Here is a 114,674-nt window from a genome sequence, read left to right on the forward strand (position 1 = left end):
TTGACAGATGTTTGAAGGTACACAAAACCAATAGTGCTTAAACATGGAAAAATAATAGTATAGTAATTTTTTAAGCTGTTTTAAGTTACTCAGGAGCCGAAAAGAGAGCTGTTAGCATTTAGCATTAGCATAAAAAGTAAATGACAAACATGTTAGCAAAAACTTTGTCTTTAAATTTGGAGTCATGGTTGCTTGTGTTGCAGCAAACAATGAAATGAAATTGTTTGCTAGAACAGGAAGAAACTGCAAAGTCGGGTAATAATTCTCTGTGATAGGTGAGACCCATTCCACATACTACCTGAAAATTATATCCACTGGTATTCCAAAGCTATTTATAAATGTAGTTTAAAATAGGTTTTAGGAAGACTACTTCTAACCCAAAAGACAATCAAAACTCAAGGCTGAAACCAATGCAGAAGTGCTGTTAAGGCGTAACTATTCAGAAAATTAATGACAGTCTCACATGTCCCCACAGCATCTCTTTCAGTTTTTCAGCTTAAAATACTGCAAAAATGGTTCATGTCTGTATCATGTCTGCTATAAGGAAAAATAACTCTCTGGTTTGTTACTATTTCTAAGCAAAGTATGCAGCCTTAGTGTTCTCTCAAAATAGTGACAAGTGGAACTGTTTTGATGGAACATTTGCACACAGACATGAGCACTGTAATTAAAATACATAATCCACACACACACAAAAAAAAACAGCTAATAGGGCTGCTTTATTGTCACCTTCCAGTTTTAAACAGAAGCTGCAGCAGACTCTTGTTGACCACTGCACATGCTGAATGTGCATTAATTAATTTTGGCATTAATTTAGGGTGTTTTTAATCTCTGTTTAAATGCTTGTGTGTAATTTTTTGTATATGTACTTATTTGTTATCTTTCTTCCTGCTGGGCCTCTTGCCAGGTCATCATTGTAAATGAGAAATTGTTCTCAACTGAGCTTACTTGGTAAAATAAAGAATTAAAATCCAGGGTAGTAGTAGCATTTTCATAGCGCAAAAGGCAACATCCCAGAGATGAAAACACAAGAGATCTTGCTCCATGCAAACCAAGATGAGTCGCTGAACTCACTGTTTAACTATTCACAGTCTAAACAGCTGTCTTTTGCAAGAATGCCAGTCACCACTCAAAGGGCTAAATGCTAAATGTGTGCGTGTCACATATGACACATCTACACATGATCTATACATGACAGATGACATGTTCGGTTGAACAACTTGCTTATTTCCCTCTATGATAATCATGTGCACTACTTTACCACAGGTGCTCTGGGTCCTCTGAGAGCTGAGCCCTCCAGACCTACCGCCGTCTGAGCACATTATGATTAGCCATGCTACAGGAAATGAAGAGGCCTGCGTTGATGCCGATAAAAAGAGAGGAACTTTTTAGCAGCCGGAGTAGTCAGGGTCAGGGGTCACATGTCATTTATCGATGTCAGGCTTCTCCTCCGCCATGCCTCCCTGAATGCTAATCACTCACACACAATATGATTAGACTTGATTAAAACAGTCCATTAGCATAGAACTCAGTGAGGACGGAGCACAATACAGAGAAAACAGGCCTCTCTCCTCGACAACACGCTCATTCTGTGACTGTTGTTGTCAAGATCGCAGCTGAATGGATGGATAATTAGTGGTCAAGTCTTTAGCAAACTGTTGAGGCGCTGGAAAACGCTGGCAAATCAGCACTCTGTGTGCAACAAGCATGTTTCTACCCTTGAAATACATGCTGTGTTGTATCTGAAAGCTGCTGTTCTGTCATTGTAACTAGGAACTAACTATTGATCACCTTTCACTCCAAGGTTTCGCAAAGGGGCCACCAGTCTCCTCTGAGGGAGATGACTAATCATTTGCCTTGTAGCAGTGATGAGAATTTTTGACTTCGCTAATCTTCTGGATTGAATGGAGATTAACCGCCATGTGGGGTGATGACTCCCCTCTTTGTCTTACTTTTTTTTTGTCTGGACGGGGGATCTGCTCGCCTTATCTTATCGCTCTGCCTTATTTCTCCGGGGCAGTTCTCCGCCGTTATCAACACCGCTCCATCTACATGGAAATCAAAGCTTTTGCAGAAGTGGAATATGATTAGGGGAGGAAGGGGAGAACTCTTTCCCCTCCTGGTTTACTCTAATAATAATAATCATACCAAAGCAACCCAATGAAGGGACTGGAAAACACCTCCTGTTTTTGCCAAGGTGGACGGATGGCACAAGAGCGACGCGTTTGTGTGCAGTGTTTCATCTGCGACATTTCTTTTTGTCTGTGGGCCTTGAAAATGAGGATTAACTCTCGCCTCAGAGGACCCAGCTGCCTGATGCCACCGCTGACACTGACCTCCTTTGTTTTTATAATGACCAAAGAGTAGATGCCTGAGTGCATTTGTGCGTGTGTGTGTGTTTACGGTAACAGGGGTGGTCGCTAAAGAGAGGGAGGGTTACGGAGGGGATTAGAACCCACGCAGCAGCCTCCCTCCCCAGTAAACAAAAGTACATGGTGCTGTACTGTGTGTGTGTGTGTGTGTGTGTGTGTGTGTGTGTGTGTGTGTGTGTGTATAACATGCTACTGCCACTGCTGGTGACACCAGACAAAAAGAGGAAGACTGAGTCCATCTGTGAAAGCAGCGGGATTAAGCTGTGCTCAAGCCAAGAGCTGCACGTCAATCAACCCGCTAAGTGTTTGTGCGCGTACTTCTGCCAGCCTCTGTGTGTGTGTGTGTGTGTGTGTGTGTGTGTGTGTGTGTGTGTGTGTGTGTGTGTGTGTGTGTGTGTGTGTGTGTGTGTGTGTGTGTGTGTGTGTGTGTGTTACAGACACAACTGCACACACCAACATACTGCTCTCATCCGGCAGCGAGGACCCCAACACTGTTGTTTTCATTTGTAATCTGTGGGCTGGAGTGCAGCCAGCGATACGTCCGTCATACGCCGTGGCAGCTACACAACAGCAAAAAATTAAAATAAAACTTTATTTTTCGACTGTGAACTGCTTTTAAACCCAAGTATGAGTCTCATACAGCTGGCATCTCCTTCATACTGGCACCCAGGCTGTATAAAAGTGATTCGAAACACAAAAAATGGATGTATAAGAGGTAGCAAAAAGTATATTTCACATCTGCTGGAATGCTCTCCAGACAGTTCATGCTCCCCCCACCACACACACAAACATGGGTCACCCCCCTCCTCTCCCAGTCTTTGCTTTGAGAGGCTTGTTGTCTCGCTGTCAGGACCCCCGACTGTTCCCCCATAATGCTCCAGCACTTCTGCATGGCACCCCGTGGAGGCCGGTCTGAAGCCACCAGTGTGCAGACCGCTGACATTTCCAAGGCCGCTGTAGAGGTGTGTGTTGGCGGGCGGGTAGTCGGGGGGGAGCTTGACCTGGATGTAGCAAGACCAAGAAGGTGGGTGGGGGGTCATTGTGCTCCCACGTGCCGTGTAGCAGCGACAGAACCTGGCTCGCTCAACTACACCTTTCACCCCGGCTGAAGTTGGGGGGGAATTGAAATCAATCCGGGCTATGATGAGGAGCCCGAAGTGGGACAGGGGGGTGAGGGAAGAAAAGAGGAGGGGGAAGGTTCTAAATTGATGGATGGCTGGTTAAAGGGGCATGATCAATTACCCTGATGGATTGCTTTTCTTTTATTTTGGAGGTGGGGGGTATAGAAATGATCCTTAAAGACAGGACTGCGTAAAAGCCGGAATATTCATCACTTACATCTTTGTTGTTGTGAGAAGTGGCAACTGGTCCCTCCTCCTCCTCCTCCTCCTCTCCAGAATCCTTTATTTTTTTTCGAAAAATGTTTAATCCCCCTCCATCCCCTCACCATCCCCCCTCATCTGCACACATTCTCCCTCTCCAACGGATCTCCCCTCTCTCCTCTCCACTCTCTCTCTCTCTCTCTCTACATTATTCTCTGTGCATTTTAATTTTTTCCTCTTTTTTTTCTGTCACTGGGGGCCCAGTTTTCCCCGCCTACTCTCCTCATTTCTAGCCTGAAACTAGAATAGTGGAGCCAAGAAATAGTTAATCTCTCCGGCTGCTCCTATGATTGGCCGCTGTATGCAGCGCTTCAGCCTCCTTGAATGAGAAATAGGGGTAACCAGGCAACTTCAGTGCAGGAGAAGAAGATTAGAAGAAAAAAAGAAGATAGAGGGTTTTTTTTTTTTAGAATTATGGAGTAATTTTGAAAAAGATAAAACACAGCAAAGGCAATGTGATTTCACCTTACGCGTCCGGCAAATGGAATTAACAAATGGATTTTCTTAAACGCGCTTTCTCCCTCTCTCTCTCTCCCTCTCTCTCTCTCATTGGGGGGGAAAAATCGAGCGCTCAAATGAAGGGGGACACAGATGTGGATTAAAACGCATAAATGGGAGACTTCAGGGGAACATCCGCTGAGAAAAGGTGAGTTGACACGTCAGTTTGTCCTCTGTTTAAAGTGTGCAGCTTGTTTGTAAGGGATGCGAGGCGCCTCAGCGACATGCCAAGATTTATGGATAGGTTGGAAGCGCTGCGCCGCCGAATGTGCTGCGGAACAGTCCGCTACGGATGACTGAGAGACAAGTCAAATGAGACAAATGTGATCAGACATGAACCTGATCCGTCGATGGTGCTTTGGTGGATTTGAGATGTGGAGTCCTCTAAAGCGCAAACGCCGGTCGCCTGTCAAATAACCCGCTGTCCCAGATTGAATTGCGCACAAATGAGGAATTGACATGTCGTTTTGAGATGATTTCGACCTGGGAGCCATCAGGTCTGTGTCGCTTCGGGGCATAAAATGTCATGTAAAGATACATAAGACTGTAATAAAACGTGAAAAAGCTTTTTTTTTTTTTTCCTCCTCTCCCCGCCACCACGTCTGTACTCCCCCTCCATCCCTCCCTCCATCTCCAAATATTCAAATGAAGAGATGTTCTGCTGCAACAGCACTAAGTCATCTTCCAAACGGCGGCGTGCGCTCTGATGCAAAGTGAATGAGTGAATGATGACGCATATGTTGATTACTGTATCGATCTGTGTGCGGGAGAGGTTTGCGGGGGGAGGGGGGGAGCTCCGGCAGGCTGCACCGGGAGCCTACCTGTGGATGAACGGATGGATGGGAGCGCAGGGCGCAGCGCAGCGGCACCGGCAGCGCTGAGCCAAAAATAAAAAATATGCTCCAAACCGGAGCGTATAGGCCTTTAAATGAGTCCAGTGGTCAGAAGCGAAGTTCATGGGTCATGGTGTTGAAGAGGTGGAGGGGGCGTGGAGACGATCTTGTTAGTCGTGGAAGATGGAGGCGTGGGGGGGGGCGTTTGAACTGCGTCATGGATTGCAGTTGGGCCAATTTTTTTGTATTTTCCTAATGAGACCTGCTTGTTTTTTTTAACTGGCCAATAATCCTCATTTTTCACTAAAACTGCTGCCATTTCAACTTACTTCAGTCTTTTCTTTAAAAATTTGAAATAAAAGTAGCTTTTCTTAAGAAATTACTCAGTTGGAAGACTAATCTCCAAGCACAACCCAAGTCATCTTCAGTGTACGCCACCATTCTGAGTGCTTAGTATCTGTCCTCTGTGCGTTTTTCATAATTGTAACCTCTCAGAGCCCAACCATCCGTGGGTGAAGCTGAAGATGAGCCAATATTACCAGTTCAAATGCAAAGTTCATTACGGCACCATATGTCTGGCACTCTGCCTTGTGTTTTCTGCTTGAGTGCTCATGTAAGAGGAGGCCTATATGAGTAAAGGCTACGTGGGTCTGAGCCATCACTGCAAAACAAAACAGCTGGCGGCTAGAAAACGGGCTTCTGGTACAAGAATGTGGCTCACCTACATCGTTTTTGCTCAAGTAGTCTTTAGTCCAGTTTGGCGGGATGTGAGCAAAGGTCAGCGTTATCTGATATTTTGACAATAGTGCCAAAGTTCATTGGCGACTTCTGCCAATCGGCCAACTGCCTTTGCTAATCTCCTTACAGAGGATGTTCTGCAACAGATCCTAAGCTGCGCTCGCTGGCTCGGTTGTAGGACACATGTGCACACGCATGCTCGTACGGCTGCAGTTTCCAGTTGTCATCCCAAGACGGTTCTTTGCAGCCCAGTGTGAGTTGCGGGGCTTAAGATGGAGCTGAACAAAACACTAGAGAGAATTAGCTTCTCCAGTAAGGGCTTCTTTGTTGGTTCTCCCAGTGGAGTCAAGACACTTAATTTAGCTCCTGACAGCAGAACCAGCGAGTGGATATGGAAGCTGTATCTTATCCGATTAAGACCATAATGCCTTTTCCCATTTTGCAATTATTATAAAATGGTGAGGGTGGTTTGGATATTTCCTTTTCATGTTATCTCAGCGCAATTACAAAAATACTAGGAAAACTTTTTTAGCTAGTTGTTGTTCTGCGCTGCTGACATTATTGGGGTTGTTGCTGTAGTTGTTGCTTCTTGCCTTGAGTCTTGTTAAAAGTGCGGCGCATTATTGTTTTTGCTGTTTCTCCTCATATTGTTCTGGCGTTACCTCAACTTGAACTCCCTAAAGATTTCCCCAAGTGCTCAGAGATAATGCATCTAACGAACAGCTACACTGACGTTAATGTAGCGCTTCAGCGTCAGACGCAATTGCCGAAGTGGCCTAAATCTTTTATAAGAGTAGTTTTAATGAGCTTGCAAGATTGTGTCTGAGCTCTCATTCTGCCGGTGGCCTTATCACATTTAGTCTATTCATTAATGGAGATGTGGCCCCTGGCACAGGCAGGTCAGAGGTGATCTTCAGTCGAACAAGAGGGCGAGATTGCTCAGATTGTGGTGCATTGTAGGTTGCTCAATGATGCACAGGCTCTGCTGGGAGTGTAATCAACATGACAGGTGCATGTAAAGTTGGGAGCAGGAAAGGACTCGACTACAAGCTGTGAAAGTACAAATCAGGGAGTAAAAACATCAGTTTTGCATTTTGGATAAAGCTGTGTGTTGGACTAGTTCTTGGCTCGAATGAGTAACTTCTTTGAGTTTACACCAGTAAATAATCCACTGCATAAACCACAAAAACTGTGAACGTTTGCTGATTAAATAAAGATAAAAAGTGTTAAATAGTGAGCTTTGTTGGTTGGCAGTTTTGGAGAGACCCATGTTAGCTGTTTGTCCCTGTTTCCAGTCTTTACGCTAAGATGAGCTAACAAGCTGCTGGCTCCGGCTTCATATTCAGTAAAACGTCATGTCGCCGGTGTTGATTTTCTCATACAACTCTCACAAAGAGATACTGTTGAATTGTTGCTTTGACATCTTGCAGCAGAATCATCTTGGAAAGAAGCAAAATATTTAGCTTGGATAGACGTCAGACTGAGCAACACAATGGAAACAAGACTTGCTTATCAAGAAATCTTTGCAGGGCATCAATGAGGCAGTTTGGCAAAAAATTGAAAATCTGAAATTACATGTAAGCGAACATTTTCTTTCCTGTATGTTCTGGCCAGGCCCTTTTCACAAATAAGACTGAAAATAGGCTCACAGTTTACATCCCCCACAGAGTAGAAGATATTATCTTGCACAGCATTTGCAGTTGTATTTCTGCTCATATCTTATTACATGTGTTTCCACTGTGACATCCACTTCTGGATCAAACCCCAGTTCTTATTACTGAACTGGAATGAAATGAGAAGAACAATGCAAACAGTCAAACATTTAGGTCAATAATTGTTGCTGATGGTAGTCAAGGTTTAATTAGTCGTTGTTTAATTTGACCAGTTGCAGATATATGTGTAAATTATGCAAAAACAGCATTCGAGCATCACCGACTTCAAGTGTTTTCCCACCGTCACGTAGCTTATCGAGCTGACCCTGTGGAGGTGAGAATGAGGCGCTGACCCCGCCGCCATATAGCGCTTTACTGGAATCAAATGGGGCAGTGAATTGCCAGGCCATCACACAATTATTTTCCGTTGTGCAGAGCCGGGTGGCTAGTACTGCTTGTGCCTTGGCCTGTAACATCTGGTGAGTGAGTGAAGTGTTCGCTGTGAAGCCAGCAGTGTCGGCCTGCCTCGTATGTTCAACGGGAGCAGCCATCACTGCCCGCTTCGTTTCCAGAGGACCGGGCATCCTCAATGCATCAATGACACCAGCCATCACAAGGGACGTGTAGCATGCCAAACCAATGATTCATTAGGACTCAATTAGCTGGGAGGCATGGGGCGCCCTGCCATATGCCTCGAGGTTCGACAGCAATCTGTACCCACTCCTTACTACTGTACTCTCAGCCGTCTTTGGCACTGTGCATGTGTGTTGCATCGGTGGCGTACAGTACCGACACAGGGCTACAGTCTGCTCCTTTCCACAGAGGCGTCGTCTTTGTACTATTAAAACAAGTCAATAGTGGAGATTTAGCAGCTCTGTTTCCACCCGCCCAGCTTCTGAGCTGGAAATGAGTCACAATGACCTTCAGCTCAACTCATGTTGCGCCAGTTGGCACCGTATGAAATACTCATCCATCTACTGAAGTATGAGACTGTGGAGCTCCAGATACTGTAAATCTTAGGAGGTAAGAAAGGCCCCCGCTCGGTATCGACTTCTCTTCCCTTGCCAAGAGGCGGCATGTGCTGCCGACAAGATCTATCCGCCCTCAAATCTAGTTTGTCTTCTTATCTGTGCCAAGGTAAAGGACCCCCTCACCTCATCCTGCGTGCCCTCCGCTACCCCACCGAACCCCTTCCACTGACGGAAATTAATGAAATTAGATTTGAGCAGAAAGCAGCTCCTCGGGGCAACAAACACACCAAGCTCACAACCAGATGTGATACGAGGTGATGTGGCATGTGCACATGCTGTCCTCACATTTCCATCTGTAGATGTGAGCTGGCATATGATGTGGATATGATTGACATTTCTAAGGTCAGAGCGGGTCATTTTCTATATATTACACAGATATTTAAATAATTTAGTTCATGTACCTTGAAAGGAACAGTGAGACAGCTCCTGGTGTCTTTATCTTACATATAATTTTAAATGAAAATATGAGAGCATGGGCTTATGAAGAGCTGCAGAGGGCTGTTTAAGCCTTACTTTCCCTTATATAATGAGGTACAAGATGATAAAAATTAATAAATTACCCCTCAGCCACACACCTCCCACAATATGATGAGATGGCGTAGCTATTCATCCCAAATCACATTAGATTGGATGAATTTAGGGCCCTGAGAGCCGGATGAGTCACCAAAAATCCATAAATGTAGATAGATTTTTATATAAAACAGTCAATGACTCATCGAGAATTTCTTTCACATTCACTTTCTACTTTCTTTCACGCTGTTTCGAAAGAGAAGATCAAACACCGGAATCTACGCCCGGGTCAAAAGTGACCCAGTTTGAGTTAATAGCATGGGCACAATACTGGTATATTTAATAGTACTACTAAATATACTAATGTTTAGGTGGAAACTTTTAAAATCTATGTGACTTTTGTTATAATGTCATAAGTGCATAATTTTCACCAACTAACTCCACTTTTGTGCCTACTTTAAGTAAACTTAAATTAGTTTGAGCTTGAAAACGAACAAGTGACTTAAGTGACTTCTCTCGGTGAGCGACTTCATGAAAAGGGGGAAAATCCGTGCACGCTCCTCGCAAATTAAATGCGTAACTTTTCAATAACGCCAGCAGCACGAGAGCAGCCAGAGAAAAAAGGGAAATCAAGTGGAGTTGAAGCAGCCCTGCCCCAGTTGTAGGCACGTGCAGCCACCCAACTGCACTCCTCCAGCGTTTTCACCGCATTACCCAGAAACGCTACATTCGTGTGACCCAGTTTATCAGCCTCTCCTCCCCATTCATCTGCTCTCACAGATGCACTACAGGAGGCTCCATAAGCAGCAGAGCATTCATCACCTCTAAGTAGTGAGGTCCTTCAGTTTCATCCCGTTCTACAACCCTGTTTCCCCCACAGGCAGGACAGGAGCTCCATATGTGGCCGATGATTGTAGCAGAGTGGCAGGCTGGCAGCAGTAGGCAGCGCACTAGCTGAGGTGCACTTATGCCTGCATTTGTGCTTGTGTTCTATAAAATATGTAATCAAATATAAGCTTAGCAGCAGTTTTTTTTCCCCACTTCCACTGACAGTCAATTTAAATATTGTATCTGCCACATCTCCTCACTGCCGTACTTCTTCAGCCCCCTGGAGGTAATTGAGATGTTCAGTTCAGCCCGGAGGAGCTATCAGACTCGATCCTCGTGTGATTTCACATCCACTGATTCATGGTTTTTCTTACTGAGTGCACTGCTTTCCACCTGTTTCAATAATTCACAGCTCTCAAAATCGCTAAATGACGGCAAAACTTTTTTTTTCCACACATCAGGAAGAAATGAAAGAGGCCATTTTGGAGGCTGTAGTCTGTGATGTTTCCGACTGATATAAAAGAAAGCCCTAATAAAGTCGAATCACCACCTCCTCTAAAGCGGCTACAACAAAAAATAAAAAAGGAACATTATAGCGTAACCTTTGTGAAGAGAGGATTCACTATGCTGCTGGATTAGACTGAATTAGATTTAGCTTTGTGTAGCAAATAAACTGCTTAGTGAGTGGAGAATCTCTTTTATGTGGAAAAGTTGGAGGACAAGGACAAGGAAAAACACATCATTTCTCATGCTTAATCTTTCATTTGAGACACAATAAAGATATAGAAAAACATAAATAATGTGACCGTGTTCTGGCTACACCTACAGACATTTCACTTTAACCCTCATTGAGATCTGGTCAAGGTAGCAGCTGCCCTAGGAGCAATACAACTTACTCAACATGCTGAGAAAACCCACGTTTTAATGAACATGTCGGCTAAATTACAAAATATTAATGCAGATTTGTTCTACAGTATCTGCTTATAGCAACTAACAATGGTTTCTGACTATGTTTAGGGATGTTAGACTTATTCTTAGCTAAGGTTAGGGACAGACCGTGATGTTGCAGGACTGAAAATGCGATACAGTTAACCTGTATTGTCAGTTATGCTTTGAAGAAAGTCTATTTTCTACTGGATACATTTTGAATCAACATATTTTTGCCATTTATATTGTTGTCATACCTTTTGTAGTCAGCCTATTAGATATTAGGGTTGATTTGTAACCTTAAAAATGGAAGAGAAGCTTCAAATGTGTGTTGAATGAGTAATATTTTGACCCAAACCACCGTATTTTCCGACAGTTAACTGAGCAGTTTTGGAACATAAACCTAACCAAACAGCAAATGAAAACAAAAAATAAGTAAGAATAATTTTACACTCAATACAGTCAGTCATCGTGGCCTGTGATGCTCATTATACAAACGTGTACATATAAGTACATTCAAAAACCTCCATTGGAATCATCACCCTGGAAACGTACAAAATGGAGCAACAGGATCTTTAGGATTTTAACCCAAACCAAGATATCTTTCCAAACCTAACCAAGCATCTTTGTTGTCTGAATGTACCCAAACAAAAGCTGAAGAACAGTAAGTGAAAGCAAAGGTCAAAGCGAGACTTAAATTGAATATAATACTGTAAGAATGTTCTGATACGAGGCCCAAACTCAATTAAATTAGGCACTAATGGGCTACAACTGAATCTGCTTAAACGTGGAGGAGGTCCCTGCTGACCCTTTCGTAAGAGAATGATTAGTGGTGATAACTAGGCTGGTAACATGAGAATTGGGTATACTGTCTGGGTATCCTTGTCTTCAAGGTGAAAGTCCTGTTGCAGACTCTTAACATGCACTTTGCAGCGTTTTCAAACTAGAAGCATTTTTATACAGCATTCAGATTTTACCTTCCATGGAGAAATGAAATTTCTTTCAATACATACAATGAGAATGCAGTTTAATCTAACATGTCTGGACAATTTCAGATGTTTAAGACTGCTGAATAAAAATAGCTTTGAATATAGAGGAAAAGCTAATTCACCTAACTCAGTGTAGTTTGTTGGTTGAACATAATTTCTTTAGAAGTTGTCATAACTTCACGTGATTGATGCAAACATTATTTCTTACTTGGGTTTCTCTAGACTGCTGACTACATGTGGTAAATATCTGCCCTTTGTGGAGGATGTGAATAAAACAGAAGTAAAAGTAATCCTGGTGCAGAGCTGGATTAACCTGGTTGGGCACCCCGGGGCTAATGTTTCTGCTGCTCTCTATCTAAAGATGAGGCCTCTGGGTGTGTTTTAACCGGGCCGGCCTTGTTGTTCCTGAGTCATATTCGGCTCTAAAGGGAGCCGACCCTTCGACTGACCTTCATGAGGGGAAAAACAATGTGGATTTGGTTTGTTAGTGTATCATTATTGTTCTAGCTGCATGTTATTTATTAAGACAAGGAGATCTATCGGTAATTAACAAAGCTACAGTTTCAAATAAATATAGGAGGAATGTTTCACTTTCAGTGGCCGATGACGTTTGATTTTTTTACTAAATGTTGCTCTGATTTGGAACTGTGAACACTTTTTAATTAAACACAGATCCATCTTGTAGCTGCAGGGAAGAGCTTCTGTATTTTTGATGTGGAGTTGCACCGAGCAGCAAGCATCTGGCACAGCAACGGCGGTCAGCATGACGTCTTCTGACGAGACCCTTTAGATCACTTCTCATCAGAGCGGCGCAGTCGGAGACCACCCTGATGCTTTGCTCTAATCAGCCATCAAGTGTCATATTCAGAAGGCTTCACCGAGGCTCGTATCCAGCCTCCGCTTACGGGTTTACATGAAAACAACACAAAACACTGGAGGAAGCAGCTCTTCGGAGAGACAACACGGGCGCCGCTTGTGTGTTTTCGCGATCTGTGTGAGATCTTGACCTTGCGATGCCATTGTAATGAGAGGCAGTGGAATATTTCACTTATCATTAGCAGCATGATTAGCTGCCAATGGGCTGTGCCTGGCGTAGTTTAATCCTCCCAGTCTCCAGAGTGCGATAACATATGAGATGACAACAGTTTCACACCCAGTTTCACACCTCCCGTCGTTCCATACGTGGCAGCAGCCTAATCACTCATGTGAGATTAATGAGAGACGCTGAGGTGTGGCTGGAGATTCACTAATTATACCCGCACATACTTTATTGTAGTCGCGGGAATGGAAAGTGTGTGTGTGTCTTCTTTAGGATACTTTTAATGTACAGCTTTATGAGACACCTGTTACTTCACAGTGGGAGAAGATGAGCTACAACAAAGATATCCTCAGGAGACAAGCGGAAAATTGCTTAAAGTACTGTATGGAAATTCTATTTTCAGTGCAGCTGCAAACACAAATCATGTCACTGAAAAATGCGGCTAACAGGGATGTGGAGAGGTTTCTTTCTTTGCATTGACCTGCATGCAGATAGCTAAAAGAGTCATTAAAGCAAAGTTTTCTGGGTAGAAAAGTGACACTTTTCTTTGTATCTGTTGTTATTCACTCCTATAAGTTCGTTCAGGGATCTTTCCGACAGTTTGGATGGACACACAAACTCATCAGGACCAAATTCTATCAACTCACAAAGCAGTGAAGATTAAAGTGAAAGCAAAGAGGATGTGAAATATTGTTTGTACAACCTTGACAAATACATGAGCAATGGAAAGGATCGTCACTTTTTTAACATAAGATACAAACAAGTTTGGTTCTTAGGGACTGGAGGGAAATTCTTGGCATCACAAGGCCCTGCCAGCTCCATAAAAGTCTTCACTTCTTGAAAAACTCAAAACAATGTAAAAGAGGTAACTCATAGTGTTTAATTCTGACAACCTAGAGAGGTCAAATTTTCATTATAACCAAGTATTAAAGAATGTGAAAGCAATGTGCCAGTGGTTCCTCAAACAGATGAAATTACAGAACATTAACTGGCGAATCTGCAGCTCCCCTCGGCTTTACTGAGCTTGAAGCTATTTACTGTTTTGGTTCATGCTCACTGCTCTCATAGCATCATTTTTAGCCCCAGCAGACCGCTGTGCTCTAAAAACATACTGTACATTAACTTCCCAGCCCCAAATATTAGAAAAGCACAGATGGGAATTAGCGACCAATTGGAGTCGGAGGAGACCAAAAACAGAGCTAAAAGAGGGACAAGGATTTGCCAGGTGGCCAGAAAAAAAGACTCAAAATTAAAAGTAAAATAAAGTTATAGTGCTACAAATCATAAAAAAGTTGAATTTTTAAAAATTTTTTATTTCACAAAAAAATCTACACGTCCAATTTTTTTTTCCAGGTGCACACAGATGCTGCCAAAAAATTAAAAGGCAAACCATTTGAAGTATGCACCCATAGGAGGGCAGACCATGAAATACAATATGTTCACTTCTCATTACAGTGTCGTGTCCTCCACCTTCTAATAAGATCAGTAATTGACTATCACCTCATTTTATAATCGTGATGTTTCTCATACAAAGAGAGACAAAAGCCTACATCAGCAAATTAGAGTTGTGATAGAAGCATGAGTTACTTTCACCCAGGAGAGTAGAGTTTGAGTCCTGTCCGGGTTCATTGTTTTCATACAATTCCTTGAGATAGGTTTTGCTTTCCTTTTCATTTGTCAAGTTTAGGTACTATCACTACATGATTAGGTTTGGGAAAAGATCAGTTTAGGTCAAAATGCATGTTCCAAAGCTCTAATCCCAGTGATTCACACGACCACTAGAGGTTTCCTACATTATCAGGGTTCCTTTCTGTTTGTGGGTGATCACAGTAGATGATGCCAAAACGTCTGGCCTACTAGTATGAGGTTCCTGTCAATATTTCTGGACATAACATCCGATAAAGGTCATTTAATGAGTTGATAATATCCAAATCAAGTGGTCAGTGGTGCTTTAGCAATTGTATTCTTTTGCCAACAAATGGAAAATAGATCAGATGAAGCTGTTTGACATTTAAGAATTCAAAACGGTGCAGCACGTCTGCCGTAGATTTGAAGTTATGCATTTGATTTGCTTTCTTCAGTGTTTACACATTTGTGTTTGCTGAATTCTGAAACCTAGATAGAATGCACATCTGCAACTGTATATCAGTTTTAGCTCACATATTTGAGTTTCTTCAGAATAAGAGCTTGTTCAGGTTTTTGAAGTTGGGACATGTTTACATGTGAAAACAACCGCAACGCTCATGTCCATGTAAACACCCTTAAATGGAAAAACTCCCTGATGTGTTCTGAGAACATTGATGAGACGCTGTGACAGCAAGTAGAAAAACAAAAGGTTCCCATTTTAAGAAGGCTGTTCTGTGTATCCCCTCAGCTTCATTAATGCTGTCTCGCAGACAGCAGGTAATATTTTTGTGCTCAGCAGTTTTGATCAGGGCGTCTTTCATCTCAACTACACAGGATCTCCATTGTGACTGATCATCATATTACCTGTCCACAATGTTTCTTAATCAAATGCAGGTCTTTTTAGACTTGAATCGTCAAAACAACAAACTGTGAAACAGTCATTCACAGTCGTGTTTCAGGAAAAGGCTGCTTGTGTATCTTAATTATATCCATGACCCATGTGCAATTAAAGAGGACACCTTTTGGCTATTTATTTAGTTCAAAGAGAACACAGAGGGAGGAAAAAAACCCTAATTGTCTCATTAATTACTCTCTGCATGAAATAATGACCAAACCGAGGTATCCACGGCTCTTTTGTGACGCACAAAAGAAGGCAGGGGTGGGGGTGCCAGCAAAATAAAACGTGCTTCAACCTCTTTTCACAAACAGGCATTATGTTGGAAGAGAGGGAGACAAAGAAAAAGAGGGCAGACGAGAACAGGGGCAGGAGGGAGAGGGAAAAGAGGTAGAAATGGAATTGAAAGAGTATTTTAAAAAAAGCATTCTGCAGAGATCAAGAACGATAAATATAAAGCAAAATCAAAAACAGAGCAAAGCGAGACAGAAGGAGAAAAGATTGGCTGTGAGGTAACATGGTGTTTGTCCAGGCCTTTCTGGAGCACGCCCAGTTCTCTCTCTTCCACCGAATGTGGTAAATAGCCTGTTTTAACACACTGTTCAGACACTGAGACACAGCACAACAACAAACCAAATCAACAGTAAATTAAAGGCTCCTCGAGGAAGCCACACAGTAACATCAGAGGAGGTGTTTTGGAGAGCCACATTCACCAATTAACTGTTCTGAGAGAGGTCCAGGAGTCGCACGCCGGTTTCCAGACTTTGCTATATATGCGGTGGGAGTGTGATTAGACAAATAAAAGAGGAAATGTAGCCTATCTTGTTTTCGTGCTATTGTTTACTGTCACCACGGGGAGCTAGTGACACTTTATTAGCCTGAATATGTCTGTTATAGAGGCAGAAGCAGCCTAAGAAATGCAAACTTCCAAAATAAACCCCATTAATATTTGTATCTTGAGACCTCTGCTGGGAGTCTGTTTCCTCATTTATGTCATGTATTGCAGACTCACACACACACATAGAGACGCACACTCATCCCCGCCTCACTCTTCAATCTAAATTGGGCCCAGTTATCCTGCAGCTGAGCTGGTAAAAAGGATAATGCAGGAGCACTTCAGAGGGCAGCTCCTCACTGCCCTCTCGCCTGCGCTGCCTGACCACGCTGGAGCCACGCCTAACCGAGTGCACAGCTCAGAGGCCTTTACTGACATAAATCTGCACAGCAAAGCAACTGTGTGGCAACGTTTATTTAGTTTCCCAGCTGCATCCGCTGAACCCGAAGCAATGAGGCCTCTCTTTCCCCTCAGAAAGTAAATGAGAGCGCTTCGAATGCCCAAACGGAATTTTTTTTTTTGTGTGTATTTTCTTTGCCCCCACCTCCTCCGCACGCACACTTCACTGTTCCATCGTCAGAGGCCCTCCATCTTGTCAGAATGAGGTGAACTAATGGGCCGTGGCTGAACAGCCTGAGCTCAGAGGCTATCAGTTCCCCCTGGAAGGCCAGGGAGGCAGAGGGAAGGGAGAAGGAGAAAGCAGAGGTCCTTCTATTCTTTGGCTGCAATATTTCAAGTTTGCCATCCATGCGGAAATCAAAAGGAATGGTTTAGTTTACAGCTCAGTGTGAACACAGAGCAGGGCCCCCTTGATTCTTCTGCTTCCATTTTATATTCATGGTATTCACATTTACTTGCATAATGAAATCCTGCTAATTTGCTCAATTTCTTCACAGAAAATTATGACTAGAGTCATAGTCCTTAGCCCCGATGCTCCAAACATCTTTTGCTGTTTAGCCTCAATATCCATGCAGCGCGTCACTTTTAATAGATTGCATTGAGTTTTGCATCAACGCTCATTGTCCCCAGAGGACGAAGCCAAATGACAGTAATGATCCTGAGACATTCTCTCTGGAGCCACCATGAGGTTCATATTCCTGTTTTGTTTTTGTCTTTTTCCTGTGAATGTCTCAGCCACAACTGGACGATTAGGCGTTGCATTTGGTGCAGACATTCATGGTTCCTTCAGGATGAACTGTAATCACTCTAGAGATCACTTAATAAAAATAATGCAGATTTACAGAGCACTCTTCAAAAATGATGCTTGACAAGGCAACAAAATATAGACTGATAAAAGCGCAACTGTTCCTATAACACCAATATCATTTCAAAATTTCACCGTTATTGTCGTTAATGACTTACAGCATTCGGTAACTACTTTTTAAAATTAACTAGTTTCATTACAAGATCACTGCCATTAAAATATAACTCCATGTTACAGTATTGCCTGCAGAGAAAAGTGTCTTTTTAGATTAATTTTGCATTACCAAAGCCAACAACCCTTCAAATTTTCCTTGATCATATTGCTTATATTGCCCAGAGGGCCTTTAGCCTGTTTAACTTAGGATGTATTTATTGGCTGTACCTCATTGCGTAGCCTAGTTTATTGGTTGATAATCTGTAACTCTGGAGGCTAATAACATCATTGACAGATGCAACATCTCTTGTATGGTTCTTTACTATGAGTTGTTTTTGATTACAAGAAATCATGAAAGTTTTCTTTTCTTGTTAAAATGAAAGGTTTGGGGCTCTAGTCTCATTCTGCAGCAGAGAATAGTCTGACCTCACCTCATTTTCATTCTGCCATGCGAGAAACAAACACTGTGACTTGTTTGTGTTTCTTTAAACCAATCACAGTCATCTTGGGCAGAGCGAGGCAGAGGATCCAACGGTGTTCCCTCACAACAGTGACGGGGGATTGTTTTGGTCGAACATTTGCACGCACTGTCCTTAAAATGGATAATCTACCAAAACAACAGCGGCAAAATAAAGGCAGATAGCAGCGGCTTACTGCTCGACCCAAATCCTCTGCAAAATTTGACATTTTCAGTGTGGTAGGTTGTTGCCTGGAGAATGTTGTTGTTGTTTCCCAGATTGAAGGGGATTTGGAAAATGGAAACGCACAGATAGCAGACTATGACAAGAGAAAAGTGTAGCCAATGGCCGGCGCATACCCTCAGTTTGCATCCAAGTCAGACTATAGTGAGTTTTTAAAAAAATAAAATAATTAAACTGCAATAGAAAAGTGTAATTATTTCACATACAGAAGTAAATATTAACTGAGGGTACATGACAAGCGACACCTGTGCAGCATTTTGACTGGATTTTACTTTTTTTTAGTTTTGTGACAACAAAAGGAAGCAAGATAATAGTGTACACTTTTTATCAGTGACTGACTGATAAACAGTAACTAAAATTGCAAAACTAATGCATGACGTTACTCATTACAACAAAAAAGGTAGTTAATTTATAGCACCGATCACTTTTTTTTATAGAACTAATATCCATCAGTTTAGTGGTAAATGTTACAATGTTAACATTCTCGATGTTTAACATGCTAAATAGTATACATGACCTGCTTGATACCAGCATTTTAGTATTACTACTGTGAGCATGTTAGCATTCTGACATTAGCATTTAGCTTTAGGCACCACTGCCCCTAACACAGCCTCACAGAGCCACTTGCATGGTAGAAAGTGTCTTTGCGTTTTTGTTTTAATTTTCTCTGTGGTCTTACAGCCATAATAGCGTGTAACGTGATTAACCCGCCAAATCACATGGTCGGAAATGTTAATAGATTGCAATGTTACCCCAAAGACCCATTTGCCAGTCAACCACTCGCTAGTCAGGCAATCTAATTAGTCCAACAAAAGCAAATTAACCTTATCATAGATTTAAGGGCTATCAGGCACTTGTAAGGCCGCATGAGACGACCTTGTTTGATGATTGTGAGACTGTGATAAGAGCTGATGTGGAAGAAAATGTACGAATGCAACATTTCACAGAAGTATAGAGTAAAAAGCTTTAGATATGTGAGTGGATATAACAGTAGTTGGTTGGCCTTGGCTGTGTAGCTGACACAAGGTAACGCAGCAGGGCTATTCAGCCTCGCTAGGCTAGGTTGTGACAGTCGTGTCCCACTCCATAAGCTGGGAGGCATTTCGTAACAAAGATGACCAGCGCGAGGTGCCAAAGCCGGTCTGTCGAACAAACGCTCCACCAGCCCCAGGCCATGCCAGCCTTGGCCTGGAAGAGACGGAGATGGTTCAGGGGGACGGGGGCCTCCCCTCTCCTCAGCAGTCACATGCAAGCTGGAGAGCACAGACTGCGCCTTTCCGTCGGGACCGCAGTGAATGGAGGTGTAATTGGCCATATCCAGTGATAGATGGCTGTTCAACCTTTGTTACTCATCAGTAGCAGGATGCACAGAGGCTTGTCTCACAATATGAGGTTGATTGTGCAGTCTATTAAAAACCCGTCTCAGGAGGAAATGTTACTTACTGGAATGCTGGAGCTTAAAAGAATCTCAAGAATGATCTGATTTAAAAATCAGCTCATGCTCAGTGATTGCCCATTATATCTGTGAGACAGTAAACATGATTGAGAAACGGATCACACTAATGAATCATTTTCATCCGCGGAGACGACTAGAGAACTCGACTCGATGTAATTGTTGGGAATTACCACCTTTTGTTTCTCTGCAACATAAATCAAAGTTATAAAGTAAAGTTTTCATTTAATTGCAAATAAATTACGGTGCAAAGCAAATTCCCATTTGTATGCTACATTAATTACACAATTATGGAGGCATCTCATCCTAATGCACTGAGGCTGCATAACAAGATATATGTACCTGCAGGTTACCCTGAGGGGCTTGTTGTGAAGGTATACACTCAAATTTCTCTCTTGAAAAATCAATAGCCGCAGTGATTGATGTGCTTAATGTGAAGGAAGTGAGAGCTGCCATACATCAGGTTAATGTTACAACATGCCTGCTTTTGCTCAGTAAACTGATTCGATGGTTAAAAATTCAGGATATTTCATCTCGTTTATGGAGGAAAATAAAGACATGCAGGCAGAAATGAGCCCAACTTTGCTCAAGGAAGTTCTCCTTTGCAGTTGAGAGAGGTACGACTAATACGAGCAAATTAATAAATAAATGGCGGCTTTTGTCGGGGGGGCTTTTGACATCCGCTAACAGCTGAGAGGAGCTAGAAAAATGAGTGATGCTCGTTAACTCTGACCCAAATCCTAAGAGACAGTGGGAGCTGTTAAAACACGGAGCAGACTGGGGAGTCTGGCTGACCTAGATAGCACTGGTTTTGAAAAGCAGCCGTACATCACATTAAATCGTGCTTCTGATACAATAAGGCACATCTCCCTCGTCGGTAATGAAAATTACATTGTGATAAAATTCTTTGTGACATGGAAAATACCTCTCCCGCAGCTGACACTGAGTCTCCGTCTGAGACGTACTCATGGGTGCTCCGTCGCCCGGGCCTGGGTGACATTATCTCCCTCATGAGCACACATGAATTGTGACACACTGTCGAGACGTCCGAAGGAGAAGCAGCGGTAATAAAACAACCACAATGACCAGCTGTTGTTCAAAGAAATTAAATGTGTCCGAACTCCACAGTTCACTTTGGAGTAATAGGAGAGCTGAAGGACTTCAGGGGAATGAGGCAGATATAACTATTTTATGGACAAATAGCCGCTATGCAACTGTATTCTGCAGACAGGGAACATCTGTTGGCTCACAAAAGGACCTCTGAAGACAAAGGCATTTCCTATGAATGGTAGTATAGGCATTTTCACTCAAGTTTTGCTTAGATAACACAAAGTGACTGATAGCCTTGACTTTAACAATAAAACTAACACACAGATCATTTCAGTTTTTAGATGAACTACAGGTAATGGAATTGAATTCAGTGTAACTAAAGCAATGACAAATTACTTTCTAAAAACTCATGAGGTTAGCTCTATTCAAAAGCAGTGGCCATGATAGTCTATCTAAACAGCCAAACATGGAGTGGATTTCTCAATAGCTGCTTTTTCTATTATACTAAGAAGTATTTAGATGTTTTCCTTCAGTAAAGCTTACCACAGCTTAGAAATACTGTGTTACCTTACTTAAGAAAAATATCTAAGTATTATCAGCCAAATAACCTTCAAATATAAAAATATTTAATATACGTACACTAAAATGGGCTCTGTCGAGATTCTATTTTATGTTATGCCTTTGGAGTATTATCAGTGACGCATTAACATGCAAACAGCATTTAAATATTGAAGCAGACTGAAAAAGAGCTGATTTATTTATTTAATATCGTGTCAGGTAGCTTAGTTTACTGCACAGCAATTACTTGCATCTAACAGAATTCATTATTATCATGTCCTAGTTGACTATAAATCACAAGTAATCGTTAATGTAAATGTAGTGGAGTATAAATAGTTCCCACTGAAACACAGCGGAGTCAAAGTAGAAAACTTAAATGCTCAACTAGAGTACTAGAATTTCACTTAAATAAATGTTACTTTAAATACACTGTTGCTTATATAACTACTTTTATGCTAACACAAGGATTATCAAGAGCACCAAGGACACTGACTCCATGAAGCACTGTTATCCTATTTTCTAGAAGCTTCATGTCCATACAACTAAACTGTAATTTCAATTACATTTTGTCGACACGTAACAGAAAGGCATGATCTAGTAGAAAATGTTTCTAGTTTCAAAAATCCCCAGGATCCATATTTGGAGGATGATGGCATAAGTTAGCTACAAGACTTTAACACAGCAGACTAGGGTTTGTGTCCTATGTGGGATTGTTATTCTTACAGCAAAGTTAGATTTATTAAAATATCACTTTGGGTTGAAACAGGCTCTTTACACCATTTTGGAAACGGCTGGAAAGCAGTGCAATAAAGATGTGCAGATTAAAAACGTATTTGTGATGCTTTACAAACGTAATTTAGAAGAAAATACATTTCCCTCAACACATAATTGAAAATGCAGTTTAGTTGAAACAGAATTTTAATGAGACAGGACTCAGAGTTGTTTGAATTTTTCATGCATCGTGTTTTACTTTTATTCAGGCACGTCAAATTAGGCTTCATTTAATTCAGTTTTGTTATTTGGAGGGAGTCAATAGGGAAGAAGGAGAAATAAATTAATAGAACGAAGCTAAATATGCGGTGAGTTTGGAAATTAACTTGATAATTGTCACAGTTATAGAATGCTGGTGCGTATGTTAGCTACCACCAGCTAACGTTTCTACTATCAATATGTTGAATTTGCACAAACATTAATAGCTTTGAGAAGGATTCCTGAATGGACCTTTTTGAAAAAATGTTAAAATAATCCCATCAAAATATGGGAAATTTCTTAAATCCATCGATAAATGACACTCATATTCTCACTCACTCTCCACACATGTTCCCACAATGTCATACAATGTCACGCGGGACAATGTCTGCCCGGTGTTCGATGTGCAGCAGCTCTTTTCAGGCCAGTGTAGGCTGAAGGCCTCTTTCTCCAACAATGGCACATCACCATGCCAACAGAAGCGGTGCCAGCCACGGTGCCAGCTTGGCATGGCCCCCGTGTTAGCAGTGGATGATTCAAGGGCATTAAAGCACAATGTGGGGGTTCCAGTTTATAGATGGCTGTGCCAGGATTCCCACCACAGTTTGCTTTCAAACAGCCTGTCATTCATCGCTCGCTGCTACTTCCCCTCCTCTCGTGCTGTCGGCCCGCGCTGGAAGCATTAACAATCCATCTTATGAAAATTTGCTTTGCATGCACAGAAGCACCGGTCATGCTTTAATGTTCCATATTTACTCGTACATAAAACAAGAGCGTCAAATATTTCACCGCAGGTTTTCTTCAAGGGTGGCCGCCAAACAGCAAGCACTTGCTGCACTCTCATTAAGGATTGATGATCCAGAAGAGATAATAACATCTTTGTTGATTTGCTAAATTGGTGCCTGCCAATTCATATGTTAAATTAATGTTGTAATGAGTGATCAAGGGGCATGTGTCATTTTAATTTTTAACCACCTCCAGCTTAACATTAACCATCATCCCTGTCTCCTCGCCTTGCAGTGCTCGGAGCAAGTGACTGTGATGGGCTGTCGGACTGCATCTGAAGTACTCTACCAAAGAATAATATCCACTCCTGACCTACTCTGAAGAACAATATTTGATTCAATCAATGTTGCAGCCTCCCTCGAGGGGAATTACTCCTGAGCAATAGGTGAACCCTCCGAAAAGAGCAACAGTGGACCATGTGATACTTGACCTTCACGGAGAGAACTCATGCACACAACGGAAGATGTCAAATCTGATCTGAAGCTGTTCTTGAGAGGATCGCCCAGCTCATAATTCAATCATCTTTCCTATGTTGTGTATAGCATTACTCAAACACCATGGGCCAATAGTGACGAAAAAGTAGTTTTCAATGGTGGGTCTTCAGTTATTGAGGAGTACCAGACGTCTCACCATGGATTTGAAGGAGATTTTCTTCACTAGAGAGCGACTGTGAAACACACCGGAGTGATTCGGACACTGGGAGCTGGGAGGATTAGCTTGAGTGCTGCTAACCCATGGTGGATCTGCTGTGAGCAGGACAAGGGACTCAGTGGTGGAGGATGTCAGCAGAGGCCGAGCTCCAGCCGGGTGTCAAAACCAGCCAGAGAAAGGAGTCCAGGCGGATCAAAGGTATGTCAGATTCTAACAAACTCCCCTGTCTTTGCAACAGTAACACATTAGAACTAATTATTTACTAAAGAGGCATCCAAATAATCAGCCCATATAGTGTTTGAAGATGGATTGAGATGAAAGCCTGATTATGTAATGTTGAATGAAAAGCACTCAAAAGACAACCTCAAACATGTCAGAAAAAATGGTAAAGCAGCAGATTTCTTAGTTTTGGCAGGCAGGGAACATAACTTTGTGTCTAGTTTGGATGGAGCTAAATAACGGTAGAATACAAGGAGGAAAGCTTCACTCTGTCAATCCGACTGAGAAGCCCCCTGTCTCATCCCAGGGATCCAGATGTAGTAGCAGCTATTCCATGTAGCCCCAGGGCTCGGTAGCGCCATGATTTAGGTGTCATGGACAGGGTAATTCACACCATGTCGCTTTGATGAACAGCATAAGTGATGTAATAGGACGAGACATTCTCAGAATGTTCACTGGGAGATTGAAATGGGATTGAATTGGCTGAGAGGAGCAAAGAAGAGGAGATAGAGGGGCAGAGAGGGTGGGAAAGTGAGCAAGAAGAGGATGCTTTCTTATTGGCCCCTCCACCCTCTTCTTCCCCATCTCTCTTTTTTTCCTCATTTCTCCATCAGCAAAATAAAGCCACTCCAACTAGTCCAGTAAATCTGGCTGCTGCGGGCTCGCTGTAACGAGGCCGTCGGGCCAGGTCCTCTGTGGCTGTTTCACTGGCTCTGTCGGCTCGCTCAGATAAATGGCCCGGCTGGAGGAGGGCCCATCGATTTGAGTTAAGTGGAGGGGGGAAAGCAGAGCGAGGGGGCAGCTGCACACGTGGCCATGCGGCTCATCAAAAAGGGGCTATCAGTGCAGGCTATCAGCCGCTGACTTTACCATGTTAATCACATGTGCTGCAGGGTCCGCTGTAACAATCAGCAAAGATGCTATTTAGATCTATATAAATGGAAATAGAGAAACAAAAATGCATGCAGAACGTCGCAGCTCGTGGTGGTTTTTCAGCCTGCTGGGGCCTGCTGAAGGACACTATCGAGGATCAGGCTGATGACATATATTTAGATAAAGCACTGTTTATACTCACATGGGTGGGAAGCAGCTGCAGAAAATAATGTGATTTAAGGTATAAGACTGCTGTGATTTTATGTTTTCCCTCTTGTCAAGAAATAGCTTGGAAATACCAGCCAGGTATAAAATTGTTTGGTGATATTGCTTCTCACTTTCCTGTCAGGAGCACTCAACCTGAACTCATTCACTGCTACAGAAGACGTAAATCTTTAAACACATGTAGCATGTTTTAACACTAGTAAAAGAGGAATAAATATTGCATCTGTTGCGATTAAACACACGTAGCACTTTTGTGACCGTTTATAAATTGTTTTGAAATAAGTCACTGTGTCCACATTCATTATTATGAAGAAACAGGAAACCATAATTTGTGTTTTTTACTCATTAGCTTGCTCGCTGATTACTTACCGCATAGGTAATTACTTTCATTCGGCTTGCATTGCTTTCTGTTACTGAGCCTGACACTCTAAGTGCATTCAAGCTTTATGAATAGGTCTGCCTGTGGAGAAATACACATAACTGTGATTTTACTGAGTTAAATGAGAAAACCGATACCTGGTTCTGTCACTTCAATGCATGCTAAATTGAGGAGCCATCGATGTTTTTGAGCTTGGCCTAGCATAAATACTGGTCGTAGCTTCCGCGTCTGTAAAGTAAAGTCAACATGTAAGTGCCTGAAACCTGCATTCTTTGTAACAGGCAGAAGGGGGCGACTCATCTGGTGGCAAAAAGCAGTCACACTGTACAGAAGTCTATGAGAGAATTATCCTACTTCTCCCTTGATTTGTTACCTCAGTAAACACTTTATTAATAAGTTAATGGTCTTTACAATTCTACAGTTTCATTTAGCAAACGCTCTTTTTCAAAGCAATGTACATCTAAGAGTAGATACAACACAAGCAAGAATCTAGTCAGGAGAAAACAACCTGGATAAGTGACACAAAACAAGTTCAAGTGTGATAGGACCTTAGTGACTACAGGCAGTAGTCACTCAATTGTTGTTGTCAATTCTCCTTCAATGCAACACGATGTTCATTTTGTAAATTATGTCGCCATTTAGAGTAAAATAGATGGTGAAGCAGGGTATACTTGTGAGTGACTGGTTGCTATCATATTGTAGTACATTGTCTTCTCAATCAGAGCCACTTGGTTTCAAAAGATCAAGATGACAGTGACCAAATTCCAAACAAAATGCACAAAATAATGATCACTCTAACTATGCCTACTGAACAAAACTTTAAAATGAAAAAAGACAATATTTACTTGTCATCCCTCCATCCACCTCTTCATAAGACAGTCAACATACTAAGTGAAAAAAGGTCAAAGTAAAATCCCTTTTTACTACATATTGAAGAAATTTATCACAATATTGTAACTAGTTATTCTAGTTTTTCATTGCTATAGCATCGTTGGCTTTGTTGTTTTCTTAGGATTTACCATAGACTGTAAGGATAAAGGAACTGTACGGGGCGTCATTCATAGGTTTCTTGAACAGCGATTTTAATGTGGAGTGTGGTGGCTCCGACTGTCGTTATTTTGTCAGCCCATGAGTCTACCCATCTCCTATAAATCCCAAAAAGATAAAATATGCTCGCTACAAATGTCTCTTAGTCATAGACTGCCCTATGGCTGCACCAACCTGCCACTAAAATTAACCACACTCCATTTTAACCCTTAATGCAATTGATTTGGGTGAGCTGTATTAAACATTATTACTCTTGGTAGTTTTCATGTAGAATGAAATTAGCTAAAAAGGCCAAAACTGTTCATTGTACCAGGCTGTAAACATGTTTATTTTGGGTGTAAAGTTTGACATTTATAATGGAGAACTATGGGGATTTACTTTCTTTTTGAGCAAATTTCTAGTGGCCATCTGAGAAACTGCAGTTTTTTTGCATTTCCACAGCAATTTCATTTCTTAGCCTTACAGGTTGCCCTCTGGGATTTATCGATAACAGAGTAAATACAGAATCCAGCCTTATCTTCTAATGCATTATGTGCTGCTTATTTTTCTGCATGTAATTTCCATGCTCCTCTAATGCATTTGAGACGCATACAGAACATTTACAGTGATAGCGCGCGCACCGTCTTGCGTTTTGTGTTGCCACAGCACTCTTCGTCGCTTTCCAAACAATTTGCAAAAATCAAAACCTCACTGCAGCAAAGTCTGCCACAGTAAAGCCAAAGCTCCCCTCTACCCATCCACAGAATTGCTTTACATGCGTGACTTTACTCTATCTCCATAGCAACTGTTGCTCTCCCACTGTAATCTGTGCACACACACAAAAAATTATTCATTTCAAAAAGACAGACAAGGAATGGAGGACGGAGAGACATTGGGAGAGAGAGGGGGACGAGGGCAGAGAGACATAGGCACAGAAAGAGGCAAAAAGCACATTAAATCAGCATTCCCCTCTCGTACTGTAAGAGGCGGCACAAATACTAACCATTTCCCCTCTATTCAAACACTGTTTCCCTCATCTGACCATATCATTTCTTCGTGTGCTCCTCCAACTGTTTCTTCATGCTGCTTCACCAACAAGCTGATAATAACACTGTGGAGTCCCTTCCTTAAAGAATGATCTCACACAACAGCACCCAACACCTATCAGCACCTGCATATAGGTCTGCAGTTAGTCAGTGATCTACCCACTCCATTGATAATGTGCACAAAACCCGTCATTACCTCTTAGTCCTTTAAACAAAGTTGGTTAGAGGAGTTTTGACATCAGTGTGGGTTGGATGAGGGGAACATGTGCCGTCGCTAATGTTTGTAAATGTGTATCCGTGTGTTTGCTGAGGCTTATGAAAGTTAGTTTGCGCACATGGGGGAGGCAGATGGCGGCGACAGATTTGCCTTCCTCAGACATCCATGCTCTTTACTGCTGCTTAAAGTCATCAGCCCCCCTCGCTGATTGGACGTACCTTGTGTTTTCATTGTAGGGATGTCCTGTGCGGAGATACACAAAAATAATGGCTGCTATTGCATATTTCATGTAAGCACAGCTCATTGTAGCTCAGAGGATGGTGTGTGTGGGGCCTACTGGCAGACGGGGACGCTGATGGAAAAGGACGGGCGGGTGCGGATACACACTCAGAAGGGTTCATAGGTTAAGCTCCCTCAGTGCCCGGATCCTCAACAAAAAGTTTCTTGTTGCCAAGTCCTTATATCTGGAGGGGCACTTCTGACTCTCCATCTGTTGCCATCTGTCCCCTCACTGTCCCCATTCTAGCGTGGCAACAAGACGGATGCAACACTGTGATCAGAGACAAGCCCTGAAACAGTATGGAGCAGAGCGAATGGTAATTGTTCTCTCCATGGTCCTGGTGCAAAGCCTGTGTGACGGGTGGGATGTAGAAGAGTTGATTTAAAGCCCTCTCATGTCCTGGCTGTTAATTATCCACTCTTTTATTTGCCATTTGAATTGCTATTACACTATTAGGAAAGGAGGGCGACAGGAAATATTGGGTCGAAACGTGACTGAGATCTTGGACAAACCACCGGGATGCCCAAATGGCAGGCATGCTGTGCCATGTGTAGGATACATGGAGACAAGCAGCAGACAATACTCTAGGCAACCTGCTGTCAGACAAATTCTAAGCATCAGGTTTATAGGCCAGAATCGTTGTGAGGACCATTCAACCTTGGGTAATTGTAAATCCAGAAAGCCAGAAGAATATGTGTCACCTCCCGTCACAAACACACACACCTTCTCCATCTCGCTGCTCCTTTCTTACAGTGTGTAACAACATGAAACAGCATGCCCCACAGCTCTTTAGTTTTCAAATACACCACACTTGCTCATCTCCATCTGAACCCAGAGCACGTAGTGTACGAGTTATGCCACCGAGTCTAGGCTCTCATTCGGTATGCAAGGCCTACTTTTTTGAGGATCTGTGCATAAACCTCTAAATCTCTCCTGAAGTGTTATTAGGGGGAAATGGCATGCTGTATGTAAAGAAACAAATGGCACAGAGCATCTGGTTAGAGCTCATCTGAGAGAGTTGCGCTGAATTGGACCGATTGTGTTTAAAATGCAAGTGGAGCAGCATGCATTTTACATTACATTACAGAGTGTATGAGTCATTAAAATCAGGGTGGAATACATAATGCCGTGTGAATAGACTGCAGTCACGGCGTGAGGGATGGTTTGAAGCAGGAACAACAAAAAATTATCGTAGAAGTCCACCCTCGCCGCCCTGCTGGGTGCTGGGTTTAAGAAGCAACAAAAGCGTGACTACGGTTCGTCTTTTCAGTGAGTTTGTCGTCTGAGTCTGGATGTCCGTGTCCGTACGTGGCTGCTGTGTGCATGCCAGCCTGGTTAATGTTCGGAGGTGCACGGTGGCTGTATATAAGACTCATTATCCTCTGGCAGGGAAACAAGTCTGAATTAGGCCCAGATTTGACATTCACTTGCTTAGAGACTTTAATGACTTTAGCATCGTCAAGCCCTACCCCCTCCCCGTTAGAGAATTGTGCCCTCATGAATAAGTGAGAGGGTGTGCATATCCAAGACAAGCACTTGCATTTGAACTAAGACGTTTTTTTTTCTTTTCTCCATTTGCGCAAGCCCGTTAATTTGTTCTTTTTATTTAAATTTCCAATTTTCCCTTTTGATTTTTCCCCTTAGAAATTGTAGGAATGGAAAAAGGAGATTTGGTTAGATGCAGCATGGATGGTAATGTCGTGTGTTTCATGGTGGAATAAGCTCATTTTTGTGTAATATGGTGTTGGAGTGCAGCCTAACAGTCTCCGTTAGGGATGTTACACCTTGCCTGCGTCTCTTGCACTAGCTTAGCCAGCCACTTAAACGTGCTCCTAACTGATGAAGTGTTCGGTCTCGTGACCTAGATTTGCAGTGAGGAAGGGGCCTGAAAAACTGTTAAATTCTCCAAGGTGCTGGTGACCTTGATTTGAAATCCTGCTATCTCTTTGTGCAAATGCAGGGGGAGCCGGTGTGTTTTAGCAAAAAAAAAAAAAAAACCCCGCACAGGTTATGAGGGGTGGGTTTTACACGTTGCACATAGCGCTCGAGGCTCAACCAACACATAATCAAAGCAGTGCGGACGGCAGACGGCACGGAGACAAAATGAGAAAGGTGTCAGTGTCAAGGAGATGTCAGGGCAGCTGCAGAGACAGAATAATCAGCAACAGGGAGGGGAGGAGGTGACAGTATAAAGCCTGAGGCCATCCAGGCACACACTTGTGAACCCCCACCCACCACACCATCATCCCACCAACCTTCCTGCCACCACCCAGCATCCATCACACTGGGAGGGCTCCGGAGGATTGTGGGTGAGCGCTGGACCGAGATGATTCTCCTCAATAGCGGCCATTCAAGCTGGTTTGTCGCCGCCAATAGCACCCATGGGAACTGGGGGGCATGGGTGCGACACAGGATTGAGCACCCCCCATTTAGCCACCTCCAAAACCTCCCATCTTTGCCTTTATTTTGAGTGTGAATCCCCCCCAACAATGTACCATTATGGGTAATAGTGTGGAGTGTTTTTAGTGTTCCTGTTGTTTTCTCATCTAGTCCACAACTTCATTTCCAATTTCAAGTTCAATTTTCTTCCAATCTTTGCTCGCTGCTGCTAATTTGCCATTCATTCTGCATTTCCTATTCCATAAATATTTATACCGGAGAACACACACACACGAACCCACACACACTTGCATGCACACACATAGTAGCCTCTCCACCTCCAGCAGGGCAAAGTTGTAGGATTCAGTTGAGCTCACACATCCCCTGTTTCCTGTAATCACCCGTTCCCTTTCTTATTCCTCTTTCTGATTTCTCGTCCTCTTTTCTCTTCCGCCGTAGGTCAGGACCGCAGTGAGGCGGGGCTTATTAAGCGTTTCCGTGGAGATGGCGTGCGCTACAAGGCCAAGCTGATCGGGATTGATGAGGTGACAGCGGCGCGTGGGGACAAGCTGTGCCAGGACTCCATGATGAAGCTGAAGGTGCGGACTTCTTTATACGTGTGTGTCTCTGTGGGGACATCATTGAGCCTCTTCACTCATCTTAGTCAGATTTGGAGAAGGCATGCTCGGGCATGGCTGTATTGTCTGTCGAATGAGTCATGGGAGCTGTCCTCTCCCGTGCACGACTCGCTGAAGCTCTGTATGAACCGACCAGATGGAACAAATGAAGGTCCAGCCATATTATTTCATCGCTCTTTTTTCTGTAGAAATCTGCTGTACTGTAAGGTTGATTTTTTTGTGCAAAATAGTAGCGACTTTGTACTTTCTTTTCCCTCTAATAGGCTGCTTTATTTTTAGTATTGCTCAAAGCTCTCTGCATTTATTCATACAGCTTTTTTTTTCTCTTTACCTCAGAGGCAATCTGGCTTCCTATTCTGAACGGCTTAAAGCAGTATATCGCTTAAGTAGAAAATTCTCACTTTTTTAGCATCTCACTACAAGATGAGCAACTCCCTCCACCCCTTTCCCCCCAGTTTGTGTGTCTCCTGTATGTTTTCTCGTGTCACTCACAGCGTGTTATTTTTATAACAAAGTCCATGATGTTACACTTGTGGCACATATGCAAACTGCGATAACGTGACCCAGATAATATTTAAGCCAGCGTTCTTTACAGAATGCTGCAAGTAAATTAGGTCAAATTAAGCCCCACAGTAAGAAACAAAGTCGGGGAAAAAAGTCTCAATACTAGTGGGTGAGGATGAAAGGGCTGAGTGTTCTTAAACTTACACCAAGTGCAATACTAAAATGCTGTTTAATCACCGTTCACCTTTGTGACGGAGGCTGCACATTTAGCTCCACGGATAGATTGAAAATGATGCCTCTATTTGACATTTTGACATTTCCAGCTGACTGAATTTCATGGTGTCATGTGCAATATTATGCTAAGAAGATGAAACTGCATGTCAAAAAGTCAGCATCAGGAACTGAGGGTTCATATAGAAGTCATGGAAATAAACAAAAAACTATTTTGTATCGAGCTAGTTACTGCTAATGCTATCAGTATGATTAGAAAAATGTACAATCACGCTGCTATTTTATTTTACCTTTGTTTACCTGCTTGATTTTCATACATTTAACTTTAAGAATGAAGAGTTATCAAAGACAAATTCATTATCAGGGCAGAACAGAGCAGTTAACATTAGCATCCAGGACCGTTGGCTAAATCGTGAACAGCGAATGTGGCAGTTGTAAGTCCCTTTGACACAACGTGTTCAAGCTGTTGAGCCTTTATTCCAACCCAAAGTTTTGCATGTGAGACAGAATGAGCGGTTTTCTTGCCTTTAAGCCAGCAGCTGCATCAATGTCTTTGTGGAAGGAAGGGAGAGCCAACATGGCAGAACACTGGACACCAATGCTGTTGTGTTATGGTACGTGTCCAGGGGTCTGCCAATTATATTCTGCATTATTGGTATCATTATTTATAATTACCGATTATCAATAAAATACATTAAATGCACTTCTTAGGTTCTTCAGCAGCAGCATCTGATTGGTTACAACCATCCAATCAGCACTGAAAGCTACTGTTTACAGACAGGGACAGACGTGCCGATCTGTAAATTCAAGAATTATTATTAGATACTGCTACAGTTGTAATAAATACTGCAGTCTTACACAAGAATTCACAGTTTTCTGAATAAATCACTTGTTTTTGTGCTATGCAAGGGCTATTGCTACAAGGTTTGCTGTCTGTGGCTAACAATATCTGGAGTGCTGTGAGATCTTTTTAAAGGAAAAATAACTTCAGCAATCTGCTGTAAGTGACACGCATGTCCCTGTAGCAAACCAAGACCTGTAAGAACTAGACAAGAAGCACAGCCATCTACACAAATCAGGGAATTAGCTACTTTTGTCTAGAAAACAATAACAAATAATGCTTTGAAATATGAGCCTTAGTGGGCAATAAAAGTGACAAGAATGTGAAATGAACAATCTAGAGAACAGCAAACAAAACTGCAGGACACAAACTGTTCAATTTCAGTCAGTCGACAGTAAAGATGAAAACAGCGTCAGGCAATCTGCCATCATCACTTCAGTTTCTATTGTACATATTCAACTATAGTAATCCTTACCAGTGAAGTTAAAAATTCCCAGCTGTCAGATGTCATAAATATATAACACTTGATGTATACCAGTTCTAAGTACAGGCTGTTGGTCTTTTTTGATTACTAATAACTAGTGCTGGCATCCATTCTAAAAAACATATCGATCTATCCCTAGCCTATGCGGGTGTTTTTGGACACAAAGACTCCAGCGTTTTCCAGCCTTGGACAAATGTGGACATGTACCGTTACATCTCACCTCTGACTCAGGCAAACCAGCATGTAATATGGAAGAACACAATGAAGTGGGTTCATGGTGGCTTGTTTGGTTCAGTGTGAACGAGTAAAGGCGAGCTATGGTATCGTAGTGAGGACGTCCTCTTAGCGGAGTGATACTGCGACCACTGTTTGACAGGAGTGACCAAAAGGACATGTCTTGTTAAAGAAAATTGACAATAAGTTTTCAAAACGGAAGTATTTCTACCATCAAATGCAGTTATAGTTCTTGTACTACTTGGATGTCACTGCCCTGGTTCAGTCATCCATCTGAAATTTGACAGCTGCTTTTGAAAATATCTGGTTCTTTAACAAAAAAGCAGAAAGTTCATTGTATAGAAAAATATTGGGGGTAGAAGTTCATTACTACCCCCACAGTGCACCACTTAAAATTCTGTCGGGTGCAGCACTAATGGCTGGAGGAAGCCAAACACTATGCTCTTTTAATCAGTTGCTTAAATCAGTTCTCCTTTAATTTTGGTGCCAGCTTTATTCCAATTCAGCATCTATGATGCTGTTTTTTTGGCAACAACTGCAACAACTAATTGTTTTTAATGAGCCACAGACTGGGCAGAAAGTGGTGGTTCTAGTGTAAGCTTAGAGGATCATGACACTATCAGTGAGAATTATGTGATTTTATGTTTAGAAATGTTAAGGATACTGTCAAATAGAATCAACTGAAATGGGAATGCAAAAATTTAGAAAATACTTGTGGAACCAGCAGTCCCTCCTAATTCAGAATTCTATTATCAGTATGAATGGCGTATTACTCAGATGTAGCCTGATTCTTCCTCTGTATCCCTTTGTCTTCTGCATTTATATGTATACTATTCATAAGTAAAAGGCAATGAGAAACCTCCTCCATCACTCTATGTCTGGAGGAAAAAAGCAGCATAGAAGCATCTTTGCAGTAGGTGGCCATGGGATAAATCCTCCTCCGAAAGAGAACATATATGCAAGGCTTTTTAAGTATCTTCTCGCTGGCTTTCCTGGAGCTTAAATGTGTGGGAAGCCCCACAGCAAAAGCAGTATAGCCAGAAGGCAAAGCCTCTCATCACCCATATCCATTTCGAGTCATAAGTCCAATAAAACAACTTTTTCGCTGCCTTGATCTGACATTTCAGCAGTGCCCTCCGTATGACTCCAGTAGTCACCAGCTTCCAGCCACTTACAGTCAATGGAGCAGTCGATATAGACCTGCTATTATCTGGACAGGGGATAGAGGAGGGGACGGGTCTCTATTGAGCTGCCTCTCGCTGCCATGAGGACTAATCCACCAAATGGAGAAGCCCATGGCTGATTGACAACATCCATCGACTCTCCCGCCTCTTTCTCACTTACTTCATCTCTTTCTTATCCCTGTTGCTTGTTCTGCTCTTTATCCTTCTCTCATTACATTCCCCTTCATTGTTTCACCTCCAGCTCCCCCTTTGTTCTCATATGAATATATTTATGCATGTAAAGGTGGGTGGATATTTTTTCCTTGAACGTCTCCAGCTTGATGGTGATTATTGCAAATCATGCTGGCCAGGGTTTTAAATATTAGCTTGGCTTTAAAAGAAAAACCTCTCAGGGGAAAGTGGTCTGAAGCGCAGAGGAGGTCGACCACTTGTTATCAGAATCAGGCCCGCAGTTTAGTCAGACATATTCAGCACAGAAAGCAAGTCTTTCTTCTTTCTTCTCTTATCTTTTCCCTTCTCTCTTCTTTTTTCCTCTCAGGCGTTGTTCCATGAAAGACATGTCAAGCACATAGGTCGCATCAAATGGAACGCAGTGGAAATTTTAATTGTTTTCTTTATCAGAGTGGAGAATGTAAGAATAAAGGAGGTGCTGAGATCCATGGGAAAAAACGTACTTCAAAGGCTGGACCGGTTGTTCAGTCAGCACTATGCGAAATTGCCGGAGCGAGCTGGTTGGTCAGCAGCGAGATCCATTCTGTCAGCAAATCTCACCTTATTGTTGTTAGCTAGAAGTTGTGTATTGTCTCATTGAAGTGCGGGAGACCTACTTCAAGAAAAGAGGGGAGAAAAAAAAGGCGGCAATAATAATAAGTCTCTCCGCTCAACGTGTGAATTCCTCTGAGAGTGAAGCTTCAGGAAAAGGCACATGAAAAGAACATTCTGTCCTATCACACCTTATGTAACTCCTGTCACCCTACCCCCAGTCTTTTCCCCCTCAATCCCGTCCCCAATCTCTCCCTTTCTCTCTCACCCCCACAATCTCCCCCCTCAATACGCTCACCTGAGTCGGAAGGAGGCTCGCTGTCTTTCATGCCAAGCTCATATCCTTTCATCTCCTCATGTCGTTTCCTTTAATCTCTTGCAGGGGATGGCTTCCTCGGCACGTTCCAAAGGGGAGCACAAGCAGAGAGTCTTCTTGACGGTCTCTTTCGGCGGGATCAAGATTTACTGTGAAAGATCAGGGGTGAGTAGCATGTCAGCGAACGGAGGCCTGCCGCGCTGCGAAGGTCTCTGCCAGCTACTGTACCGTGAACCCAGAGTATAGGACATCCAGAGGGCAGACGCTTGCACGGCTCAGTTCACAACGCCGCCATCTTAGAAGCCTGACTGGCACAGTTGGCATATTAGTGCAGCTGAACTACCTGCACGTGCTCTCTCGTCGTGCATTTTCTCCAAATATTAATGCAAATCAAGCAATAACATGCCTTCCACGGGACAGTTCGCCCTTTAGCTCTTGAAAATTAAACCTGACAGCATTAAATTGCAGGTCTTGCATTTGATATATGACCCAGAGTCAAGTATTTTAACATATACCCAAGTGCGATTAGGGGTATGCTGCAGGACCTACTTAAGATCACTCAGGCCCTGTCTGTCTGCTAATGATAGTGCAGTGAGCAATGTTATGGTGATGTTATGAGACGGGCTGTTTCCGCCTCCATCCTGGCTTCCATCCCCCTGGCGGACTCAGAGGCCTGCTGTTCCATTACAGAATGATCGAGGGGCTCGGCTCTCCCCCGTCCTGCGGCATAGTGTTGGCTAGATAGGCCCACTCTGCTCATCAGCGCTAACCGATAATTAGCACTCAGTTCCACCCCTTAATGATCATTGCCGTTAATGCTAATTACAGCGGCTCCACCTCAGCTGTCGTTAGTGCTAAACTGATAATTATGCAACGGCGTTTGTCCCGTGGCTGCCGACCCCCACCCGACCACCCGTGATCTAGTCCGCCCTCCAAAAATTCGCCATTCTTTGATAGTATCTCTGTTCAGTCGGCTGCTGGTGACATCTTTTTTTTTTTTTTTGCCAGTAATGAAAAAGAACATTAAACCTCCCACCACGACCTACCAGCTCACCGGCTTTTGACAAGCTCATTTGTTGTTTTGGAAATCATGCCCTCTAATGCTCTTCATTTTATTTACTGATTACTGGCAGTAAATAACACTCGTCACTTAATATCCCTCTCGAGTTATTTGGGTGGAAACGGGGTTCACTCCGGCGCAGGCTGTGTCAGCAAGCGTTTAGATGGAAATACTTTATGTAAAGCTGACATGATTCTCTGTTGAATCGAGTGCACTAGTCATATTAGTTTTGTATTTTGCATTAATCTGAGGCGTTACTAGCGGCACTCCCGGCTGAGTAACGGCTAATATTCAAATGAAAGCTCCTCCCCAGCGCTTAAGCTTATCTCAGCTAATAGAGGAGCGGCAGGTGGGTGTGCCGAAATGACAGCTGAATTACTCTGTGTGTATATATGGGTGTGTTGTCTGTCATTTTGGCTGTAACATAAAGTATGTTTTGAGAATGAGAGCATCTCTTGCTTATTAATCTGCGTTTCTCATTGAAAAACCACAGCAGCACAAAGCAAACATCATGCAACTGGACTATACTCACAATGACAGATTGTGTGCTTCTATAGTAGCTATAGTATCCACAGAGGACTGGGATAAGAGATTTCAAGATGCTTGAATGTTCCTTCCCTCTGTCAGAGACTTTCAGGCTCGCTCTGTGTTGGTTGGTTGCGTTTGGTTCAACAATATGCAAAGATGTTTAAAGTAGGTTTGACCTACTTTGTCTGCCAGCACAGTGTACAGCGCTGCGCCTCATTTTTAAAAAGTCAGAATTACAAATCAAACAAGATCGCGTTTTGCATTTTGCAGCTTACAGAAGAAGAAGGCATGCAGTAGATGTGCTTTATTTCACCTGATATATGAGGTTGTTGTTGATTCAACACTTGCATCTTACTTCCTTCCAGGTGCTCCTTCATCACCACTCAGTCCATGAGATCAGCTACATCGCCAAGGACACCAGGGACCACCGGGCCTTCGGCTATGTCTGTGGAAAGGAGGGCCACCACAGGTTTGTGGCCATAAAGACCGCACAGTCTGTAAGTACTTTTCCTCAAGTGTTGCAGTGAATGAGGGTGAACTCAAAAGCAGAGATTGGACACAGACAGTCAGCACTTTGAACTGGTTTATTGAAATGGAGGAGCGAGGCATGTGGAGGGCTCGGGGACAGTGGAGTTTGGGTGCAGTTGGAGAACTGGGTGCTGCCGGGGGCTGGATGGGCTGAGCTGGTGGAGTGGAGCTGGATGAGTTTGTAGAAGAGAGCTGGACTGAACAGTGGAGCCAGGCAGGCAGAGTTATGAGAAGAAGCTGGCGAGGTCAAGTGAGTTGAGGCTGAAGGATGGTGAGACTGAAGACAGAAGGGTGGTCAAGTGGGCTGAAGAAAGAAATGAGAGCACAAGATCAAATAAAGTTCAGGTAACACAAGGAACAAATTGGTGCTAAGTTGGTCGTTCCGTCTGAACCACTTGCCTGATGAGACTAGTGGAGAAAGGAGTGTAGAACCGGTGTATATATGAGCACCCGGTGTCAAGGTTGATGGAAGACTGTGGTTCAGAGCAGCAACATGCCAAGACAAGGACACACATGCAAGCACACAATGAGAAAATACACATTGGAAATGACAAAAAGCAAATAGAAGAAATGCCAGAGGAGAAGTACGGATCCCAACAGGACTGTGACATCAGGTGTGGATCCAAAAGTTCCTCAGTTTTAATTTTGCAAATGACAAATCAAGCGAATTACAATTAAGACCTCCTCATGTGAAAATCTTGATTTTTTTTTTTTATATAAAGAAAAGTAGCATTTTTTTTGCTTTGTTAAAATGTCAATATGATGTTTTTTTACATGCTACAATACGTGTCAGGAGCAACATGAACGTTCAACACCAGACTTTTGAGGTTTCATCTGCAACAAATCCAAACAAACAATCCCGTCAGCTTGCAGGATGGACATTTCTGTACTGTTATTATTCCTTAGAATTGGTTTCTAGTTTCAACATGTATGGTTGAATTACTCCAATATCACATTTTGCCAATATGTAGAGTAGTTTTGCAGTGTTTCGACAGTTGTAGGTGAGCTAGTGTGCTCGAGCTGCATTGAGTAGGGGGTGGGGTGGGGGGGGGGGGTAAAGATTTAATAAAGCAGGATTATTTTTACTGTCATGAAAACAACTTTTTTCACCATTATAATACAGCATGTCACTTCTACAACTGACTTGAACCTCATTCAAAGCTGTAAATAAGTAATGATGCCTGAGATTGAGTCACGTCGGTTCAGGCCTAACAATTAAAGATTCAAGTTGTCTTCATTGACTTGAATGACTTTTGTGACTTTCTGTGTTCAGCCCATTGTGGAATGCACAAATGACTGTTTAACTAGACACAAAGAAGAAAAAAAACTCAAAGAAATTGCCATGGTTTTACTGCAAGTTGTGTTACTGTGGCTCAGTTTAGTGACATGTAAAAAACAATAGTTTTTTGATTTGCTAACAGACAGCCTGGCAAGAAACTGACCCATGCTCAGTCTTAATTTCAGTGCTAGGCTATGATACTACAGTCCAAATGCTACAGTAAGTAAACAAGCAGATATGACTGACCTGTTACATTTAGTTCAGAAGGAATCCCCTAAAATATACACATATACGGCAGACCGGCAGGTATTAAAAGTGAAGGGAGGTGAACAATGAATGGCACTCCAGATTTCAGGGAGACTCAGTCCAACAAAAAGTACAACCACAGATAATCCAGGCACAGAAAGAAAAATTAATCCAAAAAAGATAACAGATACACAGCAAGATAAAATGTTAGAAACAGAAGGAGGTGGGCCAGTAAACGGTCTTATAACTGGAGGACAAACGAAGGGAACATGAGGTGAAGAAGGTAAATAAGGAGTCAAAAAAACGAACTAACAATGGACAGTGGAAGACGCTAGACTACATATACTTAAGTGGGCTCATTGGATGCAGAGACTCAAGTGAAACCAGTCAGAGTGAAGGTAGCAAGTTATAAGTAGCTGAAAATATACATGAAACAGAGACTAACAGATGGAAGCACAGCAGACACTTCAATCTATAACATGACCTTGTCTTTAATTCCGTTTCAATAGTAGTTTATGAACTGTTTTAGATCTCCGTTCATTTTACAACTAAGCCTTTCTCATTCAGAGGTTTAGGATGAAAACAGACTACAAAAGTGGTGAGAGTGGTAACACTTCAATCGGTTACCATCTGCTGCTACGATGCTCTTATTTCCATTCTTTAATGTGCCACATCGTCTTTCCTCTTCTTCCATCTCTGTCATCCAGGCGGAGCCTCTCATCATTGACCTCCGCGACCTCTTCACTCTCATCTACGACATTAAACAGCGGGAGGAGATGGAGAAGAAGGCCCAGAAGGACAAGCAGTGTGAGCAGGCGGTCTACCAGGTAGGACTCTGCCAGGCAATTCTTAGCTTTTTTTATTTCTCAGCTTCATTTTACATTCAGAGGCGAGATCACACATTATAACTCAGCCAGCGATTCATTCACACAACAGATATCTCAACACTTACAAGCCTCCTCTGAAGTGCATTGCGGGGAGTGTTTGTCTGCACCATTGATTTCTGCACCGAATATCTAAATATATTGAAAATGCAACAGGTTTGGATGCTTATTTTCACTACAGTCAGATACAAGCACCAGGAAATATGTGTTTCTGTGATGTGCCAAATCAAAAACAGAAACACGCTGTCACTCTGTAATTGTGCTTGCATCCAGGAAATGACAAACTGTAATGAATGTGTTTTGTTTTTTTTCATTTGGTTTTCATCATTTTGTTTTCTAATGAGACTGAAAAACAAAATGTGTCATCTGCCTTCTGTTCCACAAACACAGACCATCCTGGAAGACGAAGTGGACGATCCAGTTTACCAGGTAGGTCCGTGGGCTTGTAGAGCAGGAACCAAACTCTCCTGACTTTGATGCTTTTCTTAGCTTCACTGGTGCTGTTTTCACTCTTAAAGCTTGGAATCCAAAGAGAAAGACACAAATTAATCCTTAATTTATATATCTTCTCCAGCCACTGATCTGCTTGAATTAATGATTCATAATTATGCACCATTCCAGTAATACACAGTAGACCATCCTAGTGGACAGTTTTGTTCAACCATTCAACTCCCATTTGCCAGTGCAGTGTTGTAAAACCATATTTTTTAAGTTCGATCTGTGTCAATGTTCCGATTTCTTCTAAAGACATGTCCCCCCTTCCCACCCTGACTGGTTGTTATCCCCCCTCTCTTTTTGCCCCTGTTGCATTTATTTGGCTGAACATGATTTTTTTTTCTCTTTTTTTTCTCTGTGTTTGCTCACACTGAATACAGACAACACTAACTCTTACTCTGAATGCTATGTTCAGTGGTACGTCCAACCACCTCCCAGATCACCTCTGTTCTTTGCACTTGAAAGTGTGTTTTTTTTTTTTTACATGAAGTCATTCCATTTGCAGCTTTTCGATTTATGTTGATGTTGGTTGACAAAACTCCAAACTGTGGCCAGAATATTAAAGGAGCAGTTTGACATCATGGGAAAATGTGCTTATTTGCTCTCTTGCTGAGACTCAGATGAGAGGATCGATACTACTGTCATGTCCGGAGCCAGAAGCTAATTAGCTTAGCGTAGCACAAAGAATCGGTGAGCCTGGCTCAGTTCAAAGGCAAGAAAATTAGATCTCATCAGTTAATATGTTAAAGTTTGTGTCATACCAAGGAAAACCAAAGTGAAAACAGACAATTTGTTGCATTACTGGAAATTATGTGCTGTACTTTTCTTTAGCCAGTAACTTTTTTCAACTAACTGATTTTCAGCCAAAAATCTGCCACATTACCCCCATACAATCGGAATTAGAAACCTTTATTGCCAAGTAGGTTTTCACACACAAGGAAATTGACTTCATGTTTTTGTACATAAGTGTAAACAGTAATATGTAGATTTAAAAAGTGTTGCAAGTCAGTAGACAGAAAGTGCTAATCAAGGGATTATAGTTCATAATAGGTCATAGAAATTCATCCACTGTGCAGAAGAATGTGAAAGATTGCATAGTATGTAACGTAAACAGCTTGTAATGCACAAAAGGATCACAATAATCCTATTTAAAAGCCTGGGAATTAGAATTTTTACACATCAACTTTTGGCAATCTGCAAGTGGACAGAGTCAGGTTAGCTTTTTCCCCCTGGTTTTTAAGCTACGCTATGCTAAGCTAACTAGCTGCTGGATCCAACTTCATATTCACGATGCAGATGTGAAAACAATCTTCTCATCTTCCTCTGATCAAGACAGCAGCTAAGTGCATCTCCCAAACTGTCAAACTAATCCTTTAATTTGAAATCTATAAAGGCGTCTTTTTTCCTCTCTCTTTCTTTTTTTAACATTAGCTTTAAAGGAAATAATGACACATTTGAAGGATCTCAAGCAAACATTCTGACCTCCGGGTCTATTTTCTCTTAAAGAGGTGGAGCATCACATTGCTGAGGTTGAAGGGAGACCTCGGGCTAAGACCTCCACACTGCCTTGAACTATTGCCTGACCTGTTCTACTTGTGCTCTTTCCTCTTCCCACCTCGCTCTTTTTCTTTCTCTTTTCATCTTCCCCATTCCTCTTTCCCATGCCCCACTTTTTTTTTCTCTCGTACACCCTTCATATTCCTGATCTCATTTCATTTCCCACTCGACGCCATCCCCACTCCCTTGTGCTTTCATTTATTCTCGTCATGTTCCACTACCTCTCTGTTTTATATGCCAACCTCTCCCTCTCTTCCTCTCTGTCTTCCCATCTCATTATTCTCTGCACCTCTATGCCTTGCCCACTACTTCTGTTCTGTAGTACATAGTGTTTGAGGCTGGACACGAACCCCTCCGTGGCCCCCAGTCAGAGGAGAGCGTTTATCAGGTACAAAGACAAGCACTGCCCCCTCTTTTTTTTCTCCCTCTTCGTACCCTGTGATCGATGATAATAGCAACAGTACTAACAGTATGGCTTCATAGAACTCTTTATAGAAAGTGCAGGTTATGTTTGAGGAAAAAAGATTTAGTGGGGTTACAGAAGGAAATACGTCAAGCTAATGTGGCTGAAGATGAAAAGCTATTAAGGAAAGAAGCAAATAAAGCTGTGAGATTTGTTAAAACGGGTGCAGTTGGTGTTAAAGTTGTAATCCTTAAGATGTCAGCTGGTTGATTTAGCAACAAGCGAAGGTTAATGCTGCTGCAAACATTTGCTGAGCAAGTGCTTTGTCAGAAAAGAGGTGCATCTTGCTTGGAAAGTCACACTGTTTTAATAAGGGAATCAGTCAAAAATGATATTGTGCTACAATCTGATAGCTGATTAGGTTCCAGCAGAGCACAATAAAGAAGGTTACCTTGCTGAGGAGCACCTTAAATTTAATTTCATTGTTGACTGCAAAAGTTAAAATGGTTCATTGTCAAAAATGAACACGTGGTATTTTAGATTCATGATTAACGTCGTATTTCATTTGGTTTCTTCACAATAAAAGCCTCCCAGTGTTTTGGAAGTTACGTGCTTGGTAAGCAAGTGAGTTGATATAGATCTAAGAAGCTAAACAGTGAATAATGAGGATGATATATATGAAAAAAATTAGGCTGGATTACATGCATCATTTCTTGGCAATACATTGTGTATTTAGAGGCAAATTTGGTGGACTCTGCCACCTGCTAAATGCTAATTATAGATTATTGCCAATGCTGAAAAAATATGAATTGTGAATAGTGTTAAAAACATGAAAATCTCAAGGGCTACAACTTTAAAGACTGAAATGAAAAAGGTAGCAGCTTCAAAATGATAGCAACATGAGCAGAGTCAAGGTCAGTTGTTTAGTCTGGATAGTTCAGCCACAGCCAGTGTACCAGGCTCCTTTCATGTATCCAACAGCATGACCTTTTGGTTTTAGACCATTTGAAGGACCAGCGAGGACTCCAGGGACCTATCGTATGGTTTAATCCTTCCTCCCCCTCTCCCTCCCTCTTTCTCTCTCTATCCCCCCTTCTCTTCTCGCTCTCCTCCTCTTTTTTTGCCTCTCTGTATCTTGCCTTCCTCTGAAGATGAAAGATGCAGAGAGAGAGAGAGATTAATCACTTGCCATGCCATTTGATCTCAGAGTGAAACAAGATCAATAGACTTGGGGAAAACGTAACCGAAAGTTAACCAGTCGAGGGAGCACTAGGAGAGACAGGCAGCGAGGTTGAGAGCGACAGATAGTTCGGATATCTGTGGGAGAAATAAACAGGGGAAAAAAAGGCCTGAGCTGAGGCATTTTCATTTCATCAGATGAGCCAGTTGAGACGTACTGTTGCAGAATAACAATAGGCTTCCTTAATACTCACAGAACCCACCTTCTTCAAGCATTGTTTGCAATCAATATTGATTTAAGTAGAATTGATTCAGCAGCACAACTGTAGAGTTTGCATAATCCCATTGCGCTAAAAGCTAAAATTACATCTAAAAATTTGCCTAAATAGAAATTGATTTCGTAAACTTTTTTTTCTATTTCAATAGACATGTTTCACGTCTTGTAAGTTCCTGTTTTAAATACCCAGCTAGTAAAAAAAAAAAAAAAAAAAAAACAGGAACAGAAAAAGGGTGTTGATCTGTTACTTACATTTGAATCGACCTCCGATCCAATGCAGGTCCCAACCAGTCAGCAGAAGGAAGGGATCTATGATGTCCCAAAACGCCATTTCATGACTGTAGGTGTTTTTTATTTTTTATTATTTGTTTCTTTACTCTTCTACTTGCAAACCTCTCTTTAAGATCCTCTTGAAGGAAGAGCCTTAAGCCACCTTAGACAGCGTCCATTTACATTATTCTGCTCTGCTGTATTTAATGGCTTTAGTTATGTATTACAGCCGACGGGCTCCAAAGCACATTTTCCAAGCCAAGGACAGTCACACTGGGGTCTGAGCCTGCATCCGCTTTCTGTGATGATGATAAAACTGAAGCTACATTGGTCATGCTGAGCCTGCTCGAAGACTAATTGATTGGTCGACCGAAGTCCGACATTGTCAGCAATTTCACAGAACATTAGAGAGGCAGGCTTCGAATCCAAAATCCAATCCTATGCAGAATCTGATGCATGTCGTGACCAGATGGTTGAGACACAAAGTCTGTTTGTTGGTCCCACCCGACTGGTACAGTGGACCGACTGGTTAAATAAAGAGGGTGGCTGTTCCTCAGAGGATGGGGATGAGAGGTTTGTAAGTGGGACGGGTGTTGGGTTGAGCTGCATGCAGTGTAGTCACAGCTACATGCAATCAAAGGCCACCAAACGCTCATAAAAGCTGTGCCTTTAATGAATAGCGGTGCATTTGTTTCTATTGTGGATTGATTGGAGCAGAAAACAGCACAACAAAAGCATTTCTTTTTTTAATTTTACTTTTTCAAATGTATTTCATCTCATCCTGGTAGGTTTATGAGTTCTTCACCTCCATGCAGTGACCACGCTGTTACATCTGTCAAATCGCTTATACAAAAAAAAAAGAAATTTATTCAAGCCTATTTTGCCCAAACATTTACCCAGAGAGAATTTTCCACGCAACTGTTGAAAACCTCAAAGTACCTCTCCACTCTTCGCTGTTTGTGTGCTTGTTGTTCAGCATATCAAACAGATAAAGTGTCCCGGCCCCTGTTGCTATCTCACCTAAGCAGCCCATGCCAGTATAAGTAGCAGCGCTTCCATATCTCTAAGTGTTACTGCTTGTCTGTTCATTCAGTTGGAGCTTTCTGAGAGCCTCAAGCTCCCCTGATGTGTGTCAGTGCCTGCAGGGAGAGACCTCTGTGTACACTGTTTACTTTTTTTCCCCCCAAATTCTGACTCATTCTGTGGCCCTCAATGGTGCAAAACTGTACGATCCGTTATGTCCCGGCGTCTTCCAGGAGGACATAAACACTCTGTCAGCAGCAATACAGATTGCTGCGATTCCTCCTGTTTCTTTCTTTCGTTTAACTATGTTCTGTTCGTGTGTGTGTGTGTGTGTGCGTGTGTGTGTGTTTATTTCTGGCATGCAAATCCTGTGTGTTCTGTGTGTTTTTGTGCTTTTTACGGTGACTCATTGTCTGCTTGTGCATGGCCCCAGAGACATTTCATGCCACTTAGCCATCCCATAGTCTCCTCCATAACTGCGTCCCTCGTCCTTTAAGTAGTGTGAGTGGAGGACATAGGGGTTCTAAAGCGGGGGTCACATCGCCTATAGGGTGACGAGGCCTCATTGTCGCGGTCGGATGGTTTCAGGAGCTTCTTCCCTTCATTCATTTGATGAAATAAAGACACTCCTATTTGTACAAATGTGCTTGCAGAGTGAAATCAGCATAATAAAGCGGCCCCGGCTCTCATGGGGGGCCCCTTTCTTGATTGGTAGACAAGAATATCTAATCAGAGTCTGTTTTATAGGACTGAATAGCCTTTTACCCACTCAATTATGGCGAGCTACGAAAGATTCATTTTAGATCCATTTTCTGATAATGAAACGAGGGGATAGTTGTTTCTTGCCATCCACAGCACAAACTGCCTTTGTGAATAGATTTCACTCCCCACACCTACCCATCCATGCAACCACCATGTCCCTATTTGGAGATGAATTCAAGGTTTCATGACTGTGCAAGTCTCATTGTCGTGATGTATCACTGGACTTTTGTCTTTTCTCTCTCCCCCTCATCCATCGGTTTCCACTCACAGAACATCAACCACTTTGATCTTTTCGGCGACATGTCCACTCCTCCCTCGGTGAGTACGATCACACAAACGCTCTTTTAAGCCGTAGAATTGCTACAAATCGCAGATATTACGCTGATTTTCTATCTGTAATGTCAAGTCATTTCATCAGGACATTGGTAGAGGACTAAATTACCTGAATATGTGACAGATTCAGATCAAAGATAATGTGCAGCCTGGTGACTTTTAGCTGACTTTGATAGCGGTGACATCTGTGCATGATATCCTCCCAGATGCCCCCTTCACCTGCCAACACGTTGGACCCGAGCAGGAGCAGCCGCCAGCAGCAACACACTCCTGCTGAGCTGTACGCCCCCTTCAGCCCCACCTCCGTGCCGTCAGGTAAACTACCCGAGACTGAAAGCGAGCGTGGCATCTTTTCCACAATGCAAAACATAAAAGAGTAAAAAATTGCTGGTGGGGATGTGTTTCTTTGATCTTCAGTTGGTGAAAAAAAAACCTTGCCAAGATTTAGCAGGATGTGGATTTGTGTGAGACCACACATTGAGGAGCAAAGCAATTATGCTGTAAACCAGTGACAAGATACTGTAGAGGGATGCTTGTTGAAGGACCATTGCGGTGGTTTTGCATATTTTAATAAAACAACTGACATTGTGGTGTTCTGAGTACTCTCAAGAACGTTCCAGCATCCTTTAAAACAGCAACCCGCTGAAGAGCGACCTTTTCAATGCAAGAGCCGACTAAATTCTCATCGTCCTTTTCACAATGTGCCTGTCAAGATAATGCTGCTTATTAAGTCAGTGGACCCCATGCAAAAGCATTGTTGTGTTCTTCTTCTACACGTGTGTTTTTCTGTGGTGTTCCCAGTTGGATTGGAACTTGTTGTGGGTCGCTTGTTTTCACCCTGATGAAAGCCACTTGTTCATGCGTGTTTGTGAGATATCATCATTAGCATAATCTATATCCATGAAATTGCCGTATACAGCTGCCTGTCCCACTTTGTTTAGGGGCAAATTTCATTCACAAAAAGGTAACAAAAAATGAAAAGAAAATCACACTGCAGAGCTTCAAATCCTGCTCGAAGAAAGGAGCATTTAAAAAATGCAGTTGTAGAGGTGGTACAGGACCTGAAATAATTAGAGCATATTGGTGAGGCTGTCAACGACATGTCATCCAAGCATAATATGGTGAATTTTGCCTAAAGTTTTTGTCCTAGTTTGGTATTTTATTATAGATACTTTCTATATTATGTTCAAACTCCAATTTCTTTAAGTTTAAGGTGTTTAACTGTAGGTCAAATTAGTGGGTTTCTTTTCCCCTGTGGAGAAGGGCAGACTACATGTGGATGACTCATAATTCAAGTCTGGACAACTCATTTGTAACCAAGGGAAGATTCTAAGTAAAACTGGTGAAAGCCAGGAACTCTACTGAATAACTCACACTATACAGATAAGAACTAATCTGTTGGTACAGTCAGTTCTTCCATGAGGTCTATTGTTTTCTAGCAGCAGACGTAAATCCTGGTTATTGTCTCAGGAAACTACAGCAATGAAGCTTTGTCAAAACAGTCCCTGCTTGCAACTCCATTACCATAAATGGCAACATAAATTTTCACAAAAAAATGTGAATGGGAGAATCTATTGCACCTCTACTGCGGTGTTTTTTTTTTGAGAAACTGGACCAAAAATGGGACAGTAATATGTACTGCATCTCTGAGCTGAATTTAATACCAAAAATTTCAAAATTATGCCCTCAAATGCCCCTTTTCTGCTAATAACGTCAGAATTAAATGGCTCTAATTGTTAGTCAAAGATGGCAAGTATTAAATAACTAGCATCCTGTAATTTTGAAAATCGGCAAAGCAGACGAAATGTATTCTGTGTTCATAATGATAATTGTATTCGCTCTCTTTTCCTGCCTTAATATCCTCTCATCATTTCCGTTCTTTCTTCTGCCCCTTGTTTCTCTTTCAGGTTATATGACCATGGGTCCGGTGCAGGCGGCTCAGTGGGCCCAGCAGCCGTTTCCTGCCCAGGCTCAGACTCTGGCCTTCCCCGTGCAGGGGCCCCTCCAGGTGGCTCAGGTCCTCCCTGGTGGTCAGCCTGTCATCTGGAGCCAAGCCAACATCTTCCCTGCCACTCAGCAGCAGTGGGCAGCCATGGCGGCGTACATGCCAGCCCAGACGGTGGGCGTCGGGGGCCACGCCATCCCAGCTGCCATGCTCCAAGGCCTGGTACCCATCACGACCATGTGCCCCCAAGCCTGCGACCTGTCGGCCCCCTCCTCGGCCATCACCAGCCCCCAGCACACAGCCGACTCCACCCTGCTCCAAAGGCAGCTTAGCCTGGGGAAAGAAGGCCTGGACTCGGACGCAGGCGAGGGTCCGTCCACGTCGGGGGCAGCAGGTGGGGGGCCTGGTGCTGTGTCAGCAGCGGTGAGCAGGTGTGGAACCCCAGGCCTCATGAACGTACCGGACACACTGGTCTGCAGTCAGCTGCTGCCACCTCCAACTGCTGCGACCCAGGAAGAGGAAGGCAGCTGTAGTGACCTCGATCTCTCCAGGATGACGTTGAGTCCAGGTACATCCACATCACCGTCTACTGAATCTCGTAAGTGCTCTCAATTATTGTCTTCCTGCATGTTTGCACCCTGCTTAGCCAACATCTGTAGCACTTTATACAAAAACCTGAAACATTTTCTAGAAATTAAGTCGAACCATTCTACTAGCTTCTGTTAGCTAGCAGGGCAGCACTGTCCCTCCATCTGGAATATGCTGGTCTGTCTAAACTTTGTTTTATCACTGTCATGAAATGTTAAACAGACGTTCATGGTTCCCAGAGGATGATGAACTTCGGTGATCATCTTACATAAATCTAGAGCCACCATGTGGTTGACATTTCTGTTTTTAAAGAAATATTTTAAAGGGCTCGTGTGATGTTTTTGTGATTTTCCCTTTCTTGTCCCATATTATGCAGTTGTGTTGTTTTTAGGCCTTAAAGAGACAGTAGCTAAAACTGAGCATTTCAGACAGAGGGTGAGAAAAGACGATGTCGAAATGCACAATATGAGAAAAATAATGTGTGTTGGACTACTTTTGACATGTAAACACACTATAGAGGACCTGAAAATTAAAATTCCAAACTTATTCATGTGCATAGTATGGGCTCTTTAACAACTATTAAAGGGGGACTTTGTTTTTTTTCAACCTGGGGTCTGTTTCCATATGTAATTTCATACATGTGAGTGATGGAGAAATGAATTTTCGACATAGCTCCAGTATTTAGCCAGGCAGGCAGCTTAGCAGCTCAGCTAGCGAAAAGTATGGGGCAACTTGTCCCCCGCATCAAAGTCCGCCCTAACGTGCTTTTGCCCCACACTGACCGGCTCAGATAGTCTCAATGAGTGTCCCACAACATACTAGAGATGAGAAGTGAACGAAAACCTCCACATTACCTGGCGATCGCTCTTTGTTGTGGTCTGTATCCAAATCTCAGGACGCTAGAAACCAAATCTCGTTCCGAAATCGCACGAGAGCTCGCGCCAAAACCGGCGGACTTTGACGCGGGGGGGCCAGCTGCCCCATACTTTTCGCTAGCCGAGCTGCTAGCTAAGCTGCTAAGCTGCCTGACGGGCTAAATACTGGAGCTATGTCGAAAATTCATTTCTCCATCACTCACATGTATGAAATTACATATGGAAACAGACCCCAGGTTGAAAAAAACCGAAGTTCCCCTTTAAGTCGCTTGCATTGACATTTACGACAGATTTAAAAATTGAACGCTATTCCCGTCAGCCTCAGCTGAATTTTGTATTAACTACTAAATATCAGATGTTAAACCATAATGATAAACACTAAAAACGTTCTTGTATACCTCAGAAACGCCATCATTGTCGTATAAGCGTCCCTGATCTTGTGTTTTGCCCAAAGAGCTGTTGTGTAAAACCTCACAAAAACTTCCTGTGTGTTTTTATTCTACAGCTTCGTGCCTCAGAAATGAGAAAACAGTTTGTGTGTGACCAAAAATTCTGTTGACCTTTTGATGAAGAGAGTTGTGCTTTTTTTTGATAGTATACAGAATGTCAAGTATATCATGAAAAAAAAAAAGCAGAGGGGATGACAGGAATTAAAGGTCATCAGCTCGATTTCACTTCTCGGTTGAGTCTTTTTTCTTTTCATGTTGCAACCTTCATGCCAAAATATTCACAGAGCAGATTAGCATTAAACAGGAAACATTCCACATTGTTTGCATGAATAAAATTCCCTCCATATGTCCTCCCTACTGGAATATTTTTCCTACTTGTTTTGCCCTCTTTGCAGCATCCACTCCAGCCCCTCAGCAGAGCTCATCTTCAGACTGTCCCCCCTCCCAGGCCAGTGACCCCCCTACAGATCACTCGCCTGTTGACCCCGAGGGCAACGCCAGCAAGGAGGAACAATCGGTGAGCGCCGGTGCACCCCTGGGTCACATATCAGTCAATAAGATTCATGGATGCGATTTAACAGCCGACTTGTTCCACGCTATAATCCATTACTGTCATCTGTTCTCTGCTACATTACATGTAATCACACAGAGAAGGTTGTCGTGTGACTGTTGCGGCCGTACAGGATTGAGTTTACCCTTTTTCTCGAAAAATGTCAAATCAATTAAACACGAAAGGTCGCAGGTGTCTTGATTAGATCACATCTAATAAGGTCCAATTATATTTCAAGGTAATTACAGTTGTTGTCATTTTCCTAAATGTTTCGGCTAAAAATGGAGCAAGTTCCCATGAGCTGAGGAGAAATTTAACGGTGTTTTCTCTTTCTTAGGGTGCTGCTGCTGCAAGGTCGGAGTCTCCGGTGCCTGACGGAGATCCTGATCCTCCGCAGGATCAAACCTGTCCACAAGAAGACAGCTAGAGACAATGACAAGACAATGAGCGGGTATTTCCTGGTCACCTCAGATTTCTCAGCGTTATCAATCAACTGCCTTCACACTGTGGCATTAGTGTCTTTTTTTTCCCCGACACCCCTTGTCTCATTTTTTCATAAACCCCTCTCTGTGCTCTGTTATTAACTTTATATTTTAATTTGTCAGTATATCTTCGTTTTTCCTTGCGAATGAGTTGGTTTGCTGCCAACTGGAAAAGGGCCTTGGTTCAGTTCAGTGTGTCTGTCATTACACGTCTCTGCGTCATCCACACAGAAGGAAGGCACGACGCTGCCACCTGGTGATGAGATTTGACACTGCATGGCTCAGTGATTTGTGTGTTTGTCTTTCAGGGGATGGAAGCTCTCAAGGCCAAGACAGAAGCTCATGAGAAAAAGAAGAGGAAGAGAGAGATGAGTGACTGTGAGCAGCAGCCTCTCTCACAGCTGGATTACACAGACTTGTTCTGTTTTTTCAACCTTTAACGGATATTTTGGCAGTTCTGTAATAAGCTGGCTGTCCAAGGATCTGCTTTTTTTCCTCCAGAGGCCACATACTGTACTGGACTGGACTGTACTCCTCAGCATGGCGACCAACCAGACTTTGGCTTTATTGTCCAATCAAGCAACCTTTCAACCAGGAAGTGACCTTTGATCTTTGACCGAAAACCTACAACGAGAGGAGTTTGCGTCCTTCTGTGATGGATTGATGTGTTTGTATCTGTGAGGAAATTTGAAAAAAACAAAAGCAAAACATGGTTACATTCACGATGCAAATTATTTTTTGGAAAACTTTCAAGAGGAGCAGCGTCGTACTGTATGTGGTTGACCTTCAGCTTGTCAGCTGCCACCAGCAAAGACTGTTCACAGCAGGTGGATTTGCCAAATGTTCTCATTGTATTGCTCCACCGATCCGTCCATTTGCATGAGCAGACTTAATGTGGATTCAGCGGACTGACTCAGCTGCGAGCGGAACTGTTCTCTGCAGCTTCCTTCTAGGCCTGGAACGAATCGAAGAAAAAAAAATATGAGTTTTCTTTTTCTTATTTTATAAGCTGTGAATTCTCAATTGATGACACCGAGTCATTACAGATATCGAAAATGACTCTGAGGCATCAATGTTGAGATCAAAATTTGCCAAACATCTATTTTGTAAATAAGAATCCTCCCGGTCCCCCATACCTGAGCCTCTGTGCCATACGATAGCTCTCTGCCTCTTGGATGCCAACTACCTGTGTTTCTCTCAAGCAATGCCCTACCAGCACCTCCATCTTTGACGTCTGGACGTTTGTTTCGCTTTTGCAGCCATTTTTAAGTTTTTTTTATTTCTGAAAATGTCTCCTGTTCAGTTGGTGAGAAATGAACTGTGAATCTGTGTTACATGGTCATTGAAAATAAAGCCTGCTGTACCTGTCTGACTCATCTTGAAGCTGAGAAATGAAAGAAGCAAGGGAGCTGGAGTACTTCTTAAAGACTTTTAGAGTAATAGGAGGCAGATTTTCCTGCATCTCTTTGCTTTTAGATTTCCAACTGAGGTCGCATTGTTTACAATTTGCCTCTCAGAATTCTATCTCTGTTTGCTTTCTTTGAACAAGTGAGCAGAATCAACTCGTTCTGACATGACACGGCCTAAATAACCACAAGCTCAGAGACAGTAGAGTGCATTTCGATGCCTTATCAGGTTTATTTTTATTGTTTAGTCACTGTTCTCCTTGTCAGGTCATTGTATACAGTAAACAGGTCATTGTTGTAACAAAGCACTTATAGGCATATTGTAGGTCTGCTCCACTGAGTTAAAATGGTCAAAAAGACAACAAAGGCAACTTTATATCATACGAACAACAAAGATATCACCATTAACTGCTAGACTTACAATAACGAGTTGTAACTGTACCCCTGCTCGTGTAAGAAAAATGAGAAATAGTCCAAAATATTTTGTAAATTTTATTTATGGAATTACGAATTGTCATGAAAAAGAGAAAAAGGACTTTTGTACGTCTATGACTTCCCCCATACACTGTACCCATTCCACTGTTCAGTCACAAATAAAATATCATGTGATTCCCACATTTGTTGTTTCGTTTCTGTTTCAGTGCAACAAAAATTTTCTAGTGATCATTTAGAAAACACAAACTGCCAACAGAGGTTGCACTTTACACACAAATGCTTTAGAAATCCTGTGTGTTGTCAGTCATGTCTCCACTTAGAAAGATTCTTTTTTTGTGCAAATTAAGGCAGGTTGCCATAAGTCCTCTGTGTCTTTAATTCATTGAGCTGAAATGAAATGATCGTGTATTGCGCTGTTAAATTGTTACTGATGCATCATTGCCTCAGCAGCATTTTATAGTTCTACCTTGTACTTGCATTTTCTTTATATCAATTAGTTTTGCAAAGTGGTTTTCATCTGAGGGGTCTTGCATCCTTTTCAGTTCAGAACCCTTATTAAATCAAGGCAAAAAGGACTAATTGCAAAGCTCTTATTCACAATGGTAGACAATGAAGATAATTATGCAGTCATATAAAGTGTGAAATGAACATTTAAAATGTACATTGCACACAGACAAAGTCTCTCCTTTCACTGATTAAACCCATATGAAATTAACCCTTTGATGCACAACATATGTCAAATGTGACCCAAATCCAATGGAAAAGTGGAAGCAATCTTGTGAATGGGAATAGTAACTAACATTTGTAAGCAATAAAAGTGATTTTAAATAACATGGCAGTTTATTTAGTTGCACTTGGCTTTGTAATTACATATAAATCTAAGAGAACAGATTTATTTATCAAAATGAGGGGTTGTGAGATGATTAAAGGGGTCTTTGGCTTTCTCAGGTCTTTGCTCTTCTTGTATTTGTCATGTAGTAACTTTGTGAACTTCTTTTATTTCTTTGAGCCTCAGCTGCAATATTAATTCAAGCCTTCTGAGGAATTTGGAGGGAGAATGCGTTTTTTTTTTTTTGAAACTCTAGACAACTCAGATGCCTGCTGCAAAAAAGGTGCCATTGTTAGCAATGTGTTGTATTTCATAAGCGAAGTAAAATCAATAAGTGAGTAATTGTTTGACATAAACATGGATCTGCCGACCTCATCTTAAATAATGCAGCAGGTTTTAACATTTTAGCCCCAGTTTACTGTAGATAGCAGTGACTTTCAACAGCAGAACTGCCTTTTACTGAGTGAATAAACTACAGCTGAGTGATTGTGTCATTCTGTAAAATCCAAAACTAGTAAAGGTTAGCAAAGTTTAAAGATCACAAGTAGACAAACATGACTCAGATAACCACATAAGTCTGTGCCGGGAAATTACTTCATTACAAAGCTTTGATTTTCTAACACTGTCTTGTTATTAAAAATAAATAAATACTCCCTAGCTTTTTCATTGAACATTCATTGCAGAATATATATAATCTCGTGTGTGATGACTGTAAAGAAATCCTGAGTTGCCAGTAAACTTGGCTGCATATTCTACGGTGGTTCATTAAACTTGATGTCTGTGTCAAACCTATAGAAAAGAGACAACGAGCCAAACACCACAACACCTGCTCTGTGGCTCGGAGGTCCTGCACTGTTGTGTATTCAGCTCCACCTCTGTCTCTAATGGCAGCAGTGAGTTCATATCGAGGGCCAGTATTGATCAGTGTGTGTTTACGTAGAGAGCTGAGCAGTGTCTTTTCTCCGTCGCTCGCAGTCAGTCATAACACACAACAATGTTTTCTGTGATGATCCAAATGAGTGCACACAGTTTGCACAGCTGTTTGCTCTGTGTTACTCTGAGTTTGGTGCTGCTAAGGTAGGAGATTTCTTCATTTGTTTAGTGCAATTAATCAGCGGCGTTTAGTGTGTTTTTGTTCATTTGCTGGTTGACTTTAATTTCCACTGGGGGTAACTGATGCAACTGCTTTGCCTTCAAAGACAAGGTGACACTCATTGGCTCTCGTTGTTTTTATTAGATTCTAACTGAATTCTCATTTAGCCGCACTAAATCTCTCAGGAGCTCAGCTAATGGCAGTGTGTGTTCTGATTCCTTTGCTTGTCACAGTGAAGTTGCCGTAACAACAACAAGCAGGGGAGATCCGAGTGTCCGTGAAGCTCGGTCAGTGGGTGGTCAGGTGGTTCAACCAGTGGACTGTGCTTTATCAGTGTGGAGTGCTTGGTCACGCTGCGACACCTGTCAGAAGAAGAGAGTAAGTATGATGATGGCAGACAGTACAACAGTAAAGCACTCCTGATATTTAAAAACAGGCAAAAGGTGAGTGCAACAGTGGATAAAAAGAAGTATAACGGGTGCTCTTCAGGATCTAGTGGAAAAAATCCATTCAAACAGCAAAAAGAGAGGTCCGAGGCACTCCGAGTACCTAAAAGTCCTTTAATAACTCATGAACAGCAGTTGTCTGTTTGTTAGCCCATCAGCATGCATGATAATTTGTTTTAAATTGAAGTGACCAACCATGCCTGACTGTTAATGCTGAGGTTTGCAATGGTTAAACTACAGGTTCAGTCACAGAAGGTAAACCAGCTTGATGTGGTGGGAAAAGGCTGCAAGTAGCAATGAGAGTGGCATAATAGACATGTGCATGGATATTGAATAAAAAAACAACGATAACTCATAAATAAACCTGTATCAATATGATTGGACATTATCAGTCCGCTGACTGTGAAGCATGGATGAAACACCTGATTCAAGTTGACTAATGGAAGCACGGTTTCAGAGCTCAGCCTGAACCGATGTAGTGCTTCTTTTTACCTAAAAAAACAGCATTGCTTCACCATAATGTCAAATAACATCCTGAAATTCTCCTTTTAACATGTTTTAATGACGTATTGTGGACAAGGTGCCAGAGGCAACAACATCATTTTTCATGCAATGGCTAATTTTGAGATTTTGGCTCTATTGGTTTCACTTCCATTATGTCCAATAAAAAGTCTAGTCATGAATTAATTTATGTAAATTAGCGCTAGTTCATGCATTAATTTGTATAAATTAGTTCATGGGAGCATATAGTCGGTGTCTTAGAGTGGTATCAATCTTAATGTCTATCTCTCAGCAAGAAAGCTAAATAAACATATTATGTAAAATGTCAAACTTTTAAAAATTAAACCAGCCAGCCTTTTCTTATCAGTCAACCAAATAAAAATAGTCTAGACAATATTGGTTTTAGAAACTGCAGTGAACTAAATATACAGCTAATATGTTAGCAATGTTTGTGGGAAGCTAAGTTAGCATCAATTTTTCGAGAAGAAATATAATGAATGTGTTTCATAAAATATCATTTTTTTAATAAAAATTTGTCAAGTGTAACTTAATTAAAAAAAAAGGCAAATAAATAGTAATTGCAGAACAATATCGGTTCAAGAGAAGGCATCAAACAAAATGTAGAGTGAACATGTTAACAGTCTTTGTGCGAAGCTAGGTCAGCATATATCTTTCACCAAAAATGTTTAAATATGTATATTTCCACTAATGTCAAGCATTTTTATTTGAACCCTACTGACCTTAACTCAACAATCAAGCGAATAGATTTTATTTAACAGACCTTTTGCACAGCTAAGGTAGCATCTTTCAGCAAGAAAGCTAATGAATATATTTCCAAAAATGTCAATCATTCTTAAATATGATTTTAGAAAATACAGTGAATTAAATATAGCAAACATGAGCGGCGAGTTTGGCATCAATTATTTAACCAAAAAAAGCTCATAAATATATTATTATATATTAAATGACACCATGCCAACCTTAACAATCAAATGAATATTTAATCATTACACACCAAACAAGGTTTTAGAGACTGTAATGAACTGAATATATAGCTAATATTGCACTAAACTGACCAGATAAATTAATCTAACCAATTGTAAATCATTGGTTATTATCATAAATGAGATTACATTTGGATGAAGTCAGATTAGAGCAAAGAAATTCCTGTAGGATTGAGAGATTATTCTGGAGCATTCAGCATTTTGACCCCTGTGAGTTGTTCTTCTGGGAGACAAAGCGCTCCACTGCTGGCAAAGGCCTCAGCTGATACACTGCAGCGCTCTATCTCATCCACTTTACAAGGAGGGGAATTAATAACCTTGACATGACAAAGTGAAAACAGCCCTCTAATGTGATTTCAGCTGTTATTGTTCCCCGGAGCAGCTTCCAAGCCACCTTTAAATGACAGTGGTTGTGTGTTTCTGTGACCCTCCATATGCTTGTCTCCCTCCCCTCGGCCATCCAGTATCGCTATGCTAAGCTGGAGCAGCCCTCTCAGTTTGGAGGGGAGCCGTGCAGCGTCCATGGCAGGGAGGAGGAGGCCTGCATCGTTCCAGCCCGCTACACCTGTGACAACGTTCCTCTCTGTGAAGGATTCCTCTGCACCCAGACTGGTAGCTCCTACACCCACGCTCTGCAATATATACAACCAACCTGCAGTCAAACTGGGATATGCAGGGCTAAAAAATCGAAGTTGCAACTTGGAGGAATATTAATTATTCTGTTAAATGTTTGGGACTCACCTCTTCAGTCAGGAAATTTCAGACTCTGTAGTATTTCTGCTAAGCATGTTATCCTAAAAAGAAAAGTTTGGCATTTTAGGAAATGCAAAAAAGTCAATAAAAAATTCCCTTGAGAAGGTAACAAACTAAAGATATGAAACTACAACCAGCAACTGTTTAGCATAAAGACAACAATGAGTGGGAAACAGCCACCAACTCTATATAAAATGAATGAATCGTTGGTGACATGAGCATCTATAGGTGTCCTAAACAACAATTTTGAAGCTTAACGCTTATCTTATAGGTTGTTGCTAGAGGTACGGACCCGTATCCGTAGCCTGTGGCCTACAGATACGGCACTTTCCATTTGCCAATCAGACACGCGTGATCTGGTCACGTGACTCCCGGTAGACGCTAGCGGTACGGACCCGTAGCATCGGTACTACAGGTACGGACCCTAAACCCTAACCCTAACCCTAACCCTAACCTTTGCTTACCTTTCAACAGTTTGCAGTGGTTAGCAGCTTCTTGACTTGCGAGACTCGCGTATGGGTCCGTATCTGTCTGTCAAATGGAAAGTCCCGTATCCGTAGGCTACGGGTACGGGTCCGTATCTGTAGACACGACCTATCTTATATGACTATTTTGAGCCTCTTCATCTCTGTCCTCCTGTCTGTGAAGTCAATCTTGGCGCTTGATCAGGAAATCTGTCTCAAATCCTAAAATGCAACAACAGCTGAAATACAGAAAACCATGTTCGGAGCAGAACTGACAAATTAGTGTACACAGTAAATGTCACTATTAATAATGTGTCTGAATTTTTTTTTAAAAATGTGTGTCAGCCATACATTCATTAACAGTCAACATATACTCTAAGTTGTCATGAATACTGTTCCAATCATCTGACAGAGATCCTAAAATACAGCGGTAGGCACAAACAAACAATGGACAGATGATGCAGTCATATCTTTAAATTATATCACTTTGAAACAAGGATATCTAGTTTAGTTAAATGCCTGCTGCCTTGATTCCTCTCTTCTCGTGGGTCCTGCTTGCTTCCTCCACTTGCATCTCTATCGGGAAGAACTAAAAAACAAGAAAAAACAGCTGAGGATGTACAAACTGAGAAATGAGATGACAGATCAATGTGGTTGCTATTTAATGTTGGCAGTGGCAGAAATTGATCAAACATTAGCTATAGAGACCAAAAGAGTCATTGCACCAGGCTGTAAACATGTCTATGTGTGCTGTTATGTTGGCCATTTTTTATATGGTTGTCTATGGGAATTGATTTAGCCTCAAGTGGACATTTGAGGAACTACAGTTTTTAGTACTTCATTGCATGGTTCGTTTCTCAGGCCTGTAGGGTTCCACTCGGAAATAACTAGCCTGGATTTGTCCAAAGGAAATAATAGATAAATCAAATAAAATGACCTGACTAACATCCCTAAAGATTAGTACAAGCAATGTGTTCAGCCAAGAAGTAGCCCAGCAAGTTTAACCTACCACAAAACCGCAACTTGTCACACCTAATTAGGATTGTGTGTATATATAGTCTTTAAGCTAAGCTAAGCTAATCAGCTGACTGACTGGCAAGTTATATTTGCAGTAGAGATGTGGAGAATCACATCAATCTTATAATTTAATTCCTTATTACAAAGCAAAAAAGTACAATTTTATAAAATGTCAGACTATTCATTTTATGTTGCTTACCTATGACTAAACACCGTCTATCTCGTTCCTCTTCATCAGGTCGCTGTATTCCCAGACCGCTGCAGTGTAACGGGGAGGATGACTGCGGGGACATGTCAGATGAAGCAGGCTGTAAGACGCTCTCTAAGCCCTGCAGGCAGGATGCTGAGGAGTACTGGGGAATTGAAAATCTTGCCAAAGGGTGAGTCATGTTCCTGTTAGTCTGCATCTTATGCGAGTCCAAGATGTTTTTGAAGGACTTAAAAATGTGAGCATCTTGCTCTTCTCAAACCAATCTGTGCACCATTAATGCTGCTGTTGTTGCTGTTCTTTTTCAGAATAAACGTCTTGAACAGTAACCTGGAAGGAATGGTGCTTGATAACAGATACTATGCAGGCAGCTGTCTGCCTCATTATATCCAGGATGTCAGATTCAGGAAGCCTTACAACTTACACCAGTACACACTGCAGGTGGAACTGACACACAAATTACACTTCTGTCTGATTTGAATTTGTGCTTAATGCAAACATGTTATTAATTGTACCTAACAGCTGTAATCATGGTTAATAAATTACTTTCTACCGCCTTATAGATTTGCTAAGAGCCATCAACAAGTAAAGTGATCTGGAGCAACATCCATAGATTACCAATTTACCATGTATTTATTAATGGATTAAAAAGATCTAAAACTACAGTCTTACAAAGCTCCTTTATTCTTGAGTGTGTAATTTTAGAAAATTAGATTGGTACATCACCATCTATGTGCGCAAAAGGCTCATTCCTGACATGTTAAACTTACAGATTTATGTTGTTTTCTACAGACAAAAGGCACTTATGATTTCACCCTGCAGTCTTTCGACTCATACTCTGACTACATGGACCACACCGTTAAGGAACGCACAAGCAAAACCACCGTTTCCATTGGCTTTGGCTTTCCAGGAATATTTGAATTTGGATTCAACTACAATAGTGACAAATACTCTAAGTCAGTCCAGAAGATTCGCCGTGTGTCTGGCAAGGTGCGATATCGTTGTTTTTTCCTTCTCTACTGACATCTGTAGAACTGATACACGTGCACCGATCAGCCACAGTGTTAAAACAACAGACAAAGTAATGATTTAATATTCTGCTTGGAAACCATGAGTCCTAGCATTAATGTGGATGCTACCTTGACACAAACCACCCACCTAAACATTGCTGCAGACTGAACACAACCTGCAAAATAATGCTCCCCACAAGGTCACAAAACTCCTCAGGAACAGCTTGAGGAACAAGACAAAGATCTCAAGGCCTGACCCAGCCTTCAAACTCCCCGAATCCAAAATCGATGAATAGTTTTGGATTGTGCCAAAACAAGACTACCACTGAAGCCCCATCTTGCAACACCACAGGACACCCAGAGAGGTCCTATGTTTAGGTCCCAATGCCCAAATCTGTTTTGGCAGTACAACAGTTACCTTCACAATATTAGACAGATGATTTATATGTTGTAGCTGATTGGTGTGTAGTGTATTTCTCACAAACCAAGTCAAATTCAACAACTTTCTCTCACCAATATCAGAAATTGTGCACTGTATTCTTAAACTGTGGACAGTCAGGTAACTTCCACATGCCTTCTCCGATCTACAGACCAACAGCTTTGTGAGGGCGAAAGCAGAACTGGAGTTGGCCCAGTACATGTTGAAGTCAGATGATTTGATGCTTCATCCAGAGTTTCTGCAGCGTCTGCGCGCCCTGCCACAGACTTATGTTTATGGGGAATACAGACAGATCTACAGAGACTATGGCACCCACTACATCACTGAGGCTGCACTCGGAGGAGACTATGAGCACACCATCATCTTGAACAAGGAGAGGCTGGAGAAGTCAGGTAGGAGTGATTACCAAACAGGAGCTGGGTATGCTCAGTCAAAGATTCTTTACTTCCTGGAAAAGACAAGAAAGTGTGAATAATCATTTTGATAAAAAACTCAGGAAAATATAACAGCAACCAGTCTCTGCAACAGATTCTTTTTTTCTTTTGTTTTTAGATTATTCCTTGGACGACTACAAATCTTGCATGCAGGTAGGCCTTAAGGTTGGCTTGAACGTAGGTGTTTATGTGACGGGTGGGATTCAAGGTGGATCCTGTGACGGTCTTTTGAATGAAATGGGAGGTGAGCGTTCCTGTTTGATCAGATGTCTTTCAACTTGCAGAAAATTCTCTGTTTTTCATCTGACACATCAACTGAGCTAAACTTTTAAGGCATTCTGTCTCTCTTTAGCGGACACAGTAAATGGCAGCATGGTGGAGGACTTTGTTGCTGTTGTGAACGGTGGAAGTAGCGAATCCATCACTGCTTTGGTGTCGAAGAACCTTCCCACCCCAGAGCTGATGAGGCTATGGGGCGAAGGTGTGCGCTTCAACCCTGACTTCATTCGCAAAACGGTGAGTTTCCCTGCCTAAAACCCATATCGTCCTTCATAAATGTCGTGTGCTTCTACTACATGCTACAGTCGAAGTCGTAATGCTCCTTTATCTGTGTTTCTTTTCTCCCATAATCTCCAGTGACATTACCACAATCAATACCTCGTTTTGTTTCTCTTTCAAATTTCTCCGTCTCAATTTGAAGCTCTAATAAAACCGTCCACAAGGAATCTGACCTGACTAATTGATGCACGGCCAGCATTGGCACAATTACACAGAGGCAAAGTACAATCGAGCGGATCAATGGCGCGCCAGAGAAGAAACGGCAGATGATGCCAAACAGCGAGCATGCCAAAGACAAATAGTCTGTCTTGCTGTAGCACAGTCAGGTTTCAGCACTTGTGGGGCTTTTCAGTTTGTCCAATAAAAAATAAAACCTTTACAGGCAATTTTAAGAGAATTCGATTTGAACAAGTAAAACTATCCTGTTTTTATTATGTTTTATTTCATGTGTCTCATTAGACTCGGCCGCTGTATGAGCTGGTGACCTCCAGAGACTTTTCCCATTACACCACCTTGAAAAGAAACTTGAAGAGAGCCCTGTCAGAGTACCTGGCGGAGGCTAGTTCATGTCGCTGTGCTCCCTGTCGCAACAATGGAGTGGCTGTTATGAGAGGTGATCCAGGGGATATTAGTGTTTGTGTTGTTTCAGTGGATTCTTCTCATTTCATGTCAATGAGCTTAGTAAAACTTTGTTTAGCTCCAATTTTAATTAAAAGGGTACTTTTTTTTTTTTCTGTAATGGCAAAATCCAGGCAATATACATTTCTCTAAAGATAGAAAGTGTAAATGTGATATTTGATGATGATTGCAGTGATGGTGTTTGTGCTGCTGAAGTAAATATCTTTCTCTACTTCAGCAGGGACAAGGTGTGACTGTGTGTGTCCTGTTGGTTACTCTGGGTGGGGCTGTGAAATCACTACCAGGCGAAAAGGTTAACAAACCAAAAACCCTGCTCATACTGTAACATTTATTTTGCTTTTGTGCACTAATCCCACTGACCCGACATATGGTGTGACCCATTCTGACAGAAATTGCCATCGATGGCAGCTGGAGCTGCTGGGGAACGTGGTCGTCCTGCAGCGGAGGACAAATGACAAGGACTCGACAGTGTAACAACCCGACACCCAGCAACGGAGGCATGACATGCAGAGGACTGGAGAAAGAGTCTACTGATTGCTTTTAAAAATCCCCGATGTCAAGGATGTCATGGTGTGTTTGTCTTTGACTGCCTAAGTGTGACTTAATGATTCATATTTGAATAAAAACGCACCTAAATTGGATTTCTTCACTGACTGTATTATAGAGAATTTCAAGCCATGTGTGTTATTTCTTGATATGGCTGCTCTTCTGTGTAGCATTTAACTAGATCTGCCTTAGGCACTGACCTGGATTCAACATCTCTTACACGGATTTAACCTTCACATTAGAGGCAATTTGCAAAATGTCACACATGGTATGAATGACACCCATGTCCTTATAAAAAACAGACACATACTCAAAGTCTGTACAGCACATGTTTATTGCCACTTTTGATAGAGAGTGTAATTTCATTTCTGAGGCCTTTGATGTTTTGAAAAGATGTCTAGAAGGACAGCTTTGTTCATTTTTACCCCGAAACCTGAGACAAGCTTCTCTTTAACAGCGACGAGCCTGAGTAGTGGAGCCCAGGCAGTTTGCTCCACCTCCATCAGGTGGAGGATTATTACAGACTCGTGTCCTAGTCTTCCTTCCTGATGTGCAGGTTGACCAAGACCCCCAGCAGGACCACGACCCATCTGTCTTGGTATCTGTTGAGGAAAGTTAAAGTGGTTATACGCCGATTTCAACCAAAGGGTTTACACACTCTGCCACCACATCTAAAGAGTGAGCCGAGTGCCTAAAACAAAATTTTGTACTTTAACTGCACAACATTTGGGTGATCGCTGCCTTTATTGGATATTCAACAGAACAAAGTTGTGTAAAAACTTATGTGACAATACATTTGTGCGCATTGTACAGGTTATACAAATCATTAACAGGGACTAGTGTCTTTAATGAGTATTCTGGATTGTTTCTCTTCAGGATGTGAACTGCTAATTCTCATATATTTTAGCTGAAGATATGGCTCAAGTGATGACAGTATGAGTCTGTATTTAAGTCTGCTCATCGCTTTTGGACCAAACAGAAATATCTAAACTTTTTTATGAATTGCTGTGAAGTCTGATCTTTGAAATTTAGGGTCTTCTGGGAATGCATCCTACTCATAATCGTGATCCCCTGCTCTTGTAGCTCAGTCATGAATTATCATTTTAGACTAACGTGTCCTAGCATTTTTGTATGGATTGCCATGACATTTGGTACAGATACTCAAGATCCAGAAAGGAAATTTTCTTCTCATCATTACCATCATCCGGCAAACATTTTGATTTCATTTGGTGCTAAGCTAATGCTTTCCTGTCAGCCAGATGCAGACGCTAGTTTTTGGTGATTACTAAATTGGCTGCAGGTGGGAGTAAATGCATTCACGGTTGTTTGTCTCTTTGTCGTCTGACTCAACAGATAAACACTGTGGGTATAAGTCTGTTATTGGCTTTCTACTCTCCTTCTGCTGCCTACATGCTGCTGTTTTCAAAATCCACTTCACTGTGGGAAAAAACACCCTCCGAGCAGCAACCGACCTCACTGAGAATTTAAAGTTTTGATGAAAGTTTGGACCGTGCTGTACGGCCAACCAGCTATTTTTGAGGGCTTTTTTGTGAATGGTGGGTTCCTGCATGCAAATGTTCTGCTAAAACAATTTCCTCGTAACTATTTTCAGAGGCCGTGATTTCTTAGCACTGCCCAAGATAACTGTGAATGGTTTAAAGAAATACAAACAAGCCTTGGGACTATAAATTGATGAGGTGCAACCAGACCATTCTACATGGACCTGCATCAGCACTAAAGAGGGGTCTGGCTATAAAAGACTCTAAGGATTGTCAGGTGGCTGTGGAGAAAAAATAAAATCAGTTATTAAACATAAAATAACTCTTTTAGACTTCTTCATTTTTGGCAATTTTTCACAGACTAGCGTAGAGTTGCATTCACACTGATGCCATATTTCTCACAGTTGTGTTTAAAGCAGTTTCTGCTCTGTTTTTGCTTATTTTTACCTTAATGAGTGTGACTTGAAGATTTCTGCTTTTACCTATGATGAAACTCTCACCTCTCCTGAGCGTCTCTTCACAGGCGTCTCCCTGGTATCCTGACTTACAGATGCAGTTACAGGAGGTTCCTGAGAGGATGGGGATCCCGTTGTGCCTACAAGGGGCACAGCGACAGGGGTCGAACTGCTGCAGATGCTCGTCCAAGGCCCTCTGCAAGTTGTTTATTCTCGCACCTACATGGTCAGCAGCTGTGCTGAGGCGCACAAGCTCATAAATTGGCATGGTCTGGGTCACAGGAGAGCAAGGACCGAGAGAGAGAGACAGAATGAGTTAGGGAGAACTGAAATAAAACTTATGTCTGGTTTCTTTCTGTTTAAGAGCATGTTATCCTTCCACTGAGTTACCTCATGTTCAATGACTGTTGGGTTGTATTTGAGAGATGCTCCCCACTTTTTGTAGGTGTCAGCGCTCCTGATAGCCAACAGACCAGCGCTGCTGTCTGTGATTCCTCCCTTTACTAGAGTGACAATGTCCTCAATCACAGATGAACTTGAGTCTTTACCTACATTCCGAGGACAGAAATTAAACTTGTTTTACCTTCAATAAATGGGTTAGTTGAACAGAAATAATACATAGCTACAAATAAACTGGATCATGCAAATATATAGCTTATAGAATAGATATTAGAGATCTCACCTTGACTGAATTCTCCCCCTTTATCACAGAACTTTCCTTTCAGCTTCAGAGCTACTGATGCCTGTTCTTCAAATGGATAGCTAAAACCAATAGAGGCACCGAAGCATCTACCAGCTTGTTTAGCCTCAATCTCTGGAACAGTCAGGAAAGATAATAATTAATTTAAATATATTAAAATAAATACATTTCTTATTAGATTACACTGATTCACAGCCTGGAAAGCCTACAGTACTTGATTCTGCCATCGACGTTTTGTTGACGACCACAACATACTCCAGGGTTCCCCCCATGGTTCCTTCTGTGACATAGTGGGTGCCGAATGTGTTGAAGAACTTTGAGTACATCCCAAAGTTATATTGTTCTGGGAGCTCCATGAGTGAAATGTAGAAATCTTCATGAAGCATCAGCTTATTGGTTCTCATCTTGAAGTGAGCAGTTTGTACTTTGGACTGAAGTCTAATGAAGCCAAGGTCCTGAGGGCAAAAAGTAAAATTTTATACTTTTTCAGAAGACGTAACTGTGTTTAAAGAAGTTTGAAATGTACAGACAGGCATGTGGTTGCTTTCTTGCTAATATTTACTCGCTAAATATGAAGCTAGAGCTACACAACTGTGAGCTTAAACTGTTGTCAGGATAAAGACGACTGAAAACACAGACTATATTAAAGGTGGCTGTAGCTTCCAGGTCTAAAAAGTGAAGCCATTAAAGTGACATAAACATGCATTCTTTTGATCAACCAGCAGGGTCGACTCCTGTGGTTGCAAAAATAAGTCAGATTATATCAAAGTCAATGAGAAAATGGCCCTATTTCTAACTTGATTTGTTACCTCAGCAAACATTTTCTAATTAATTTTATGGTCTCAGTTGCTAGTTTTAAGTCTCCTCCAATACAACATGATGTTCACTTTGTAAATACTGGTCCCGTTTAGAGTAAAACATACATGACAGGATATGCTTCAGGGTGTGGCTCCCTTGTGATTACTCCATAGGTTTGCATAGTGTCCTCGAGTTTTCAGTCAGATTCATATGTTGCTTCTAACTATCTTGTCATGTAAGAATAAAATGGCGATGGCTGAATTCCAAACTCAAGGCTTCAGTCAGTCCACAAATTAATCGGTAGCGTCAGTGTCACTATGTACAGTCTTTTACAGTACTTTTATGTACAGTCTGTTGAAACAAAATACCTATTCCTATATCACACGTGAATCTTGAAGAAACACATTGTATCTGATTTGGTTCATCTTAACAAAAATCTAACTAAAACAAACAATTACCCATCTGAAGTCTACTCACCAAGAACCCAACATGAAATCATAACTTGTCTGTTTTCCACTTTGCTTTTTGTACAGACAAAGCTAACAGGATGCAATATGTTTACTGGGAAGCATTAGAGGTGTTCATAGACAGATTTCTTAACTTGGGACCGAACCAGGCTGGCTAGCATCCTCTGTTTTCACTCTGCTCTATGCTAACTAGCTGCAGCTGGTACCTTTTTATAGAATGAATAAATATTAATCTATTCATCTAACTTGTTAAGAAAGATAACAGTATATATTTATACAGTATATATTTAAAAGGAAAAACATTTGCACTTATTGTGTAAAATGTGTTGACCTCTGGGTCAAAAGGTCATACCTGACTTTTATGCTGTGTTAAGTTCCTGAGAAACTGTGATTCACTGCTGCCACTCAGTCCAACTTCCAAGTAATTGATCCCAATTGAGACTCCACCATTGGATGAGGACATAGTTTTCCTTGCTGTCAGCAGGGCAGTCAAATCTTCATAATACTCATGAGAGCCCTCTGATGTAGCTTGAGCCTGCAACAGGTTGAACTTCGTTTTAAAATGTCTGTCTTCAAACCTTCTACTTTTTTAAGTGAAAAAAAGAAACAATGAATCAGAACAATACCGTACCACAAAACGGTAAGTGTGGTAGTTGTAAGGTTTCCGGTAGTTTTTCTCATCTTCATTGTAGTGCAGGTTCTCACAGAAGGCATCATAAATGAACTTCCTCCATTCACCGTTGTAGACATATTCACACTGTCCTCCAAAGTACTTTGGGTCAAGTACGTGATCAACAAAATCTCCAGTCAAGATGTTGAAGCTATGAGAAAGCACAATAATTCAAATGAATCATTACATTCAGTCAAGCTAAAGAAATAATGATATGGTAGGGAAAATATATGTATTCTGCATTATTCAAAACAATTGGCAAGGGGAAAAAAATTCTGGCAAAATTATTGTTGAGGGATATTTTACCATGGCTTTTTATATAGAAAAACGTCATAGCTGAAGAGTTGTCTATTGTGACTCTATTGTGTATCTTGTGCTCTCTTTTGTGGATGCTTTGTGTAACGTGTGGACTCCATACATAGCTGTGCATCGCCTTTAGAGGAGGTAAAAATTGTAAAATGAATAATAACAGCAGTAATCAGTGTGCAGTATTTACCCCTGAGTGCCACGTTCAGCACCAGGGATCGGCATTAGAGCGGAACACTTGTCTTCTCTCCGGTTGAAATCTTGACATTCATCTTCATCAGAAAAATCATCACAGTCCGGTTCTCCATTACAGCGAAGGGACTGGCTGATACAGCGCCCTGGAAAGAATGCACCAAAACGGATTCTCATATATTGCATTCATGCATACGCTGACAGATGAATCACCTTCGGTTTAAAGACAATATATCATCTGAGTGGTTGTGAATGAGGCTTGCCTGTTTCATTGCAGGTGAAACTCTCTCCACAGTAATCCGGTTGCAGACACTGTGTGCTTGATGTCGGACATGCCAACCTCCCCCACAGTCCCTCGACACATTCGGTCCCACCAAACTGTGATGGTTTCTCGAGGCTTCGGAAACGGAACTGAGACAGAGCTTGAGTCTGTGAGTTTGCCCATTACCTTATGCCATTTTAAAAACATACTTTAATGCAAAAACAGCCAAATACAGCCAATTCCCACATTAATTGACCCTGGACTGCAGATTTAGGGGTTAATTGTAACCTGTTGATTATCTCATCCATACTGCAGTGATTGAAGCTACTTCCCCAATCCATCTGTACTGAACATTGTAACCATAATTTTCAAGAACATCTTAAAACGACTCATTTATATGATTTAATGAAAAAAAATCACCTTTTTGTCTGTGCAGGAGTTACACTGTGTCCAAGCCGACCAGCTCCCCAGCATACAGTTGATTGGTATCGGTCTGCTCACAGCTCTGGCCCTCCTCATCGCAGCACCACTGGCCCACAAAATGTCATTATCATCCCAGTTCCACCTCTACTTCCCACAGTGCATGGCAATGTATATTAAATCTAAGCTATCAAGATGTTATCAAGTGAATGTAATAGGTAGTGAAGTGAGGAATACTCCACCTGTTATCAGCAGTTGTCCGTGGCTCCCTGGACGCGTCCACATTGGTGCTTAAACTGATAAACAGATGCAGTGTGCATAAACCCAGGAGGACATAATTTAAAATCCCCATGCTGGAAAAAAGTACCTGGTCCTAAATGCTCAAATGCCACATCACAAAACAACTGTTGTAATTCTGAGGGGACTTCTGCCGCTGCAGCGAGCTGAGCAAACACAGTGAATGATTGATCAAGAGTAAACAACTGATCTTACAACAGCTGGGAAAGTTTTGTTTATTTAAATGATCTATAAACCCTGTTTCTCATCTTAAACAGCCGAATCCAAGTTGAACATGTCGTCCCCGTTTACACAAACACTGACTGTGACAAAAATACCAAAAACATACATTTGAGTTACTATAGTATCTGCAGTGTTATGATTCTCAAAATGTTTCAATTCCTGTATTTTGTTGAATTTCAACGCACTAAATTGTGCCTTCTCTGAGCTAATTTACTGTGGAAATGTCTTTTATTAAGGGATTTTTACAAGAAAAACATAAAATTCAGACACTGTAAGGCTGTCATGCATTCTTTGTTGCATTAAAATATCTATTCTCCTATCGATCAAATTTTTTCATTTCATATGATCCATGTTGAGTCAACACACATATTGGCACAATTTACCCCTTTTTGGATCTTTAGTTTGGAAAATAATTTCTTTAAATGTGCATGTGGCACCTTTTTATGTCGATTAGAAATTAATTCATTTTATCCCGCTGTACCCAAAAAGCATCTTTGTTTGTTTAAAATGATCAAAATGACGCCATTTATCAGATCCACAAAATGTAAAAACAGAAAGAGTAATCAGATTTTCAACTTTCTAACAGATCTTAAATGTTTGATGGAGTTGGATCAGGAAAATAACCCAAAAATAAGCCAAAATTTGGTACATTTTAGCAATATCTCTTTTTTCAAAATGTCCCATTTAAAAACAAATCACCATAAATAAACTGTTTGCACTGAATCAATGCTGTAAAAAGGAACCAATTATTTGCTGAGCACTGCAACTGAGAAGATATAGAGACTTTTTGGTTAAACTGCAGGCTGTACTTGAAAGATATAATAAATGTGGCATGGCTCAAAAACACTAAACAGAGGAGCAAATTATCTGCAAGATGTTGAATGATACATTCAGCATGGTCAAATATGAGTCAGTCAGCTAGTTTGTAAAAGTTGTACACATGTAAATCTATAGCATGTGAGGCTTTTTCTCCCGGTGTTATTAATACTGTTTATGTGATGATTTCATTTTTTATGGTTACTGGAAGACAAGTAATCAAAGACCTTGAATTAGATTTTTTATTTTTATGATTTTTATGTAGCAAAACAAATAATATTATTATATGGGGATCAGAAGGTAACAAAATTTATAAGCACCTGGACTAGATCATATGTGTTTCAGTATTTCTGCCTCCGTATTAAACTTTACGCAAATAAAGAACTTAATCTACACATTTGTAAACATGGAAGAGCTTTCGACAAGGTAAACGTGACCGCGCACGTAGGTAACGCGCAGCACGCAGGTGCGTCACACGGCCGCGCTTTCAAATTGTTTGTATTAGCGTCTCCGTGATTAGTATAAACCTGTCGGTGGATTTATCGTGGTGAAGTTATCAAAGGAGCGTGAACAGCATTGAAGTTTAAGTTTAGCTTTACAAATGTTCATGTGTGAAAAGTGATGAACAAAACGAGCAACAATGGAAGAGGTAATGATTTTCTGGGCAACTTTAATTAGCTAAAGTACTGTAGTATGAAGCTAAGTTTAGCCGTTTGTCAATGCTCTGTGCTAGCCAAGACACTAATACTAACACTGCTTTTTACTTGTTCTGTGTTATAAAAGTACATGGCTTAATTATCCCGATTGACAGCTCTATAGGATACTAATAACTAAAGTTTTGGGGGGTTCACACACCTTTTTTAGTCGAGATTTCTGCCCTCTTTCAGCAGTTTTATGTTGGTTTTGAGAACAAAAAATTGCATTCGTTGTGATTAATCTGCTGAACGGTTTTTTAACTAAGCGGTTTGGTTTGTGCAAAACTGAACTATGAAAAATGCCAATCACAATTTCCAAGCTGACTCAATCTGTCCAGTTTGGTCCAACCAAGAATCTAAACTCTAAACATCTTACAGCCATGAGAAGACAAATCAAACCAGCAAATATTCACATTTAAGAAAAGCTCTATTGTATTAGAAAATCAGGATCAGAAATACTTTATTGATCTTTGGGGAAAATTGCTTTAAAAAACACTGACATTGTAATGTTTTGTTTGTCTGTGATGGATGTTTCTGTAAGGAAAAATACAGGACTATCACCAAATTACTTAAATAACTCTAACTGAAAAGAAATCGTCTTTTGAGAAAGATTGGGGTGATTCTGTGGGCTAAATGCATCTGTCTTGAAGATCAAAAATATATACATATATTTAAAAAATAGCTAATAAAAGCCTTTTGGATACTTTCATAGATGGTGTTGCACTGACAAAGTCCTCCAAAATAGTTTTTTGTTTTGGATAACTTTCAGATCTGTCTTTGCAGTCATCATACAAAGCTTTGTGATGTTGATTTAAATGGTCAGACAGCCTTGTTTTATTGCCAAGTGTAGTGGCAACAACTACGAGACACTGCTGACAGAGTAAGCAAAGTTTCATTTTCAGTGTTTCTCTCCTGTTAATTGCTCATTTTTCCACAGTCTTCATGTCAACAAACTCCATGTCTTGTAAATAAAGTAAGAAAAAAAATCTCTGTATCTACAAACCCTTAAATCAAATTAAATTATGTTCTATCAGACAGACTTCTTTTGTAGTCATATAAAATAAGAACCATGCATTTTTTTCTCTTTGTATCAAGCAGCACTAAAAACAAAAGCAAACCGCTGTCACGTGATGTGTTTGAGTTGATTTTCCTTCATTCATGTTGCACTTCTTGCGATGTGTCTGTTGCGGATGCACACATTGTGCCGTCAGTGTCAAAACAACATGTTGTCTAGACCTATTTGAAAAGGTAAAAGCTACTAAAACTACAATCATCTCCATTGTATTGGAAAGGAGGCAGGAATCATCAAAATTATTTCTAAGTGCAAAAAATTAAACTTTTTGCATATCTAGATTCCATGGAATAAGTAAGATGAAAACCTAAAACATTTTGGCAGACCCTTAAATTATGTTGTCATTCTTGAGTTTTTTATCCCTAAACTTAAATGAAATTGTCTGTCAAAGTAATGGCTATCTCTTAGTTAATTATTAATTGTTCTTTTGTTTCAGGAAGGAGCAATAAACTTCAAAGCACTGAGGGCTAAATTTCAGGAAGAGGCCCTCCTGGCTCAGTCTCAAATCAGTCGTCCAACCGTCGCTGAAAAACCAAAGCACATTCCGCCACCTGGAGGTCACTGCAGCTCTGTGGTCAGCAGTATTAATATTGCTGTAGAGAACAAGACACCAGTGGTTCCCCGTGTCATCTTCAGAGATGGTCTGCGGGCATCTGGAGGAAAGCGACCAATTTCCTTTCCACCACTACCTCTGCAGACCTCTGTGTCATCCCAGCCTACTAATGGAGACAGCACAGCCAGGCAGTCCCTCAAAGACCGATGTATGCCTTTGGTGCTTCCTGTACTGCCTGTAAAAGATCAGAAGACGGAAGAACTGGCCAAAAAGCAGCACCAACTGGAATCGGAGCAAGGGAAAGAAGCCTTGCCACTAACTAAAATCAAGAAAAAAGGGTTGCTGCTTCCTTTCAAGTCAACCAAAACATCAAAGATGAGTGCAGAAAGTGGAGAGGAGCCAACATATGCTGATTTGACCAACAGACCATGCAGTGCTCCTGGTGAGTTGCCCTCAGTGGAAAAACAAACCACAGAAGATGAGGTTTCTACATACAGTGACCAATCGACCGCTGAGTGCCCCCTCTCCAGCCCAGATATCCCAGTCACCCCTCCTTCTGCAGAGACAAGTGGTGACTCTGACAGTAGAATTATGAGCACTTTGGAGAGGGCCAAGAAGAAGTTCTCACGCCAACAGACGCTTATTTCTGCCAAAGCCAAGAGTTTGCGCTCCCCTGACTACACCTCCAGAGACAAGACGTTCCCCTCCCCACCAAAAAACTTTGGCAGTGAGCTGCTCATACCCCCACCGGTGTGTCTTCCACACCTGGCTTGTATTTCAGCTCGGCCTTTCTTCAAAACCAACAGCTCTGCACACAGTAAGTGAATGTTTGCAACATTTTCAGTCCTCATCAAAAGTCTCTGTTCTGTCATGCTTTGTGTGCAAAATTGTAAGTATTCATGATTATTTAGATGAGGATTGCTAAGGCACTTGTAAAATTGTTTTCCCTCAAGAACCAGCATTGGGTAAGCAGCTTCTCAGAGATAAAAATGAGCATTCATTAGCGAAGACTGTTGAAGCGCCGTTTGTTCCACTCAAGAAACGTCTACCTGACCTGAGGATATTGGGGTCAATGCCAGCAAAGCCCCCCAAACCTCCATTAGTGGATCTCAGCCGTTACCGTGCTCTCACAGTCCATGGTATGTCAACATGCTGTAGTTTTCATTTCTTTGCCACTTCTCTAGCTTTGCTTTATTTCTTTTTTTTTTGCATATCCTCTTTTGTGGCTTCAGTTATTTTGCTTAGGCATCAGTGACTGTGCTTTAGCCTCACTGCAGCTTACATTATACAATTTGTGGTGAGGCTGAACATCTGTTCAAATGTTACATTTGCTTCCTTTTATAGAGGTGTCACCAGGTCCGAGCCAAACTCCAACTAAAGAGCCAGCATCAGAGCACCCAGCCATCTCCAACCCTCTTCTAGACGCCCCAGAGTTTCCAGAGTTTCAGAATTCAGAGGTGGAAACAGCAGGGGGTGAGGCTGTTGATATTGCCTCGCTAGAAGTGGAGGCTTTAGACTTAGTCAGCACCGAGATTCACACAGCAGTCGACTTTGAGGTCACCGCCGGTGAGGGTCCACAACCTGACTTGTCAGCGTGTAATCCTGCCGAGGCTAGTGTAAGCTCTATCATCCAAGATCTGAACATTGGCAGTCAAAACATAATACCCCTCGATCCAGCCAGCTTCCCTGAACCAATAAACCTGCCAGAGTTCCCAGAGCCTGCTGTACCAGAGCAGTGGTCCCACAGCAAAGAGATGCTTGTAGATTCTTTTTCTAAATCTCATTCTGATGAAACTGATCTGGGAGGTGCTGAGTGTCGGTCTGTCCCAGAGGAAAGAGAGCTTAGTAAGCAAGCTGCGTCCAATGATGGGATTCAGACACATCCAAGGTGAGCTTTGTAGTAGCTGCAGTCGTTTTGTACAGCTTTTCACATAGCACTGCACATATTTCAGTATATACGTACCTTTCTCCCTTCTAGTGCATATCAAGACGACAGTTACTATGAAACATATGATAATGTGTATGAGGATGTTGAAAACGTCCACAAATTCATCAAGAGCCAGAACTCAAGTAAACAAAAAGGCAACCTAAAGAGTAAGAGTGTTCAATTAACACATTTTATTCTAAAATTCAAATCCCTTGCGGACATTTATTCTCTCCATTTAATGATTTCTTGCAGATCCATATGCTGACAACCACCCCATGGTAACTCATTTTATAATCTAATTGACTATATAATCACCTCAGAGAGTAATAGGAGAATGAATGTGCAATGAATAAGTGATGAGCTTTGACAATCATCTGCATTAAATTAAAAACCATGTGCTCGTTTCAAGGAGGAGCAGCAGAGCAAATGGGTGCGGAATCCACGGTATGTTGAGGTTTTTTTCTTTTCTTTTTTTCACACGTTCAAGATCTGTGTTCTTTCATTGACATTGATTTTTGCCAGATGGAAGGCAGCCATTGATTTTTCTCTTGCTGTGATAATCAAACTGCAGGGGCAATGTATCAGGAGAACATGCTCATTCTGCCCACAATCACATCCACAGGTAATGTGTGACATGTCACCCGTCTCACCGATGGCATGATTAGCAACGAGATGTTGTTTTCACAAGCACAATCAAGACTTTGATTTGTTTTCAGTAAGGCACCTCAAAGCCCCAACGCTGCTGACCATAAAGAACAGAGGAAAAGGGAGAAGCAGCGACTGGAGAAAGAGAAGAAGGAGCAAAAGGAAAGGGAGAAGAAGGAAAATGAAATGAAAAAGAAGTTCAAAGTAAGGGGAGCTGTTTTTTTCTCGTCTGTTTTTGTACGGCCTGTATTAGTCAGTCTGAATCATGGATTGACTCATTTGAAAATTAGTTTGCAAAGGCTAATTCTGACATTGAGTTAACTATCAGTGATGCTCAGTAATGCGCAGCAAGCTACTCAAGGCTGTAATTTACGATAATGCCTGTCATTTGGATTATGCACACTATGCTTCGTAGCTGTTTTTGAGAGATTTGTCTCCGCAGGTGACTGGAGAAGAGGAGCCCATGTACCATGCCAAGGTCATGGTGGCGAGTAAAGTCCGCAAGAACGACCTGCCTGTGAAGAGCGGGGACACGGTCAGCATCATTCGAACCACCAACTGCCCCAAAGGCAAATGGTTGGCTCGAGATGCCAACCACAAATGTGAGTTTGGTCGTATTGATTGGATGTAGAATTGCAGAAGCACGTGCTAATTCCATCTAAGGTTTGGACTTGGAGAAAAACATCCCTTGACATGGAAGTAACAGGCATTCCTAGGAGGAGTGTTAAGCCTTTTTTTAGTCGTCTGTTTTCACATTTACATGTCGGTGTCGGTAGCTTCGCAGTGTTCTCTGTAACTGCTCTCCCCTGGCTGTTGCAGATGGTTATATTTCAGTGATGAATGTGGAGCTAAATATCAAGGAGATGCTGGAACTTGGCAAGAAGGCTCAAGCAGCTGGACGAGGAGGGAGCGTCAATGCAGATACCATCAGCATCGGGAGCAGGTACTGAGTGGCAGACAAAATCCTTTAGCTTCTCAATTAGAAACTGATTTGCATCCACTCCACCCCCCGCGGTGTGTGTCATGATTAGTTTTTCATATTTTGTTTTGCAGATCCTCAAATCATCCTGTTCTAACAAGCAGTTGTAAGTAGCCTCTGCGCAAAAACATTAAGCTCTTGTCAACGTTTTTGTTATTAGAATGACTGGAGACTAGTTGGTTCTCAAAAAGCACAAAGTTAAGTGCTTCATAAGGCAGGGCTGTCAATCAGAGGCCACATTCAGCCCGATTTGATGTCAGGAAAATCATAACCTGATAATCTATAAGTAACCATAGCTCCAAATTTTTACTTTGTTTTAGTGCAAAAAAGTAAATTCTGAAAAGGTTCACAATTAAGGAATTATCTTTTTACATAACGCTATGAACAACCTGAAATTTCTTAGAAAAATAAGTTCAATTTCAACAACATTATGCCTCAGTTTATCATTTACACATTATAGCTTTCAGGTTACAGAGTGTCTACAAAGGCACAAAACATTTAGTCTCAGGTGTCTGGAACTGAATGATGTTATATTTTACTTTATGATCAAAACAACAAAGTCGGACAAAAAGACGAAAAACAACAAAAATGAGACAAATTGACAAAAAATGAGACAAACTACTAGCCTAGCCGCACTAGACCCATGCTCTGAAGATGCAAGGGACTAGGCACGCTCAACAGGGAGGGAGGCGGGCTAAAAGGTTGTCTATCAAATCACTCTGCAGCAATTGGGTAGGTATACAACCAATCAGTGCAACGAATAGGCTCCTAGAGCGCCGGAAATCAGAGGATGCGGTAGTTCGGTGAAGCCTTATTTATACAGTCAATGGGTGAAGCTCAAGTATGTTACAGACATGTTAACAGAAAGATTATTCAGAGTCGGTGCTAATGGAGCTCAACGACTGTTGTCGTTTTTGTTGTCGACCCTGACAGAGAATTAAATTTGTTGCCGTGGGTTGTCTAGCGCGGCTAGGCTAGTTGTTTCCGGTTGTTTCTGTCAGAATCGTCGTGCCTCTGTCGTCACTTAGTTACGCCCGCCTTCTGACTCTACACTTCATGGTGATTTGTCTGGCCAGTTTTAGGAGCATCCAACCTCGAGCCTTACGGAGGGTAACTAGACCCACCCTGGCAGAGAATTAAATTCGTTGCCGTGGGTTGTCTAGCGTGGCTAGGCTAACAAACTACAAGAAACAAAACAAAAGGGAGCCAAAATTAGACAAAAAAAGTTACAAATTGACAATAAAAATGGAGAAACGACAAAAACCAGACAAAAAAATGACAAAAGTGAGAAACAAAATGACAAAAAAGTAGACAGCACAAGAGAGACAAAAAGCACAAAACAACACAAACGATACACAAAACAGCGAATAAAACAAAACGACAAAAATCAGACAAAAAACAACAAAAACAAGACAAAATATTACAAAAATGAGATACAAAAGAGCAATGAGCAATCTAGTATTTTTACTTTATGATCAAAACAGCTTGTCATGGTCGAGACATTTCTTTAAATTTATAATTTTACAAATTTGCAGACAGTCTTCTCTGTCATTTTTTACACTTTACAAATTCATCCCACGGGCCGGATTGGACCCTCTGGAGGGCTGGTTTTGGTCCACGGGCTGCATATTTGACACCCCTGATACAGAGTTTGGACTTGCTGACTGACAGAGTGCATTTGCACAGAGTTTGGAAAGCAGCCCAAAGAATGTCACATGAGCAACACTTGAGCTGAACAACTTCAGTCGTCATCTGCTTTACATTTATGTGTTATTTTATGATTGAAAAGGAATTCCATTTAAGCTGAGGGTTTTGGCTGCGGCTCTGCCAAACATCTATCATCATCACGCATGCTGGGCCCTAATCACGTTAATTTGTTTTTCTGCAGTCACAGATGACAGCGAGGAGTGGGCCTGTGAAGATGAAACCCTCTCACCATCCAATGAGAGCCAGTAAGATGTTTAATCTCTTTTACTGCGACTCAAAGCAGCTTTTGGAAAAGAGTCGTTTCTAAGTAGAACGACAGCAACTGTTGACCACATTAGAGGACATTTAAGTAATTCCCTCTGAGAGATGAAATTGAATTTATGCGGCGCGCACAGGGTACAATTAATTTGTTTCTCTTCATTCTGTACAGTAGCTTTCCTCAGCAGACTGCCTCAGCGCCTGAGATGTGTGAGTACCTTTTTTTATATTCGGTCCTTTTGAAGTGAAAGCTAGAGAACAGAACATGCCCCCCCCCAAATCCTCTCCAGCCTTCTGGTTTAAAGGGAAATGCAGACTGTGCCTGTGGTTGTTTAATGTAATGCAGTGACATATGGTACACTGTAACATGGCTTTGAAGTGCACTTCTTACCATACAGTTTCCTTACTCCTTCCCTGTTCAGCCTGACCGTCTTTACATAATAAACTCTGTCCCTCGCCGAATTCTGTCCTTCATGTGTTCACTTTCACAGCATGTGTTCATGTTGATGCCCAGCACACGCTGAGTGATGCCAACCTGGAAGACCTACACACGCAGTAAGTTTCAAACACACAGGTGTCAAAGCAGATACTTTGGCCCGCAGCCTTTTCCAACCCATACGTACATAAATATTGCTGCAAATCTCCTTAAGAAGTGGGTTTATATGATCTGTGTGAATTCTTGTACATTTCTTAGGGTATTTACTCATCTAAGACCACTTTAATGTGAGCAAACTATTGAATAAGACGATCTTAAAGATAGAAGGAAAAAGAATGTTAATAGGCTAAAGCTATTTTAAAGAAATGTGAATTTTAGAGTTTCTGAAGTCCTCTGCTGTGTGATAATAGGAGAGATCAAAAACTGCAGTTAATTATTGGAGGAAAAAACTAAAACCACTTGTTTCTTCATTTATTATCAGTCAGCCTCGAACGGGCGAATCACCAGACAAAGGCAGCAGCTATCTGCTTGTTTCCACTTTTTGTTAATCTGCAGCTGATTCTCTTGATTAGTTATTTTTGCGAAAAACTGTAATTATTATAACTGAAGTGAGGTATTTAAAGTGAGTGATTGTCGGTAACCGTCAGATCCCAAAGACTTTATATATAAAAGGAATGGAAAAAGCAACAAATCAGGAAAATTGAGGCACTGAAACAAGCAACTTTTTTGCTGAAACAATCCATGAATAATGAAAATATTTTTTGCAACCATCAGTTTGAATTTATAGAAGAGAAAAAAACATGAGAGGAACAATATATGTACTATTGAGTCAACATGTGACGCCTGCTTATGGTGAATGCCTTACTGTTGATTGCTTTCTCTTTTTTTACTGTTTCTTTCTCTAAATGGCGATTTTCTTGTTTATCTGGAGCATCAGGATCTTTTCATCACTGCTTCCTTAGTCTTTCCACCTTAGACTCCCCTGTACTCTACATTGCCCAGGCTTTTCCCCTGCTTCAGTTTTAGCACATCGGTCATCGCTGGCTGACATAAAACACGTGAGCACAGACGGCACATTTAAAAATCAGATCCGCTGTGAGGTACAGAGAGATTTATGGACGGGCTTAAGCAGCATTGTGTGAACTTGTAGGGCAAGGACTTCAATTCAACAGATGTTCTTTTACATGTGCGCCAGCTTTAAGGGAACATATTTTGACTATTGCAGCAATAAAATACCATATATGTGTGGAAGTTTGATTGTTGAAAAGTGTATAATTTGGAGATGGATAATATGGTGGAATCTACATAAAATTAAATGGCAACAAACTGCCCCAAATGAGTTTTAATCGCCCAGTCAAACAATAAAATCGCCTATCAAAAATAGTACTTAAATCAGTGATGCTGCTGTTGGACTCTTCTGCACTGTGTTGGTTTTTGTATTCTTGTTAGAACATGTGAAGAGTTTACAAAATAGAAATGACAACATGCAATCAAATATAACAAAATTACAGCCTCAGAAATTAATTTGCACCTGAACCAGCAGCTCTTGGACACAAACACTTATGATTAGCTCCATAGCGGAAGTATTTATGTATTTTAGACTTACTGTGTTTCATCAGATGATTGCTCCAGTGTTTTCGACTTCCTGTGGGTGAATCATGAAATTAGCTGTTAGTAATGTTGTCTTTCCCCATCAGGACCAGACATGAAGCCCTGCAGAAGCTGGCCATCTTTTTTCAACACAACAAAGATGAATGTGGCAACGTCTCTGATAATGGAGCAGCCACGCCTACAAAGTACAATATTTTCTTTACTTTATCCAAAGTTACTGTGTTGTGGAAAACTGGTTTTGATATTTTCTTTCTTTCATTTTGTCTTTTCTGTCCTGGTTAAAGTACTGAACCACCGGGTAAGTTTACAGACTTTTTTTTGTTTTTTTTTTTTCCATGGCTCCACTGTTGTCACCACTTCCGTCTCCTTCACTGATAATGGTGAAGCTAAAAGGAGGGTGCTTACAAATCTCTTTGAGGACACTGTAGTCTAAACACTGGTCGGCGACTTGAACTGTGATGGAAAATAACTCGCATTTATCTACTTCGAGGACCCTTGGAGACATGTCGGCGATGGATGTTTTGCAGAGATGTCAGTTCAAAGTTAATGTGACATTTGTATCTGCTTGTCTTTATCTAGACTTCTTGTGCGCGGTGGAGGAGCCGCCGTATCCGTAAGTGTTGACAGTTTCCTTCTAATCAGCAAGCGAAGTGTCACTGTTTGATCTGTATTTGTGTTAGCACATGACTGCTTCCTGAAAGAAGCGCACACACAGTACTTCAGCTTCCTCTTCCTCCTCCTCATGAACTGATGTCCCACTGTGTTTCGTATGACAGTGAACAAGAAGTTGACTTCACAGAGCTGGAGCTGCTTCCTCCTCCACCGCTCTACGCCGACACCTTCTGAGTACAACATGGGCTGAAGCAGGGAACATTCCTTTGAAACATTTGGAAGGGAAACACTTCAGAGCTCTGGAGCCATGGGTTTAAGGCTGTTTCTGACCTTCTGGCTTGAAGGAAAGAAACTTCTACGAATGCTGATGTAGTTGTACTATAACTTTAATTTTACCTTCTTCTTTGTTGGTTCATTTTCACTTTGTTTTCTACACTCTTTTGTTCTCCTTGTCTCTCGGTTTACTGTGAAAAGAGTAGATGGTGCACAAATTTAACCGCTGCACTTTGTCTAAAGAGCAATAACATTAATCACCTGTTCACCTGTGTTTGCACAAAATGTTCCATACATTGGGATTTTTTGTTTTTTGTTACATTTAATAAATGTTTGACCCTGACTTTCTGCTTTTATGGCTTTTTTTCCCCTCCGGCTTTTTCATATATTGTTAAGCAGCAACAGTTGGATTTAGATCCTTAAGTAAAAGTACCAAAAGAGAGTATTAGCAGTAAAAGTACTCAAGGAAAAGTACTGGTTTTATCCCACCGACTGATATCTTAATGTATGTGACAGAGTTTCAGCAGCATGTTTTTTTTTCTCTAATCTTGGAAATTTTTTGGGATGAGATGTTGGATAACTTATTTGAAATCAGCCATGTGAAAAGTTGAGGGAAACAAGTCAGTATTTGGTGGAGGTGTGAACAACTCAGACATCTAAAATGTGTCCACGACTGTTTGTAAGAAGCCAAAAATGTTTGAGACCACTGATTTAATCTTAAACGATGTGTTGTATTTTAAAGCTTGAAGTAGCTGAAGATGCCATAACTGTAGTGGAGTAGAAAGTACAATATTTCCCTCTTTAATGTAGAGGAGTTTAAGTATAAAGTTGCATAAAATAGAATGTACTTGAGTAAATGCATTTTTAGTTACTCTCCACCACTTGCTGGTCAGAATTTCCATTTGCTATTCTCTCATATTCTGATTTTTGCTCACTCATCGTCACATTTTTCTGAAAAAAAACCCCCCAAAAACACCAGGTTGTTTATCGTCTACGACTTATTCAGAGTGTAAAAGCAAGACCACCTAATGGAAAATCATGAACAGAACCTCAAGCATGTAAAACAGAACCCGAAACCTCTCTTTGATGCTCATGCTGCTGACTTTGCTGTGTAAAACCCCCTTTTTTGTTGCTGTGTGGATGCTCACATCCTGGAGGTGAGTGTGGGAATCAGCCTGTAGGCACAAATCTGGACATATGGCATTAATTGAAAGGGGAGGAGCTGGAGGAGGGTCTTTCTCCTGGAGGGCTTGCAGCAGGACTCTTAACCACCCCAGAAGAGAGGATGGTTAGTAGATAGAGAGCTGCGATAGTTGGAGGACTCAGACAACGAGTGCTCAAAAACTTAAATGACTTCTCCTCCTCAGGATTCATGAACAATAGACGCACCTTGTAGACAGTGAGAGCAAAGTAGACGCAGAGCTTTTTTAGGAAGGCTAGCAGCAAGTTTCTTCTCATTCCTTTTTGTTGTTGTTGTTGGCTAGAAGCACATATAACGTGTTTAAATGCAACGCTGTCTGATTTATGAGAAAACTATGGCAGCCGAGACGAAGAACGGCGGGAGTTCGCTGAACAACAATAACTGCAAAGACCACAGCAGGAGAAAGTTGCTGGTCGGAGTGGATCTTTTCTGCTTGTTTTTAGGTAAGAATCACAGTTTTAACGCCTTAAACCAACAATAACATGTGACTGTACTGTGGGGGAGTTTAGCGGTGAATATGTGGCTTTATTACGTTCGTTTTTTGTTGTTTTAATGTCCCTTTTAAGCTACTGACACAACTTACAGGCGTTAAATTCAGATTTAAGTTGTATAACGGTCATGCTAATGTTGTCTTTATCTCCCATAGCATGCAGTTTTGCTTCATATAGATTTGAGATGTTATTCCCTGTTGTTTGTTTGTCATATTTTACCGTTAAACTTGCATTACTTCATAATAATACCAAAGAGAAAAGTAATTTCTGCTGTTATTGTTGTGTTAAGCTAAGTTAGCAAGCTAGCTCTCATATTGTCATGCCTCTCATATAAATAAATGTTAATAATAAATAATAAACAATTTAAAGTGAGTCCATTCTAGATGTTATATAGCTATATGTGAACGTGAACACCAATATTCAAGCTACACCAGCTTCACAATCAAAGCTGCTAAAGCAACAAGTTAGCTACACATTTAGCTATAAAGGTACATAAATGATATCGGCTAAGCTAGCCCCCAAAAATGTGCTGGCAAAAGGGAAACTAATTATTCAAGTGCCTCTGGAGGGATATATTTCTGTGGGCTCCACCCACACCTGTATGGACCTCTGCTTTGACCGCTCATTATATTTTCCAGAAAGGCTCACATTCCACAGCTGCAGGAATTCTTCAGATCCGAACATCTGGCATAATATACTTAAATGTGCGTGTGGCATAATTAAGGGAAGTGGTGAAAAGGTCAGATTGGAGTGAGTGAGTGTGTGCATGTTCATCAGTTCACATCCTGAGATATTCACTGAGTTGAAGTTATTTTTGGTGGTAGAACCTAAAAGTCCTACAAAAGTTTTGCCAGTCCACAGGGATCAAACAAGGGGCCGTTCACTAATGTCTCCTTTATTTGTTCTCTGACAACCACATGTTTCCAGTGTGTTGTTGTGTGGAAAGTCTGGATTGTAAACACCACAGCAGGGTGCCTCTATACAATTAAATTGTTGCAACTGCATGGAAAAGAAAACAATCCAGCAATTGTTTCATGAAAGATCTACACCATACACAATCTTTTTCTCACAAGCTATATTTAGTTGTTTTGATTTTTTTTGTCTCTGTGGAGGGTAAATCCCCGTGATTTGTTCTGTATGTACATAGCTACCCGCAGAGAAGCTTGTCAACAAACCAGCAATGTTTCTCTGGCTAAAGATGTGGTGAAGACAGCAACCACAAGGAGGAAATGGTGGGCCAGTACTGGTAATCACCACTTTTCCTCCATTCTCACACACTGATTGCAGTTCTAGTGAAATTCCATAAAGGGATATTACCCTCATACCCTTCCAGTTACTGGGCTCCCTGCAGACCATCAGTGCCAGTAAAGATAACATTAGTTTGTTTACTGGAGAAGAATGTCCCCCTGATTCAGCATTGACTGGAACTGAATGTTTACAAAAAAAGAAAGCCCGTCACCCTCTTATGAGGTGATCAGGTTCAGTTTACATTAAGCTGTAGCAGGTGGCTTTCATGTTTTCCACTTAATCGTGTAATGATGCTAAAGGTTAATGGGTCACACGTGCTTCTTTGGCTTAGAATTCCTGAACAGATGCCATGTCAATCCATGAAATTAGGACAATAATGTTAAGGATGTAATATTTTAAGCCATAAAGGAATTCTTCATCCAAATTCTAAATATGACAGACAAAACTGTATTCTTTTCTTGAGCAAGTAAATATCTCAAAACCTCAGCAAGTGATCTTAAAACTAAAAGTAGACTTTTGTTTTGCTTATGGTTGAGCTGACCTCTTAAAAATAATATACACAATTTCACTTTCAATCTGAACAAGTACTTTCCAGTAACACAGCACTTAAGAGTTCCAAGATTGTCCCTTTTTCATGAAAAGATCATTGATCCACAAGCAGTTTAACCTTCCTGTTGTCCTCATTTATGGACACCAAAAAAATATTGTTTCCTTGTCAGGAAAAAAAAAATCAAAAAATTTCCCAAACTTTCTGCAAATTTGCAAAACCTTTAGAAAGAAAATTCCAATAATTCCTTAAAAGTTTTATTTAAAAAATCCCCCAAACATAGCAAGAAAATTCTTCTAAATATTTTCAAAAAATGAGTAAAATTCTTCCAAAAAAAGAGTAAAATATCTAAAGTGATTGAATAAATATCAATAAAACTTGTAATATTTTCTTAAGAACATTCACATAAAAATCAACCAAAATCCACTGAAATTTGCTGGATTTTGCTTGATTTTTTTTTGTGAATGTTCTTTAGAAACATTTTTAACATTTATTTTTATTTACCAAAAAATGTTCAGAGATTTCCCAAAAATGTTGAAAATGTGTTGAACTGTGAAAATATATCCCCACCCCTCCATTTTCAAACTTTAAACGGGTCAATTTTGACCCGCAGGACAACACGAGGGATAAAACAGCACTGGGTTGTCACTGAATTATCTCAGTCGTACAACTAATTAAACAATAAACCAAAATGTACGATTTATGTGACTCTTTTTGATCATTTGTACGACATTGGCGTGGAAAAATATTGTATCCGCTGGTGTTGCCACGAGCAATTCAATGCAAATGAGACTTTTATCTAACCTAAGAAAGCAGACCTGGTTTCCCCCTACATGTTGAATTATGAACTTTTGTAGCAGGTCAGACTGACAGACAGGGAGCAGGTTGTATGTGGCTACTGCAAGTAAAAACAACTGCATCTGCGTACACGCCACAACTACCTCAGACCTGCACATATACGTTTCTCCGCCAGACAGTGAGAGATCCCTGCAAGTGGAAAATGTGTATCTGTTTTGTTTTAATAGTCACACTCTGTGTTTTGGCAAATGCCTCCCGAATATGGTGGGGATTTAATTCAGCGTGAAGCTTATACATTGATTCTAGTTTCCATAAACTGCAGCCACGTGGAACTGCCAGATCTTAGCAATAAGTTTTTTACCATGTTTTGACACTGGGCAGCGGTCAGTTGTGTTCTGAAAATGTCATCATGGTTCTTCAGTTACAGTGTTTGCTTGTAGTAGCGCAGCTCAATTGACTGCCAATCAAACCGCTTCAGGGCAAACCGATTAAAAGACACCCGATTGTGACATTAAGGAGCCAAAAACCAATTAATCTCAAACAGTTTTGTTTGTTTCTGTTGTCTTTGGGTTGATTTTTGAGATAATGTGAAGGACATACCCACGCCTGCTTGACTGGTGGTGTTGTTGTTGGCAGGACGAGGACACCCTCCCCCTCTCCTCACCCCCTCAGGCTGTTAGATGCGGGAAGGGAGGAAGAGGTTAGGAGGGGAAAATCCCAAGATGCCGTATTCACTGCTGATGCTGCACTGTTTAGACGGATGCGAGGGGTCGGAGGACTGAGCGGGGGGAAAAAAACCCGGCTGAATGTCTGGAAAACAGCACCCGACTGTCTGGTTGTGTGGGGGTTTTTTTCCCTCTTTTTTTTTTTCCAATCAGCTGTTTGAAGCACTTGACCCCGTGCAGGTTACTTTAAAGCAGTGGACACTTTCTTCCATTAATCCATTTCCCACCTCTCTGTCTCTCTCCAGCAACCTCTGCCTCTGGCCTTGTGGTTTGTCTGTGAATATATTTAGAGGCAGTTGCAGAGGTCAGGGCCTTGATGTCAGTGTGTTGCACATCTCACATTCAGTCCTGTGTGCTTCTCTAGTGTTTTTTTCCCCCAACTGCTTTATATCAGCAGTTTGCACAGCCTGACTCCCTGTTTTGGGAAGGCCTGTGTTGTTCTGTTCATGACTGAACTAACCTGAAGGGATCAGACATTCAGGATTTAACGTGCGGTATATTTTCACAGTTGCAGAACTGTTAAGACGTCCCACACCGCTGTGTCTCTTCTTGCCTCTGAGCCGAGTGTAGCTTCGTCCAGGTATTTGTTTGAAGAGCGAGAATGAAAGTGAGAAAGTTAATAATGTGAATCCTGCTGAATATGAAGGGAAGGCTGGAGTTCTGGAGTTCCCAGAGCTCTGTGTGTAACCTGAACCCAACCCAGCTGGACCTTCAAAAGACCCAAGTCAGGTGTGTGTGCGTTGGACGTGAAGGGGGTCGAGGGGCTCAGCAGCAACTGAAGCGTGTGTTGACATTTGGTTCAAGAAATCGCACCCCACCTCCCGTCACCACCGCCATTACGCTTGTTTTTCTTTGTATCGGCAGATTGCGGAATTATTCAAAGAGCGACTTGAAAGCTAGGCGCCGCTTTTGAAGTCGTTTTGAAAGTGTGTTTTCCAAATTCTGTCAGAGATTTGACGCCTCTCCTGGGTACCACGTCCACCCTCAGATATCAAAGTCCTCCACTGAAGCCTTTTAGTAAATGGAGGAAAATAAGCTGTCCTTTTTGGCTTGCATCTTAGTTACACCCACTCTATGTTTGTTGTCAGGAGAGAAATAAGATCTTTTTGCCACTTTAAGTGCTGAAAGACACTAAATCGATCAGACGCGAACACCCCACAGGCATCTTAAAGTGGGCCTTTTTAAGTGCACTTGAAAGCCTCAGCAGGAAAGGAAGACCGATATAGTGTGTGTTTTTTCTTGTCATTTAGCAGCATCTTTGTCTCTTAAGAACATGGCACATCTTACCCTTTTAATGGTAACTTGAGATCAGTTGATGCTATTCCCAGCATAAAAGGTTCACTTAAGTGTTGCAGCTTTGATTTTGGCATTTATTCCAACTGATTTCATTTAGTTCATTTTGCCTCATTATTGTCGACAGCATCTGTGTCGGTTTGGCAAACAGGATGCGATTAAAACAGTAAATGCATCCGCTGAGAGTTTTTAATATGTGTTTCTTTCCCTTTTTTTGCCTGATGATACTGATGCAGCTGTCCATTGTTTGTTGTTGTGGTCTGAAAATCTGCTTTACATGCACACATTTGTCTGTCCAACTATACAGTGGTGCTTGTCGCCGTGTTTTTGCACAAACCTCCCTTCCCGCCTTACAAGAGAGGATTCTTCTGCAGCGACGACGGCATCAGACTGCCCTATAAGAACAGCACGGTGTCCACGCCCGTGCTCATAGCCGTGGGCGTCACTGTGCCCGTGGTCTCAGTAAGTCCTGGTGTGGTTAAAGCAAGAGGACCGGAGAGCGCATGCCGGGACACTCTCAGTTCATCAGCGGTTGGCTTGCGACACCCCGAAAAGATATGATGGATTGAACAGGCTCTGACTCGCACTGTGTGGTTTTGTCCCATTGACTGTAAATCATGTATGCTGTACTTCACTGCCATCAAATTTTCCAGAGAATATTATCATTCACTTTCACATTTAGCTACTACCCTTCAGGCAACTACTGGTGATCAGGAATAGTTGTGTCAGGATCTTAACTTCAAGAGATTAGAGGTTCATAAAGAGCAAAGATGAAGCATCATGAAAAATTTGTCCGTTGGTGTTATTTCAAAATGTTAATAGGGATAGGATTAGCCCTTACTCCATCACTATCAACTGTTAATTGTTATTGAATGTAGAAATACAGCTTGGGGTCTTTTTCTAAATTTCTTAGATCTTCACATCTTCATCAGCGTATGGAGTTTTAGTCCTAATGTCAAGACAAAACGCTTAATTCACTCAGCTTATAAATAGACAGTTTTAAGCTCTTGCTGTTTGTTGATTTAACTTCTACTGACAGAATAATTTGACTCACTACAAATAAGCTAAAAATACAAGCTGCCTGGAGAGATAGAGATCTCAAAGCAACATGCTTTGGGAAATGGGCAGCAGTGAAGTCAGTAAACCATGCGTGATTTGCAGTTAGCAGACTAAGCGATGAGAAACCACCGGCGGGGTCCTTACAAAACGTCGAAAGACCCTCTAATAGTGAATAATAAACAAAGCTGGAGTCGTTTCTTGATTGGTCGCAGATAGCAGCCGCAGAATGAACTGAGCCAGTCCCACGTGTGTCCCCCGTTGCCTCTCGCTTTTACCTATGACCTCTTGTAATTTGCATACAATTAACCCGGCACCTCCATCTCCCTCTTTCACCCGTCCCCACCCCCTTCTCTCTCTCAATGCTCACTGCTTCTTCACACTAGCCGGCCTGCCTTTCTTGGTCATTGAGACCAGCGCTGTTCAGCCTTACCGTAGAGGGTTTTACTGCGACGATGAGTCCATCAAGTATCCGGCCAAAAACGGAGACACCATTAGCGACGGTGTGCTTAGCGCTGCAGGCATTCTAATCACCATCCTCTCTGTAAGTCTCACCCCACTCTGATCACTAATGTCATCATCACCCTCCTGTGTTTCAGCAGCCTTCACAATTTACTAGCAGCACCTTAACCCTCGTGTTGTCCTCATTTACAGGCACCAGGCACCTTGTGTGGGGAAAAAAAAAAAAAAAAAAATCCCAAAATTTGGCAAAAAAAATTCCGCAAATTTCCAAAAATTTGCAAAACCTTCAGGAAGAAAATTCCTTCAGTTTCCCTTGAAAATTTTATTTTTTTAAAAAATCCCCCAAATTTGACAAGAGAATTCTTGTAAATATTTTCAAAAAATTATTAAAAATCTTCCAAAAAAATGTCAAAAATATCTAAAGTGATTACATATATATCAGTACAACTTCTAATATTTTCTTTAAGAACATTCACCAAAAAAATCAACCAAAATCCAGCGAATTTCGCTGGATTTTGGTTGATTTTTTGTGAATGTTCTTAAGAAACATTTTTAACATTTCTTTTTTTCCACCAAAAAGTGTTCAAAGATTTGCCAAAAATGTTGAAAATGTGGACATCAGAAGTTTCACTGTGAAAATCTATATGTTTTTCCACATTTTCAAACTTCAAACCGGGTCAATTTTGACTCGCAGGACGACACGAGGGTTGAACCACAGTAGATGTTCACCACGTGATTTCTCATCCTCATCCTAATATGTCTAATATTTGGTTTATGATAACATTGCTGACATCCTGTGTGTGTACATAATATTGTATTTATTTGAACTGCTATAAACTGTTAGATTTATTACGGTTGTTCATGTTTTCCTCCCACTCAAACCACACATATTCACAGTGAACCTGCTGTATGTGCTGAGAAATAACTCGGCACACTCCATCAGAGAGCGTTTATCTGACAATTGTTGGGTATAAACTGAGATTATCCTAAATGATAACTCCGTACCTGGGCTATCTGGCCTTGTTATTGGTTTCAACTCATTCTAGATAACAACCAGTCAGCAGCATTTTCTCAAAGCTTTCTCTCTGGGGGCTTGAGATGACTTGGGTGATTAAGGCACTTTAAATAAAGCAAAGTGTTTAGGAGTGTGTTGCAATCTCCTGGCAGAAAACCGTGAGAACGAACCCAAAATCTGCGCCATCATCCCTGCATCCTGTAGTTCAAATTCATTTTTCTCAAGCATTTTCCTGCAACGGTTGTCAGACATTTGTCCGTTCTGGTCAAAACATCTACTTGCACATCCTCATGATGGCTAACACTTCACTAAAAGCTAACACGGATAAATGCGAGCAAAAGTGCTTTTTCGGTCGTCTTTTTTCCTCCACTTGTGTTTCTAAGTACATGATTGTGTAGCAGTGTTTTAGCTCCCCTAAAACCACTTCTGAGTGCACAGCAGTACTGTGGCGTAAAATACCCAGCGACAACACTGACAGGCAGCTTGTGTTTTGCTGCAGCATGTATAGTCGAGGGATAACAGCGGGATCCTTTGCTCCACACATAATGCAGACTTTTCGAAATGAATTGAAGTGAGTAATTCGGTCGTCACACCATAGCGGCAACTTGAAAAGAGCCCATGTTATGCATATTTCCAGGTTTATGATATTATTTTTGTCTACTAGAGTATGTTGATATGCTTTCATGTTCAAAAAACGCATTATGTTCCTCACACTATATAACTGCACTTCCTCTCCTAATTCTCTGCCCTCCCGAAAAGCTCGATCTGTTCTGACTTTTCAGCCGCTCTGACAAAAACGAGGCAACTTTGGTTATGTGCTGTACCTACAGATCTTCATGCGAGCAGAGAGATGTAGCTCTAGTAGAAGCGCTTTAGTGTGGAAATAGCGGGAGACTGCGAAGACGCTGCTCATCCTTTGTGTGAGAACGTGCAAAACTAGCCACTAGCCAAGTGATAAACTAATGTTCTATATATTGACGTAGATAAACAATGAAAGAAAAGGCTACACAAGGTGTTTCAGGCCGTGTTTTCTGCTTCTTTTGGCATAGCCTTTCGATTTTGTTATTTTGCTGACCATTTACATGCACAAAAACATTATATAACACACTTCAGCGTAAGGGGGAAAACCCAAAACTCATAATACGGGCTCTTTAACAGCCTAGCAACCACTTAAGTAAATTTTTAAGCTCTGCCAATTGCCATAAAAGCCATAGAAACCATATACAAACCACTTGTAAATGACCCACTACCAACTCCCTAGCAACAGCCTAGCAACCAACTTCATTCTGCTTACCAAACACTTTAGTAGCCATTTAGCAACATGTTAGCTGGCATGGATGGGTAATTTATATGCACTGACATAACGCAGACGGACTTCTGGAACATGCAACAGGTGGCAGTCACACTTAAAACGCCATCAGAAAGTTTCTAGTTGACTTTAGTGTTGCTCAGCAGTGCTATAGCGTGTATCACCTGGTCCTCTGGCACTGCCTTGGCTCGTGGCACGAAGCCTCGTCGTTTCTCTCTGCAGCCACCAGTGCAGACTGCTGCTCGGGGCCAAAGGGCTTTTTCATGGTGAGAAGGCGTCCTGACTGTGTAATTGTGGTTGGCGCAATGGTTGTTCGGTTAAATACTGTAATTGGTGAGGTGGAATTGTGGTGAAGGCCCCGAACAAGAAAGCTTTGCCAGATATCTCATTTTCCCCTGGCACAACGTGACTTTCAAATCCATCTCTCCCCCCTGCAGCGTTCTGGCCAACCTTTGTGTTTCGTGAACCAGAAAACACAAATATTAGGTCGTTCGGGGCTTAATTTTCCGCTGAAAAGGGCTGAGAAACACAAGCCTGTAATAATTTATGTTGATGTTTAATAGAAGAAAGGAAAACACGATGGTGTCACGCTGAAAATACAAGCCACAAATCAACATCATGCCCCCGTGATTATCTCTGAGGGTTCAGTGTTACAGCTCCATCTACTACAATGCCGGTTCATTTATTCATGCGAGTAGTTCAACGTTTCACTGAAGGGGAACCAGATGTGTTTTCTCCCCTTCCCTCTTTCCCATGGAAGCAGCTGGGCTGTATCAAACTGGCTCTAAAGGCCTGAATGGTGGAAACAACACACTCTATCAGCTTGTTAAATCATCTTAAGGGCTATCCCTCCGCAAAGAGTGTTTCCCAGAATGAGACTTATTCTGCGCCCCTCGAAAGAATGTCGATGAAACTGAGATACTAACATGAAAACAGCCAGACATCCCTCGTGAAACCGGAGCCCTTTCGCTGAGAGAGCCGGCGCAGGGAAAAACAAACGTGCCCCCGACATGCGCCTGGCGAAGTCTGGCCGCGAAAACATCAGACCCGTCGCTTAGCTCAGCGTTTCTCCTGATTAGAACCAGCGGTGCCTCCCCTGCTCTCCCTCCCACTCTGCTCCTCATTCCTCCTCTCACCTTCAGCTTTATACGCCTCATTTCCACTCTAGTTTTCTGTCCTCTTGTCTTATTCTACATTCTCTCTTTGCTTTCTATCCTCCCTTACTGTTACTCTCTCATGCGTCCTGTCATTTTCTCCCCACTTTCTCTTTCTCGCTCGTCCTCCACAGTTTCTTTGTGAGTCGCTGGAAGACAACGGGGGATATAAAGGGGGTTGGGGAGGCGTTTTTTGAGCTTGAACAGCTGTTTTGAGTTACGGCGATCCACCTCCTCCCCCTCGCGCGCGCCTTACCCGTCGATCGTTGGCATTACACGGTGGTTTATTTACACACTTTCAGAAAACTATACACGTCGGACAGTTTGAGTTGCCTCCCACGTCGTCTCACTGTTTTCTCTCAGAAGTAGAATGGCACAGGTAAACACGTTCAGCTGTGAAGTAGACGTTTTCAAAGCACTCCAGGAGAAAATCTGCATTCCATTTCAGCTGTCATAATAACCTCTTGATGTTCAGAAAGTGTTGTCCTCGTCACAAATGTCACGTGTTTTTCTCCTCACTGAAAAGCATGGATTTCCCAGAAGTTCATTGTTCTTTTTGTGAAGTTTGCAAGAGCTTCAGGGCTCATTCCTGAACATTTCAAGGCCCTTATGCTTTTTTTTTTTTTTAAACTTTGCTTCAAGGAATTTCCTCAAAGCAAAATCTACATTCCCTGCTGGCAGTGTTATAATGTTTTTAAAAAGTGGATGACAGGGGAAGTCTTAAATCACTAAAAGAAAGCGATTGCAAGAGAAGTAAATGGTTTCATTCAATTAATAAATAGCAAACACATAGCTTAAATTACATATGAATTATGAGTTGAAGAAAATCTCTATCCAGCTAACATAAAATCAAATCCTCATTCCTCCTAAAGTATTCTGCCTCTCTTGCAGTCACACATTTTCACCAAGCACTCAAGAGATGTGAATTCACTGCTTAGGAAATGTGGAATTAATGTTGGGCCGTTACAAATCTTGTCACTGACATCACTTTCCCTTCTGTCACCCCAGATCATAATTGGGGAAAGTTACAGGATCTACTTTCTGAATGAGGGATCCAAGTCTTTTGTGGGGAACCCCTACATCTCCGCTCTCTACAAGCAGGTCGGAGTGTTCATCTTCGGCTGTGCCATCAGTCAGTCCTTCACCGACATCGCCAAAGTGTCGGTGGGACGAATGCGCCCTCACTTCCTCGACGTGTGCAAACCCGACTTCTCCACCATCAACTGCTCTCTGGGCTACATTACAGACTACCAGTGTCAGGGGCCGGAGAGCAAAGTTCAGGAGGCCAGGTACTTTAATGTCGCATAGCTAAAAATATTACAGATTGCACATTAAGCATTTATTTAGTTGAATTTGCAGTTGTATTTAAGTTAAGAGAGGACTGAGTGTTAACAGATTCTAAGGTTCTGTAACATCCTCATTTTTGCTTATTCTCTTCAGGAAGTCTTTCTTCTCTGGACATGCGTCTTTCTCCATGTACACCATGCTGTACCTGGTGGTGAGTCACTACATTGTTTCAGTCACTAACCACGTTTTCATTCCATTGTTCCATGTTCAGATGCTTACCCATAAACCAACGATTCTCTTCCTCCTCCAGTTTTACCTGCAGTCTCGTTTCACCTGGCATGGAGCCCGCCTGTTGCGACCTTTGACGCAGTTCACCCTCATCATGATGTCCTTCTACACCGGCCTGTCCCGTGTTTCAGATCACAAGCACCACCCCACTGATGTCCTGGCTGGATTTGTACAGGGAGCCCTGGTGGCCTACTGCATAGTGAGTGGCTGCTGTGTTATAAATTTAGATATTAGTCAGAAATCATAAAGAGGACGAGATTCAATCATTCTAAATGAATGTTTTAAGTAGCTATTTCAAAATACAACCAACTAAAATTGTATCTTCTCTTCAACCTAATTGATTCAGTGTGTCGAAATGAACAATAATTTCACATATAAAGCTACTATTTGCAGCTTTATGAGTAATTTTAACTTTATTATTTTATACTTAAGTGAGAACAACAAACTGAGAGCAGGCCAGCATACAGCTGCATATATTCATCTGATCTCTGAAAAAAGAATTAGACTAACTGGTGATCCTAGCACAAGGACTATTGAGGAATATCGAGAAAACCAGTTAATCTGAAGGTTTAGATGATGTGTCATGTTGGTTATGAAGCTATTACATATATAGATGTGTGATAGTCAGTTTTCAACATTAAGCAGCTACACACCGACGACTTCTTTAACATGATGTAATTTAGTTTGGAGCAGGTCCAAGTAAATGTTCAGTAATTTAAAAAAAAAAAAAAAAAAAAAAGAGGGACCGAGTAGTCTCCATTAGGTTGGGTCCATTCAGAGTTGTAGGTGTGTTCCTCTCGCCACCGTAAATATTGGAGACTACCGTCCTAAAGAGTAGCTAAAAAATAAAAAAACCTAAGCCAGTGCTATGTTATTCATAATCAGGATCTTCAAATTATTTGTGAAGTCCAGCAGTAGCCAGTGTGTGGATTCACAGATGAGACCTATATGGTCAGGAGTGAGGCATTTTGGGTATCAACATGCGAGAAAACAACCACTGAATAATACTGTTTTCTCTATCTTAAGATGATAAGACTGTCTTGAACAATGAACGGAGAAACTGCATTTACAAGTTATATTGTAGAAATGGTGCCTAATACAGAACTTTAAGGAACACCACTCTGTATGAAGGAAGTCAAATTACCAGCAGGATTGTGAGGAAGATTTTTAACCAAAAAAAAAACCCCTAAAGATCCACCAGCTTCTTAAAGAGATGCTTGTAATAATCAATTTATGTACATTTGTATGTGTTGTCCCTCATTCATTCTGATTTTCAAGGTTCCTCTTTGCATTATTTTTATTTTATTTTATGTTTATTTAACAGGGACGATACAAACAACATTGCCACAATGGGAAAATGTGAATGTATATAGTACATCTAGCTTCAGCTAATTTGCAGTCTTTGTCCCTGGTCAGGATTTACAGTAAAATAAATTATACAGAATACAAATACAATTTTACAAATAAAATAATACAGTGAATACAATCAATGAGTACTACAAATAAATAAACACAGTTATAGTAAATTAAAACTAAAACACAAGTTACATTTAACATCAGAGATTATTAAAATGATTTACTCATAATTGATTTTCCTCTGTATGCCACCTGCAGGTATTCTTTGTGTCAGACTTGTTCAAGCCCAAAGGAAGACGTTCTGTTCTGTCTCCGACCCCGGTGAAGAAAGATCTCATTCCTGCAGCAGACATCAGAGAGCGGGGCAACCATCTCATCATGGCGTAGAAAAGGCTGCAAACTGACTGTATATAACCCTGACCTGTGCCTTTTTTAAATCACTACTACAGCCACTAGTCAATACTGAATGAAATAAACTCCCAACGACCTGGAAAATGCAGACAAACGTGGAATCTTGAACATCTCCGAGGATGAGAAGGTGGAAAAACGGTCAAGAAAGTCGTGCTTTCTCAGTGGAAAACTTCATGTTTTTCCTTGGTCTCACCAGATATTTTAATGTGGAAAAGAGAGACAACCTCCTATTTTAAAGCAAGGGATATTTGTCCCTCTACTTCTGGTATGAAGATTATTATCCTCCACTGTCAAGGCCTTTCCATGGACAAACATCAGAAATTGAAGAAAACTAAGAAATGGCAGCTGTAAACAAAGCTGTGTGTGACTTTTGTGCTTTCACACTCGTATTCCTGCCGATCGCTCACAGTTTGACGAACAAATCATGACAAAACAAATTCCTTAATTTTAGGAAGGATGTTGTTTTAGTTTGGTTTTATTACAAACATCATATTTTTTTTTCTAGCACTATTTTAGCTAAACTCAGTACTGTTTGTCACCACTTGAATGACCCGAAGTGAAGCTTTCGGAAAGCTTCCTAAGCTTTCTTTTAAGCTTTTATTACGTGCATAATGTAGATCCTTCGAAGGCGCACGTGAGTTGTAGTGCAGTGAGGGCGTGTGTTTTGGATGTGGGCCTCTTTCTGCTGGCTAGGACGAGCCCCCACTGAGCCATTTAATGAAATGACTGTCTTGTTCTATGTACCAGATGGGTGCTCACAAGTGTTAGGTCAGAATGTGTGTGTGAGAGAGTGTGTGTCGGGTGTGTCCCTGTGTGTGTCTTAATGTCAAGTCTATATATTTCAGTGTTTATAGCCTACAAGTGTGCCTCTCTCCAGCCAGAGAGCAAGCACCTGCTCCCACAGACGCATGTAACTCAAGACGGGAGCACTGTGGGGTGGGGTGGGGTGGGGGGGATGCATCATGTAGAGGACATTGTGCTTTACTGTTACTAATCATAGCGATGATTCACATCGCTGAGAAATCTTGTGATATACTGGATGTTAAACAGATGTGAACCTCTTAGAGCAGTGGTTAGTTTATCAATACCAAAGCACAGTTTTGTAATGAAAAAGCTGCTCTGGCACATTGTAAATGCTTAGTAACTCATGAATACAAAAGAGCTGAAAATGAGGCTCTGCATTATAATAGACGAACAACTTCTAATGCAATTATGTTTGCATTAATTTTAATGTAATTAGCTTTTTAGCTGAAAATGATGATAAAAACCACTGACCAGAAAACATCACTCAGTTTTAACTTACTGAGTCAAGCTTGGATCTGACATGTAGTTTTTCTTAATACGTAACGTCTAAATCGGCTATATATAGCATTAAAACATTCATCATGCTAACCTTACATTGTACAGTATCATGTGTATATACAAATATACAGTATGCGTTTTGAAGAAATGCCCACTATGACTTTGTGTCGAGACCTGTGTAAATGTAAAACATGCTGCTTCAAAAATCAAAGCTTGGCAAACGTCATCCAGTAAAGTGTGAATATTCTGTTTTTTTTAAAAACAACAAAGCTCTCAAAGCGGACTGCTTCAGTACAGTTTTATCAAAAAAGAAAATCATTTTTCAGTACTATTTTTGTAATGTCGTGAAATTTTGTACAATGAAACTGTAAGACGTATCAAAGATGAAAAAAATGTCTTTAATAAAACACGAAAGATCACAAGGAGTGAGCGTGTTGTGATGTTTATTTTATCGTATGTGCAGCGCAAAGATTGAATTTTTGTTGTATAATTCATAAGCTGGTCTAATGTGCGTGTGATGCAGAGATTTGGGCGTGGGGCAATGGTAGACTTCCATGTGCGGCTTCCTGTGGGGAAATAGTGCACATTCCAGGCTTTAACCCAGCTCCCCAACGGCCCTCTGGAATAATATAGACTCCATGCAGAAACTATGCCAGAGTGGCAAAATACATTCACATGTGCAAATGCAGAGCTGTATAATTTGCCTCCACTGTCCTGCGCTGCCCTTACAGACCACCTTGTCTCCAGGTTGCGCCGTGTCGCTTCGAGGTCCTGAATGTGCTTGTTTCTGTACCAGTGTGTCCTCATGGTGTCCTAAGCTGATTGATTTCACTGTAGATCAGGCCCAGTGCCCAGAAGGAGATTACAGCTGATTAGTTTAATAAGCTGCGAAATGTGTTTTGTTTATGTGGCCACACCACAGGGTGATGTTAGCGTGTACCAGCTGTCTCGTGTTATGACTACTGCTAAATTACTGTTTCCACTGTCTTAATTGGGAACTAGACTACACCCTGCAGAGTGTGTGTGCTCTGTGGTAGGTTTCTGGGTTATTTTTAGTTGCGTTATTATCCAGCTCTGAGAATGGAAGGGTCGGTCGCCCATTTTGTTCCAAAATTAAGTATCTCAACAACAGTACAATACGTTATTGGTCTCCACCCCACAGGATGAAGCCAACCGCTTTGGTCATTTCCTGGCTTTTTCTCTTGTTCAACATAAAGTTGCCACTTTTGTCATTTAGTAAGCTTGAATTATGTTGAACTTGGGTGCCACTGACCCTGTGGATGAACCCTGATAATGTCACTGATTAGAGGCCATTTGTCAGACATTCATGATCCTCACATCATACAACCCCATGATGTTAGAATGTAGGTCAAACCCCTGCATCATACTACTGCCAGCCTGTCTTGTTATGACCGTCCCAGGAGTGACTCACTATTCAGACTGTTTTCTCCATCTTAATTAATGACAAGTCTACACCCTACAGGGTGTGTGCTCCTTTTAGTAGACAGTAGTTTGTTTTGCTTGTTAGCCTACTCTCAGCACATAATTTCTGTTCACAGAGTGCATATAAAAGATGGAAGCAGAGAAGTGCCTTAAAGTGTAATCCAACTGAGGGTTTCAAATAATGTCTGGCTTCATAGACTCCAACTTTATCTGTTTCCAATTTTTATATCCAAATTAGGTTAAGGGTTAACATGCATTAGAGCTCAGTCTAACCATTCATGCTCATATTCATAACTCTGACCAATTTAGCATCATTACTTAACCTACCATGGATGTCTCTGGATGGGGAGAACAGCCAACTAGCAAATCCAAAGTCTAAACCTTCTTGTTGTACTGTTTAAGTACCAAGACAGTCAATCTTAAGATACGATAAAAAAATTGCTGCAAACAGTAAACATTCGAGAGAAACTGCCATCAGTTTTCCACAAAGTTAACCCAAAGTCTAATGCAAGTTGCGGCAACGTCACCAAATGTTAACTACATCTGTCTGCCAGAAACCATAAGTTCCAGAAATGCTATCAATGGCAAACATAAACTCATATCTTCTTCTTTTCCTTTCAGCTTTTCCCTTCAGGGGTTGCCACAGTGAATCAATTGCCTCCATCTAACCCTGTCTGCTGCATCCTCCTCTGCCACACCAACCACCTTCATGTCCTCTTTAACCACATCCATAAACCTCCTCTTTGGTTTTCCTCTAGGCCTCCTGCCTGGCAATATATTCACTCTCTCTCCTCTGGACATGTCCGAACCATCTCAGTCTGGCCTCTCTGACTTTATCTCCAAAGCCTCTAACATGTGCTGTCCCTCTGATGTACTCATTCCTGATCCTATCCATCCTGGTCACTCCCAAAGAGAACCTCAGCATCTTCAGTTCTGCTACCTCCAGCTCTGCCTCCTGTCTTTTCCTCAGGGACACTGTCTCCAGACCAAACAACATGGCTGGTCTCACCACAGTTTTGTAAACCTTTCCTTTCATTTTAGCTGAAACTCTTCTATCACACATCACACCTGACACTTTTCTCCAGCCGTTCCAGCCTGCCTGTACACGCTTCTTCACCTCTTTTCCACACTCTCCATTGCTCTGGACTGTTGACCCTAAGTACTTAAAACCCTCCACCTTCTTGATCTCTTCTCCCTGTAACCTCACTCTTCCACTTGGGTGCCTCTCATTCACACACAGATACTCCGTCTTGCTGCGGCTAACCTTCATTCCTCTCCTTTCCAGGCCAAACCTCCATGCCTCTAGCTTCTCCTCCACCTGTTCCCTGCTCTCACTACAGATCACAATGTCATCTGCAAACATTATAGTCCATGGAGACTTCTGTCTAACCTCGTCTGTCATCCTGTCCATCACCATAGCAAACACGAAGGGGCTCAGAGCTGATCCCTGATGTACTCCCACCTCCACCTTGAACTCCTCTGTCACACCTACAGCACACCTCACCACTGTCTTACAGTCCTCATACATGTCCTGCACCTCTCTAACATACTTTTCTGCCACTCCAGACTTCCTCATACAAAACCACAGTTCCTCTCTGGGCACCATGTCATAAGCTTTCTCCAGATCTACAAAGACACAATGCAGCTCCTTCTGACCTTCTCTGTACTTCTCTATCAACATCCTCAAAGCAAATATTGCATCTGTTGTACTCTTTCTTGGCATGAAACCATACTGCTGCTCACAGATGTTCACCTCTGCCCTTAGTCTAGCTTCAACTACTCTTTCCCATAGCTTCATCGTGTGGCTCATCAGCTTTATTCCTCTGTAGTTGCCACAACTCTGCACATCTCCCTTGTTCTTAAAGATGGGCACCAGCACACTTCTCCTCCATTCCTCGGGCATCTTCTCACTATCTAAGATCCTGTTGAACAACCCAGTCAGAAACTCTACTGCTACCTCTCCGAGACACTTCCGTACCTCCACATATATATCATCAGGAGCAAGTGCCTTTCCACTCTTCATCCTCTTCAGTGTCCTCCTCACTTCATCCTTACTAATCTTTGCTACTTCCTGGTCCACAACAGTTACCTCTTCTACTCTTTGTTCTCTCTCATTTTCCTCATTCATCAACTCTTCAAAGTACTCTTTCCATCTTCCCATCACACTATTGGCACCTGCCAACACACTTCCATCCTTATCCTTTATCACCCTAACCTGCTGCACGTCCTTCCCATCTCTGTCTCTCTGACTTTGTGTGAATGAGAGGGACCCAAGTGGAAGAGTGAGGTTACAGGGAGAAGAGATCAAGAAGGTGGAGGGTTTTAAGTACTTAGGGTCAACAATCCAGAGCAATGGAGAGTGTGGAAAAGAGGTGAAGAAGCGTGTACAGGTAGGCTGGAACGGCTGGAGAAAAGTGTCAGGTGTGATGTGTGATAGAAGAGTTTCAGCTAAAATGAAAGGAAAGGTTTACAAAACTGTGGTGAGACCAGCCATGTTGTTTGGTCTGGAGACAGTGTCCCTGAAAAAAGACAGGAGGCAGAGCTGGAGGTAGCAGAACTGAAGATGCTGAGGTTCTCTTTGGGAGTGACCAGGATGGATAGGATCAGGAATGAGTACATCAGAGGGACAGCACATGTTAGAGGCTTTGGAGATAAAGTCAGAGAGGCCAGACTGAGATGGTTCGGACATGTCCAGAGGAGAGAGAGTGAATATATTGGTAGAAGGATGCTGAGTTTCCCACTGCCAGGCAGGAGGCCTAGAGGAAGACCAAAGAGGAGGTTTATGGATGTGGTTAAAGAGGACATGAAGGTGGTTGGTGTGGCAGAGGAGGATGCAGCAGACAGGGTTAGATGGAGGCAATTGATTCACTGTGGCAACCCCTGAAGGGAAAAGCCGAAAGGAAAAGAAGAAGAAGACTGAGATGTGTTGTGCACATCCAGCCACAGAACTTTCATCCATATTTTACATGAAGAACCATTTTCAGTACTGCCTGCCCTTGCTCTGTTTTTTTTAGCTCAATGTTTTTTTTTTATGATCCCTTAATGTTATCTCTATAATAAGATTTTAACTGGCAAAATGCTCTTAAATTACACCAGAATGCAGGAAATAGGATCAATAATTTTTAAAAATTTCTGGGGGAGGGCCCCCAGATCCCCTATCAGCATCCCCCACAAACCAGATCTCACTCTAAGGTCTGGTCACAAGTTGGCAGCCCTGTTTTCCCATTCAACAAATGTCCCCATCAAGCATCAACAACTTGACATAATTTTTATCTTTGTGAACCAAACCTGAGCCCCACCACCAAACCACACGTGCTGAACATTTTCTCACAGATACCATCAGCTGTAATTGAAAGTGATAGAGGCTCTATGCTGGGTATATTTTTAGAGTTCACCAGACCAACAAATGGCACAGTTATGTGTTGTTATTTTTTCTTCACATTTTCAGCTGGACCCTTTTTCTGGATGTAATTCAAAGAGGCTTTCTCGATCAGCAGCTCTTAACGCTGAGATACTGGAATCCTTTTTATGTGGTTTGGAGGGAAAAAAAGTCTTAGTGTTGTGTTTTCCCACCGCAGTTTAACCCCTATTATGTGTGAAGCAATTACCCTGTGTGATTTACAAGTTCTTCTCATGAACTCTGTTGCACTGTTGTGGTTGCTCTGAAGTAGTTCCTCTTTCTTGTTGACCCCCTAGACACACAAACACAAAACACAAACACACACACCATCTCCCACTAAGATTGTTGTCAGTTGCAGCTGTTATAAGTTAAAGGACTTCACTGATATACAGCGTGTCCCAAAATATTTGACATCATTTCGCACGCCAATAATTTTGGCAACCTCAAATTTTCACAGAAGAAGATAGAAACAGATCAAGATTTTATATTTAATGTTTTATTTTTGTTCTGTTTTCAGGTTGAGCCATGCCGTTCACTCCCAAACGGAAGTCATTTTGCGTCTTGGAATCTGCTCGCACTGTCACCCAAGATTGTGCAACGTGTCGTCAATGCAAAATTTGGAAAACTTCACAGACTGGCAAACACATTTGGACTTGGTACCAAAAATTTAAAGAGGAAGGCTGCTTATGAAGGGCTAAAGGATCTGGTAGACATCATCAACATCAGCATATTCCAAGACGCAAAACCACTTCTCCTTGGGAGTGAACGGCATTGCTCAACCTGAAAGCAGAACAAAAACAAAACATTAAATATACAATCTTGATCTGTTTCTATACATTCTGGGAAAATGTGTGGTTATTTCAACAAGAATTGCCAAAATTATTGGCATGCGAAATGATGTCAAATTTTTGTGGGACACCCTGTATTTTCCCAACATGCAGTAGCATTAGACTGGCATCCTTTGAGTTGTTGTCAGCTTCTCTTGGCAGCTCCTTTGGTAGTTTTGTCAAACTCTTATCAGAAAAGTTGCAATTTTAGAGCTGCAAAAGATATCTGACCTGGTCCATTCTTCTAGAAAGGCTGTGGATCAGGAAATTTGGCCTGCTGCTCCCTCAGTCAGCTTGAAGCCTGTCATAGAGTCTGACGCCACATGACATTATTGGCAGCAGTTGCTGAGGTCATTTGTCCTCTCTCTGACAGATGGAGGGACGCTGAGAGGAAGTGTGGCACACCCTCCAAATGCCCTGGCTGATAAGTGACCTCATTACAGCTCCACTGGGCATGTTTTTCTTATTCACAAAACGCCATGATGATGGCTGCCTCCCCAGGAGACCTCGGCTTTTGAGCCGTGCCAAGTTCTCTGACTTTCTGAGAGTTTTTCTTTTCTTAGCTTCTGGCACACAATCAGTCTCCAGGACTATCAATAGCAACGCAAACAGATACGCAGAGACATGTTGAATCTCTCTGCACTCGCTGTTTACAAGAATATTCAACACTGTGGAAATGTTTAGCTCGTCTCGCCTGAGAAAAAGCGACTTAAAGACAGCAGGCCTTTGACATGTTATGTAAGTCTCCTTTATCGGCCCCTTGCTCATCCTTACACAATCCATGCAAACGCCCCTCATAAAAACATTCTGAGCCCTAATGTTAGCCATAATATGTTGCGTCCATGCCCAGAAGCTCTTAGTCTTGGAGGACTTTCGGTCTCAGTGCTGCAGCTGCAAGTAATTCTCTGGCTGTGTCTGTCTTTCCTTTTTTCTCTCTTTGTCCTCCCCTGTGTCTGGAGAATGTAAACATCAAGAGGGAGGCCACATCACAACCGTTCTAACATCATGTATAGAGAGAGGAACAGGGCTGAACAGACTGGGAGTCTCTGCCTGAAACAATCTAGCATACACTGAATGTAGAGGGTGATTAGGGTTTGGATTGTAATTGCACAACATGTTGTTGACAGCTGACAGAAACTATTTCCTGAAGGCTCTTCAGCTCAAAATTGTGCAGAACATTTCATGTTGTTCATGCAAGTCACACCACTAAATGTCTCTTTTTATAATGTGTTTTATTGCTGGTGGCAGCACTTAAAGATGGTAATGTTGGCCAGACTATTGGTGACTAAAAACCCAACAACTACTAAGAAACAATTACTGGCATTAACTTTTTTCTTGATTTTCGTGGTTCTCAAAGCATCCAAATCCCCAATGGTGGAATGTAACTGATCACACTTACCCAAATGTATTACTTCACTATCGTGGGAAATACTGTGCTTTTTACTCAGCTACATTTGTCTGAAAGCTTTAGTTGACAGCTTTCTGAGGGAGTAAAACTCTGTATCTCTGAAACTGGTGATTTTGAATGTTTGTGAAAAACTGAAGGATTAGGTGTTGCTTTACTGGTTGAAATTTACATTTTGTTTTGATATTCTGAGTACTGAGTTCATGTTTTCCTCCCTTGTCATTCATAATGAATAGTACCATCATCTGTCAAAATATTTTGCTAACAAACTTATATGACAAAGCACCCAGAAAACTAACAGCTGGAATTCCAGATGTGTTTCAGTGAGTGTGTGTTAACCCCAGAGGATAAAGAGTGACTTTGGGATTAGAAGAAATCCACAGATCAGATTACCATATTTTTTCCTTTAACATCACAAACAAGACAAATTTTAAACAAGAGAATTCAAAAAACATTCTCATAATTTTTTTTAGAGCTTTTTAAATGGTTACTAAAGGATAATTTATTTTGAGTTTAATCTTCCTTTTTAGAACAGTTTTAGGCCCAAATGTCCTTTTCCCACAAGATATTGCACTAGATAATACAGAAGGATGAAGATCATGTTTGTTAAATGCATCCATGCTCTCCAGTGGAAGATCCATATTGAATTTAGTGATTCCACAACCTATTTTTAGTAGTCAAACTTGCAATTCAATAAAATAATAATTCCCTGCACTAATATTTCCGAGTGACCTTTGAATGTTTACCTAACAGCTTCTATTTCTTTTCACATCATATACAGTAAAAATTGCTACATTTTTATAAAAGAAGAAAAAAAAGTGTTATATGTGAACCCCAGGGGATTCCAGATCACAGGACATTTATGGAGCTAATTTTCAACATATTTATCATTCATGCTCTCTGGAGGATGAAACATTTCCATTTGAATCTTTCCAAGCTTTCCTCTAATCAGACTCAGAGCTATTTTATAACACATGATACCAAAAAAGTATTGCTAGATTTCCATTATTGTCTTTTATTGTGAAATATCATGGTTTCCACTGGATGATCCCTATGAATTTGATGTCCTTGTGGCTTTGGACAGTTTTTAATTTCACATTATGTTGCATAAAACTAAATGTTTTCATCATCTCATTTGCTGAACAGGCAATACTCCCTAGGGGCAGAATCCTTAAATAATAAATGTGGTAATTTATTGACCAACTTTTATTGTGGTGACATCAGGTCAAACTAAACAGAAGAATGAAAGAAGTCGTATCAAAACGTGACAGTGTGTTGTGAGGTCTCCTCGTGGGACTCTTCATATATTTTTCTATTAAGTAGAGTACAATGTAGCAACTTCCGTAAAATCTCTAAATGCACACAAGCACATTACTTGAATCTGTTTAAAAGCCACTTCTCACAGAAACCCCCCATCCCCGTCCCAACCTCTCAAACTGATTTCCAAGCCCAAAATCCCAAGACCATTTTCTCCCTCTTATTTCTCTCTCTGCCGAAGAATTTGAACAAATTACCTCCATATGCGTCTGAAGGAGCCCCATGGGAAAGGGGCCAAGAAGAATATACTGCTGACGGAACACAAACATTGACTTCATCAAACATTGCAAGCATGCTCTGATGCTCACCATATGCTCACCTGGAGCTGGCAGCCATTTTGCTGAGTGCACAGCAACATCTCTCCATTGGGGGCTTTTTATCTTCTCCTGCCTCATGTTCAGTATCTCAGGAGGCACAGGGAGGCTGGTCACTGGTCGCGATCACTAAAGAGGCTGCGTTATCACCACATAGAGGAGGGTTTGTGTTTGCCCATTCCTTTACATGATGAATTATTAGAGTAAAGATTTAACCCTCCTGTTGTCTTCCTTTATGGGCACCACAAAATATTCTTTCCTTTTCTGAAAAAATACAAAAATTCAGCAAAAAAAATTCCCCAAATTTCTGAAAACTTGCAAAACTTTCATAAAATTCCAATAATCCCTTGAAAGTTTTCCTTAAAAGTTTCATTTTATTTTTTTTTAAATCACCAAATTTAGCAAGAAAATTCTTGGAAATATTTTAAATATTTTTAAAAGATGAGAAAAATCTTCCAAAAAAATCCTAAAAATATCTAGTGATTACATACATATCAGTAAAACTTCTTATGTTTTCTTTAAGAACGTTCGCACAAAAAATCAACCAAAATCCAACGAAATTCAGTGGATTTTGGTTGATTATTTTGTGAATGTTCTTAAAGAAACATTTCTGTTCCACCAAAAAATGTACAAAAACTTCCCAAAAATGTTGAAAATTTGGACATCAGAAATTTCACTGTTTCACATCTTCAAACTTTAAAAAGGGTCGATTTGACCCGCAGGACAACAGGAGGGTTGATGTGTCATTCATATGTCAGTGTTTCTCATGTTCAATGTCAGGAAGGTGAAAAAACTCCCAGATCCCCTCTTTTGGGGCCTCATGTGTTTTTTAGCCGGTAACCAGCAGAAGGGGGGAAGCATGGGACAGGACAGAAAAATTGGAGAAAAGAGGGAAAAGAAACAAAGAGGAAGACGGGGTTTAACTTTCCCCGTGTGATTAAATCTCAGGTGCTCATTCTCACCCAAACCTGTATTTCCATTGGCGCCTGGCCAGAGGCTTTCTGACCTCGTTCGCTTTCTTTCTCATGTCACTCGGCGGCCGCTCAGTGGTGACCTTTCAGGCGATGAATACGCGTCTCTGGAGGAAGATCACTTACAGACAGCCTTCGCTGGCCTTAAAGAGAAAAATCACCTAATTAAGCTCGGCTATAATTCATGCAGTCATCAATGTCTCTGGAAGTCTGCGGTCCTCCCTCAGCGCTGACCTCTAACATCAGGAATGTGTGATTCACCAGGGGAGCGGGAGTGTGGACGGCCGCTATCTCAGAAAGCACCAAGCTGCACTGTAACAGAGCTCCAGACCGATACAGAGGAATCCTATCAGCGGGCTCTGAATCCTCCCCAGGCGTCTCCAACACCACAACATGCACAGGGAGGGTGAGGGGGAGAGGTCATCAGGGGTTTGGCAATAACAGACGTTCCCAGCGCAAGCAGAGCAATTGCATTTTATTGTGGAACCCTCAGTTTGGATCTGCTCCTCTGCTGTTTGACAGGTCGTTTAATGGTGATAAGAGGGCAGAATTAGAAATCCGACAACCCAGGCAGCAGGAGACTGAAGGACTGAAGTTACAGCTCTCTAAAAAGTGATTCTGCTAGTTGAATAGGTTGAATGTAATGGCTTTGAAGGAACGCAACCCTTATCTGGGATTTCAATGCTCATATTTGTAATTCATGATGTGGTTTAACCCTCGTGTTGATCCATTTTAAAGTTTGAAAATGTGGGGGGAAAAGATATTTTCACAGTGAAACTTCTGATGTCCACATTTTCAACATTTTTGGGAAATCTTTGAACATTTTTTTGGTTGAAAAAAAGAAATTTTAAAAATGTTTCTTCAAGAACATTCACAAAAAAATCCACTGAAATTTGCTGGATTTTGATTGATTTTTTGTGAATGTTCTTAAAGAAAATATTAGAAGTTTTACTGATATATATGGAATCACTTTAGATATTTTTAGGATTTTTTGGGAGATTTTTACTCTTTTTTAAAAAAAAAATATTTAGAAGAATTGTATTGCCAAATTTGGGGGATATTTAAAAATACATCTTTTAAGGAATATTTGGAATGTTCTTCCTGCAGGTTTTGCAAATTTTCTGAAATTTGGGGATTTTTTTGCTGAATTTTTGGATTTTTTTTTCAGACATGCAAACTATGCTTTTTGGTGCCCTTAAATGAGGACGGCAGGAGGGTTAAAATAACTTTCAGAATCATCCTCTAAATGCTGACTAGGTAGCACATTGGGCAAGTGAAAGTGCAGGCTGTTGACTCACATTGCTACTGTGATACAATCTAAATTTACAAGATGATGATTTAAGCTTTGGATATGTAGGTAATTTCCAATATCAATAAAAACATAGTAAATGGTTTACTCAGTCTGCCCTAATGACCTGAACTAATCCAAGTTGTTTGTTCTTTACTAAATGTGATGTCAAAGAGGTCACAAACCCCCACAAGATTATACACCTGACTAGGAAATATCCATCAGCTCTCTGGAGCGATTTAGCATCTTTTAGCTGATCGTTTTGGTTTTAAGAGCCACAGAATTACTGTTTACTTTACTGCTGTCTTTACAGCTGGTTGCAGGAAAAATCCCTTAAAAAGCTAATGGACTCCACAGGCAAAAGTTTAGCAACTAAACGGCCAGATATTTCCCTCAGGAAGAGTAAAACAGAGCTTATTGGGCTTACGTTCATCAGATAACTCCAAATGCATGCTAATGTTGCTTGGCCCAAGAGTGGCCACAAAAAATCAATTAATGCAGCTTCAAAAAGCAGCAGAGGGGACAGTGATGCCTCTTAAAACGAGATGCAGTGAAGACTGACGCACTGCCGGTGTGTGTAGGAGTATTGATTTAGAGATTAATCAATGTTTCTATGGTTTTACATCTATTAGTGTAGCCTCCTTTATTCTGACTACATGTATGTAGCATTGATTATTGCTCATGCAATTTGAATGAGCTATAATAATACATATCTAATGTAGTTGTGTATGGATTGATTAGATGCTTTTATTGTTGAATGGACAGTTTATTGATATGCCTGATGCGCTGATGTCCTTGCAATACAATAATGGATATTGATTATGACTCTAATGTGGCTCAGTGAGAGGGAGGATAAGGTGGGAGAGGCCACGGTAGCACTTCATAATGCAGCCTGACATTTAAAATGTAATTTTCTTGGATGAGTCAGATGTCATTAGAATACCTGTTGGTTTCCACAGGTACTTAAATATAGAAGCGGTGGAAAATCAGATTCCGTATTATGATGTGCAAACAGTGTCTAATATAGTTGTTCAGCAGCAAAAATTGCATTGTTGAATTTGGTACAACCATCCAATACTGGATTTTTGAGGCCAATATTGGCTCCAGTTAAGATAAACTATATTAAAATACAGGCCCCACAGCCCCTCAATGCAACAAATCTCAGTACAGCATTCATTTCTCACATTCAAGTCTTCTTTTTTTCAGTACTTTTATGTCCACTTTTATTATGGATGGCAGATTCAATCCTCCTCCTCATCCTTCAAGACTGTTTTTTCAGCTGCTCATTGTTGGAGAGGCTGATTTACTATATTTCTCTTCAAAATATCCTTAAGGGGTTCTATTGGAGTCGAGCCAGGCAACATTATAGTCCAGATCCGAGTTTTCACCATTTACTTCCTTAAAAATTCTGTGATTGTGGCAGTGAGCGCTGGAGTGTTATCTTGCTGTAATATTCCTCTTCTGCCAAGTTTCTGCAGACTGGGAGTCATCTTGTCAGACAGTATTTTTAGTTTATCCACAGGCATTTGTGAAGACATCTACAAATGTCATCTGAAGCCCCACATCATCACACTCCCACCATCGTGCTTCACTGTCAGGACTGTGCGTTCACTGTGGTTGTCCTGGCTAGATTCGTACAAAACAATCTGGATCTTGTCGGAGCCAAACAAATATCTTGGTCTCATTTGACCAGAGAATTTGCTTGCATTGCTCTCCAGGCTTTGATTCATGTAGTTTAGCCAAGTTTTATCTGGCAGTTCTGTGTTAAAGAGCACGCAATTATTTCTTTAATGCCACCCATGCAGATAAAGGTCATGCAGTGTCCTTAATACCGTCTGAGCTGTCACAGAAACTCTCAATTTCTACTCATAAGCCTTGTGCCAAGTCTGAAGCACTTGCAGGTCTGTTTTTCAGAGCTAAAATATGCAACGAGAGCGATGTCCACGGTGTCATTTTAGGCGGATTTCTACACTTCCTGCTTATTGCTGCAACTCTGTTTTGGCTGATTTTTAGTTGGTCACTGAACTTCCTGTGTCCTGCTTCCTTCCATCCATCTTCTGAATGTCTCATAACACATTTTTCAGTTTGTCTGGGAATTCTTTTCCATGTGGAGTCATGGTGCCAACATAAATATATAGCCAGCATATAGGTCCAAAAATGTTTAAAATAATATTAAATGTATTAGAGAAAACAGTAGGAAATGTCACATAGTTTAACAGAACTCATACCTTTAACCCGTATGTCCTTCTGAAAGTTCAATATTAACAACATATGTGATACAGAATGAAATTTGAAACCCATAGGGAAAATTTTACAGACACTACTGCCATTGCATTGAAATGTAGAAAGAGCATTTAAATCTATTTTTTACTGAGGCTGAAATTATTCAGGTGTGTACAGAGATATAAAGATGAACAATACCAGAAAGAAACGGTAAAACAAGCCTTTACCATTATGGATATCCAGCCAAAATGACCAGAATTCTTTCATGCGTTGCAACTTGCATCACTTTTCTGGGATTTAAATGCTTTCTGAGGAGGGATCGGGTGCAAGGGCTTTAAAAATCTCGTCTTCTTGGCACTGGATTCTTCAGCTCCTTCCTAACTTGGGGCAACGGAGATGCCGGCGTGATGCCTGGCCTTTCTCCTGAGCTCTAGGAGGAAAATCCTGTTTAACGTCTCCACAATAACATTCCCTGGGGTTATTTATTCAGGAATGTTAATGTGCTTAGACTCTACTGGCCCCTGTGGCCTCTGACACAGACTCCTCTGGGTTTTCCTATCAAGCATTCAATCAGGCACAGCGCAAGCTCTTTGGTGCCGCTGCCATCTGTTTAAACAACAAAGATTGATGCTACAGGAATCTATTGATGACCCTGCAGTCAGACAGCGTGGGCTATCTCTTTGTGCAAAAGTCTGCACTGGTGCATTCACACAGTGTGCATCTCTGTTTATATTTTGCCTCAGTTTGACTCGGCTTTGTGCACTTTAGAAGCTGATGTATTCTAATGTTTGCAGGCCCTCCAGAAGAATGAACTTTAGCATGCGTCTCATGCACTGTAAATACTGTATTTATGTGTCTTCTCAGCTCCAGGACTTGTGCTTTATGTCAGTGTTTGAATAAACACAGCACAGTTACAGGATGTAAATGGGCCTCTCCATACATGTGAGATCCATTACATTTCCACACTCATTTAATCTCTCTGTAGGTCTCTAAATGGAAACAGATGCACAGAGTAGCATGAGCACCTAACTAAAAATTCATGAGCGGCAGGAGTTATTAAGTAACAGCGTCTCCCTTTACCTCAGGCTTTAAACAAAATTTTTTACACAATTTATAAGCTTACTGTAGGTCTTTCAAGGAAAAATTTGACATTTTGGCAAACAAATTGCACTTTATTTGTGCTGACAGCTCAGTAAGAGGATCAATACTACTCTCATATTTGCTTAATAAAAATTAGACTGCAGCTGGTTTAGTTAGGAGAGCACACAGACCCTAAAGAGGGGAATCTGCAAGCCTGGTTCTGTCTAAAGGTTTCAAAATCCTTCCAGCATAAAAAAACTGACCAATTATCCTGTTTTATCTTGATTTGTTTTTTATTCTCTGTCACCAAAAAAGAAGAAGAAATATTTCAATTTCACAGGTTGTGGAGGATTATATCTTCGTAAAACAATACATCATGTGACCGTTTGCTGTTTTTACCCATTTGGTTGTTTTTTTTTAATGTTGACTGCCAACTTTGTAGCGCTGGGCAAGCACCTTGGAAAGTGTAATTAGCTCAGAAAGCAATTAAACTTAATTAAAAGAAGCTTTACAACACAAACAAACTACATACATGTAAACTTCTTCCACTTTTGTCACCCAGTGGAAAAATCTGTAAAATGAACATATAATCTGCAAATTCTGAAAACGGCATAAAAATGTATTAGATATTAACATTATGTTTAATTGGGTCACTGTTCAAGCAAAAAATGAAGACTCTGCACTCTGTACAGTCTGTGTGAAAGACAGGAAGGTGGCAGTATTTGGTGTGTTTGTTCCAAAGGAACATTTTGAATGAAAACTGCTTCATGGGGGGAATCGGCCTCAGATTGTGATGTCTGCACATCTCCAGTCAGTTTCCCTAATAAAAGTGTTAATGACTGAAGCTATGGTTTGCCTTGTAGTGTATCAACGCCTGCCGATGGCTGTAGTGGACCACCCGACTGAATTTTCATATATGTGTTGATGCAGAATTTTTTTTATAATCCTTCTGAGCTTATCTATAAGTCTGCAAGCAATTTAAATGGGGGTAAATACATATTACTATTCACAAACATTTCATATAGGTTGACAGGCTCCCATAGAAATGTTCAAGCTAGGCTACGTTAACACGGCAAAGTAGGCTATGACATTAGAAGCTGCTTTATTAAATTTTATGTTTTGAAGTTTAACTTTATACGCTTGCAGCCAGCAGACAGTGTAAAGAAGTGATGCCAGCTAGCAGTTAGCTGCTGATAAACGGCTAGATGCTGTTTGCAGACAGCACTAAAGATTATGAAGCCACAGTCATATAGAAGTGCTGTTGAATAGCACCAAAGCACTGGGATATGACTTTTTTTCTATTTTTAAATGGAAGTCATGGCCTTGTGATTACGACATGGGAGGTTATGTACACCAACTAATATTAGCCATAAGTCACGATAACACTGCTGTAAGGCAACGGCAATGTGAACGTTACAGTGTTTAGAAACCGCCAAGGCTAACCGTTTAGCAAGCTAATAAGCTGGTAATGGAATGTAAAGCCATGAAAAGATACGGATTTTATGAATATTTACTGCAGACATTTTAAAATTTAAAAAAATAACTTGATACAACTGAAGTTGCAATATGATAACTAACAATTTGCTAAGTAATAAGCTTCTGAGGTGGGTGTTCATGTAGATACTTCATGTGAACACATCCCATTTTCATGTACTAATCATTTGTCTATGGCGGTAACATTGTGTACTTACCCTTAGTTTTATTTCAGGCTGTACTAAAAGCTTTTTTTATGCTTTTTCCCTCAAAAATCTTCAAAAAATTAAGCTGTGTGGATGCAAATGCGGGCTGCAGAGTAGAATAGTGGTTAGCACTTTCGCTTTGCAGCATGAAGATTCCCGGTTCAAATCCCGGCCTGGGCCTGGGATCTTTCTGCATGGAGTTTGCATGTTCTCCCTGTGCATGCGTGGGTTTTCTCCGGGTACTCCGACTTCCTCCCACAGTCCAAAAATATGGTGAGGTTAATTGATTATTCTAAATTGTCCGTAGGTGTGAATGCGAAAGTGATTGTCTGTATATGTAGCCCTGCGACAGACTGGCGACCTGTCCAGGGTGTCCCCTGCCTTCGCCTGAGTCAGCTGGGATAGGCTCCAGCACCCCCCACGACACTAGTGAGGATAAAGCGGTGTATAGAGAATGGATGGATGCAAATGCACTACTGACAAGCAACTTGACTACACCATTCTGTTGACAATTGTAGCAGAACTAGTAACGGCACTAGTTTTAGCAATACTATTATCCAACACTGCAGTTTAGTTTCTGTTTACAGAGCTAACGCAACCATTTCTTTGCTTCTTTGTGACTTTGTGTTATGCTAGGGCAGAAAAAGCTTCATATTTAGACACGAGTGGTATCAGTCTTCTTGTCTCTGAAGTCAGAAAGCAAATAATCATATTTTCTAAAATGTTGCACTTTTCCTTTAAAGCTACCTCTGAAAACAAGCAGCTGCACACTATGATTGTACAGTCTTTCAAATCTCTTGTATATTGTACATTTGACATGTGAGGAATGTGCACACTTGAGAGCTAATTTTTCCTTGGAAACTTGAACAAACAACTTAGTGTTTTCTGGCCTAATTGCGCTGTAAAAATCCAGGTCTCCCCGCCCACCGTGACACACTTTGTTTGCATGTGAGGACCATCTACGCACCATGTGAACCTGAAGGATTTCCTGGCCCACTGGCCTCATTTGCAATGCTGTTTTTCTGACCCTCATCACAAACACTCACCCCAGGCTTCAGGCCCACTCACAGGGGATTTAGGCCATACCATAAGGATGTTAACATATCTAGTCCTTCTTCATGATTAAAGTCTACTCCAGGCTTTAAGATGAATGTGGTTTACATCAGTGCATTAGTTTTCTTTTTTCCCCATTTCTGTGCCTGTTCACACGTTTCAGGTGGTTTGACAAAAAAAAGTGGAACAAGTCCTGTAATAAACCACATCCTCTTTATGATTCCCAATAAATCGCTGTTAATTGCATCGACAGACGTAATAAAATCTTATCTGCTCATAATGGTGGCCTTTCAATGACATCCATTTTCTGACCACTTTTTAATGTTTGAGTAAGTTTATGATTTCCCAAAAAACTGGAAGTCAGAGCCTGGACTCGTAAAAAACATAATTCTCTCTGTGTGTAGAATTTTTATGATTGCCCTCCACCTAATGTAACGCTGACTTCAGGGGTCACTCTCACATCGCCTAAATACGAGCCATATTTTACACCCCACCACCCCGTATGTAACCTGATTTTTATCCCCTTTCCTCACCACAGTTTCTCACCTGCATCGTCATTCTGAGAAATTACAAGAATGCTGCGTCACGATTGACAAATTTACTTTCAGTGTTGATGAAATCATGGGGAAGCTGTCAAGAGTATTTGCCAAGAAACTCGGACGCTTAACGGCTGCTATAAAATTACAAAAAAACATATTCTCCGTGAGTCTTAAGCACATGAGATGACCTAAGAGTGTTGACTTAGGCTCGGCTTTCAGGATTGCCCAGGGTTGATAGCCTCGTTGGTGAAACTTGATGTGCCCTTAAGAAAACAGACCTAATGAATTTAATCTCAGAGGAGCAAAA

The 114,674-nt window shown here is 41.4% G+C and overlaps 5 protein-coding genes and 1 long non-coding RNA gene across 11 annotated transcripts; 4 read left to right on the forward strand and 2 right to left on the reverse strand.

Moving 5' to 3' along the window:
* Positions 1–3,839: 3,839 nt before the first annotated feature.
* Positions 3,840–53,254, forward strand: LOC110950737 (disabled homolog 1-like). 2 transcript variants are annotated; one of them, XM_022193491.2, is made up of 15 exons: positions 3,840–4,400; positions 23,264–23,878; positions 30,784–30,923; positions 35,585–35,683; positions 37,472–37,603; positions 39,867–39,986; positions 40,434–40,472; positions 42,418–42,483; positions 44,235–44,294; positions 46,280–46,327; positions 46,549–46,657; positions 48,250–48,885; positions 50,595–50,716; positions 51,087–51,200; positions 51,540–53,254. In XM_022193491.2, the coding sequence occupies exons 2-14, from the start codon at positions 23,809–23,811 to the stop codon at positions 51,174–51,176; spliced, it is 1,731 nt and encodes a 576-aa protein (XP_022049183.1). In that variant the 5' UTR covers positions 3,840–4,400; positions 23,264–23,808; the 3' UTR covers positions 51,177–51,200; positions 51,540–53,254. The 2 variants fall into 2 exon arrangements, with proteins under 2 accessions (XP_022049183.1, XP_022049184.1); XM_022193492.2 differs by lacking the exons at positions 42,418–42,483; positions 44,235–44,294.
* A 1,558-nt stretch (positions 53,255–54,812) lies between these two features.
* On the forward strand, positions 54,813–63,108 carry c8b (complement component 8, beta polypeptide). 2 transcript variants are annotated; one of them, XM_022193490.2, is made up of 12 exons: positions 54,813–54,978; positions 55,228–55,372; positions 57,410–57,557; positions 59,418–59,559; positions 59,696–59,828; positions 60,180–60,377; positions 60,988–61,228; positions 61,389–61,514; positions 61,623–61,786; positions 62,288–62,441; positions 62,685–62,759; positions 62,857–63,108. In XM_022193490.2, exons 1-12 carry the CDS (start codon positions 54,896–54,898, stop codon positions 63,009–63,011), a joined length of 1,764 nt encoding a protein of 587 aa, XP_022049182.2. In that variant the 5' UTR covers positions 54,813–54,895; the 3' UTR covers positions 63,012–63,108. The 2 variants fall into 2 exon arrangements, with proteins under 2 accessions (XP_022049182.2, XP_051809170.1); XM_051953210.1 differs by having other exon boundaries at positions 62,688–62,759.
* LOC110950736 (uncharacterized) lies at positions 55,541–59,411 on the reverse strand. The gene is made up of 2 exons (XR_002595673.2): positions 57,687–59,411; positions 55,541–57,577 (listed from the first exon to the last, which is right to left on the reverse strand). It is a non-coding gene; the product is annotated as an uncharacterized LOC110950736 (long non-coding RNA).
* Positions 63,109–63,329: 221 nt separating the features above from the next.
* Positions 63,330–69,209, reverse strand: c8a (complement component 8, alpha polypeptide). Its single transcript, XM_022193489.2, has 11 exons — positions 69,025–69,209; positions 68,783–68,891; positions 68,364–68,511; positions 68,099–68,246; positions 67,564–67,753; positions 67,285–67,467; positions 65,882–66,122; positions 65,650–65,781; positions 65,358–65,515; positions 65,013–65,238; positions 63,330–63,615 (listed from the first exon to the last, which is right to left on the reverse strand). Exons 1-11 carry the CDS (start codon positions 69,132–69,134, stop codon positions 63,464–63,466), a joined length of 1,797 nt encoding a protein of 598 aa, XP_022049181.2. The 5' UTR covers positions 69,135–69,209; the 3' UTR covers positions 63,330–63,463.
* A 1,419-nt stretch (positions 69,210–70,628) lies between these two features.
* Positions 70,629–81,228, forward strand: si:ch211-188c16.1 (uncharacterized protein LOC562677 homolog). Of its 3 annotated transcripts, none has more exons than XM_022193486.2 (19): positions 70,629–70,766; positions 72,321–73,254; positions 73,391–73,576; positions 73,782–74,325; positions 74,416–74,531; positions 74,617–74,642; positions 74,774–74,808; positions 74,936–74,986; positions 75,081–75,213; positions 75,452–75,611; positions 75,829–75,952; positions 76,063–76,094; positions 77,877–77,940; positions 78,126–78,163; positions 78,445–78,508; positions 80,087–80,185; positions 80,285–80,298; positions 80,580–80,613; positions 80,777–81,228. In XM_022193486.2, the coding sequence occupies exons 1-19, from the start codon at positions 70,758–70,760 to the stop codon at positions 80,844–80,846; spliced, it is 2,733 nt and encodes a 910-aa protein (XP_022049178.2). In that variant the 5' UTR covers positions 70,629–70,757; the 3' UTR covers positions 80,847–81,228. The 3 variants fall into 3 exon arrangements, with proteins under 3 accessions (XP_022049178.2, XP_051809667.1, XP_022049179.2); XM_051953707.1 differs by having other exon boundaries at positions 78,129–78,163; XM_022193487.2 differs by lacking the exon at positions 80,285–80,298.
* Positions 81,229–82,129: 901 nt separating this feature from the next.
* LOC110950731 (phospholipid phosphatase 3-like) lies at positions 82,130–97,253 on the forward strand. Of its 2 annotated transcripts, none has more exons than XM_022193484.2 (6): positions 82,130–82,529; positions 88,631–88,788; positions 93,193–93,473; positions 93,625–93,682; positions 93,782–93,958; positions 95,374–97,253. In XM_022193484.2, exons 1-6 carry the CDS (start codon positions 82,391–82,393, stop codon positions 95,500–95,502), a joined length of 942 nt encoding a protein of 313 aa, XP_022049176.1. In that variant the 5' UTR covers positions 82,130–82,390; the 3' UTR covers positions 95,503–97,253. The 2 variants fall into 2 exon arrangements, with proteins under 2 accessions (XP_022049176.1, XP_022049177.1); XM_022193485.2 differs by lacking the exon at positions 88,631–88,788 and adding an exon at positions 87,496–87,650 and having other exon boundaries at positions 82,131–82,529.
* The last annotated feature ends 17,421 nt before the right edge of the window (positions 97,254–114,674 follow it).

The sequence above is a fragment of the Acanthochromis polyacanthus genome, chromosome 9, assembly GCF_021347895.1.
Source record: "Acanthochromis polyacanthus isolate Apoly-LR-REF ecotype Palm Island chromosome 9, KAUST_Apoly_ChrSc, whole genome shotgun sequence".
Lineage (NCBI taxonomy): Eukaryota > Metazoa > Chordata > Actinopteri > Pomacentridae > Acanthochromis > Acanthochromis polyacanthus.

Bases quoted from the DNA above. Each gene is read 5' to 3' on its own strand.
- LOC110950737 (XM_022193491.2), top strand. From the start codon at position 23,809: ATGTCAGCAGAGGCCGAGCTCCAGCCGGGTGTCAAAACCAGCCAGAGA. The intron at 39,987-40,433 runs GTAGGACTCTGC...CCACAAACACAG, and splicing joins GTGAGCAGGCGGTCTACCAG to ACCATCCTGGAAGACGAAGT. The intron at 50,717-51,086 runs GTGAGCGCCGGT...TCTCTTTCTTAG, and splicing joins CCAGCAAGGAGGAACAATCG to GGTGCTGCTGCTGCAAGGTC.
- c8b (XM_022193490.2), top strand. From the start codon at position 54,896: ATGTTTTCTGTGATGATCCAAATGAGTGCACACAGTTTGCACAGCTGT. The intron at 59,560-59,695 runs GTGAGTCATGTT...GTTCTTTTTCAG, and splicing joins ATTGAAAATCTTGCCAAAGG to AATAAACGTCTTGAACAGTA. The intron at 60,378-60,987 runs GTGCGATATCGT...TCCGATCTACAG, and splicing joins TTCGCCGTGTGTCTGGCAAG to ACCAACAGCTTTGTGAGGGC.
- c8a (XM_022193489.2), bottom strand. From the start codon at position 69,134: ATGGGGATTTTAAATTATGTCCTCCTGGGTTTATGCACACTGCATCTG. The intron at 68,512-68,782 runs GTGATTTTTTTT...GCTCTGTCTCAG, and splicing joins ACTCCTGCACAGACAAAAAG to TTCCGTTTCCGAAGCCTCGA. The intron at 65,239-65,357 runs GTAACTCAGTGG...CCTGTGACCCAG, and splicing joins CAACAGTCATTGAACATGAG to ACCATGCCAATTTATGAGCT.
- si:ch211-188c16.1 (XM_022193486.2), top strand. The intron at 74,643-74,773 runs GTAACTCATTTT...GCTCGTTTCAAG, and splicing joins ATGCTGACAACCACCCCATG to GAGGAGCAGCAGAGCAAATG. The intron at 74,987-75,080 runs GTAATGTGTGAC...ATTTGTTTTCAG, and splicing joins GCCCACAATCACATCCACAG to TAAGGCACCTCAAAGCCCCA.
- LOC110950731 (XM_022193484.2), top strand. From the start codon at position 82,391: ATGCAACGCTGTCTGATTTATGAGAAAACTATGGCAGCCGAGACGAAG. The intron at 88,789-93,192 runs GTAAGTCTCACC...CTGTCACCCCAG, and splicing joins TTCTAATCACCATCCTCTCT to ATCATAATTGGGGAAAGTTA. The intron at 93,474-93,624 runs GTACTTTAATGT...TATTCTCTTCAG, and splicing joins AGCAAAGTTCAGGAGGCCAG to GAAGTCTTTCTTCTCTGGAC.